Source organism: Myotis nattereri (assembly GCF_964212035.1).
Source record: "Myotis nattereri genome assembly, chromosome: 3".
Classification (NCBI taxonomy): domain Eukaryota; kingdom Metazoa; phylum Chordata; class Mammalia; order Chiroptera; family Vespertilionidae; genus Myotis; species Myotis nattereri.
In genome coordinates, this window is record NC_138077.1 from 54,306,120 (window position 1) to 54,450,298 (window position 144,179).

The 144,179-nt window shown below is 47.1% G+C and overlaps 1 protein-coding gene and 1 pseudogene across 2 annotated transcripts; both read left to right on the plus strand.

The window, feature by feature from the left end:
• The first annotated feature begins 3,703 nt into the window (after positions 1-3,703).
• LOC308517428 (18S rRNA (guanine-N(7))-methyltransferase-like) lies at positions 3,704-4,615 on the plus strand (annotated as a pseudogene). Its single transcript has one exon. The product of its transcript is annotated as an 18S rRNA (guanine-N(7))-methyltransferase-like (transcript).
• A 26,376-nt stretch (positions 4,616-30,991) lies between these two features.
• On the plus strand, positions 30,992-99,514 carry MUC4 (mucin 4, cell surface associated; the record flags this gene model as incomplete). The annotated part of the gene is made up of 23 exons (XM_081085977.1): positions 30,992-31,073; positions 75,719-75,852; positions 76,696-76,860; positions 77,642-77,800; positions 78,862-78,992; positions 80,589-80,677; positions 83,127-83,303; positions 83,485-83,610; positions 84,670-84,789; positions 85,182-85,390; positions 85,889-85,958; positions 86,391-86,558; positions 87,124-87,225; positions 87,600-87,833; positions 88,896-89,036; positions 90,823-91,004; positions 92,456-92,615; positions 93,487-93,666; positions 94,078-94,151; positions 95,297-95,361; positions 95,447-95,676; positions 97,540-97,702; positions 98,929-99,514. 23 exons carry the CDS (start codon positions 30,992-30,994, stop codon positions 99,119-99,121), a joined length of 3,354 nt encoding a protein of 1,117 aa, XP_080942103.1. The 3' UTR covers positions 99,122-99,514.
• Positions 99,515-144,179: the final 44,665 nt, after the last annotated feature.

Sequence of the window (144,179 nt, forward strand, 5' to 3'; positions counted from 1 at the left end):
CGTGGGCACCACCGAGGGGCTCTTGGAGTTGGGGTGATTAGGAAAGAGGCTGTTGCATGGTCTCAGGGAGCAGGACTGAGGGACAAGCAGGAAGTTGATTTTGTGACAGACTTGAAGGGGAGAGAAGAGTCAGTGCAGGACTGGACACCCTGGGCAGCCAAGACTTGTCTCCACTGGGTGTGTGGACAGAGCAGGCAAATCCCTGCTGGAACCCCACACCAGTACCAGCTCAATAGACTCACCATGGTCCATGCTCTCCTGCCTCTCCAGGACAGGCTTGGCCTCCGTCATTTCAGAGCAGCCCAGAGGCTATGGGATCCCAAGCTGAGTCCTTGCTCTGCAGGCCAGACTTCCTCCCTGCCCTCCTGGTGACATTATTTCTGTCATCTCATGTTCCCGAGCAAAGTGACTAATGCACAGAAATCTCTCAGGAAGAGCAGAGACCACACTGACCATGGCAGTGGAAACCAAGCCCAAAGGGATGTGGTTGGCAACCCTGGCAACCACTCATCATGGTCCATGGGTGTGGGAGAGAGATCTGAGGCCCAGGGAGAGCAAGGAAGGGGGCCCAGGGAAAGAAGAGGGGCAGGTGGAGAAGGGTCAGGAAGGATGGGGAGAAATTCCCCACAGACAGGAGCTCCATGAGGGCAGGAACCAGGCTTGGATCATGTCCCCACAGCCTGGCAAGCAACTGGCACATAGTGAGCATTCAATGGACATTGTTGATCGACTGATTGGTTGGTTGATATTAAAGAAATTCAACCAGAGGAGCTGTCTTGCTTCTTAGGAGAGACACATCCTCTGCAAAAATTTAGACTGGCAATACTTTTGAAATATCTAAGCAGGGCCATGGGAAGGGACCTCCAGTTGATCCTGTGGCCCATGGTCCCCTACATCATTCAAGGGGGAAAGATGACGGAGGATGGAGGATATGCTCTGGGATGTGCTGTGTAGTTGTTCCTGGCATGTGCTTGCTATTCACATTGTCTTCCAGGGGGACACCTACATGGTCCAATATGGCAGCCACTAGCCAGGTGTGGCTTTGAGCACTTGAAATATTGGCAGGCCAATATGAGTTGTACAGTAAATATAAAGAAACCTGGACTTCCAAGACTTGGTAGGAGAAAAAAATATTAACTATCTCATTAATACTTTCTCATATTGATATGTTAAAATGATACTGTTTTGGATATATTGGGTTAAATAAATTAATTTAAAATTAATTTCACTCATCTTCTTTCTTTTTTTTACTTTTCATGTGGCTACTAGAAAATTCAAAATTACATGCATGTTCACACTGTATGGCTATTGTTGTGTTGGTTGGTTGTTATTTTTTTATTTGACAATCTAAGTGAAAAAGAGGTGAGTGCCCCTGACCAAATAGTCTGGTATTGCATGTTTCAAACATTCTTGCAGCGCACCAGTTGAAAATTGCTGCATTTAATATCTATTTGTAACTTTTTGGTTAACTATGGCCAATAATGTACCAGGAGGTAATTTATCGCTTTTCACCTCTTTTCTCTCCAAGGAGTTCCAAGCTAAATTTTAAAGCTTTACATTGAAATATACAATTGCAAAAAAATAAATAAAATAAAATTATATGCATGGCTTGCATTATATTTCTACTGGACAGCACTTCCCTGCACACTGTTCCACATCTTGCTTTTGTTACCTAACACATTGTGGAAATTGTTTTAAATCAATACGCGTGCAGCCGTCTCATTCTTTTCACTGGTCGCACAGTATACAATGGTGTGAAGATTCTATAAAGAGGTTTTGACAGGGTAAGTTCATGGGAATTACAAAGTCCCCAAGAGTTCATTGCTGGGACCTGGCAGTCTTCCATGACACAGTTTAAAGGCACAAAGGGCCTAGCTGGCAAGGCTCAGTGGTTGAGCATCAACCTATGAACCAGGAGGTCACGGTTCGATTCCTGTTCAGGGCACAAGCCCAGGTTGCAGGCTCAATTGCCAGTGTGGGGTGTGCAGGAGGCAGCTGATCAATGATTCTCTCTCATCATTGATGTTTCTACCTCTCTCTCCCTCTCACTTCCTCTCTGAAATCAATAAAAATATATTTTAAAAGAAAGAAATACACAAGATGAACTGGAGTATCTTGTAGAAGTGCAGAAAGTAAGGAAGCACTTAAAAAAATAAAACACAATGATGAGGCATGTCAAAGGGACACAGGAGCCAATGGAAGGAGTTTCCAATGGCCAAAGTTGGAACAATTTGAACAACAAAATAAATAAAATAGTACTGAATTATAACCCAAAGTATAAAATCAATATTGAGGGGTCCATACTGATAGAAATAAAGTATTGAATAGATGAACAAATAGGGGAGAAAAGATAAATGTCCTCTGCAGAAGAATATTAATTTAGGAGACACTGCCCCTCAAGGTGGTAGAACAGAAACCCCAACACTGCATTGTGGGCTGCAATGACTTTTTTCTAAAGAGTCCAGGATGGAAAGGGTGGAAAAGAGTAACTTCACAGGAGAGAAACCTGGCAAACACTACCTCAGCCAGGTGATCAAGGTCAACATCAACAGTGATAGGTCATGTTGGGAGCATGTACACTTGAAGTAAAGAATGTTACCTTACTTCTCTGACTCTCCTCCCCAAAGCTCATAACCCAGTCTATTCATGAGAAAAACATCAGACAATTCCAGTTGAGGAACATAACACAAAACTCCTGACTGTACTCTTCATAACTGTCAAGATCATCAAAAACAAGTCTGAGAACCTGTCACAGCCAAGAGGAGCCTAAAGAGGCTTGACAACTAAATGGAATGTGGTAACCTGGAAGGACCTCAGGTATGGAAATCTGAACAAAGTATGCATAAATAACATAAATAAATTAATTAAATAGTAACTTTAGTTAATAATAGCTCATTATTTGTGACAAGTGTACCCACTAATATAAGAGATTCATAAAAGGAGAAAATGTGTGTGGAGTATATGGGTACTCTTTGTATTACCCTTGCAATTTCTATGTAAATCTAAAATTATTCTTTTTTAAAAGGTTATTATAAAATGAATTATGAGAGATCATTTGATCTCTTACTCTCCCTTATATGTCCTCAGTTTGGCTCAAGTAAACTTTAAAAAAATGAATTATGAGAAAAAGAAAATTTATAAAAACCAAAGACATATAAAATATTAATCCCAACACTTTACATAAAAATGTTAATTTTACCTTTTATTTATCAAATTGTAGGATATAATTGCATCTATCTGGTGATTATAAATACACAACAGTTAATTAAATAAATCATTTTTCTGACCAAAAATAAATTATAGCACAATTAGATATCCTTCATATAACTTTTAATTTATTCTAGTTCAACTATACAGAGCAGAGATTGGCAAAATTTTTCTACCAAGGGCCATATGGTCTCTGTCACAACTACTCAACTCTCCATTGTAGCCATTATAAACAGTCCAAAATGAATGAGCATGGCTGTGTTTCAATAAAACTTTATTTACAAAAATAGGCAGCAGCTGAATTTGGTCTATGGGTCATAGTTTGCCAACCCTTCACATTTGTAGTTGCTCTTACCTTCTTTTCCTTGAGAATTTCTTTCAAGATCTTTTTTTCTTTTTTTTTGCAGGCCCCACACACATAATTTTAACATTAAAAAAAAAAGAAGATGAGGGACTCGGGAGCCCCCAGCAGCGGTGGTGCTGTGGAAGCGTGGGTATGGCGTGTCGCGGGCGCCGACCGGAGCACGGCGGACCCCCGAGCTGTTTTACGACCAGAATGAAGCCCGGAAATACATGCGCAACTCTAGGATGACTGATGTGCAGACCAAGATGACTGGGCGAGCATTGGAGCTCCTGATGAGAAGCCCTGTTTCCTGTTGGATATTGGCTGCGGTACTGGGCTGAGTGGAGATAATCGCTCTGATGAGGGGCACTATTGGGTGGGCATTGACATCAGCCTTGCCATGCTGGACGCAGCTTTGGACCGAGGAGCACAAGGAGACCTACTTCTGGGGGACATGGGCCAGGGCATTCCCTTCAAACGGGCTCCTCTGATGGTTGTTTCAGCATTTCTGCTGTGCAGTGGCTCTGCAATGCTAACAAGAAGTCAGACTTTCCGGCCAAGCTCCTGTACTGCTTTTTTTCCTTCTCTTTATTCTGTGCTGGTCCGTGGAGCCCGAGCTGTTCTGCAGCTATACCCTGAGAACTCAGAGCAGTTGGAGCTAATTACGACCCAGGCCATCAGGGCTGGTTTCACTGGCGGTGTGGTGGTGGACTACCCCAACAGTGCCCAAGCAAAGAAGTTCTACCTCTGTTTTCTGGGCCATCAACCTTTCTGCCAAAGGGCCTAGATGAAATTAAGGAAGAAGAGGAGGCAAAGGAATCCACATTCACCAACAAGAGGGTCCCATACAGGATTGCACGGAGCGGGGTGGTGAGGAAGATGAAGACCCAGGAGTGGGTGCTGGAGAAGAAAGAGCGCTGTAGACACCAGGGCAAGGAAGTCAGACCTGACACTCAGTACACCGGCCACAAGCGCAAGCCCTACTTCTAAGCTGTTAGCTGCATTGAATGGTGGGACAGCTCGGGGTCCACACAGTTATGAGCTGTGCCATCCAGCTCAGGCACTGCCTCTGGAAAGTTTTATATATTGAAGTATCTACTCCATCAGCTGACAAAAGAGTGTCTAGAAAAGTTCTAATAGCCCTAACCAACATTGCTCAGTGGTTAGAGCGGCCTGCACACCAAAAGGTCACGGGTTCGCTCCCTGCCCCTGGTTGGGGTGCGTGCAGGAGGCAGCCAATTGATGTGTCTCTCTCACATCGATGTTTCTCCCTCCCATTGTCTGAAGAAGCAGTGGAAAAAATATCCTCAGGTGAGGATTAACAACAGCAAAAATATCTAATACTATTTTCTTCATTAAAGTTCTAACGGCAAAAATAAAAAAATTAAAAAAAGAAGATGAGAAACAAAAATTATGGGAAAACTATTTGCAACTAATATGACAAAGTGTCCCTCATAATACTAAATAAAACACATAAATTAATAAGAAAAATACTAAGATTAACTGGATAAGTTACCTATTCCTTAACTGGACAAAGAATTTGAAAGGAATAATTTACTATGAAAATATATACTGTATATATATTCACATAACTATACATGTACATATGTATATATGGGGGAAAAGCTGTTCAATTCTCAGAAGTGGTAAAAATGTAAATTAAACTAATAGTATAATTTTTAAACTATCCTATGTATAAAAGGCTAATATGCAAATCAACCAAATGGCAGAACAACTGGTTGCTATGATGCGCACTGACCACCAGGGGGAAAAGGCTCAACACAGGAGCTGTCTCCTGGTGTCAGTGCGCTCCCACAGGGGGAGCGCCACTCAGCCAGAAAGAAGCTGGGTTCATGGCTGGCGAGTGCAGTGGTGGTGGCAGGAGCCTTTCCCGCCTCTACTGCAATGCTAAGGATGTCCGACTGCCGGCTTAGGCCTGCTCCCCTAAGCCGGCAGTCGGACATCCCCTGAGGGCTTCCGGACTGCGAGAGGGCGCAGGCTGGGCTGAGGACACACCACCCCGCCCCCCCTCCACCAAGTGCATGGGACTCCTACGATGGGTGACACTGGCTTGAGGACATCCTATTGGCCTGCGGGAAACCTTCTTAAACTGTGCTGCAGTCTAGGACTCTTCCTTCCCAGGCCTCCTTCCTTCCCTCTTTCCCTCCCAGAGGTCAGGCCTGCACTGAGGTCTGAAGGTTCTGCTCATCTTCTCTGGTTCCTTCCCTGTGGTAGCCAGTCCCCAAGATGGCTCTTAATGACCCCGCCTCCCGTATTTATGTTCTTACGTGGCCCCCTCCCATTGTACCAGGCTTGGTCTGTGTGACCAGCAGGATATGGCACAGGTGATAGTATGTCACTTCTGAGATTGGTTATAAAAACACTGCAGCTTCTCTCTCTTCCTCTCTCTCTCTCTCTCTCAAGCCATTGGCCATGCTGCTGAGCAGCTCTCACCCACCTGGCGAAGAGCTGAAGCCTCTAGCAGCAGCCACGTGAGTGAGCTCGGGATCCTTGAGCTGACGGCAGCCCCTGCTGCAACCTTCTCAGAGCTAAGCCTCTCCTGATCCTGATCCTCAGGAACTGGGTGAAATAGCAAATGTAAGTTTTGGAGTAATTTGTTTTGCAGCAACAGGTAATTAATCCACTCCTCTTTTCTCTCTGAGGCATTTCCTCCCATCTTTTTCGCGTCTCATCTTGTCATGGCGTCAGCTTCTCAGAGGACTGAAACAACATAGGGATCAACAGATGACAACAAAACAGCCAAGCCTTACTGAACGTCGCAGTGGCAGGCGCTCCTAACCACCTATTACTTTAGTTAGTGCTCACAACAGTCCTGTGTGACACTGTTATTGTCCCATTTTATAGGTGAGGAAACCGAGACACAGGGATGTTAACTCTCCTGAATGTGGAGAGAGAAGCTAGAAGAGCAAAAACAGCTGTGGTTACAGCAGGGGGTTCTAATTCCGGCTCCGCTGTGTGACTGGGGACAAGCATGTCACTCCTCTAGCCTCAGTTTCCTTCTGTCTACGATGAAGTTACTGAAATAAGCTGTCTCCGAGGTCCCTTTCAAGGATAACAGGATACCACTAGGATTCCAAGAGTTAGACTAGCAAAACGAACATGTGAGAGAGAAGATCACACAGACACATACACGTGTGTATGTATATAAATATATGTGACCCCAACGTCAACTGGAGTCATCCTTTCCTTGGGGTTTAAAGACATTAAGCCCCCTTCCACCTCCTTAATCCAGTCTAATGCTCTCCCTAACACAGAATCCTTTGGTGACACGTGGGAGAGGTGATGCTCTGTGCCACTCCCAAACCTTCAAAATCCCCCAAACCCCCGCTCCAGTTTCCTGCCTCCTGGCATCTTGGACTCCGCCCTGCACAAGCCTGCTCTGTTCTTCTCTCTGTCCCTGTGTCAACCCACATGTGAGACATGGCCTTTTCCTCCTTCATCCCTGCCAACACGCCCCACCCCCATGAGGCACCCACCTCAGCAGAACTCTGACGTGGTCTCCAGGTCACTGGCCACACTGTACAGCAAACAGCTGCCTGTCACCGAGCACCAGGCAGTCTTTCTATCCCTGCCCAGCTCGCCTCTCCCCCCAATCCCCTTCACCCAGCCACCCAGGCCTCCCCCTCTTTCGGCTGCATAGGGTTACCAGAGAAAATACAGGATATTCAGTTTAATTAGAATTCCACATAAACAACAAATACTCTTTGGTATAAGTATGTCTCTAATCTTACATGGGGGATGTTATATTAAAAAAAATCCATTGTTTATGTGAAATTCAAGTTTTACTGGACATTCTATATTTTTATCTGTTAAATCTGGCTGCCTGTCCTTTTCCAAGGCTTCTCCTTACCCCTCAAGGTCACTCCTGGCTCTCAGATTCCGTTCACTGTATAAGTCGGAGCAATTCTAATCTCCACCAGATCTCATTCCCAAACTCAGCCCAGGTTCATGCCTGCATTTCTAAATCCCTCAAGGACATCTCTGCTCTTTCATGAGTTTAGTGCACCGACAGCTTACAGCTTCTTCCAGAATTTCTCATCCTGTTCTCCTAAGCAGCACTTTCCCCTCTGCCGCTGCTGTAAGTCATCTTAAACTCACAGAGGCTTCCCGGCTGACACCAGGGTGTAGGAAGCCAGTCAGTGCCTACACAATGCAGACAGCACTGCTAAAGAATTCGCTGGCAGCCCTGGCTAGTTTGGCTCAGTAGATAGAGCATCGGCCTACGGACTGAAAGGTCCTGAGTTCCATTGTGGTCAAGGACACATGCCTGGGTTGCAGGCTTGATCCTCAGTAGGGGGCATGTAGGAGGTAGCTGATCAATGATTCTCTTTCATCATTGATATTTCTATCTCTCTCTCCATCTCTCTTCCTCTCTGAAATCAATAAAAAAAAATTAAAAAAAAGATCCGCCGGCAGAGGCCAGTCACTAAGGAGAACAAGAGAGGGGGCCCAGGAGGCTGAACTGGGTGGGGAGAGGCCCTGGGGACAGGCACACAGCTCCCCACTTCCCAGAATCCATCCCTGGTGTGAGCCATCTGAACCATGTCCAGCATGGCCAGTGGTGAACCTGAGGAGGGGCGGTAAAGGATTAAAGAAGACAGACTAAGAGAATACAGTTGGGGCCAAGTGGGTCACTTGTGCCTGGATGAGGACACAGTGACCCAGCCTGTAAGCCAAAGCTTTATTTTACAGTCAGATCACACAAAGCAAAACAAGAGGAGTGGTCAACATGTTTACAATGTTCTTGTGAGTTTCAAATCTATTTTGTTACTCAAGCTTTATTTTGGCAGCACTTGCTGCACCTCCCACAGCTCATTAGCTACCTAGGAACAAGGGAGGACTATAAGGTCAAACTTAATTGTGCTAGGAGGGCTCTGCCCTCCAAGCTGGGACTTGCCTGAGGCTTGACCCTGTAGCCGCCCATTAGTGTTAGGGAATAGGGGGAACAGTTTTGATGCCAGATAAATGTGGAAATTTTCTGGTAAAGCTGTGTTCACTTCAGAGCCTTTAATAGGCCAACACACGCTGTGTCCAGGAGGAGGCAAAGAACACAGCCTTCTCCAAACCGCAGTGGCTTTAAGATCTCTTGTTATATTCACGCAGGAGTGTCTTGCTCTGGGAAAGGTGGCCTTTAACTCCCCTCCCCTAATTCTGGTTCCAGGCTCACCACTCTGCCTCCTTTAGCCTTCAGATACTCAGAGGCTGTGAGCAGGACACCCTACATCTGATCTCTGGGAAGGGACAGTCTCCAGTGAAGACTAATGGATTGGAACAGGGAAGAATAAAGCAATAGGTATCACTCATTCGTCCAGTGGGGGAGTTCCAGCCTGCATCTCCTTTTCTCTTCTTCGAACCCCTGTGTCAACTAGTGCATTCTGGTTTATATATCTGTTGTCCTCAGGGGTTTGGTCAGCAGGAATCACTTCCCCAGAGGCTGGATAGTGACAAGACCTGGCTCTAGGCTTGGCTGAAAGAAAAGGCCCAGCCAAAGTGATCAGTAGGCTTCTTGTTTCCTCCCACAGAGCACCTTCCAACTCTAGAATTATGGGCTTTAGGAAATGTGGATTTTTTTTTGTCCATCTTATTTTTCTTTCTTTCTTTTTTAAAATATATTTTTATTGATTTCAGAGAGAGAGAGAGAGAGAGAGAGAAACATCAATGATGAGAGAGAATCATTGATTGGCTGCCTCCTGCATGCCCCCCACTGGGGATCAAGCCCAAAACTCAGGCATGTGCCCTTGACCAGAATTGAACCTGGGACTCTTCAGTCTGCAGGCTGACACTCTATCCACTGAGCAAAACCAGCTAGGGTTCATTTTATTTTTCAATTACAGTTGACATTCCATATCCTATATAATAAAAGCCTAATATGCAAATTGTCCCCTCAACCGGGAGTTTGACTGGGAGTTTGACCAAGGGGTGGGGCCAGCCAGCCACCTACTGAAAGGAAGGCCTTGGCTGGCAGCAGGCAGCCGGCAGCCGCTAGGGACCCTACCCATGCATGGATTTTATGCACTGGGCCTCTAGTTATTTTATATTAGTTTCAGGTGTACAGCATAGTGGTTAGACAATTATATACTTTACAAGGTGCCCCTGATAATTCAAGGACCCACATGGCACCATACACAGTTATTATAATACTGGAGGCCTGGTGCATGAATTTGTGCATGGGTGGGGTCCAGCTGGCCCACCCTGATCAGGGCCAATCGGGCCAGGCTGGCCAGAGATGGGGCCCAGGGCAGTTGGCCGGATGGCCCTGCCCCCTGGTCAAACTCCTGGTTGAACTCCCGATTGAACTCCCAGTTGAGGGGACAATTTGCATATTAGCCTTTTATTATATAGGATTATTGACTATATTCCTTATGCTGTACGTTATATCTCTGTGACTATTTTGTAATTACCGATCTTTACTTTTTAATCCCTTCACCTTTTCACTCAACCCTGCCGTGGATCTTTCATAAATGTTCAGTTTTCTGAGGGCCAAAGGGGTCGTCCTGGGTCAGCCATCATAGCAATGGGAAAAATACCAGTTAGCTGCCTGCATGCACGAGGAAGGAGAGAGGTGAGAGAAAGGGGAAGTGCAACAAGGAAGAGGCGCCATGAGTCAGGGAGGTGGGAGATCAGACGTGGACAGGAGATTTGGTAGGTGCCCAGGCCGGAGGGCAGTGGGGACAGGAAAGGGGTGGGAAACAGAAAGGCAGAGGAGCCAGGCTGCTGTGGGCTGGGCTTCGGAGCTAAACCCAGTTTCAGGCTGAACCCAGAAGAACCAGCCAGGAGGAGACACGTGCCGTCGCCTGGGAGATTGAGCTGGCTGTGGGTCTGCGCCCTGGTGGGGATCTGCAGGGGCAACGGAGCACCACTCGGACCTCTCTGGGAAGAAGGGGCCCACGGATGGTGGAGGCCTGACTGGGGTCTGGGTGATGGCAAGAAAGCTCTGGGAACTGAGGACTCAAAGCTTCCCCTGCCCCACCTTCCCATCGGACATCCCTTTCGTCAGCCACTGCCGTAGTCCTGGCTCTTGGACCCATCCTGGTGGTGAGAGGAGAGGGGGCTCCGGGTGGGCCTGTGGAGAGTGGTGTGACCCCTCTCTGCCAGGGACCATGACACTGGCTCCATTTCCTCTTCCTGGCCCCGGGGCCAGAGCTCACAGCCACTCCTCTATCCCCAGTAGACAGGAGCTGGGCAGTCCCCTCCCTGAGCCCCGTTTCCTTCCCAGTTCTCAGAGAAGTGCAGATTGAAACTGAAACATTGCCTTACTTCCTTGTTCCTCTTGGCACCTGGGTCACTGTCGTTCTGGCCCAAAACACTCATTGTGCCAGCACCCTCCAGAATCAGGGACCCACCCAGGTGGAACTCAGAGTCCGACAGCATCACAGCTGGAAGGACTTCCAGGCTACAGGGACTGACTCGTCCAACCTCATTTCACAGACGAGGAAACCGAGGCACAGAGTGGGGAGCAGCTGCCCCAGGTCACACAGCGGTGAGAGTGTTCAGGCTCTGGGCTCTCCGTGACCTCCCTGAACCAAAGCAGTGCCCTCGCAGAGAGCCCCAGGGATCAAAATGCAGAGGTCACTTCGTCCTGCCTCCTGCCTCCACGGGGTCCATGACAACAGCAGCCACTGCTGCCTCGTAACCTCTGGTGGGTGCAGAACCACCCTGGCTGCCCACTGAGTCCCGCCTGGCTCCCTCCCACATTTTTCTATTCACTGCCTTAACATAGGGCATTAAGCAGATGGCTTCACCTAGTTGAGCCTCGGTGTCATCTGGAAAAGGGGTGAATGATCCCACGAATTCTTCTTCACAGAGGTTTTGTAAAGCCAAAATGGGATTCAGGTGCAATAGCCCTCCGGCTGGAATGTGGAGGCCCCTCCAAGGTAACGGGAAGAGGCCATCTGCACCAGTGACAGTCGGCGCTGAGCAGGCCAGGACTCTGTGGCTGCCTTGCCCCACCCACCTCTGGCTTCACTGACACCGTTCCCTTGTCTGAAGGGTCCTTCCTCCAATCCTCTTTGCATCCATCTGACATCACCTTCCTTTTGGGAAGAGACAGTGTCCCTCTGGTTTGGGAATCAGATGGAGCTGGGTTCAAATGTGCACCTGTGGTCGCAACAGCTTCCCCTCCTCTTAGGAAAAGCCCCAGGTCCTTGAAATGGCGATAAGACCTACATCTGTGTTCCTTCAAGTGTCCGCCTCCAGCCACCTGCCTCTGCCTCAGCATCCCTTGGGGAAATAGGTAGAAGTGCAAGTTCTCTGGCTGAGCCTTGGTGGAGGGCGGACTCTGGAGCAGACATTGATATCAGCTCCCCGCAGGAAATTCTTATGCCCATAGAGTTTGAAAAACTGAAGGATCTGACTCCTACCCAGATTTCTAGCCCCATTTTACTCATCCCTCCCCTCAACCCCAGTCCCTCTGGCCTTCCTCAGATCCTTGACTAGGCAAAGTCTCTATCCACCCCAGGGCCTTAGCACATGCCATCCTTCTGCTCACAGCTGTCTTGCCCCACCTCCACCTGGCTCACTAGTGTTCCTCCCTCAGTCCAGCTTAGGCTTCTACCTGCCTCCTCTCCCCCAACTAAAGTAAATGCTTTGCTGCTTTTCCCTCGAACACTCCGCACTTTTCCTTCACAGCATTTACCACAATTATAATTATTTGCTTGCCTTTCTGTTTAATATCTGCTTCCTATCATACTGAGGAGGTCAACGACCGATAATCTTGCTTCCCACTGCTGCTCTAACCCCATACCTGGCACAGATGGGCGCTCAATAAACATTATTTACACAATGAAACAGCCTCTGTGTTTATTTTTCTCATCTGTAAAACAGGATAACGCCTACTTCAAAAAGTATATATATATATATATCTTATATAACTCAACACCAGGAAGACAAACAATCCAATTAAAAATGGGCAAATAACTGGAATAACCACTTCTCCAAAGAGAACATACAGATAGCCAATACACATGAAGAAATGCTCAATGTCACTAATCACCAGGGAAATGCAAATTAAAAATACAGTAAGGGGTGTGCAGGAGGTAGCCAATGATGATTCTCTCTCATCATTGATGTCCCTATCTCTCCCTCTTCCGTCCTTTCTCTGAAATCAATAAAAACATATTAAAACAAACAAAAAAACCCACAATTAGGCATCACCTCACACCTGCCAGAATGACTATCATCAAAAAATCAACAAACAACAAGTGCTGGGGAGGATGTGGAGAAAAGGGAACCCGGGTACACTGCTGGTGGGAATGCAGACTGGTGTAGCAACTGTAGAAAACAGTATGGAGTTTCCTCAAAAAAAAAAAAATTAAATTAAAAATGGAATTGCCATTTGACCCAGCGAACCCACTTTTGGGAATATATCCTAAGAATCCTGAAACACCAATCAGAAAAAATATATGCACCCCTATGTTCATAGCAATGTTATTTACAATACCTAAGATCTGGAAACAGCCTAAGTGCCCACTAAGATGAGTAAATAAAAAAGCTGTGGTACATCTACACAATGGAATACTACACGGCTGTAAACAAACAAACAAAAAAAAGGAACTCTTACTCTTTTGGACAGCATGGGTAGACCTGGAGATTATTATGCTAAGCAAAGTAAGCCAGTCAGAGAAAGACAAATATCACATGAACTCACCTATATGCGAAATCTAATGAGCAAAATAAACCGATGAACAAAATAGGATCGGAGACATGGATGCATAGAATAAACGGACAGATCTCAGAAGGGAGGCGGGTAGGAGAGAAGGGAAGAGATTAACCAAAGAACATAGATGCATAAATGCATAACCCATAGACATAGACAATAGTGCAGTGGGCCTGGGGTAGGCTCCACATCACTAATCATCAGAGGCTAGGTGGAGGAGGGTGAAAGGTGGGCGGGGGGAGGGAGAAATGAAGGACATCTGTAATAGTGTCAACAATTAAAAAGAAGTTCCGATGAATGATTAGAGCTAATATGTCAAAATGCCAAGCACAGTGAATGCTCAACATATGGTGGCTTGAAAAGTCAAATGAGATAACATCATGAAAGAGCTGGCATAGAGCTTTATTGTTAGTAGCAAGTACATTCTCTGTCATGAATGGTTTGTTCTATTTTCCTACCTGGGCATGTCAGTGGCCTTTGGCAGCTTCTGACTGGTGTGGGTGAAGGGCAGAGTTTGTGTGGCCTGGGGCTGCCTGCTGGAGGGACATGCCTATCCAGGAGCTGGTTGAAGCCCAGAGGAGCTGGAGGGCATGTGGCTGGCAATGCGCAGTGCACGGAGGCTGGCTTCTCTCTGCTCAAGCAGAAGGATGACTGCAGGCTGTACGTGTGATTCCAGCTGACTCTCAGCCAGCTTTTATGGGCAACTTAGCTCAGTCATGGCAAAGATGGCCTGTGCTGACTCCTCACCCCACCAGACCAGAGGCTCCCCAAGGCAGGTGGCTAGGTCTTTCTTGCTCTCTGGTTGTCTTTCCTGCACCCAGTACAGAGAGAGGCATGCAGTATTGAATGGATCTATGGATTAATCAATGAGCAAAATGGCCTGGTGTGGTGTGGGTGTGTTTGTGTGTGTGTCAGGGGGCTGGAGAGAGGATGACTTCAGAAGAGGCAGTGGAAGGCAAGGATCTGGAAACCTGGGAGTGAAGAGAGGTTAGGACAGTGACGGCGAACCTTTTGAGCTCGGCGTGTCAGCATTTTGAAAAACCCTAACTTAACTCTGGTGCCGTGTCACATATAGAAATTTTTTGATATTTGCAACCATAGTAAAACAAAGATTTATATTTTTGATATTTATTTTATATATTTAAATGCCATTTAACGAAGAAAAATCAACCAAAAAAATGAGTTCGTGTGTTACCTCTGACACGCATGTCATAGGTTCGCCATCACTGGGTTAGGATCTGCATAATGCTGGACAAGTGACTTAACCTCTGAGTGCTGCGGGGAGGAGGAAGTTGGGGATGACTGGCCATGGCTGTTCCTGTGAAAGCTCCTTTTCATTGAAATGACAATTTTCACCTGCTGGTTCCCACCCACCTTCTCCCTCTCACTTTCCTCCATGAACTCAAAGTCCTCCATTTCAGATAGAAAACAGACACCCACTCCCAGAAAGAACCCAAACACAAGCACTTTCTGCACAAAGCACTCCCCCCCACCCCCCACCACACACACACACACACACACACACACACACACACACACACACACACACACCAGCCAGCACATGGAGATGAGAGATGTTGCTTCTTATGAAGCAGGCCCACCGGGCTCTTCCCTGCACTTTTCCTCATTCTGAGGTGTTCCTGAAACAGGCCAGTGAGCCAGAACAAGTGGAACAGGGAAACAGACAGATAGCTCAACAAACTGGCAGAGCCACTTACAGCAGATACAAAAGGCCACCTCTGTGGTAAATGTTTCCCTCCATGTCCCGTGTGGTTCAGGGTTCAGGATCTGGAAGAAGAGCCGCACACAAATGAAAGAGAAAAGACAAGAGATAATTTGAGAATATTGCAGGGGCGGGTGGGGGGCAGGGGGCAGGCGGGTAAGTCCAACTCAAGGGGAAGGACTTACCCTGGTGCTAGGCCACACCAACCATTTTATAGTCAGAGGTAAACAAGGTAGTGGTTACCATAGTTACATTGTTCTTGTGAGTTTCACTTGTTTTGACCATAGTTACACTTTCTGCACTTCCCTCAGCCCATTATCTTCCCAGATAAGATCTAGGGAGTGTTATAAGGTCAAACCTAATTATGCTAAGAGGACTGAACCCTCTAAGCTGGGACTTGTTTGTGACTTTACCAACAGGTCAGTCGGAGGCTTAACCCTATATGGGCTCCCCACACACCTCCCTAGAGATAACATCTGGGCCTCAGTTGTACTTCAGCTCCAGACCCAGAAAAGCAGCAAAACCAGGTCAGTGAGACCAGGGCCCACCGCAATGACTAATGACCTCCTGCCCTGACACTGACCAATCAATGGAGACCACGACCCTGAAAGAGAACACCTAGAAAACTGATGAATATTCTGCTGAAACCCTCCCCTGAGACCTCCCCCACTAAGATCCCTGCCTTTGAGAAAGAGATAAACCCTCAAGACAAAGTACGCAGGGTTTATTCTGCCTCTTACTCTCTGGCTGTCTTCCCCCACTTCTGCCCCCACAGGCATGCATCTCCTAACCCCTAAAGGACCCACAAGACTTGCACCCAGGGGAGCAATGGGCAGTGGCAGCTCACTGCTGGCTAATCCCCTGAACTTGTCCCCAAGGCCCCCTTTTCTCTGACTTCCCAGAGGGCTAAGGCCAGCCTAGGCTCTCCGGTTACTTCTTCTATGCTGAGCCCTTTCTTGTTCCGCTGTCCCCAGCTTTAATAATGCTCCCTCACAGTCACTTGGACTCATGTTGTGAAATTTTTCCTATACAAAGACAAGAACCCACATACAACCAGCCAGCCCTAGGCAGACCCGCTCAGGATCAGTTCCCCTTTCTGGTAACACCCTCCATCCCAGGCAGACATTCTGGATTCCAACCAGGTACCCAAGGGATTTCACTCACATTCTAGGGAATTTGGGTGAGTCAGCAACCAGAACTTCTCACATTTCTCATGGTGGCACACAGGGTGGCAACATTAAACCAGTAGCACCCGACGAAGGGGCTCTGGTTTCACGGCCTCATTTATTTTTTTAACACTCCCTCCACCCCCATATCTGGGCTGCATTCACAAGGGCTGAACCCCAGATTTCACCTCTGTCAAAAGAATGTCCTCCCTGTCCCAGGGACTCTGCCCACAGCTGCCTTTTCCTGTCATTCAGTAATTCAAGGTCTGGCCTGGATGTCAGAATGAACCTGTAGGTTTGCTCAGCACCGCTCCTGGACTCCCCAATTTCTCCTTCCTTCTTCACCCTCTGTATTCATCTGATGAGATGTCATTCTTTAGGTCTTGAAAAGAGTAGAAGTCACTGTTTTGTTTTGTTTTAAATGCTTTAGTCATTTATATGGAAGTACAGACTCACAGGTATGGATAGAAACAAGTGAATTAATTATTTATTTATTTATTTATTTATTTATTTATTTCAGAGAGGAAGGGAGAGGGAGATAGAAACATCAGTGATGGGAGATAAACATTGATCCGCTGCCTCCTGTACGTCCCTACTGGGAATCAAGACCGAAACCCAGGCAGGTGCCCTGATTGGGAATTGAACTCTGATCTCCTGGTTCATAGGCTGACGCTCAACCACTAAGCATGCAGGCCCAGCAGATCACGAGTGAATTTTAATTTTGCCTTTCACTCCTGCCCATGCTAGTGTGTGTGTATGGGGGGTTGGGGGAGGCTCTAATAAAAGAACAAGAGTTTGGGTTTCATATATTTTTAAAAATTAAATCTTTATTGTTCAGATTATTACAGTTGTTCCTCTTTTTCCCCCCATAGCTCCCTCCACCTGGTTCCCACCCCACCCTCTGCCCTTACCCCTGCCACCCACTGTTCTCATCCATAGGTGTACAATTTTTGTCCAGTGTCTTCCCATACCCCCCACACCCCTTTCCCCCCCAAGAATAGTCAGTCCACTCCCTTTCTATGCCCCTGATTCTATTATATTCACCGGTTTATTCTGTTCATCAGATTATTTATTCACTTGATTTTTAGATTCACTTGTTGATAGATGTGTATTTGTTGTTCATAAGTTGTATCTTTACCTTTTTCTTCTTCTTCCTCTTCTTAAAGGATACCTTTCAGCATTTCATATAATACTGGTTTGGTGGTGATGAACTCCTTTAGCTTTTTCTTATCTGTGAAGTTCTTTATCTGACCTTCAATTCTGAATGATAATTTTGCTGGGTAAAGTAATCTAGGTTGTAGGTTCTTGCTGTTCATCACTTTGAATATTTCTTGCCACTCCCTTCTGGCCTGCATAGTTTCTGTTGAGAAATCAGCTGACAGTCGTATGGGTATTCCCTTGTAGGTAACTGATTATTTTTCTCTTGCTGCTTTTAAGATTCTCTCTTTGTCTTTTGCTCTTGGCATTTTAATTATGATGTGTCCTGGTGTGGTCCTCTTTGGATTCCTTTTTTGGGGGGTTCTCTGTGCTTCCTGGACTTGTAAGTCTATTTCTTTCTTCAGGTAGGAGAAGTTTTCTGTCATTATTTCTTCAAATAGGTTTTCAATATCTTGCTTTCTCTCTTCTTCTGGCACCCCCATAATTTGGATGTTGGTACGCTTGAAGTTGTCCCAGAAGATCCTTACACTATCTTCATATTTTTGGATTCTTTTTTCTTTGTGTTTTTCCGGTTGGGTGTTTTTTGCTTCTTCATATTTCAAATCTTTGATTTGATTCTTGTGATCCTCTAGTCTGCTGCTGGAACTCTGCATAATATCCTTTATTTCAATCAGTGTATGCTTAATTTCTAGTTGGTCCTTTTTCATAACCTCGAGGGTCTCACTAGATTTCTTGAGGGTCTCACAACATTTATCGGCGGTTTCTAGAAAATTCTTGAAAAACCTTAAAAGTGTGGTTTTGAACTCTATATCCAGTAGTTTGTTTTCCTCCATTTCTGTCATTTGTGACCTGTTTCTTTGTCTCCGCATTTTTTATGCTTCCCTGTGTTGATAGAGTGGCTTTGTGTGCTAGGTGTCCTATAGGGCTCAGTGGCTCAGCCTCCCCAATTACCTGAGGTGGACACTCTTGGTGCACCCCTTTGTGGGTTTGTGCTCAGTCTTGTTGTAGTTAAGCCTTGATTGTTGTAGGTATCACTGGGAGGAATTGACCTTCAGGCCAATTGGCTGTAAGAATCAGCTGTGTCTGCAGTGGGAGAACTTCTGAGCTGGAGACACTCTTCTGAGGCAAGACTTGCTTCAGTGGGGCTTTGGTGCTCACTGAGTCTGCACCCTGAGTGTGTCCTTATGGATCTGAGGAGTTGTAATCTGGATGGTCCCACTCTGACCACTGGGTACACTGGCTCTTGGATCTCTAAAGAGGTGCTAATTTAGCCTCTGCCTGAGGCTACCCAGCAGGAGCTATGAAGAGATTCCTCTTCTTTGTTTGGGGTTTGGAGGTGCCCAGATGAGGCCCAGCTGTGAAGCAATGCAAGCAGCTTTGGGGCCTTGGACCTTCTTTTGGAAGTTCTGGGTCTCTCTGATTCAACTGCAGTTTGTTAGGTAATTTTCAGGTTGCAAAGGGCCAGGCCTTTCATATGCAAAAGCCTCTGTGCACAGCTTGGGTGGGGCGGGTTCTCAGGGGATCAACAGGGCTGAGCAAGCAGCTATGGCTGCTCCCCAGTTCTACCTTAAGAGACCCCAGGTCTCATTGTCCCGGTAATCGCTGCAAGCACCTCTGAGAGAAAGTCACCCTCGAGTTCTGCCCTATGCCAGACAGTCCAGTTTCTCCCTGTATGAGTCTGGGAACCCAGAGACTCACCCGGAACTGGAGTTCAGAGCAGTCGGGAGCTTGAGACTCCCTCCCGATTGAAAAAGACAACCGCGTCCTCAGCTGCCAGCCCTTTCCACGTGCGCCTTCGTACCTCTGCACTTTACTTCCGCACCTCCTTTGAGTCTCAGTGCTTTTCTATTTCCTTCTAGTTGTAGAATTTCCACTCAGCCAGCCTTCCTGTGGTTCTGGATGCTGTCCATTTTGTCTTTTAGTTGTATTTTTGAAGTGGTTGTGCAAGGCAGCAATTTCCAGTGTTTACCTATGCCGCCATCTTAGTTTCTCCCTGTGTTTCATATTTTTAATGCTTCAGGCAAAGTACAGTGACCTTTACTCTGGTGGCATGGGGTGGGGATGGGTCATTCTTCCCACAGTCAGGGTCCCCTGAAAGCCAGGTCCTTGCATGTATGGGCCTGCCTCATGGCAGAGGGGCAAACTAACCAAGGACAGTGGCCTAATTGTCTCAGAGTGACCAGGGGTTTGATCGCCCAGGGAATAAGACATCCAGGGACTCCCCAGGCAATAACAGCTGTTAAAACATTTTTTAAAAACCAACCTCACACTTAAATTTGGTGAATATAATAATGATATGTAATGTAAACTATTGTGTTACATATCACAATATATTAATTATTACACATTATCATCCTGATGATATTAAGATATCAAAGCCTACATTTGGACTCCCATTGTATAGTAAGGCTGCATCTAGGCTTTCACTACTCTGCGAGATAGTCTGGAGTTAGAATTTTAAAAAAACCCTCAAATCAAATCATGTCCTCCTGGGACCCACCTTGTCCTTGCCCTTGCATGTTATGTTTTTTAGTAGGTTACTATTACTTTTGATTCTTAAAACCTTTTTTTTCTCAAACATGCTCCTCTCCCCCAGCCTCTATATCATATTTCCTGAAGAACTTACTGACTTGCATAATCACTGCATAAAATTTTCGTATCTGGAACCTGGCCAGTGTGACTCAGTAGGTTGGAGCATCATCCTGTGCACCAAAAGGCTGTGATTTGATCAGGGCACATGCCTAGGTTGCCAGTTCAATCGATAATGTTTCTCTCTCTCTCTCTCTCTCTCTCTCTCTCTCTCTCTCTCTCTCTCTCCTCCCTCCTTCTAGAATCAATGAAGCATGTTCTCTGGCAAGGACTTTAAAAATGCATTAAGAACTTATCTACATACTAGAGGCCTGGTACACAAAATTCGTGCACAGGGGGCAGGGGTCCCTCAGCCTGGCCTGTGCCCTCTCGCAATCCAGGACCCCTTGGGGGGTTTCCAACTGCTGATTTACAGGCCGAAACCAGCGGTCAGACATCCCTCTTGCAATCCGGACACTGCATGCACCAGTGACCATACTTTTCATATAGGTGAAAGGCATCTTGCTGTTGTATGGGCAGCTACATTTATTTGCCCTCATTATAAAAAATAGTACATAACATGATCCTTCTGAGGCAGTACTACCATTTCCCCCATCTTATGGGTGGAAAAACTGAAGCAGAGAGAAGTAACTGGCTATGTCACACAGTTATAAGTGTCAGAATCAGAATGTGCAAGCCAGAGTCCATGCATGTCATCATCGCATCATCCTGTTTTGTCAGTGTTAGAGTAGCCTTGCCAGGTTTTAATTTTTTAATCTAAGAGACTGTTCCCAATATACAGGGTAGGGTCCCTAGGCCTGGCCGGCAATCAGGGCCATCTGTGGGGCGACTGGCAGGTGGGATGATCAGGGAGCCCCTGTTGGCACCCACTGTAGCTGGCAGCCTGACACAGCCTGCTGGCTGGCCCTGCCCCCTGATTGCCCCGCTGCCACTGCTGCCTCTGGGGGCAGGGGGCAGATGTTGCCTGGTGGTCAGTGCACATCATAGCGACTGGTTGTTCTGCCCTTTGGTCAATTTGCATATTAGAGTTTTATTATATGGGATAATTAACACTTGATCTAGCCAAGCGACCATCTCCCAGTTTACAGGACTCTGGTGGGGACAGTAACCTCCTAAGCCCTATAGCTAGGCCTGGCCCCCCATCTGCCATCCACAGCTATTCACTCAGCAAGAGTCATACTGTAACCCCCTCACTTCCTGAACAAGCCCCTCCACCCAGAACACCCCAGACTCGGGCTCCAAGCAACTCTTTCCTGTTTCCATGTCCTTTTTCCCTGGGGGGTGGGGTAGGGAGTAAACTAACCTTGTTGAGAACCTTCTATGTGCTAAGCTAATAGGAACTATGGTTACTGTACCATTGTGCCGATGGGGAGGCTGAGATTCAGGGAGGAGTCAGCTTGTCCTTGGTGACTTCAAAGCCCTGGCTCTTTCCCTGGAACACACTCTGCCTTCTGGGGCTCAACAACAGCCCCTCTCACACCTTCCTTCCTGAAGAGAACAGGTGGTGATTCCTCCCCAGGTCATTTCCTAGACCTGGGGCCAGGTCCTGGGCAGTTCATTCTGGACCTGGTACCTCATGGCAAGAGCAGTTTCAAGACCCCAGAAGCTGAACTTTCATTTCAGTGAAAACTTCATGGCGCAGAGATTGCTTCCTTGTGGGGCACAGGCTTACTCATCGGCATGCTCTGGCTTCCTCCCCCTGCCAGGACCTCAGTTCTCCAGGGCTCCAGGGAGTGTGCGGGAGCCCAGGGCTGGGAGAGAACATTCCAAGCGCACCTGAAGTAGTGTCAGGGGGCGGGGCAAGACAAGAAGTAGCTTTTTTTTCCTATAAAGGGAGAGTCTGGGATTGTGTAGGCGAAAAAGAAAATGTCTACGTCTTATTCTTTCCCACCCTTGGAGAGTAGGGGGTGTCAGTTTAAGGGTGGGGAGTTGGAGACATGCCCCGCTGTGGAATGCCTGAGGACAGGGTGGGGTTAGGTTATTTTTAAATATACTGGCCTGTCCCTCTCTCCTTGCCCACCCTATTGTGTTCTCTGGGTTCAGAAGGAAACCAGGAAGTATGACATATATCTTCACTCAGATGTAGCAAGTTTACTTTTGGAAGAGCAGGACTGAAATCGGGGGCAGGGAGAGCGATGGGGGGCCGGCAGTGGTGTGGTCAGCTCCAGGTGGGCCCTGCTCTCCTCTTTTCTCCACTTCTCTTCAGCCCTCCGAGCAGTGGAGGGGTGGTCTCAGCACAGACATGAGAGTTTTCTGCCTGCCCAGCTTCTGGCCTGTGAAGTTTGTTTGATCAAGGGATTAGTCTAGCACATTTTTTTTGGTCACCCAGCCTGGCTTGTGACAGTGGTGACGAGGGCAGGCCTTTTTGGAAACCAAGGCCAGCCCAAGATGAAGTGGGCTCACCTGCTGGGCTTCCCGCAGAGGTCATCCTTATTGTAGTGACTCACTTATTTACCTTTCTCAGACTTTCCTTAGAGACATTGTACTGAGTTGGATAAGTGTCCCCTCGAAATTCATGTCACCCAGAACTTCAGAATGTGACCTCGTTAGAAATAGAGTCTTTGCACGTGTATCAGTTACTGGATTAGCATGGGTACAGCTCCAATGACTCATGTGATGACAGAGGCAGAGACTGGATTTATGCAGCTGCAAGCCAAGGACGCCAGCAACCACCAAATGCTGCGGAGGCTAGGAAGGATTCGCCCCTGGAGCCTTGAGAGGCACACGTTCCTGACAACACCTGATTCAGGATTTCCAGCCTCCAGAACTGTGAGAGGGAGAAACACTTCTGTTGTTTTAAGCCCCCAAGTTTGTGGTACTTTGTCGTGGCAGCCCTGGGAAATGAATTCAGAGATCCGCTTGGATGATCTCCATCAGCTTCCTCCCTTGCCCAATACACACCCAGACTGCAGGGCCACAGACCCAGAGGGCCTGTCATTAAATGCCCGTTTCCTTGTGTCTAGATCCCTCTAGATTGTGACCCTAAGAGGGCAGAGACTGTATCTCCATCCTCTCAGCATCTCCTGTGCCAGACACACAGGTTCATGGAGGAAGCTAGCTATGGAGTGCCAGGGTGGTCCTCCGTCTGAGTTCTGGGGCCTCCACCACACTCAGTGGATTGGGGCTTGCTGGGATGCCTGGCTCTGCCCCCCTTGGCCTCCCCTCCAGCTTCAGCTGGTTCCTCTCCCCAGAGAACTGGGGGAGGAGGGTGGGCCTCACTCTCCAGCTAGGTTTTGCGCCAGGCATTTACTAGTACATTCTTTTCTGTCCTAATCCTCTACGTAAGTGCCTACTACCAACCCCTTATCTTTTTCAAATTCCTTCTGGATCATTTTCTCTAGAATATTCACCTGGGCTATGTATCAAAGCTCAGCTTTCAAATGGAAGGCCTGGCAGTTCGTCATGGATCATGGCTGGGAGTCCACCCAGGAAGGTGTTCTTGAGGGAATTCACCTGTTTCCCAACTCACCTGCAGAGTCCTTAATCTATCCATCATTTAACTGAGTAATCATCTAATTTTACTAGTGGTTTTCTCTTTACCTTTAGACCATCCATATTTGAGATTTAAATATATATATATTTAAATTGATTTCAGAGAGGAAGGGAGGGGGAGAGATAGAAACATTAATGATGAGAAAGAATCATTGATCGGCTGTCTCCTGCCCCCCTCCTCCCCCCCTCCCCCCATACTGGGGGTTGAGTCTGAAACCCAGGTGAGGAATTGAACCATGACCTCCTGGTTCATAGGTCGACGCTCAACCACTGAGCCACACCTGACAGGCAGCATTTGAGATTTTAATGGATCCCAAGTGTCCAAGAATACACCCACATCCTGTAGACTTAGCTAAATCATGCTAACTGACTTCCTGCTATAGGATAAGGTAGGTCAGAGCAGTCTGACAACCACACCAGGCCTGATTCTAGCTTAAGGAAATAAGCCTAAACACACAGGGAGCTTCAGGCACAAGGACTCTCACCTCTGAGTTACTTATAATAGGGGCAGCTGTAAATAACCCCAGTGACCAATGTAATTAAATAAGTTATGGTGGCAGTCTACCCAAAGGAATATTATGCAGTCTTTAAAAATATGTAAATAAAAAGTTTGTACCAACAGAAGGAAATGTATAGGTTCAAAGTTACATAATAAAGTAGGAATTCAAATTTTATCTATGATATGATAGATTAAAACTATGTGCATGAGCTATTTATGGGGAACAGACTAGAAATCTATCAATGTATCAAAAACATTGATGATGTTTTTCTTCTCTCTACTTTTAAAAATATATATTATTATAATTTTTATTGATTTCGGAGAGAAAGGGAGAGGAAGAGAGATATAGAAACATCAATGATGAGAGAGAATCATTGATTGGCTGCCTCCTGAACACTCCCTACTGGAGATCGAGCCCGCAACCTAGGCATGTGCCCCGACTGGGAATCAAACCGTGACCTCCTGGTTCACAGGTCGACACTCAACCACTGAGCCACGCCAGCCGGGCTCCTCTCTATTTTAAGTGTGTCCCATACCTGCTAAAATGAGCATGTATTGCTTTCATAATGGGGAAAACAACCACTAGTAAACTTTATTGTAAAAGACTATTTTAGGCCTGGGCTGGGCTCTCCGTCAGGACCCTGTGTTGGAGATCTCTGCCGGCTGCCATGTCTGAGAGGATAGTCTATCATCGTTCAGTCCCCGTCATGACAACATTTACTGGGTGTTGCCTGGAGAGAGGTTTAGCCTGGGGCAGTGGTTCTGCTTGGCTGCCAGGAGGACTGAAAGGTGACTTAATGAGCATGGGAGGCAGAGCAGCAAAGCAGAGACAGCACTGGGAGCAGGGTTCAAGGCCCGCGGCGGCCACTTACCAGCTGCATGAACGTGAGCACTCCCTTGGTAGAGTGAAGAGTGCTCACTACTTGATTGCCAAGGTCTCTTCCAGTTTTAAAAGCATGTTGAGATTCCGTTTTTCTTTCAAAATTTAAAGAATGAAGCCTAACCATATAACATAGACAGAAAATCTGGGCATCGGGAGTCTGGGTTTTTGACTTAGCACTGTTGTTAACTTCCTGGCCTTCATTTTCTTCTTCTTAACGTTGAGTGAATGGATACATTTAGGTTCCTGGCCTCAAATCAGTACTGTCCCTTGACCCCTGCCTGTGATTCAGGATGGCCCCTCCTTCAGGAAGACCCCATGCTCAGAAGACGTCGCTTTGGTAGGCATTATACCGCCATCTGCCTCAGAGGTAAAATGAGAAGGGAAATGAGATAATGGGTGTGAAAATGCTCTGTACTTCTAGAGAAACACAATCCTGGGAGAATGATGGGGGTCTTTATGTGGCCCAAATGCCATGGCCCTTGCTTTCACCATGGCCTGAAAGCCAAGCCCTCAGGAGCCAACTTCCCTTTTACCACCCGGTGTCCTCGTCTGCAGTGGCACTGCCAGCAGCACATAGCTCCCTCCTGATTAGGGTCAAGCTGCCAGCCTGGCATCAATCCCATTGGTCTTTATCTTTTGCAGTGCCAGAAGTTTGTCTTGCCAAGCAAATCACATACTTCTCAAGGACAGGGACTGTGTGTAGCAGGGCATCAGTGCCACCAGGCCCGCCAGGACCTCACACATCCTGTTGCCCAAAAGTTGAGTGTGGAGCATTGAAAAGAGGTATGCAGATCTAAGTTTGAATCCCAGCTCAGAGGGTCAGTTTCTATATCTGTAAAATAGACATTATCTTTTATTTTTTACTAGAGGCCTGGTGCATGAAATTCATGCATGGGGGATGTGTGTCCCTCAGACCAGTCTGCACCCTCTCCAATCTGGGACCCCTCGAGGGATGTCCGACTGCCCGTTTAGGCCTGATCCTGGTGAGCAGTCAGACATCCCTCTCACAATCCAGGACTGCTGGCTCCCAACTGCTGGCCTGCCTGCCTGCCTGATTGCTCCTAACCACTTCTGCCTGCCAGCCTGATCACCCCCTAACCACTCTTCTGCCAGCCTGATTGACGCTTAACTGCTCCCCTGCCGGCCTGATTTCCCCCAACTGCCCTCCCCTGCTGGCCTGGTCACCCCCAACTGTCCTCTCCTGCTGGCCTGGTCACCCCCAACTGCCCTCCCCTGCTGGCCTGGTCACCCCTAACTGTCCTTCCCTGCCAGCCTGGTCGCCCCCAATTGCCCTCCCCTGCTGGACTGGTCCCTTCCAACTGCCCTCCTCCTCTTGTGTCCACATGGGGTTGGCCATCTTTGACCACATGGGGGCGGTCATCTTGTGTGTTGGAGTGATGGTCAATTTGAATATTACCTCTTTATTAATAGAATTTTTATTTTTTAAAAGAAATTAAAATATTTTTAAATTAAAATATTTTATTTTTTTCTCTTCTTCAAACCCCTGTGTCAAGGGCTGACTTCCAATAGATCGCAGCGAGGGAGCTGCTCTGCTATGTACGAAATCCCGACCCAGAAGCGGGTCGCCTATGAATGGTTTAGCACCAGGTTCCCCATGAACATGAATGTGTGTTGTGTGAAGGAAGAGGGGGCAGCCTCCTTTCTGGCTGCACCCCGTTTCCCAGGACAAAGGGCTCTCCGCACTGGACCCAGTGGGCATCTTCTTTTAAGTGAGTGTTTTAGGATGGGTCCTTCTGGAAGCAGACGCTGAGATGGAGTGAAATGAAAAGGCTTACTGGGGAGTAATACTTATGAAAGGAAAAGGGAGGAGGCAGGAATGGGCAGGGCGGGGGGTTGGGTGAGGGGTGGGAACTGACAAAGTCACAATGTCTCTGCCAACCTCAACGGGGGCTCTGGAGTGAAGACTGCCTGTTAGAGGAGTCCCGTGAGGGTGGAAATAGCCAGCGCCTCGCACCACGGCCTTGCTCAGTCATTGGCCATGGGTCACCCTGAGAAGAGTTGACCCGTGATAGCTGGTATGTGTTGGCTTGATAGCTGAGGCCACTCTGAAGGAGCTAAGAGCTAGAGGCTATCAACTAACCACTCTCCTTGCAACTGGATGCTGAATCCTTTCTTAAAGGTGCATCTCCATTTTTGCCTTCGGGAAATAACACAGTTCGGGGTAGAGTAAGCACTTAGTCCATGTTAATTTCCTTCTTTAGCTTTGGAGCCCGAGAGACCTAGTTTCGAATTCCAGCTTTGTGACTTACTGTGTGACCTGGGCAAGTGTGATCAAGGAAGTTAGCATCCTCCAGTTTCACTTGATCACCCAACCTGGACCATGACTCAGTGATGACGAGAGTACATGTGCATCTCCCTGAACTTCAGTTTCCTTACAGGGTCGTGGGGACAATCACAGGGCCTGATACTCTAGTTACAAGTTTTTCTATTCAAGACTTAATAAATCAGACCAAATAAACGTCTGACTTCCTGCCCCATCTCAGTCTAAATGCTTAAGTGTGACCAGAAGTAACTTTATTAGCATCATGAGGGTCTACCAGGACATATACTATATGGAGGTAAGCAATTGTAGGGGGTCCTCCCAAAATGAAGGCCTCCCACTTTGGTTAGCTTAGGAAAGAAATCTCCCTTTAAGATCTTGACTTTGCTGTCCAGAACTCAAGCTGTGTCTGTTCAAGCCAAGCCTGTGTCTTCCTTCCATGTGAAAAAGTTACAATCTTATCCTTGCTCCAATTTATTTATACCCCAAGTCTAGACTGAGTTCTCTTGCCCCCACCTATGGAATGCCAACTTAAACCTGGGTGAACCAAGTCACATGCAGGCCTAGGAGGTCTCCCCCAGATGGAACTCAGAGAATCTCCTTGTTTCCTCCCCTCTTCCTCACCCTTCTCTGTCTCCATCAGATGCCTTGGGAGGGGAGAAGGAAGAACAAATAGATAAAGAGAGAGGCATTTATCACAGAGACCTAAAAGCATCTGAACTCTAGAAAAGTTGCAAATTGAAACCAAGCTGGGCTCAAAGGGAAACTAAGGCCCTTGCTGCTTTGGCTCAATGGACAGAGCGTTGGCTTGTGGACTGAAGGGTCCCAGGTTCAATTCTGGTCAAGGGCACATGCCCAGGTTTCAGGCTCAATCCCCAGTAGGGAGTGTGCAGGAGGCAGCCAATCAATGATTCTCTCTCATCATTGATGTTTCTCTCTCTCTCTTTCTCCTTTTCCCTTCCTCTCTGAAATCAATAAAAATATATTTAAAACACTGCTGTGTTACATTCAGTTAAAAAGAAAGTGGGGGGGGGGGACTAAGAAGGGAAATGGAGGGGGCGGGGTAGGAGAACATAAATTAGATTTGTACATGACAATGTCATAAAACCCAGAGGGGACACAGGGAAGACCCTGGTATGCAGATGGGTCAGGACATTTTGTTCCAGACTCTGCTTCCTCCTGCTTCCTGGCTTCCCTCGTTGGTTTCTACCTGTCAGTATGAAATGAGGAGCCACGTGCCCTCTACATGTGTCTTAACATTTTACCACTTAGCACTTTAACGTTTATGAGCTCTTTCTAGTCTCACAACTTTTTGGGTAGGTGCTATTTGACACAGACTCTTTGCTTGACCAAACTTTAGACAAGCTCCAGCACCTTCTCTGAGGTCCATCTGTGCACTTATTTGTAAAATCCAGTTTTAGCAAGAACCCTGCTAAGTCAGTTTAGCAGGAGTGTCCTCTCCTCAATATCTGATCACCCACGTTGTCTGATCAGGTTCCTCATCTTCCCCCATTCCCCAGACAAAGTCTGATCGCTCTGACTTGTCATCAGCAAAAAATCCTGTTAGGTTGGTTTATCCAGAATCCCCTTCCCCCTGATGTTTCTTCCTCTTAGTAATTTTTTATTCACTGGCTCCTACCGTGCTCCTTGGCTATAAATTCCTGCTTGCTCAAGCTGTATTCGGAGTTGAGCCCGGTTCTATACTGAGGTCCCTTTTCTCCTACTGCAATAGTCCTGACTATAATTTCCCCATGATAATAGTCCTGAATAGTTTTTACCACAATGACTACTATCCAGCCCTGGCTTCTTTTTTTTTTTTTTAAATATATATTACCCCTTTTTTTATAAATGAGGAAAGCAAAGCTCAAAAAGGCTGTGACTTGCCCGGCTGGCGTGGCTCAGTGGTTGAGTGTTGACCTATAAATCAGGAGGTCATCGTTCAATTCCTGGTCAGGGCACATGCCCGATTTGTGGGCTCAATCCCAGTGTGGGGCATGCAGGAGGCAGCTGACCAATGATTCTCGCTCATCATTGATGTTTCTATTTCTCTCTCCCTCTCCCTTCCTCTCTGAAATCAATAAAAATATATTTTAAAAAAGAGGTTTTGACTTGCCTTGGGTGGTGGAGCCCACGTACCCTGGGTTGGAGTCTTGGCCACCACAATAGCCTCTGGAGAACGCTCTGTGCCTCTGGCCTTCCTTGTATTGAAAAGTGGGAGGTTATCTGTGCTGGGTCAACAAGATGTCCCACTCTTACTTTAGTTTAACCTGAGATGCTTTCTTCCTCCTCTTCTGTAGACGGGAAACTCTAGTGCAGAGTGCCACCAAACAAAACACACAGCAACTTAATAGAACTCATGAGCAAGAACTGATATATATATATATCAACTCCGAATACAGCTTGAGCAAGCAGGAATTTATAGCCAAGGAGCACGGTAGGAGCCAGTGAATAAAAAATTACTAAGAGGAAGAAACATCAGGGGGAAGGGGATTCTGGATAAACCAGAATCCCCTTAATATATATATTAAGAAGGCCAAGTTGGGCCTTGGCATCTCTGAAAGTTCTCTTCAGTGATATCCTCCTATGTTGTCCAGGTGCCTAAAATCCCTCTTTACCTTTGTGAGTTTCCTGCTCCCAGGAAAGAAAAGATCAGCTCGCCCATGCAGAGGCGGAGGGACTGCTGGGGGGGGACCATGCTCCTTCTCTGTAGTATCTGCTTTATAGCTGCAAGGTCCAGCCTTTGGGCCTCAGCTGTTCTTGGACTTCTAGCTTCAGAAAGCAAGTAGCCAACAGGGTGGGGTCTTCATGGGTCCCCTGTGATGGCACCACAGTGTCAGGCATCTACCTCTCCTTGGGCAAGGCTAGTTTTGCCTGGGAATGTGGAAACGTCGATTCCTCTTCCTGGACTTCATGGTGTCTGAGAGCCTGAGCTCCCTGCTCTGGGACCAATCACTCACAGACCCCACACTCAGAATCAAGTCCGGCGGAACCAGAAGCTTCTCACTGGGCAAAGGGTGGGGGGAGGCCTCCGTTGTTTTCCTTTGCAGAGCTACACCACCTGCCTTCTCTCACCTTCAGAACTCTGTTCGGCACACCCTGTCTGGGGTTCTATCCCTTCTTGGTGCCTGTGAATCCCAAAAGGTCAAAATGAGGTGACCTGAGCTTCAACATCTCCATTAGTACCCTCACTTCCTCATGGGGTCACAATTCCTTCTTCCCAGTTCTAACCTCCATCCCACTACCCATCCCAGATGCCTCAAGCTACTTCCCCAAGTTGCCATGGGCTCTCCAGACCCTCTCTCTTCTTATCTCAAGAAATCCACTATCTGGCCAAGGTCTACCATATGCTTGGCACCGAGCAGATATTCTAAGCCCAACACTCCTTCCCCCAAGTCTCATACAGGGTATTTCTGAGTCCTACCTCTCACCTCGATTTGTTCCCCCCACTCCCCATGTTCCTTAGGGTCTCCTCAAATCTCACTCTTTCTGTTACTCATGCAGCCCTGAACTCACCCCTGCTTGGCCCCTTTCTTTCTCATTCTCCCCTGCCTTCTCCTGGGATGACCCAGCTCCAGCAGTACAGGGGCAGCCCCTGGGGAGGCAGGAGAGAGCCCAGGATCTCAGGCCAGAGGGGGGCCATTCATTTCCAGTGTTCCCTGGTTTCTAGTCCCTCCCATCCCCTCCCATCCCTCCTCCTACTTGGCTCAGGCTGACGAGGAGAAGAGCAATGACTGTATAGGGTGTTTTTTTTTCCTGGTGGGGGAAGGGAGTGGAGATTGAGGACAGAAAAGACTGGGCAAGGATGATTGGCGTGGGGCCCCACCTTCTTTTGTTCTCTTTCCCGGGTACTCTGGCCCCTCCGGGAAATACACCTGTTTCAGGCAGGCAGCCAGTGGGGACAGGTTCACCTCTGCTTCTCACAGCATTGCTCCACGCTCAGTCCCCGGGGAGCCCGAAGGACTTTCTCTGGAGCCATGAGGGGGACTCATTGGAGGAGGGTCCCCTGGGTATTCCTGAGCTGCTTATGTTCCTGCCTCCTTTGGCCAGTGGTCATGGGTAAGTGATGCACCTGGGGCAGCTTTCTGGGGGCTGAGAGGTCACCAGGGAAGCCGGAGCATGTCATGGGGTGGGGGAGAGAGAGAGAGAGGTGTAAATGCTAGAGAGACAGAGAAAAGAGAAGATAGACACAGAGAGAAGGAAGATATCTGAGGGTCAGGAGTTCCCTGGTTTGGGGAAACCCACTGGGAGAACTGGCACTTATTTTGTGGAGAGAAAAAGACAGGTAGGCAGAACTATAGAAAGATGAAGAGAGAGTTGAAGAGAGAGATTGACAGAGAGAAAAAAACCCACATGAGAACTAAGTGACAGAATCAGAAGAAAAATTTCTATAATTATGTAGAGACAGATGAAAAGACAGATGAGAAACAAATGAATCAAAACAGACACACAGAGGGGAGAAACATCAGAGGAGACAGGCAGAACTGAACGGCAGAGGCAGGCTGGCGGGAGAAACAAGCGGGAACGGGAGGGCAGCTGACATGAGGGCACTCAGCCTTTTGCCTCTGACCTTGGCTTTAAACGCTTCTTCCTGGGCTAATGTCCTTAGGGGAGGGCTTTCGCCCTGGTGCTGGCCTTGGCCTCCCCCACGCCCCTCTGTATATGGAGCTGGAGTCGGGTGGAAGCAAGGCCTGTTGATGATGTTCCCTGACCTCTCCCCACCACCTTCCAAGCTGCCCCATCTGCCCTAGGACCAGGTTTTATTCTGTATTTCTGGATGTCTGAGTCTTCTGAGAGGATCTGGGGCCCAGGAGATTGTGAGGGGCCAGGAACCCAAACCAAAGAGAGGATCACAGCGCCTTCTCCTGCTCAATAAGGCTGGGGAGGCTCTCACTAAGAAATCTTTTCATGGGTAGTGGGTTGGAAGGAACAGGCTCTCTTACAGATAACAAGAGACACAATGCTGGTGAAGGGAATGGTCTGCCTTCTTCACAATGTTTAAAGGCTTGGCTAAGAGCGAATGAAACAACCACCACCTCCCCAACCCCTCCCCAACCAGGGCTCCCTTCCCCCGACTCATCACACAAGAAGGAACCTTTAGAGCCAGGCCACTTGGCTTGTCCTGGGTCTTGTCCTGGGAATAAGATAGAGGGATGTGAAGAAGGCGTGTCCGTGGGGGTCCTGACCGTGGGCAATGGGGAGAAGCTGGCTTGGAGTTAGGCATTTGGGGGCCCAGATTTGGTTTTGCCACGAACTGATCTGGTCCCTGTGACTAGGTCCTAGTGTGTCTCTCTCCAGGTCTCAGTTCCTCGATATAAAAGTGGAGTGGTGAATGGCGTGGCCTGCAGATTCCTAAGCTCTTAAGTTTTGATTTTCTGTGATTTAAAGTCAGTACAAAAAGTGTTTGGTACCAGCTCCGCACATGGCCCTGTGTTAGAGTCCTCAAGCTCAGGAAGAGCCAGGAAGTCTGTGGAGAGGAGCCTAAAGGGGCAAGAACTGGGGTGGGAGTGGAGAGGGAAAGCGAGGTGGGGAGCGATGGGCTGTGAGGGATTGAAGGACCATGAAGGTGAAAGGGAGTCCCTGTGATAACCCTGGAGAAGGGCAGGGATGCCCTGGAGTCCTGAGTCCTGTGCTTTATCGAGGGGACAGAATGGAGAAGGGCCAGGAAAGGTGGTGGCTGTGGGTTGGGAGGTGGCATCCCAAGCATCTGATTGGGAATCAGGAGGATTTTGGAGGAGAAAGTAGTCTCCGCAGAATGGGCAGTTAGCCTCCCATATCTTCTCGTGGGAGCTTCTGGGAGAGTGGAAACTGGTTGGTACCATTTTCTTGGATGCCCGAGGAGGCTCATGAGTGACCTGCCTATATCTGAATCTAGGATCTGTTTCCACACTTGCTTGCTGCCAACACCCTTGTCCAGCCACCCCTGGAGCAGGCATCAGAGCCTCTGCCCAGGCCAGAGGGAGAAACCACAAAAGTGTCACAGTGGTAAGGGCTTCCTTAAGGAAAAGCCCCGGATCTTGAATGTGAAAGGAGGAAAGGAGGTGAAAAAGGTGGGCTGGGCAGGGGGCCAACTGGAATTCAGTGGCTCCTGGTAGGAATGACTCAGAAGGAAGCCTGGTACCCCTGATTCCATGCCCTGCAGTAAAAAAACGGGGTCAAAATAAGCCTCAGGCTATGAGTGGCCCAGTAACCAAGGGGACACCACCCTGTGGGGGCCACAGGGATGTTATGGGACTGTAGCAAGGGCAGGACAGGGGAATTCCCTGATCACAGAGGGCCCCAGAGGGAAGGGTCTCCTGTTCTGCCTCTCAGAGGACCTCCAATCTGTTTGTTGGTCTGGGAGAGACCTACCCAACTTGCCACCAAGGGAACCAAAACCCTCCACAGGCCGTCTTCCCCTTCATCTACTCCCTCCCCTCCAGAAGCTCTCACTGGTCTTGGGGACATCCAAAAGGAGTGAGTTTCTGAACAAGAGGTCCTGTCAAGAAAATCAATCCAGCCGAAACTGGTTTGGCTCAGTGGATAGAGCGCTGGCCTGCGGACTGAAAGGTCCCAGGTTCGATTCCAGTCAAGGGCATGTACCTGGGTTGCAGGCACATCCCCAGTAGGAGGTGTGCAGGAGGCGGCTGATCGATGTTTCTCTCTCATCGATGTTTCTAACTCTCTTTCTCTCTCCCTTCCTCTCTGTAAAAAATCAATAAAATATATTTTTTAAAAAAAAAGAAAAAGAAAATCAATCCAATTTAGGCCAATTGTTTAGCAATATGTACAGTGAAGAGCAGGAATTTCAAATCAGAAGGCCCCATGTCAGGGTTGCCACTTAGCAGCCCAGGGAACATGAGAAAAGTCCCTTCAATTCAGTGTTTGCATTGGCAAGATGAGTCAAATGGGAAGAGACTATTTCACTGGCTCGTGGAGAGGATAAAACGAGGTAGTATTTGGTGTAAATGGAAGAGCCATGAAATCTTGTTTGAGACAGGAACCACTCCGTTCTAGAGTTGGGAGATTAGGGGTGAGGAGGGTGATGGAGCCGGGAACGGAATGGGCACCTGTGTTGGCTCAGAGGCATTTTCTTTCGTCCAAGAATCCTTGAACCTTTGAAAACAAACCCTGTCCTTCCTGTGGGGTTGCCAGGGCCAGCGTGGTTTGTTCAGAAGGTGGCTTATCTTACGCTCGGACTGAATGCCAGCTCTGCCACCAGTCGGAGGCCCCGCTCTGGCTGACACCGGTGCCTCACGGTTCCTTGGCTGGCAATCTCCTCCACGCCCTTGGTTTCTGGGCACAGCTCCGGAGGCAGAGGCTGTGCTGGCGGTGTTTTACAGGCGAGCGATATCTATCTTCATTGCCAGGGGAGGCCAAGAAGCGGTTAGCCTTTTATGTGCTCAAACAAGTGGTTTGCTTCTGTGCCCTCTGGTTTCGTGAAACTGCTGAACATTCCAGATAGGCACGTAATGTAGCTCTTAGAGCCGCTTCTCCGAAGACCAGGACTGAAGACGTTGTAGGCTGTCTCTCTTACTAGTTCCAGACTTTTGCCTCTATAGTTCATCTTCCTTCCTACTAAGCTGGACTCATGGAAAGCAGATACTTAGTCATCATTGCATCGCCCCCGCACCCCAGCACAGCGCTGCGGACTGAATTTGATGTGAACCCAGGTTATTGGCTCTTCGTAGAAGCTGAAATACTAAAGATTTTCTGTGAGACTCTAACCAGGCCCCGGAGCTGGGCACCTGTGCTTGTGCCTGTGGCCTCTGTAGCCTTGGCCTTGCTCGCGCAGAGGGCACTGGCTTGTGCTGCAGGCAGCTCCCTTCTTCACGTGTGCGTTTTAAAGGTCTACACAGACATCTGCTCTCTACATCGATACCCCAACTCAAGTTGCAGCTTGAGTTCTAAAAGTGCTGTTGATAGTGGGTTTGGAGGAATTCAGAATAGGGAAGCATTTGGAGTTATTTACTTGCTGAACTTCTACTTGTGCCAAGCGTTTTGGACACAAAGATGAGTAAGTTATGGTTCCTACCTCCAAAGCTTGTTTAAGGTCACACAGCCCATAAAAAGGGCACCTGGGACTACAACCCAGTGTTCTCATTCCTCATTCCCTGGGTTTGCACTGCAGCTCACAACCCTTGACAAACACACCTCCACAGCAGCCCAGCCCATCCGTGAACAGAAGCATGCACAACCCCTGCTGAGATATTCATCCATCATTCATTCATCCATGCACTTGCTAATTAAACTATTACTGAAGCAGTGCCTACCATGTAGCTGACATTGTGCTAGGGCAGTACTGCATGTGCACAGTGAGGAATGGGACAGGGCCCAGCCTCTTGTAGCTAAGCTCTAGCATACAGTGCGACATAAAATAATGACAGAAAAATTCCCAGCTACAAATGTAGTGTGATAAGTATTATGATAGTGTTGTAAGTACTGAATGAATATTATGGTGAGAGTAAAATAAGGAGACTTTGTTTAGATGAGTGAGTCTAGGAAGGCCTCTCTGAGGAAGTGTGGTGCATATGAGCTGAGTCCTGAAGGCTGAGTAGGAAGCCAGAGGGAGGGGTGGGCACTGGGGGCGGGAAAGCCTGAGCCAGGCAGGGGAAGAGAGGCTGAGTCCAAAATGAAGCTGACCCTTTAGAGGACTTGAAAGAGGTAGGCAGGTGCTAGATCCTGCAGGGCCTTGTAAGCCATGGAGTGGGTGGTGGATTTTAAGGAACTAAAATGGGCAGTGATGGGCTTTAGGTAAAGGAGTCTCATGATTGGATTTGAACCTTGGAATAATCGCTTTGGATCCTGTTGGGAAAACAGATTGGAAGAGGGCCAGGGTGATATGGGAGACCAGATAGGAGACGGCTGCAGGAATTCAGACAGAAGATGCTGTGGTTTGGCCTGGTGGTAGCAGTGGGGATCTGCGAAGGGAAGGGATGAGTGTGAAAACAATAGTAAATGGAAACTCTGTCCTCATAAGGACACAGTCACAAGGATTGCTGCCTTTGCCAGGATTCCTGAAGTTTGTAGAGACCAAGGTAATAGGCAGCACAGAGTGCCATTTATTGAGCTTAGGTATGTAGCTAAGCACTTTGCATACATTACCCAATTGGTATTGGCATTAGCTACCATCATCCCACTTTTTATAGATAAAGACCCCAAGCTCAGAGAGATCACATAACTGGCCCAAGTCACACAGCTAATGTTGGTCAGTTTGACTCTAGGACCCATGCTCTTAACCACTCCATGGTCTGTTAATTGTCCATCTCAACCTCAGAAAGGGCCTCGTTAGGGGGTGTCAGAAGAACCATGTGTGTCGGGAATCACCAAACCACAACAGTTACTACAACATAGCTTTCCTGCTTCATTCCCTTCTCCCCAGGTCAAAGTCCAGCTGAGCTGTGTTCTGAGGAAACTGGGGTATCAGAAAAGTCACTTACATCGTTACAGCTTTCTCACGTATCCCTTATTAGTAAATGGAGCCACCTCCTTTGAGCTGCCCTCAAAAATTAGGTCAATAACATTGAGGAAAACAATTTAGAATCCACCCTGCACGGTTGGCGCCAAGGCAAGAACCTTATCTCTTTTTGCCAACTACACCACTGAAGTCACACTCCAAACAATGCCTCCTGACCAGACATTGCTTTACCTTCGATATCACCACAGGTCATTTGACCTAATTTCTCCCAGCATGTGGTGTGATAAGCACCACGGTTGCCCCTGGTGATAACCCTGGAAGCTCCAGAACCAAGCCAACAGCATCAAAACCCAGCTTTGATTATATGCTCACCAGCACAGGTCCAACTTGCTTTTCCCCCAATGCCTTCCTCTCCTCAAAAGTTCAATCTCCAGCCTCCACCATCTTGGTTTTGGAGCTCATCTCTCTCTGGCTCCATCCAAGGCAGGCACACACCCTCCTAACCTAGAGTTGCCCCCAGGAGTTTGGCGATTCTGCAGCAGTGCTGGTCACACCTCCCAGGCTCCACCCATCATGTTAGGTTCCTCCTAGCTCCAGCACCACTGTGGCAGTCAAAGGAGAAACAGGTGTAACCTCAATCTCACTGGTATTGGCATTATCTACCATCATCAGCTGAAGGAACCAATGACTAGGAGATGGGGAAGGGATGTCTTCATTTATTCAACAGATGTCTGTGAAGTAATTCCTGTGTTCCAGCCACTGTTCCAGGTGCTGGCGATATCATGGGATCAGTTATCCTAAGGCAGTGGTCGACAAACTCATTAGTCAACAGAGCCAAATATCAACAGTACAATGATTGAAATTTCTTTTGAGAGCCAAATTTTTTAAACTTAAACTATATAGGTAGGTACATTGTTATTAACTTAATTAGGGTACTCCTAAGCTGGCCTTTGCTACAAACGTCCTCAGTCTGGTTGAGTTACCTTCACTGAGGTCGACCCCTTCCAACTCTCCCATCCACATTCATCTTGTATACTTGTTTTGTCTATCTCCTTTCGTTCATCCTCTCTATGTCCAAACCATCTCAACATACCTTTCTCAATCCTTGACACTACATCTTCTTTCACTCCACAACGTTCCCTAAAATTAACTTAATAAACTTTACTTAAAGTTTTAAGTCAACTTCGCACTGTACATGCATGCCCGCACATGGTATTTTGTGGAAGAGCCACACTCAAGGGGCCAAAGAGCCGCATGTGGCTCGCGAGCTGTGGTTTGCCTACCACTGTCCTAAGGGCATTTTGAGGTAGCATTTTTCCTCTTCTTGAGTTCTAAGAACAATGGAGGAAAAATACCCAGTAGTCACAGCGCTGGTCAGTTTCTGTTTCCTCTAAGATGGGAACACAAACCCTGACCACAGAGGGGCAGAATCCTGAAGCCACCCACAGCCCAGGAACCTCTCAGACATGTCAGTCTTAGGACACCAAGAGTTTCTGAGGGAATGACAGAATCTTCATCCTTGATCCTGGGAAGTGAAGATTTGTGTGTGAGCAACAGTTTGCACAACCTGCTTCCTCCTCCGTGACAGGGCCTGAGATCGCATCCCGACTTGATGAGGGGGGGTGGTTTGGGGGGGGGGGAGGGGTTGGCTGTGCCAATCCTGAAGCTGAGACACACAAATGGCTCAGGGCTCTCTACACAGGGCAGCGAGGCTGGTGGTTCTGCCTCCCCCTCCAACTTCACACCTTTCAGGACACCTGCTGAAGAGTCCATGTTCTCTTCAAAGCTATCCTTGCAGTTAGGTGCTTTCCTTGGCTCTATACTGCCCTAGGCACAGCCTGGCAAAGAGCCTCACCAATCAAGAAATAACAGCAGAAAAGTGAAACTTTGTGGGTGATGTGGCTAATGGGTACCTGGAATAGCTCAAGACAAACAGACCAGGCACTAAGAACAAGCCTCTGCCCACAACATAATCATGCATGACACAGGCTTTGTTTTCTCTGCAGGGAGTGACTGCACCACTCTGTGGCAATGTTATCTCCCCCATCATCACCATTTCTGCCACCACTCCTTTATCTAAGTCAACAACACACCCACTGTCTCCTCATACCTGTGGAGTCACCAGAGGGCTACACAGGAGACATGCTGCCTATTGGCACCATCACCCTTGTCATCCTGCAGCCGTGAGAGCATTAGGACAACTGTTGGACATCTCCCACCAGACACAGTTCAAGGGATAAGAGCTGAGTGACTTCAGTGGTAGCAGAGAAATCCATGGAGGACCTCAAGGCTCAGAGTGAGGAATGCCACATCTCAGTGCCAGCTCCGGGGCCCTCACTGTCCCTGAGAGAACTTCTTAAAAACTACCCATCTTAGGTGATGTCACACATGTCTGCTGACAATATTCTTATCACTCCAAGGGGTCAACACCCATCACAACTCACTCTGACATCATCACAGAAAGGAAGCCACTAGGAAAATTGGCAGAAATAGCCTGGTGTCACATCGTTTGATCCTGAAAATGTGCCCCCAGACTCAGACCGCTGAGCATGTGGCAGGCCAAGAACCCAGGGCAGGTCGGTCACCATTTCTCCATTTCTTACGTCAGCTCTTTTGAGGTAGGGTTAGAAGAACCCAGCTGTGGAGAGGCCATGCATTCGATGACTGTCCCACAGCTGAGCCACCGCTCACAACTTCCAAGTCTTTACTCTTGCCTTTGAGCCCCAGCCCTGTCATTTACAAGCTATGTAATGTTGGACAAGTCACTTAACCTCTTGAAATCTCAGTTTTCCACACCTGTTCAATGGGGGTACTATTAACTAAGAGAAACTATAGCAACCTATACAAATATGCGTTATCAATATTTGTATGTACCTAGTGAGAGAAGTACAAAGAAACCCGTATTCTCAACTGTATGAGTCATTAATCACAAGTCAATTGATACACAAGAACTCAAAGTGAAGGTTACGTCTTCCACGGAAACTGCCTATGGGGTAGAAATGCCTTGATAATGAGCATTCCTCATTACAGAAACGTCCTACAGTGCAAACAGACCTATTGACGAGACTCTTACACACTTCTCAGCCACAACCAGAGGAAGGTGAGCCGGCTGCAAATGGCCTCCCTCTGAGGACACATGCTTCAGGACTCTGGGTTTTGTGTTTTTTTTAAATATATTTTATTGATTTTTTACAGAGAGGAAGGGAGAGAGATAGAGAGTTAGAAACATTGATGAGAGAGAAACATCAATCAGCTGCCTCCTACACACCCCCTACTGGGGATGTGCCCGCAACCAAGGTACATGCCCTTGACCGGAATCGAACCTGGGACCTTTCAGTCCGAAGGCCGACGCTCTATCCACTGAGCCAAACCGGTTTTGGCAGGACTCTGGTTTGTTTGTTTTTTATCACAGTTGTGAGAGGATTACAGGAACAGTTCCAGTCATCATTCTCTATGGCTCTAGTAAGGCAACTAGACCCATGCCCTAAGGATCCAAGCCTCTGTATTCCAGGGCAGCCAATAGGCATTTTCTACAGCAATCTCTGCTAAGGAGGTGATATACGAAACTCTTTTTCCTGGTTCCATAGCTAAAGAACAATTCAGCAGTGGTGTGTTGGAAGCTAAGAGTCAAGGTAGGGAATGGGGGAGTCAGGAGGAGCAGTTAAGAGGCTGTGGCAATAGTTAGAGTAATGAGCCCTGGCCAGTGTGGCTCAGTAGGTTGTAGCATTGTCCCATACACTGAAAGGTTGTGGGTTTGGCCCCTGGTTAGGACACATACCTGGGGTTCAATCCCAGGTCGAGGTTCGTGCAGGAGGCAACCATTCGATGCTTCTCTCTATTTCTCTCCCTTCCTCTCTCTCAAATCAATAAGCATGTCAACAAAAAGTTAGAGTAATGAGGGTAACACAAGAGCCCAAGAGACCATGATGGGAGAAATAATTTGGAGGAATAATAGTTGCTGCCAAACTATGATGTTGGGGATAAGGAAGAGGGAGGAATCAATGATGACTCAGGGGTTTCTGGCCCTAATACCTGGGGGACTGACATTACCAGTTAGGAAATCACTGGAAAGGTGAGTCTGGAAAATGAGTGTGAAGTCAGGATAATATTACAGATTTGTAAGGCATGAAAGTAGATGTAATTTAACCAGAAAAAAAAGGTGTAGAAGGAGAGGGAAAGGACTGGAGATGGTACCCAGAAGACTGACTTCATCTGTGGGATGAGAAGAAAAGAGAAGTGGCAAAGAAACAGGAGGAAAAGGGAAGGTGTTGGGTGGAGAATTGTCCAGCTTTAGCGGGGGCAAGACTGTGCAAATATCAAGGAATACTGTTCAAGGAGAGAATATTGAGGTAGTTGCTCAATAAATATTTGTTGAATGAATGAATGAATGAATGATGCCAAGTTTCAGAGCTACTAATGGGAACTGAGGAGAAAATTGTTTTTGGTGATTAGGAAGACATTTTTTTGGGTAACTTTTGAGGCAAGTGTTTTCAGTGAGGTGATTCAATTTGCGGGTACATTTTGAGAAGTAGAAGATGAAAAAGGGGATACTCATGGTTGAAACAAAGATGGGGATAAGGAGGACACAAGACAGATGAAAAGGCTTTTATTTTAGGTTAAGAAAGACCTAAATGTGATTTCCAGTGGAAGAGAAGGAACAATGCAGAAAGAGACTCATTGACAGAGAGAAATGATGGACTACACCATCCAAGGACGGGGGAGGGAATCAGACAGGACACTGTGTGTGTGTGTGCGTGTGTGTGTGTGTGTGTGTGTGTACAGCCTTTCAGTGGAGACTGAGCCTCTCTTTTGGTGTGGGATAGGGGGCCTGGTGAAGACAGAGACATTTCCTGATATAGAAGATTCTAGGACATCAAAGGAAATGAAGTAAGGTGGCTTTGGTCTTTTCAGTGAAGTAGAAGTTGAAGTATCATAGAGAAAGGAGAGAGAAGAGAAGAGAATCTGTTTCTCTCAGATATCAATTTGTCACAGTCAAAAGCTTAGCTCTGTTCTGCAAATATGTTATGAATTTGGCCAAGGGGAGACCAACAAGCGTTGGCTGTCTAACACTGATGGAAACTGGGTAGCCTGGCTTGCATTTTGGTAAACGATGAAGTTCAGTTTGTTCCAGAAAAGCTGGAGCCCCCTCCCTCCATGGTTTACTGGCCTACGAATAACCTAGTCAAGCTTAGTAGAGTGGGTTAACTGCGAACTGTTTCCATAAATAGCCGAACAATCTGTTGAAGGAGTGGCTTGAGAGGTATTATTTAAATGGTGATGAAAGACAAATACAACACTGTAGTTTTGCTGTAACTAACACTAATCTCTTCCCTCTAGCAACAAGCCCAACAGATTTAGAGACTTGTTAAAACTGCACCTACTCCCCTTCTTACACAATAAAACTGTCATAGACAGGAAGTGGCCCACCTTGCTACTCCCTAGAGAAGCATCTAATCAACTCAGCCCAGGACTAGCAAGTTCTTTAAATAAAGATTCAAAAGACAGACACAGCCCTGTTTGACAAGATTTAAGATTTGTATTACCAAGCAAATATTTTTTTCAAAGGGGAAGGATCTTTGGAACAGGTACACTCTCATATAATGCGAATGGGACTGTAGACTGGCATGACATTTCTGCAAAGAAATTTAGCAATGTGTATTAAGGGCATGAAAATTTTTATGACAGCATTAACCAGAATTCTACTTATGTTAAGAAAATGAGCTGAACTAATAAAAACAAAACAAAATCTTATACACAAAGGTAGTCATCAAAGCTTCTCGTATAATAGAGACACATTGAAAATAGTAAGTTAATTATAGGCTATTCTTATGATGAATATTATTTAATGTATAAAGGTGATGTCCAATGTTCCAGAAGGGGCATGGGCACATCCGTGCGCGTGCAGGCACACACGCACACACACACACACACACACACATCACAAGCATACTAGCAACACAATAGAACAAGTATAAAGTAAATTTTATTAAAGAAAGGCAAGCAAAGAAGCAGTATAGTGCACAATCCCCAAGCTCTCATTAGGCCACAGAGAGGTGATTACAGTTGGACACACTCAGGGAAGTGCTCCAGGACTGAGACCTGTGCTGCTGGGGGATGGGAATGGCAACAATGAAAGGATTTGGGTGGAGGACATGGCTTTGCTGTAAAAGGGGTCCTCCAGAGCCCAGCAAGGGGAGTTATTTACATGCAACACCCAAGATCTTGCTGTTGGGCTTAGCTGGTCCAGTCCCCTGGACCCAGCTCCTCCATGTGTCCAAAAAGGGAAAGAGACAAAAAACTACCATCCAAGAGTTGTCTATCCTCAGGCTATGTTTACAAAAAATAAAAACATGAAGAAATGCTCATGATATCAGGTAAAATTTAAAAACAGGGTATTAAGTTATAAATACTGGGTAAGTTAAACTATATTTTTAAAGCATAGAAAAAATCCTAGAAAGACATAAAAACAATGTAGTTGTCTGGGTAGGGAGATTACACGTTTGGCCTCTCAATTATCTATTTTGCAATTTGTATTTAATGAGTATGTCTTCCTTAATATATTTCATGGCATATAATCTTTTTAATATGCTGCAGAACCTGATTTGTTGCTATTTTATTGAGCACTTTTGCATTAATTCATAAGGAATGTTGGTCATAGTGGAAAGTATACTACTAGTGGGTTGGTTTTTTTTTTATAGTGTCTTTGCCTGGATTTGGTATCAGGATAATGCTGGCCTAAGAAAATGAGTTAGGAGGTGTTCCTTCCTCTTCAATTTATTGGGGAAGTATGAGAAGAATGGTGTTAGCTCTTGTTCAAATGTTTGGTAGAATTCACCAGTGAATTCATTAGGTTCAGGGCTTTTCTTTGTTGGGAATATTTTGATTGCCGATTCAATCTCTTTACAAGTTATAGGTTTATTCAGACTTTCTATTTCTTCTTGATTTAGTCTTAATAGGTTTTGTGTTTCTAAAACAAACATTGACCATTTTATCTAGATTATCCAATTTGTTGGTGTATAATCGTTCAGAGTACTATCTTATAATCCTTTATATTTCTGTAGAATTGTTAGTATGTCTCCTTTCATTTCTGATTTTAGTAATTTGGGTCTTCTCTCTTTTTTTTCTTATTTCATCTAGCTAAAATTTTGTCTTTTTGTTGATATTTTTTTAAAAAATAGGACTAGCTGGTTTTGCTCAGTGGATAGAGCATTGACCTGCGAACTGAAGGGTCCCAGGTTCGATTCTGGTCAAGGGCACATGCCTGAGTTGCGGGCTCAATCCCCAGTGGGGGGCATGCAGGAGGCAGTTGATCAACGATTCTCTCTCATCATTGATGTTTTTCTCTCTCCCTCTTCCACTCTGAACTCAATAAAAATATATTTTTAAAAAATAACTTATGGTTTCATTGATTTTCTCTATTGCTTTTCTATTCTCTATTTCATTTATCTCTGCTCTAATCTTTATTATTTCCTTCCTTCTGCTTGATTTAAGTTTAGTTTGTTCTTTTTCTAGTTCCTTAAGTTGTAAAGTTAGGTTAATTATTAATATTTCCTTCCTTCTTCTTCTTTTTTTAATCTTCACCTGAGGATATGTTTTATTGATATATATTGATATTTTTTAAGAGAGAGGGGTAAGGAGAGAGAGCAAGTGAGAGAGAGAGAGAGAGAGAGAGAGAGAGAGAGAGAGAGAGAGATGGATTGGTTGCTTCCATTATGCTCCCCAACTGGTGATCGAACCTGTAACCTAGGCATGTGCCCTGACCAGGAATGGAACCCACGATCTTTTGGTGTATGGGACTACACTTCAACCAAGTCACACCAGCCACGGCCTTCCTTCTTTTCTTTTCTTCTTCTTTTTTTTCTTAATTAACCTTGCCAGGGGGTTGTCTATTTTTTCTTTAAAAAAACAGTTTTTGACTTTACTGACTTTATTTTCAATTGTTTCTGTATCATTAAATTCTTTCCTTTTCTTAATCATACTAGAGGCCCAGTGCACAAAATTCGTGCACGGGTAGAGTCCCTAGGCCTGGCCAGCAATCAGGGCCGATCCAGGCCTTCAGCTGCCGGCCGGAGCCTCCCTTCCCCAGCTGCCAGCCGCTAGCTGGGGCCTTCTTTCATTCTGCGCTGCCCCTGGTGGTCAGCGCATGTCATAATGAGTGATCAAACTCTGGTCTCCTGGTCAAACTCCCAAGGGGACAATTTACACATTAGGCTTTTATATATATAGATCCTTCATTCATCTTTCTTTTCCTTATTTCTTCCTGATGTTTCTAGTTCACCTTTTCACTGAGGGTTCCAGCTTTATGCAGAAAATATTCAATTTACAGTGTCCTGACTTAAGATCACTGTCTTCTTTCCCCATACAGCGTTAAAACTCAAAACACTAGATCTCAGAAAACTGCAAATTTCATAAACGCACTAACTTACCATCTTAGTTTTCAATTCCTTCAGCCCAGAGTGTTGCCCTTCCCTTCTTCTGATCTCAGCTCTGCATTTATAAAACACGTATTGCACATTATCTGGCATTTGCAGGTTTTGTAGTTAAAGGCTTATCTCTTCTGCCACATTGCTGGAAATGGAGCTGTATTACTTTTATAAACAAACAAACAAACAAAATCTTTACTTACAAAATTGGACTGGGCTCTCAAGAAACTTTTGCTGCTGATGTTGATTTTTACAGAGGTGATGCAGGCTCTGAAAGATGCTGACTGCCAAGAACCTGTAATAAGTTTAGTAAGTTTGGCTTGTCAATAGCTTCTGTCTGGTGACTCAAAGGCAGATGAAGGATGAATGCGCTTGTTTATGCTTGAGAAGATGAAATAAGGTTAATAATAATTGCAGAGTTATTACTGAATGTTTTTCAATTCAAACTTTATCTGGAGAAACCAAGTTTTGGAACTTTATTGAGGAGAGAGTAGGCACAAGATTTGCTGTCCTGTAAACAAATCTACTCATAATTTCAAATAAAGGAAGTGCCGTTTAAAGTTGAAGCACAGTCATTTCGGATTAAATAGGGGTCCAAGTTTCTCCTAGCACACTCTGAAGCTCAGTCCATGCATTCATGCACACCAGCTGAGAAGTGTATCACCTGTAATTAGTAACTATTTAAGTATAGATGTTTGCAAGTGAGTCACTTATTTTTAATAAATTAGAGCTGGCTGAGGCTTTGTCTGTAGCTAGTGTGAGTGCAATAAAATATTTCAAACCAAACAGCTTGGTATTTAAATATTATGCATAGCAAATAAATTGAAAACAACAACACTGGACATGATCAATTAAATTAACATAATGTTATGATGTGACCAGGGCTAGGGTATGTGCCCTTACATAAGTTTTGGCTAGATTTGGACAAATGTTAAAAATGTAAAAAAAGGAGCCCTAGCCAGTTTGGCTCACTGGATAGAGCAGTGATGGCGAACCTATGACACGCGTGTCAGAGGTGACACACGAACTCATTTTTTTGGTTGAGTTTTCTTTGTTAAATGGCATTTAAATATATAAAATAAATATCAAAAATATAAATCTTTGTTTTACTATGGTTGCAAATATCAAAAAATTTCTGTATGTGACACGGCACCAGAGTTAAGTTAGGGTTTTTCAAAATGCTGACACACCGAGCTCAAAAGGTTCGCCATCACTGGGATAGAGCATCAGCCTGCAGACTGAAGGGTCCCGGGTTCAATTCCAGACAAGGGCACGTACCTCAGTTGCAGGCTCCTGGGCCCTGGTCAGGCATGTGCAGGAGGCAACCAATTGATGTGTTTCTCCCATATCGATATTTCTCCCTATCTTTCCCTCTCTCTTCCACTCTCTCTAAAAATCAATGGAAAAATATCCTCAGGAGAGGATTAAGAAAAAGAAAAGAAAGGAGTAGAAACTTAATTTGCTTTTTAAAAATTGCTATAATTCACATTGAAAGAGTTAATACTCTCTCCAACCATGGAGTTTTAAATGGTCTGATTACCCTTGTAGTCTAACGTTGCCTTCTTCCTCATAAGCAAGACAGCCATGAGTTGTTATATTCCTGAGGTGTTTTTATTGTTTTTACTTGAAGCAACCCTAATCATGTGCCTGACTCTATGAGAATTCTGCACCTCCACCCCATAGTATTTAAATTTTTTAAAAAAATCTATTACAGTTGACATTCAATATTATATTAGTTTCAAGTGTACAGCATGGTTTTAGACATTCATATAACTTACAGAAGTGATCCCCCCCAATAATTCTAGTACCTACCTGACATCATACAGTTATTACAATATTATTGACTATACTAGAGGCCCGGTGCACGAAATTTGTGCATGGGTGCAGTCTTCTAGGCCTGGCTGGCAATTGAAGCGCAAGCATCTGGTGCGGAAGGGCAGGTCCCAGCTGATCTTTGGGTCCCAGCTGACCAGGGTCCCCACGCACCCCCCTCCGCCTGAGTCACGATGCCCGAGCCCCCACACAGAGATGCGGTGAGCAGCTGGACGCCGCAGGCCAGGGTGCAGCGTGGGCTTCTGGGCCGCCCAGTGGCGCTGCACAGAATCCGGGCTGGCAACATGCTCTCTCCTGGCCAGCCTTGAAGACCAACTTGTGCCCGAACCCACAGAGAGCCCAACTGGCCCCTGCAGTCCCAGCGGCTGCAACCTGGCTCACCCAGAATAGGCACCCAGCACCTGAGCCCGGGTCTTCCCCAGCATACAATCTCTGACTTCCCAGGGGATGGTAACAGGGAGAGTGAGAGCAAGCTCAATGGACACCCCACATTCTCACCACACCTCTGTCACCATCACCCCTGTCCCCAGGTAGCTGGCGAGAGGTTGCAGCCCCCAGCCCAGGCATCGCAGGACGTTGGTTGCCGCCACCCAGTTCTCCGTCCCAGCCTGGGGCCCAGTACCGATTGGGCGATCAGGGACTGCTGGCTGCTGGTCACCATCTTTGGGGTGATAGGCTGGGCCAGAGGGGAGGGGCCTCCCTTTGCCACCACCACTGGTCGCTGTCTGCAGGGCAATCGGACCCCTGCTTGCACCCGCCTTGGCCTGGCACCGCCCACTCACCTGCTCTACCATCCTGCCACGGTCCCACTCTCATCAGGGCCTATTGGGACCAGTAGCACCTCCACTGCCACCCACTGCCAGTGCTGCATCACCGATGCCCGCCATGTTCCGCGCCGCCCCCTGGTGGTCAGTGCACATTATAGCGAGTGGTCAAACTCCTGGTCTCCCGGTCAAACTCCCAAGGGGACAATTTGCATATTAGGCTTTTATTATATAGGATTCCCTATACTGTATTTTACATCACTGTGACTATTTTATAACTGCCCATTTGTATTTCACTTTAAAAAAAATTATTTTTATTGATTTCAGAGAAGAAGGAAGGAGAGAGAGATTAAAGCATCAATGGTAAGAGAGAATCATACTGGTGATCGAGCCCACAACCTGAGCATGCGCCCCAACCGGGAATCGAACCATGACCTCCTGGTTCATAGGTTGCTCAACCACTAGGCCATGCTGGTTGGGCTAATTGGTATTTCTTAATCCCTTCACCTTTTCACCCATCCTTCCAACCCCCTCCCACCTGACAACCATCATTTTGTTCTCTGTATCTGTGAGTCTGTTTCTGTTTTGTTTGTTCATTTACTTTGTTTCTTAGATTCCACATATATGTGAAATTATATGGTATTTGTCTTTGCCTGAGTTACTTCATTTAACATAATACCCTCTAGGTCTATCCATATTATCACAAATAGTAAGATTTTATTCTTTTTATGGTTGAGTAATATTCCATTATATATGTGTACCACTTTATCCAATCATCTGTTAATGGACATTTAGGTTGTTTCCATATCTTGGCTATCTATAATAATAAAAGCATAATATGCTAATTAGACTGGACAGCTGAACAACTTTCCAGATGAAGCCAGGGCTGTGAGGGCCAAGGCAAGCTGCCACAGCTGCGAGGGATGAACCCCTTGCATGAGTTTTGTGCATCAGGCCTCTAGTTGTAAATAATGCTTCAATGAACATAGGGAAGCATATATGGGTATCTTTTTTAATTCTACACCCCTTAGTCTTTATTGCAGATTTTTTTCTTTAAGCTTCCCTCGAGGCATGTCTAAACTTTCAACCCAGAGCAGTTCAGGCACATTAATAAAGATGTAAGTATACAAACATCTGGCTCATTTAACCCTGGTTCTGCCTGGCTGCCCAGGCTGCACATCATGCCATGGGTCTGAAGGCTTTGCTTCTACATGGGTGCTAGTTGTCTCCATAATGAAGAAACCTGTCTTTATCTTTGTATCTCACAGGGCTGTCTTAAAGGATGGAGTATTTGGTAATTTAGCAGGAAAGACTGACACTTCAAATCAAATAAAAAATTAAAATTTTATTTTATTCTAAATTTCTTGGGGGGAAAAGATGATGCTTTTTTCATTTGAAAAAAACACACATTTATATTGTAGGATTAAAAAAATTAGTGTATGTAGTTGACAGATTTTCTTTTATGGTCTTGAATGTAACCATCAGAGACCTTAACCACCAGAGAAGCACTTTCTTCTCAATATTTACCATATTAATGCTCTGAAACTTTGGAATTTGTCTAATCATAAAAAATCTCCTTCTTCTAATTAAGTATTTTGAAATCTTTGAGAAAAAAAGCTCTCTTCAAAAAAGGAGCAGTGTCTTAGCCTTGAATTCATATTACTTAAGAGAACATCTCTTGATAAGTGGAAAAAAATTTTCAATAAAGAACCAAATACTACACATTTGTTAAAACTGGATTCATTGTAATATCTCAATAACTGCATGGGGGGAAATTTTAGCATCAACATAAGGGTTGAGTCAAAGAGGTTGGCTCTGTGGTTTTTGGAATAAACTTTTTTTTAAGCTGAAGATAGTTTTTGGGAAAATCAATACAAAATACATGAACTAATGTAAAATATAAAATGAAATTAGATTGTCATTGGTGAACATGCCTATCTCTTTTTAAAACTGAGAAAGCCTGGCTGGTGTGGTTCAGGGATTGAGTGTCAAGTTATGGTTCGATTCCTGGTCAGGGCACATGCCTGGGTATCAGGTCTCCATCCCCAGTAGGGGGTGTGTAGGAGGCAGCCAATCAGTGATTCTCTCTCATCATTGATGTGTCTATCTCTCTCTTCCTCTCCCTTCCTCTTTGAACTCAATAAAAAAAATATATTTTTAAAAACTGATATATAACTGACATATAATGTTATATTAGTTTCAGGTGTACAATATAATGATTGGATGTTTGTATCTCTATATCTTTATTAAGGTGCCTAGAAGTTTGTTTAGGCCACCTGGCAAAAGGACCACATAAGGACTTTCATGGAACTTAGGCACTTTTGCTTTCCTGGGCCCCTTCCTCTATTAAAAAAAAAAAACAACAACATTTGTAAACTATGTTTTAAGATTTGGTTGAACTAAAGATTAACGCAGTCAAAGCTGGATTCATTATTACATGTTCACTATTATTGTATTGATTATTTTTCTTCTGATTGTATGAAAACTTCACATGAACAGCTTGTGGGATGCTAAAAGCAGCTTGGGCCCCAGGTTCTATGGACTCTGCATCTCACCTGTCCGTGGCCTTCCTGGTGATTATAAGGTGGTGGTGCCTTGAAAATTTGTAGGCTGGCTGAGGTTTATAAACATGAGTTTGCCCTGAGATCAGGACCTCACATGATTTTGAAAAGTAAAGAGAATTTACTCTACTCTCAGGGAAAAGTGAAGTAGGAAGAGAATGATCTGAATTGTAGGTAAAGGGGCTGTGCATAAAGAAGGTCCTTGGGGAAAGTAAAATGAAATTAAAATGACTTTACATTTTAATATCAGGCAGGATATGCCCACATTGTTCCAGGGAAAACTGAGTCACTTTAAACGTCAGTCCTGATAAATTCTCTTGTACTGCTGGGTGAACTCCCAAATGCTTTATACTGAAATCAAAGTTGTTTAAGACAGTGCAAGTTGTTCACATGTACTGTCAATAGTGCATGTATTTAGGCATGGTGAACATTCAAATATTCAGTTCACAACTGTTTTCCTCTCTTTTTTTTTAATTTTAATTTTTATTTTTTAATTTTTATTTTTTTATTTTTATTTTTTATTATTTTATTGCTTAAAGTATTACAAAGGGTATTACATATGTGTCCATTCCCCTCCCCCCGCCCTAGTCAGTCCCCTAGCCTCCCCTATCCCTCAGTGTCTTATGTCCATTGGTTATGCCTATATGCATGCATACAAGTCCTTTGGTTGATCTCTTTCCCCCCCTACCTCCTGCCCCCCAACCCTCCCCGTCCTTCCCGCTGCAGTTTGACAATCTGTTTGAGGCAGCTCTGCCTCTGTATCTATTATTGTTCAAAAGTTTATAATGGTCTCTATTATCCATGAATGAGTGAGATCATGTGGTATTTTTCCTTCATTGACTGGCTTATTTCACTTAGCATAATGCTCTCCAGTTCCATCCATGCTGTTGCAAATGGTAAGAGTTCCTTCCTTTTTAGAGCAGGATAGTATTCCATCGTGTAGATGTACCACAGCTTTCTAATCCATTCATCTACTGATGGGCACTTAGGCTGTTTCCAGATCTTAGCTATGGTGAATTGTGCTGCTATGAACATAGGGGTGCATATATCCTTTCTGACTGGTGTTTCTGGTTTCTTGGGATATATTCCTAGAAGTGGGATCACAGGGTCAAATGGGAGTTCCATTTTCAGTTTTTTGAGGAAACTCCATACTGTCTTCCGTAGTGGCTGCACCAGTCTGCATTCCCACTAGCAGTGCAGGAGTGTTCCTTTTTCTCCACATCCTCTCCAGCACTTGTCGTTTGTTGATTTGTTGATGATAGCCAGTCTGACAGGTGTGAGATGGTACCTCATTGTTGTTTTGATTTGCATCTCTCGGATGATTAGTGACTTTGCGCATGTTTTTATATGTCTCTTGGCTTTCTGAATGTCCTCTTATGAAAGGTGTCTATTTAGGTCCTTTGCCCATTTTTTGATAGGATCGTTTATCTTCCTTTTGTTAAGTTGTATGAGTTCCCTATAAATTTTGGAGATTAGGCCCTTATCAGATATGACATTGGCAAATATATTTTCCCACACAGTGGGTTTTCTCGTTGTTTTGTTGATGGTTTCTTTTGCTGTGCAGAAGCTTTTTATTTTGATGTAGTCCCATTTGTTCATTTTCTCTTTAGTTTCCATTGCCCTAGGAGCTGTATCAGTGAAGAAATTGCTTCGGCATATGTCTGAGATTTTGTTGCCTTTGGATTCTTCTAGAATTTTTATGGTTTCCTGTCGTACATTTAAGTCCTTTATCCATTTTGAGTTTATTTTTGTGTATGGTGTAAGTTGGTGGTCTAGTTTCATTTTCTTGCATATATCCGTCCAGTTTTCCCAACACCATTTATTGAAGAGACTATCTTGGCTCCATTGTATGTTCTTGCCTCCTTTGTCAAATATTAATTGAGCATATTGGTTCGGGCCGATTTCTGGGCTCTCTATTCTATTCCATTGATCTATATGCCTATTCTTGTGCCAGTACCACGCAGTTTTGAGAACAGTGGCTTTGTAATAAATCTTGATATCTGGTATTGAGATCCCACCTACTTTGTTCTTTTTCAGGATTGCTGCAGCTATTCGGGGTCTTTTTTTATTCCAGATGAATTTTTGGAGAGTTCGTTCTAGATCTATGAAGTATGCCGTTGGTATTTTAATGGGAAGTGCGTTGAATTTATAGATTGCTTTGGGTAGTATGGACATTTTAATGATGTTGATTCTACCAATCCATGAACATGGTATGTTCTTCCATCTGTTTATGTCTTCCTCTATATCTTTTTTCAACGTCCTGTAGTTTTCTGAGTAGAGGTCTTTTACCTCTTTAGTTAAGTTTATTCCTAGGTAGCTTAATTTTTTTGGTGCGATGGTAAACGGGGTTGTTTTTATAATCTCTCTTTCTGAAAGTTCACTATTGGTGTATAGAAATGCCTCAGATTTCTTGGGGTTAATTTTGTATCCTGCTACATTGCCAAATTAATGTATTAAGTCTAGTAGCTTTTTGATGGAGTCTCTAGGGTTTTGTATGTATAATATCATGTCGTCTGCAAATAAGGACAGTTTTACTTCCTCTTTTCCTATTTGGATGCCTTTTATTTCTTCTTCTTGCCTAATTGCAATGGCTAACACTTCCAGTACTATGTTGAACAGGAGTGGTGAGAGGGGGCATCCCTGTCTTGTTCCTGTTCTTAGGGGAAATGGTGTTAGTTTTTGTCTATTGAGTATGATGCTGGCTGTGGGCCTGTCATATATGGCTTTTATTATGTTGAGGTATGATCCTTCTACTCTCGTCTTACTGAGAGTTTTTATCAAAAATGGGTGTTGAATTTTGTCAAATGCTTTTTCTGCATCAATTGATATGACCATGTGGTTTTTTTCTTTCAATTTGTTTATGTGATGTATCACATTTATTGATTTGCGGATATTGTACCATCCTTGCATCCCTGGGATAAATCCTACTTGGTCATGGTGTATGATCTTTCTGATGTACTGCTGGATCCGATTTGCTAAGATTTGGTTGAGGATTTTGGCATCTATGTTCATGAGGGATATTGGCCTGTAATTCTCTTTCATTGTGTTGTCTTTACCTGGTTTTGGTATTAGGGTGATGCTGGCTTCATAGAATGAGCTTGGAAGTGTTCCTTCCTCTTGAATTTTTTGTAGTAGTCTGAGGAGGATAGGTTTTAGTTCTTCCTTGAATGTCTGGTAAAACTCCCCTGTGAAGCCATCTGCTCCTGGGCTTTTGTTTGCTGGAAGCTTTTTGATGACTGCTTCAATTTCTTCCATAGTTATTGGCCTGTTGAGATTTTTAGATTCTTCCTGATTGAGTTTTGGAATGTTGTATTTTTCTAGGAATTTTTCCATTTCCTCCAGGTTGTCTAGTTTGTTGGAGTAGAGCTGTCCATAGTATTTTTTTAACAATCATTTGTATTTCTGTGGGGTCTGTTGTTATTTCGCCTCTATCCTTTCTACTTTTGTTTATTTCGGTCCTCTCTCTTTGCTTCTTGGTGAGTCTGGCTAGAGGTTTGTCAATCTTGTTTATCCTTTCAAAGAACCAGCTCTTGGTTTCATTGATTTTCTGTATTGTTTTTTTGGTCTCTATGTCATTTATTTCTGCTCTAATCTTTATTATCTCCTTCCTTCTGCTCACTCTGGGGTTTTCTTGTTGCTCTCTTTCTAATTCTTTGAGTTGTAGAGTTAGATGATTTACTACCATTTTTTCTTGTTTTTTGAGATAGGCCTGTAGAAGCTATAAACTTCCCTCTCAGGACTGCTTTCATTGTGTCCCATAGGTTTTGGATTGTTGTGTTTTCGTTGTCATTAGTTTCTAGGATGTTTTTAATTTCTTCTTTGATCTCATTGGTAACCCAATCAATATTTAATAGCATGCTATTCAGCTTCCAGGTGTTTGAGTATTTTGGGTTGTTTTTATTGTAGTTTATTTCTAATATTATGCCATCGTGGTCTGCGAAGATGCTTTTTATGATTTCAATCTTCTTGAATTTGGGGATACTTTGCTTGTGACCCAATATATGGTCTATTTTTGAATATGTCTTATGAGCATTTGAGTAGAATGTATATTCCCTGGCTTTGGGGTGAAGTGTTCTGAAGATGTCTATTAAGTCCATCTGATCTAGTGAGTCATGTAGGATTGCTAAATCTTTGCTGATTGTTTGTCTAGAGGGCTTATCCAGTGCTGTCAGTGGTGTATTAAAGTCCCCTACTATGATTGTATTGTTGTCGATCTCTCCTTTGATATCTTCCAGGAGTTTTTTTATGAATTTGGATGCTCCTGCATTGGGTGCATATATGTTTACCAGGGTTATATCTTCTTGTTGTATTGATCCCTTTAGTATTATGAAGTGGCCTTCCTTATCTCTTGTTATCGCCTTCACTTTGAGGTCTATTTTGTCCGATATAAGTATTGCTACCCCAGCTTTCTTTTCCTTTCCATTTGCCTGAAAGATATTTTTCCATCCTTTCACTTTCAGTCTGTGTGAGTCCCTTCTAATGAGGTGGGTTTTTTGTAGACAGCAGATGTATGGGTCATGTTTTTTCATCCATTCAGCCACTCGATGTCTTTTGTTTGGAGCATTTAGTCCGTTTATGTTTAAAGTTATTATTGAAAGGTACTTGTTTGTAGCCATTTCTTTTTTTATGTGGCTGTTTTCTTTCTGAGCTTTTTATTTCTTCTTTTTATACCAGACCCTTTAGCATTCCTTGCATTGCTGGCTTGGTGGTGATAAACTCCCTTAGCCTTTTTTTGTCTGTGAAGCTTCTTATTTCCCCTTCAAGTTTGAATGATAGCCTTGCTGGATAGAGTATTCTTGGATTCAGTCCTATGCTTTGCATCACTTTGTAATTTTCCGTCCATTCTTTTCTGGCCTGATGTGTTTCTGTTGAGAAATCATTTGATAATCTAATGGGAGATCCCTTGTATGTAACTTTCCGTCTCTCTCTTGCAGCCTGTAAGATTCTCTCTTTGTCCTGAATATTTGCCATGGTAATTATGATGTGTCTTGGTGTGGGTCTTTTCGGGTTCACCTTGTTTGGGACTCTCTGGGCTTGTGTGACTTTTTTCTTCCCCACCTCAGGGAAGTTTTCTGATATTATTTCTTCTAATAGGTTTTCTAATCCTTGTTCATCTTTCTGTTGTTCTGGTACCCCTATTATTCGTATGTTGTTTCGTTTCATGTTGTCCCAAAGCTCCCTTAGGCTCTCCTCCTGTCTTTTAATTTTTTTCTCCAATTGCAGTACATTTTGGATGTGTTTTGCTTCCTTGTCTTCTAATTCACTAATTCGGTCCTCCGCTTCTCCTAGTCTACTGTTGATACTTTCAATGGTGTTTTTCATTGCAGCTATATCACTCTTCATTTCTTCTTGGGTCTTACTTAAGTTGTTGATTTTTTCATCTGTTTCTTCTAGCTTCTTCCATATGTTATTGATTTTTTCATCTGTTTCTTCTTGCTTCTTGCAGAGGTTGTCGATTTTTTCCTCCATCCGGTTTATGCACTCTAGGACCCTTATTCTGAATTCTTTTTCTGTCATGTTGCATGCCTCTGTATTACTTAGCTGCTTTTCTGGAGAGTCCTCCTTCTCTTTCCTTTGGGGGTTTCTTTGTCTACCCATGTTTGATCTCACTGACATATCTAGACGTTGAGTTGTTCAGTGGCTGCTCCCTGGGTGGCAGTGACTCCTTGGTCTGTGGTTGCTCTTCGGGCGGTTGCGGTAGCAGCTGCTCTTCAGTTGGCAGCAGCTCCTCTGGTGGGTGCTGTTCACAGCTGTGGTGGCTCTTCTGGCTGGTGGGGGGAGGTTTCACGTACAGCTGCTGTTCCTCAGCAGAGGGTGTGGTGCTCAGGAGGCTGCTGTTTCTTGGATCTGCTGAGTTGATTTAAAGGCACAAAATACAACACCACAAGGCACCACGTACCAGGCACTAAACACAAATATATTCACGATATTAATAACCCCAAATAAAGGTGACTGCCCGAATTAAGAGAATTAGGGGATAAGGAAGAAGGAAGATAAAAGAGAAAAAAGAAAAGTAGGGACCAAAAAAAAGGAGTGCAAAAATGAAATTGGGAAAAAGGAGGGGGGAAGATAAAAGCGAGAAAAGAAAAGAAAAAAAAGAGCGAAAAGAGAGAATGAAGTGGAAGAGGGGAAGAGACTTTTTATATGAGGAGAATACCTCCTATAGAACCGCCACTAATCCCAACAAATTCCAGCAACAGCTCCCTGGAGATGAATGCAAACTAGAAACAACCAATAATATAACGATGAAAATAGAATGGAGAACACTAATCCCAAAATAAAATAAAGAGAAAATAAAATGGCACTTTAAAAAATGGTAAAATGGTAGCAGTAATAATACTGGTTAAAAATAAGAAGGTAGTAATTAAAAGGGTAAAATCAGGTGATGAAAAAAGAAGAAGAAAGAAAGAAAAAAAAAGAAAAAAGAAAAGAAAAAAAAATTGCAGTAGTGAAGGTCCTTCGGTTCTTCTATTCTTCAGTCTGGCTCGCCTTTAGTCCTGCCAGGTATTCAGGAGAGTGTTGAGTTTCCCTGCGATACACTGTTCCTCTGTGTTGTAAACCACAGTCCTTATTTTAAAGCAGGCTGTATTTGTTTCCCAGACTGCCTTATTTTGTGTTTAGCAAAGAGTCAGTTTGTGGCTCAGCCTCTGGGTGGCAGTGTTCTGGGGTTGGCCTCTGAGGCTATACGGCATCTCTATTGCACTTAAAAGTGATTTGGAGAGGTCAACTATCCAGAGCTGTTTCCTTAATAGTTACCTGCTCTGTGTTGTTGCTGGGATTGAAAATCCCTCTATAAGCCAGACCCTTTTAACTCCCAGGGACTGATCAGATTATTTTAATCCTTGATCTCGTTCAGGGTGGAATCTGGGTGTGGCTGTGCTCCTTGTCTGGGGGCTGGGGGGAGGAGTCTCACTCTCCGGAGAGAATGGCTGCTCCAGTCCTGGGCTCAGGGGTGTCTCAGCACTCAATTTGCTGCCACCTCTCCCAGCCCCCCTTCTCTCCTCAGTCTCTCCCCAGATTCCACTCCTCCGCACCCTCTCCCTCTCTTCAGCACAGGTGAGTGTCTATATCCGAAATGTCCCATGAACAGGATTCAGTGAGAACAAACGAACAAACGCCAGCCGCGGAGACGGGGAAGGCTTGGTTCCTGTAAGCTCTTCTCTTACCGGCACTGCATGGTCTGGTCAGCTCTTCAGGCTGCCCCCTTTAGGCTCAGTCCTCCGTGATCACAGAACCCAGCTCTCAAATCCCCCGGTGGCGCCAGGAATCCCGCAAATCTCCTTTCCCCAGTCAGGGGCTGTGCCTGTCCCAAGGGACGCGGCTGTCTGCCACGTGGTCTCCCTCCGACCCTCTGGGCTCAGAGGTCTGGCAAACTTTCCTGCCCAAATCCCTGTTTTTTGTTGTTTGTTTTTTTTTACCTTTCCAGGGGAGTTCTGCCCTTCCCAACTGCAAACCGTCTCACCAGCTGAGCAATTTCGCCAATTGAGGGTGGGTGTTATTAGTTTCAGCTGCTCACTCCATTTGCTCCGGGACAGGACCTGGGACGCGTCTCCCTATATCGCCGCCATCTTGTGTTCCTGTTTTCCTCTCTTTCTTGCAGGAGAGGTGATGACAGGATAGCAAGCTTTTTTGGCATTTCAGATGGGATAGTAGAGAGAAAAGAAGGAGAAAGAAGATTAAAAGATTTTCACTGGGGATGAAAATAGGAAGATTTGGGAGGATGGGATTAGAAGGCCAATAAAAAGAAAACTGGAAGGGATAAAAACTGGAATGAGGATGAGAAGAAGAAGCTCTATGAAAAAGGAGAAAACTACTCATCCAATTATATTGTGGGAGAAATGTGTAAAGAGGATATGTGACAATTCTGAATTTTGTTGATTGCATGAAATGCATGTGTATCTTAATTTAAAATTTCTCTGAGACTGAAGCATATGTTCCTCGTTATGATTCCTTATATACGGAAAGTAGAAGATGCACTAAAAAAAATTTCATGGCTATCCTTTTGAAAGAATTGGCACCAGGGAAAAACTATTACCACATAGACAATCTTTGCAAAGCTATTTAGGACTAGGAGTCACTGATGATGGGAGAAATATTAGCTATGGTTAAATAATTAAAACCTTACAACCTCTGTCATCCTCAGAAATCACAGTGGGGAAAAAAGACCACCTGGCAAGTTCTGAAACTACAAGATTTAATCCAGATACCTCAGAAACCTTGCTCTCAAATACAAAAGATGGACTAAGAAAAACACGCTCTTTGAGTAACTCACCTCAGGAAACAACAGGATCTTCACAGAGCAACCACACTGAGAGCACTGGCACCACCACACCACCACCCGCCAGCTCTATCACAGAAATGAGCACATCAACCCCTTCATCTTCTTTAAGTGGCACGATTTTGACATCAGCTGCGCCTCAGACAACATCCCATGCAGGTGAGACAACAACTTCATCCCAATCTAGTGTCAGCAGCCCACCTCTGACAACCTCAGGAATCGTGTCAGCACCAAGCTCACCAGAGACCACTGTGGGAACAACGGAGGACATCGCAGTCCCTGTAACTGCAACTTCCACTGAAGTCACCTCACAATTCCCACAGACAACTCAAGTAGGTGGACCAACAACAGTGCCCTTTTTGAGCACCTCAACTCAGGAAACATCAGCATCTTCACAGAGCAACCACACTGAGAGCACTGGCACCACCACACCACCACCCGCCAGCACCATCACAGAAATGAGCACATCAACCTCTTCATCTTCTTCAAGTGGCACGATTTTGACGTCAGGTGCTCCTCAGACAACATCCCATGCAGGTGAGACAACAACTTCATCCCAATCTAGTGTCAGCAGCCCACCTCTGACAACCTCAGGAATCGTGTCAGCATCAAGCTCACCAGAGACCACTGTGGAAACAACGGAGGACATCGCAGTCCCTGTAACTGCAACTTCCCCTGAAGTCACCTCACAATTCCCACAGACAACTCAAGGAGGTGGACCAACAACAGCGCCCTCTTTGAGCACCTCAACTCAGGAAACATCAGCATCTTCACAGAGCGATCACACTGAGAGCACTGGCACCAACACACCACCTACAGCCAGCACCGTCACAGAAATGAGCACATCAACCCCTTCATCTTCTTCAAGTGGCACGATTTTGACGTCAGGTGCTCCTCAGACAACATCCCATGCAGGTGAGACAACAACTTCATCTCAATCTAGTGTCAGCAGCCCACCTCTGACATCCTCAGGAATCATGTCAGCACCAAGCTCACCAGAGACCACTGTGGGAACAACGGAGGACATCGCAGTCCCTGTAACTGCAACTTCCACTGAAGTCACCTCACAATACCAACAGACAACTCAAGGAGGTGGACCAACAACAGCGCCCTTTTTGAGCACCTCAACTCAGGAAACATCAGCATCTTCACAGAGCGACCACACTCAGAGCACTGGCATCACCACACCACCACCCGCCAGCACCATCACAGAAATGGGCAAATCAACCCCTTCATCTTCTTCAAGTGGCACGATTTTGACGTCAGGTGCTCCTCAGACAACATCCCATGCAGGTGAGACAACAACTTCATCCCAATCAAGTGTCAGCAGCCCACCTCTGACAACCTCAGGAATCGTGTCAGCACCAAGCTCACCAGAGACCACTGTGGGAACAATGGAGGACATCGCAGTCCCTGTAACTGCAACTTCCACTGAAGTCACCTCACAATTCCCACAGACAACTCAAGGAGGTGGACCAACAACAGCGCCCTTTTTGAGCACCTCAACTCAGGAAACACCAGCATCTTCACAGAGCGACCACACTCAGAGCACTGGCATCACCACACCACCTACCACCAGCACCATCACAGAAATGGGCACATCAACCCCTTCATCTTCTTCAAGTGGCACGATTTTGACGTCAGGTGCTCCTCAGACAACATCCCATGCAGGTGAGACAACAACTTCATCCCAATCTAGTGTCAGCAGCCCACCTCTGACAACCTCAGGAATCGTGTCAGCACCAAGCTCACCAGAGACCACTGTGGGAACAACGGAGGACATCGCAGTCCCTGTAACTGCAACTTCCACGGAAGTCACCTCACAATTCCCACAGACAACTCAAGTAGGTGGACCAACAACAGCGCCCTCTTTGAGCACCTCAACTCAGGAAACATCAGCATCTTCACAGAGCGATCACACTGAAGGCACTGGCACCACCACACCACCACCCGCCAGCACCATCACAGAAATGAGCACATCAACCCCTTCATCTTCTTCAAGTGGCACGATTTTGACGTCAGGTGCTCCTCAGACAACATCCCATGCAGGTGAGACAACAACTTCATCCCAATCTAGTGTCAGCAGCCCACCTCTGACAACCTCAGGAATCGTGTCAGCACCAAGCTCACCAGAGACCACTGTGGGAACAACGGAGGACATCGCAGTCCCTGTAACTGCAACTTCCACTGAAGTCACCTCACAATTCCCACAGACAACTCAAGTAGGTGGACCAACAACAGCGCCCTTTTTGAGCACCTCAACTCAGGAAACATCAGCATCTTCACAGAGCGACCACACTGAGAGCACTGGCATCACCACACCACCACCCGCCAGCACCATCACAGAAATGGGCACATCAACCCCTTCATCTTCTTCAAGTGGCACGATTTTGACGTCAGGTGCTCCTCAGACAACATCCCATGCAGGTGAGACAACAACTTCATCCCAATCTAGTGTCAGCAGCCCACCTCTGACAACCTCAGGAATCGTGTCAGCACCAAGCTCACCAGAGACCACTGTGGGAACAACGGAGGACATCGCAGTCCCTGTAACTGCAACTTCCACGGAAGTCACCTCACAATTCCCACAGACAACTCAAGTAGGTGGACCAACAACAACGCCCTCTTTGAGCACCACAACTCAGGAAACATCAGCATCTTCACAGAGCGATCACACTGAGGGCACTGGCACCACCACACCACCTACCGCCAGCACCATCACAGAAATGAGCACATCAACCCCTTCATCTTCTTCAAGTGGCACGATTTTGACGTCAGGTGCTCCTCAGACAACATCCCATGCAGGTGAGACAACAACTTCATCCCAATCTAGTGTCAGCAGCCCACCTCTGACAACCTCAGGAATCATGTCAGCAACAAGCTCACCAGAGACCACTGTGGGAACAACGGAGGACATCGCAGTCCCTGTAACTGCAACTTCCACTGAAGTCACCTCACAATTCCCACAGACAACTCAAGTAGGTGGACCAACAACAGCGCCCTCTTTGAGCACCTCAACTCAGGAAACATCAGCATCTTCACAGAGCGATCACACTGAGAGCACTGGCACCACCACACCACCACCCGCCAGCACCATCACAGAAATGGGCACATCAACCCCTTCATCTTCTTCAAGTGGCACGATTTTGACGTCAGGTGCTCCTCAGACAACATCCCATGCAGGTGAGACAACAACTTCATCCCAATCTAGTGTCAGCAGCCCACCTCTGACAACCTCAGGAATCATTTCAGCACCAAGCTCACCAGAGACCACTGTGGGAACAACGGAGGACATCGCAGTCCCTGTAACTGCAACTTCCACTGAAGTCACCTCACAATTCCCAAAGACAACTCAAGGAGGTGGACCAACAACAGCGCCCTTTTTGAGCACCTCAACTCAGGAAACATCAGCATCTTCACAGAGCGACCACACTGAGAGCACTGGCATCACCACACCACCACCCGCCAGCACCATCACAGAAATGGGCACATCAACCCCTTCATCTTCTTCAAGTGGCACGATTTTGACGTCAGGTGCTCCTCAGACAACATCCCATGCAGGTGAGACAACTTCATCCCAATCTAGTGTCAGCAGCCCACCTCTGACAACCTCAGGAATCATGTCAGCACCAAGCTCACCAGAGACCACTGTGGGAACAACGGAGGACATCGCAGTCCCTGTAACTGCAACTTCCACGGAAGTCACCTCACAATTCCCACAGACAACTCAAGTAGGTGGACCAACAACAACGCCCTCTTTGAGCACCACAACTCAGGAAACATCAGCATCTTCACAGAGCGATCACACTGAGGGCACTGGCACCACCACACCACCTACCGCCAGCACCATCACAGAAATGAGCACATCAACCCCTTCATCTTCTTCAAGTGGCACGATTTTGACGTCAGGTGCTCCTCAGACAACATCCCATGCAGGTGAGACAACAACTTCATCCCAATCTAGTGTCAGCAGCCCACCTCTGACAACCTCAGGAATCATGTCAGCAACAAGCTCACCAGAGACCACTGTGGGAACAACGGAGGACATCGCAGTCCCTGTAACTGCAACTTCCACTGAAGTCACCTCACAATTCCCACAGACAACTCAAGTAGGTGGACCAACAACAGCGCCCTCTTTGAGCACCTCAACTCAGGAAACATCAGCATCTTCACAGAGCGATCACACTGAGAGCACTGGCACCACCACACCACCACCCGCCAGCACCATCACAGAAATGGGCACATCAACCCCTTCATCTTCTTCAAGTGGCACGATTTTGACGTCAGGTGCTCCTCAGACAACATCCCATGCAGGTGAGACAACAACTTCATCCCAATCTAGTGTCAGCAGCCCACCTCTGACAACCTCAGGAATCATTTCAGCACCAAGCTCACCAGAGACCACTGTGGGAACAACGGAGGACATCGCAGTCCCTGTAACTGCAACTTCCACTGAAGTCACCTCACAATTCCCAAAGACAACTCAAGGAGGTGGACCAACAACAGCGCCCTTTTTGAGCACCTCAACTCAGGAAACATCAGCATCTTCACAGAGCGACCACACTGAGAGCACTGGCATCACCACACCACCACCCGCCAGCACCATCACAGAAATGGGCACATCAACCCCTTCATCTTCTTCAAGTGGCACGATTTTGACGTCAGGTGCTCCTCAGACAACATCCCATGCAGGTGAGACAACAACTTCATCCCAATCTAGTGTCAGCAGCCCACCTCTGACAACCTCAGGAATCGTGTCAGCACCAAGCTCACCAGAGACCACTGTGGGAACAACGGAGGACATCGCAGTCCCTGTAACTGCAACTTCCACTGAAGTCACCTCACAATTCCCACAGACAACTCAACTAGGTGGACCAACAACAGCGCCCTTTTTGAGCACCTCAACTCAGGAAACATCAGCATCTTCACGGAGCGACCACACTGAGAGCACTGGCATCACCACACCACCACCTGCCAGCACCATCACAGAAATGGGCACATCAACCCCTTCATCTTCTTCAAGTGGCACGATTTTGACGTCAGGTGCTCCTCAGACAACATCCCATGCAGGTGAGACAACAACTTCATCCCAATCTAGTGTCAGCAGCCCACCTCTGACAACCTCAGGAATCATGTCAGCACCAAGCTCACCAGAGACCACTGTGGGAACAACGGAGGACATCGCAGTCCCTGTAACTGCAACTTCCACTGAAGTCACCTCACAATTCCCACAGACAACTCAAGGAGGTGGACCAACAACAGCGCCCTTTTTGAGCACCTCAACTCAGGAAACATCAGCATCTTCACAGAGCGACCACACTGAGAGCACTGGCATCACCACACCACTACCCGCCAGCACCATCACAGAAATGGGCACATCAACCCCTTCATCTTCTTCAAGTGGCACGATTTTGACGTCAGGTGCTCCTCAGACAACATCCCATGCAGGTGAGACAACTTCATCCCAATCTAGTGTCAGCAGCCCACCTCTGACAACCTCAGGAATCATGTCAGCACCAAGCTCACCAGAGACCACTGTGGGAACAACGGAGGACATCGCAGTCCCTGTAACTGCAACTTCCACTGAAGTCACCTCACAATTCCCACAGACAACTCAACTAGGTGGACCAACAACAGCGCCCTTTTTGAGCACCTCAACTCAGGAAACATCAGCATCTTCACGGAGCGACCACACTGAGAGCACTGGCATCACCACACCACCACCCGCCAGCACCATCACAGAAATGGGCACATCAACCCCTTCATCTTCTTCAAGTGGCACGATTTTGACGTCAGGTGCTCCTCAGACAACATCCCATGCAGGTGAGACAACAACTTCATCCCAATCTAGTGTCAGCAGCCCACCTCTGACAACCTCAGGAATCGTGTCAGCACCAAGCTCACCAGAGACCACTGTGGGAACAACGGAGGACATCGCAGTCCCTGTAACTGCAACTTCCACGGAAGTCACCTCACAATTCCCACAGACAACTCAAGTAGGTGGACCAACAACAACGCCCTCTTTGAGCACCACAACTCAGGAAACATCAGCATCTTCACAGAGCGATCACACTGAGGGCACTGGCACCACCACACCACCTACCGCCAGCACCATCACAGAAATGGGCACATCAACCCCTTCATCTTCTTCAAGTGGCACGATTTTGACGTCAGGTGCTCCTCAGACAACATCCCATGCAGGTGAGACAACAACTTCATCCCAATCTAGTGTCAGCAGCCCACCTCTGACAACCTCAGGAATCGTGTCAGCACCAAGCTCACCAGAGACCACTGTGGGAACAACGGAGGACATCGCAGTCCCTGTAACTGCAACTTCCACGGAAGTCACCTCACAATTCCCACAGACAACTCAAGTAGGTGGACCAACAACAACGCCCTCTTTGAGCACCACAACTCAGGAAACATCAGCATCTTCACAGAGCGATCACACTGAGGGCACTGGCACCACCACACCACCTACCGCCAGCACCATCACAGAAATGAGCACATCAACCCCTTCATCTTCTTCAAGTGGCACGATTTTGACGTCAGGTGCTCCTCAGACAACATCCCATGCAGGTGAGACAACAACTTCATCCCAATCTAGTGTCAGCAGCCCACCTCTGACAACCTCAGGAATCATGTCAGCACCAAGCTCACCAGAGACCACTGTGGGAACAACGGAGGACATCGCAGTCCCTGTAACTGCAACTTCCCCTGAAGTCACCTCACAATTCCCACAGACAACTCAAGGAGGTGGACCAACAACAGCGCCCTCTTTGAGCACCTCAACTCAGGAAACATCAGCATCTTCACAGAGCGACCACACTGAGAGCACTGGCATCACCACACCACCACCCGCCAGCACCATCACAGAAATGGGCACATCAACCCCTTCATCTTCTTCAAGTGGCACGATTTTGACGTCAGGTGCTCCTCAGACAACATCCCATGCAGGTGAGACAACTTCATCCCAATCTAGTGTCAGCAGCCCACCTCTGACAACCTCAGGAATCGTGTCAGCATCAAGCTCACCAGAGACCACTGTGGGAACAACGGAGGACATCGCAGTCCCTGTAACTGCAACTTCCACGGAAGTCACCTCACAATTCCCACAGACAACTCAAGTAGGTGGACCAACAACAGCGCCCTCTTTGAGCACCTCAACTCAGGAAACATCAGCATCTTCACAGAGCGATCACACTGAAGGCACTGGCACCACCACACCACCACCCGCCAGCACCATCACAGAAATGAGCACATCAACCCCTTCATCTTCTTCAAGTGGCACGATTTTGACGTCAGGTGCTCCTCAGACAACATCCCATGCAGGTGAGACAACAACTTCATCCCAATCTAGTGTCAGCAGCCCACCTCTGACAACCTCAGGAATCGTGTCAGCACCAAGCTCACCAGAGACCACTGTGGGAACAACGGAGGACATCGCAGTCCCTGTAACTGCAACTTCCACGGAAGTCACCTCACAATTCCCACAGACAACTCAAGTAGGTGGACCAACAACAGCGCCCTTTTTGAGCACCTCAACTCAGGAAACATCAGCATCTTCACAGAGCGACCACACTGAGAGCACTGGCATCACCACACCACCACCCGCCAGCACCATCACAGAAATGGGCACATCAACCCCTTCATCTTCTTCAAGTGGCACGATTTTGACGTCAGGTGCTCCTCAGACAACATCCCATGCAGGTGAGACAACAACTTCATCCCAATCTAGTGTCAGCAGCCCACCTCTGACAACCTCAGGAATCGTGTCAGCACCAAGCTCACCAGAGACCACTGTGGGAACAACGGAGGACATCGCAGTCCCTGTAACTGCAACTTCCACGGAAGTCACCTCACAATTCCCACAGACAACTCAAGTAGGTGGACCAACAACAACGCCCTCTTTGAGCACCACAACTCAGGAAACATCAGCATCTTCACAGAATGATCACACTGAGGGCACTGGCACCACCACACCACCTACCGCCAGCACCATCACAGAAATGAGCACATCAACCCCTTCATCTTCTTCAAGTGGCACGATTTTGACGTCAGGTGCTCCTCAGACAACATCCCATGCAGGTGAGACAACAACTTCATCCCAATCTAGTGTCAGCAGCCCACCTCTGACAACCTCAGGAATCATGTCAGCAACAAGCTCACCAGAGACCACTGTGGGAACAACGGAGGACATCGCAGTCCCTGTAACTGCAACTTCCACTGAAGTCACCTCACAATTCCCACAGACAACTCAAGTAGGTGGACCAACAACAGCGCCCTCTTTGAGCACCTCAACTCAGGAAACATCAGCATCTTCACAGAGCGATCACACTGAGAGCACTGGCACCACCACACCACCACCCGCCAGCACCATCACAGAAATGGGCACATCAACCCCTTCATCTTCTTCAAGTGGCACGATTTTGACGTCAGGTGCTCCTCAGACAACATCCCATGCAGGTGAGACAACAACTTCATCCCAATCTAGTGTCAGCAGCCCACCTCTGACAACCTCAGGAATCATTTCAGCACCAAGCTCACCAGAGACCACTGTGGGAACAACGGAGGACATCGCAGTCCCTGTAACTGCAACTTCCACTGAAGTCACCTCACAATTCCCAAAGACAACTCAAGGAGGTGGACCAACAACAGCGCCCTTTTTGAGCACCTCAACTCAGGAAACATCAGCATCTTCACAGAGCGACCACACTGAGAGCACTGGCATCACCACACCACCACCCGCCAGCACCATCACAGAAATGGGCACATCAACCCCTTCATCTTCTTCAAGTGGCACGATTTTGACGTCAGGTGCTCCTCAGACAACATCCCATGCAGGTGAGACAACAACTTCATCCCAATCTAGTGTCAGCAGCCCACCTCTGACAACCTCAGGAATCGTGTCAGCACCAAGCTCACCAGAGACCACTGTGGGAACAACGGAGGACATCGCAGTCCCTGTAACTGCAACTTCCACTGAAGTCACCTCACAATTCCCACAGACAACTCAACTAGGTGGACCAACAACAGCGCCCTTTTTGAGCACCTCAACTCAGGAAACATCAGCATCTTCACGGAGCGACCACACTGAGAGCACTGGCATCACCACACCACCACCTGCCAGCACCATCACAGAAATGGGCACATCAACCCCTTCATCTTCTTCAAGTGGCACGATTTTGACGTCAGGTGCTCCTCAGACAACATCCCATGCAGGTGAGACAACAACTTCATCCCAATCTAGTGTCAGCAGCCCACCTCTGACAACCTCAGGAATCATGTCAGCACCAAGCTCACCAGAGACCACTGTGGGAACAACGGAGGACATCGCAGTCCCTGTAACTGCAACTTCCACTGAAGTCACCTCACAATTCCCACAGACAACTCAAGTAGGTGGACCAACAACAGCGCCCTTTTTGAGCACCTCAACTCAGGAAACATCAGCATCTTCACAGAGCGACCACACTGAGAGCACTGGCATCACCACACCACCACCCGCCAGCACCATCACAGAAATGGGCACATCAACCCCTTCATCTTCTTCAAGTGGCACGATTTTGACGTCAGGTGCTCCTCAGACAACATCCCATGCAGGTGAGACAACAACTTCATCCCAATCTAGTGTCAGCAGCCCACCTCTGACAACCTCAGGAATCGTGTCAGCACCAAGCTCACCAGAGACCACTGTGGGAACAACGGAGGACATCGCAGTCCCTGTAACTGCAACTTCCACTGAAGTCACCTCACAATTCCCACAGACAACTCAAGGAGGTGGACCAAAAACAGCGCCCTTTTTGAGCACCTCAACTCAGGAAACATCAGCATCTTCACAGAGCGACCACACTGAGAGCACTGGCATCACCACACCACTACCCGCCAGCACCATCACAGAAATGGGCACATCAACCCCTTCATCTTCTTCAAGTGGCACGATTTTGACGTCAGGTGCTCCTCAGACAACATCCCATGCAGGTGAGACAACTTCATCCCAATCTAGTGTCAGCAGCCCACCTCTGACAACCTCAGGAATCATGTCAGCACCAAGCTCACCAGAGACCACTGTGGGAACAACGGAGGACATCGCAGTCCCTGTAACTGCAACTTCCACTGAAGTCACCTCACAATTCCCACAGACAACTCAACTAGGTGGACCAACAACAGCGCCCTTTTTGAGCACCTCAACTCAGGAAACATCAGCATCTTCACGGAGCGACCACACTGAGAGCACTGGCATCACCACACCACCACCCGCCAGCACCATCACAGAAATGGGCACATCAACCCCTTCATCTTCTTCAAGTGGCACGATTTTGACGTCAGGTGCTCCTCAGACAACATCCCATGCAGGTGAGACAACAACTTCATCCCAATCTAGTGTCAGCAGCCCACCTCTGACAACCTCAGGAATCGTGTCAGCACCAAGCTCACCAGAGACCACTGTGGGAACAACGGAGGACATCGCAGTCCCTGTAACTGCAACTTCCACGGAAGTCACCTCACAATTCCCACAGACAACTCAAGTAGGTGGACCAACAACAACGCCCTCTTTGAGCACCACAACTCAGGAAACATCAGCATCTTCACAGAGCGATCACACTGAGGGCACTGGCACCACCACACCACCTACCGCCAGCACCATCACAGAAATGGGCACATCAACCCCTTCATCTTCTTCAAGTGGCACGATTTTGACGTCAGGTGCTCCTCAGACAACATCCCATGCAGGTGAGACAACAACTTCATCCCAATCTAGTGTCAGCAGCCCACCTCTGACAACCTCAGGAATCGTGTCAGCACCAAGCTCACCAGAGACCACTGTGGGAACAACGGAGGACATCGCAGTCCCTGTAACTGCAACTTCCACGGAAGTCACCTCACAATTCCCACAGACAACTCAAGTAGGTGGACCAACAACAACGCCCTCTTTGAGCACCACAACTCAGGAAACATCAGCATCTTCACAGAGCGATCACACTGAGGGCACTGGCACCACCACACCACCTACCGCCAGCACCATCACAGAAATGAGCACATCAACCCCTTCATCTTCTTCAAGTGGCACGATTTTGACGTTAGGTGCTCCTCAGACAACATCCCATGCAGGTGAGACAACAACTTCATCCCAATCTAGTGTCAGCAGCCCACCTCTGACAACCTCAGGAATCATGTCAGCACCAAGCTCACCAGAGACCACTGTGGGAACAACGGAGGACATCGCAGTCCCTGTAACTGCAACTTCCCCTGAAGTCACCTCACAATTCCCACAGACAACTCAAGGAGGTGGACCAACAACAGCGCCCTCTTTGAGCACCTCAACTCAGGAAACATCAGCATCTTCACAGAGCGACCACACTGAGAGCACTGGCATCACCACACCACCACCCGCCAGCACCATCACAGAAATGGGCACATCAACCCCTTCATCTTCTTCAAGTGGCACGATTTTGACGTCAGGTGCTCCTCAGACAACATCCCATGCAGGTGAGACAACTTCATCCCAATCTAGTGTCAGCAGCCCACCTCTGACAACCTCAGGAATCGTGTCAGCATCAAGCTCACCAGAGACCACTGTGGGAACAACGGAGGACATCGCAGTCCCTGTAACTGCAACTTCCACTGAAGTCACCTCACAATTCCCACAGACAACTCAAGGAGGTGGACCAACAACAGCGCCCTTTTTGAGCACCTCAACTCAGGAAACATCAGCATCTTCACAGAGCGATCACACTGAAGGCACTGGCACCACCACACCACCACCCGCCAGCACCATCACAGAAATGGGCACATCAACCCCTTCATCTTCTTCAAGTGGCACGATTTTGACGTCAGGTGCTCCTCAGACAACATCCCATGCAGGTGAGACAACAACTTCATCCCAATCTAGTGTCAGCAGCCCACCTCTGACAACCTCAGGAATCGTGTCAGCACCAAGCTCACCAGAGACCACTGTGGGAACAACGGAGGACATCGCAGTCCCTGTAACTGCAACTTCCACGGAAGTCACCTCACAATTCCCACAGACAACTCAAGTAGGTGGACCAACAACAACGCCCTCTTTGAGCACCACAACTCAGGAAACATCAGCATCTTCACAGAGCGATCACACTGAGGGCACTGGCACCACCACACCACCTACCGCCAGCACCATCACAGAAATGGGCACATCAACCCCTTCATCTTCTTCAAGTGGCACGATTTTGACGTCAGGTGCTCCTCAGACAACATCCCATGCAGGTGAGACAACAACTTCATCCCAATCTAGTGTCAGCAGCCCACCTCTGACAACTTCAGGAATCGTGTCAGCACCAAGCTCACCAGAGACCACTGTGGGAACAACGGAGGACATCGCAGTCCCTGTAACTGCAACTTCCACGGAAGTCACCTCACAATTCCCACAGACAACTCAAGTAGGTGGACCAACAACAATGCCCTCTTTGAGCACCACAACTCAGGAAACATCAGCATCTTCACAGAGCGATCACACTGAGGGCACTGGCACCACCACACCACCTACCGCCAGCACCATCACAGAAATGAGCACATCAACCCCTTCATCTTCTTCAAGTGGCACGATTTTGACGTCAGGTGCTCCTCAGAGAACATCCCATGCAGGTGAGACAACAACTTCATCCCAATCTAGTGTCAGCAGCCCACCTCTGACAACCTCAGGAATCATGTCAGCACCAAGCTCACCAGAGACCACTGTGGGAACAACGGAGGACATCGCAGTCCCTGTAACTGCAACTTCCCCTGAAGTCACCTCACAATTCCCACAGACAACTCAAGGAGGTGGACCAACAACAGCGCCCTCTTTGAGCACCTCAACTCAGGAAACATCAGCATCTTCACAGAGCGACCACACTGAGAGCACTGGCATCACCACACCACCACCCGCCAGCACCATCACAGAAATGGGCACATCAACCCCTTCATCTTCTTCAAGTGGCACGATTTTGACGTCAGGTGCTCCTCAGACAACATCCCATGCAGGTGAGACAACAACTTCATCCCAATCTAGTGTCAGCAGCCCACCTCTGACAACCTCAGTAATCGTGTCAGCACCAAGCTCACCAGAGACCACTGTGGGAACAACGGAGGACATCGCAGTCCCTGTAACTGCAACTTCCACGGAAGTTACCTCACAATTCCCACAGACAACTCAAGGCGGTGGACCAACAACAGGGCCCTCTTTGAGCACCTCAACTCAGGTAACATCAGCATCTTCACAGAGCGACCACACTGAGAGCACTGGCATCACCACACCACCACCCGCCAGCACCATCACAGAAATGAGCACATCAACCCCTTCATCTTCTTCAAGTGGCACGAATTTGACGTCAGGTGCTCCTCAGACAACATCCCCTGCAGGTGAGACAACAACTTCATCCCAATCTAGTGTCAGCAGCCCACCTCTGACAACCTCAGGAATCATGTCAGCACCAAGCTCACCAGAGACCACTGTGGGAACAATGGAGGACATCGCAGTCCCTGTAACTGCAACTTCCACTGAAGTCACCTCACAATTCCCACAGACAACTCAAGTAGGTGGACCAACAACAGCGCCCTTTTTGAGCACCTCAACACAGGAAACATCAGCATCTTCAAAGAGCGACCACACTGAGAGCACTGGCACCACCACACCAACACCCGCCAGCACCATCACAGAAATGGGCACATCAACCCCTTCATCTTCTTCAAGTGGCACGATTTTGACGTCAGGTGCTCCTCAGACAACATCCCATGCAGGTGAGACAACAACTTCATCCCAATCTAGTGTCAGCAGCCCACCTCTGACAACCTCAGGAATCGTGTCAGCACCAAGCTCACCAGAGACCACTGTGGGAACAACGGAGGACATCGCAGTCCCTGTAACTGCAACTTCCACTGAAGTCACCTCACAATTCCCACAGACAACTCAAGTAGGTGGACCAACAACAGCGCCCTTTTTGAGCACCTCAACTCAGGAAACATCAGCATCTTCACAGAGCGACCACACTGAGAGCACTGGCATCACCACACCACCACCCGCCAGCACCATCACAGAAATGGGCACATCAACCCCTTCATCTTCTTCAAGTGGCACGATTTTGACTTCAAATGCTCCTCAGACAACATCCCATTTGGGTGAGGCAACAACTTCATCCCAATCTAATGCCAGTAGTCCACTTCTGACAACCTCAAGAACCATGCCAGCACCAACTATGGCAGACACTACTCTGGGAACTACAATTGGCATGACATTCTCTGTAACTACAAGTCCTTCTTCAGTCACTTCTGAAGCCTTACATACAACTGAAGTAGGTGGACATATGTCAGCACCCTCTTTCAGCACCTCTACCAAGGAAACATCAGCATCATCACAGAACTACCCCTCTGTGATCACTGAGATCACCAAATCTCCACAAACCAGCCTCATCACAGACGTGAGCACATCACCCCTTTCACCTTCACCAAGTAGAAATGTCCCCACATCAGCTTTTCCTCAGAAGACATCCCATTCAGGTGAGACAACCGATTCCTCTCATTCTATTGTCATGCCCAATTTCTCAGGACGAAAAAAATGATGCCAGCACCAACCTCAACAGACTCCACTGTATGAAAAACAAGGACATTTCTCTCTATTACCACAGCTTCTTTGTCACTCACCTCATTTGTGTTTGTTACAACCTAAATAGACAACCAACAGCCCTGTATTCCAACATCTCTACTAAGGAAACTTCAACCTTCTTTAAGAACCACGGGACAGAGGGCACTGAGTTTGCCAGACTCTCACCAACCTGCATCATTATAGCAATTAACTCATCATCTTTCTTATTCTTACCAATTGGGCACAATCCTGCAGCATTTGTTTTTGAGGAGACATCTCCTTTAGGTGAAACATCACTTCAGTTTCTTCCTGTGTCAGCCACACTCTTCTGACGTCAGAAATTATGACAATACCTTTCTGAAAAGAAACCACTGTTGGAAAATCAGAGCCTATGTCACTGTCTGTAACTGCAACTTCTACTTCTGTCACCTCTCTTTCTCCTTTTACTACCTTGTCCACAAGTGGAGAAGTCCTGGCAACACCCTCAAGCTCAGTCATTCATGAAATCATGACTGCATAGGTCATTCCCACTGTAATTTCTGTCAGTAACTCTCTGAGAAATATCATGCAAGTCCTAAGAGCCTCATAAGCAAGTCGAACACACCCACCCCTGAGCATCCTGTAATGTTTAAAGGGTAGCCGCTACTACCAACCCTATTATAAGGCCAACATATATGAGTTCTACAAATATTTGTAACAGTGTATCTGGATCCACACTGAAATTTTCTCCTTTTTTTTCCACACTGATTTTTTCATTTCCACCTATAACCTACCCTTTGATCAAGACCCCTCATACGTCTTCAGCACCTAAGTATTCCATGAGTATATAGCTTATACCACAGCCATCAGTAGGCTCTGCTTTCTCTGATTCTATTTCTTCTGGTAATATATGCAAAGTTCAGGCCATATTGAGTTTCTATACTTCAACTGGTAATTCTTCATTCTCTCAATCAGCCCCTGACCCTGCAGTCACCTGGAGCTCCACCACCATATTCACAAGTCATCCCACACCTTTGTCTGGTACCGGTACTTTCCCACCATCCACAGCATTCTCACGCTCCACTGTGAAGACTGATACATCAGGTAGGTGGAGACTAAAGTGGTCTCTTACAGTGGCTGCATTGGCTCAATTTGGCCTACAGGAGCACTTGAGAGAGAATGGTGAGTTAACATTACCAGTCTAGGATTGAGGTCAGGTCCACAAGAGGGTAAAGTGAATGGAGGTGTGGTGGGGGACAATCCCCTCTGCCCTAGCAGACAACTGCTTATCTGCAGAGAGTCATTTGGGTATGACCAGAAGAGAGATAAGATGGTTTCTAGTTGTCTCTTCCAGCTCCTAAAGTCTGTGACTTTTTTTGACTCTGCTTTGTCTGACTGTAAGACCCACTCCAGTCTTCTCTTCCTGCATGCCAGGAACAATCACAGCTTCACTGATGACAGACAGTCAGAGAAGCACAGCAACATCACTACTCTCAACAACTATCCAGAGCCTTACAACCTCAACTCCCAGCACACGCTCAACAACTACCCCAGTCCCTATGAAGCCTGAGAAAGGTAAGTTATGCCATAGATCTGGGACCTTTCCACCCTGGGATGGAGAAGGTTGAGCTAGATGTGGAGCTTGTAGTTGTGGCAGATGGACTGGATCTACCAATAAGGGCCCTTGTGGTTATTTCTGTGGACATCTCCACTGCCCCTTCTGGGTCATGGGAAGTTGAGCTACTCCCCATATCTCCTTTAAATGGTGATGTGACTGAATGCTTAGTCTCAGCCTGCTTGCTCACAGACTACTCTTTCACGTCAGAAGGGCCTCATGAGGGAAAATGAGACAGCATCAGAGTTGGGTGCTGAGGGTTGGCTTTGTACATGGCACTGTGTTAGGAAGTGAAGACGAAAATGATCAAGGTGCTGTGCAGCAAGAGACAGATATGCTGCCTCAGTAGGTGCAATTAGAGGAATAAACCCAGGGTATTAGGCACACGCAATGAAAGGCCCCTAAGGAATGTGTATGTGTGTGAGGGAGTGAGGGGGGGGGCGGGGGTGGGTTTCAAGGTGAAGAGGAGGTTTCTAGAAAGAATTAATAGGAACTGGGGAAAAAAGTCAGCAGGAAGGTATTGGAATAAAGATGTAGACATGAGAAGTAGTCTCAGTATAGCAAGGGGAGGAGATCCCCAAAACATTTGGGATTTGCTGGAAGGTGAAGAGTGTTGAGAAGTGAGGCTGTGATGTAAGGGAAGCTTGTATATAACAGGAACCAGGGAGGAGGTGGCTAGATTTGCATTTATGGATGGTGGCTGGGGTGGAGGCTGAATTTGCAGGAGGCCAGGAGAGCAGTGTAGAGACTGCTGTGTATTCCAAGCAAGACAGAGTAAGTATGGAAAGAAGGAGACCCATTTGAGAAATGTTTAGGACAAAGTTTCTCAAACTACCCAAGGACCTCTAAGGAGTCCTAGGACAAATTCTAGGCGGTCTTCAAGTTTATCTAGAGAAATACCATCTTAGGAAACAAGTCTCATTCTATGAAATGGTCTTTCAATTACTCATCTTCACTGCCTTGGAGGAGTTTTTGTCTTTTCACCCTTAAAAGAATTATGAGTGCCATAACAAATGCAGAATAATGTGTTGGTATGCTGACAGCAGGACCTGATTTTCTCCAAACTGGGGAAGGATGACCGTACCAGTTTAAGTGGTAAAATGAGGAGATGGGTTAAACACAAGTGGAAAGGGGGAGAGGGGAGGATTTGATGACTCCCAGTTAGGGGAACAAAGGACAGGGCAGAGGATCAGCTGGGGAAATTCTCTGGGGATCCCTGTCAGTCCATGAGAACTTCCTGCTCTTCTTTGTTCTGGCCCAGGTGTTTCCCTCTTCCCCTATGGGCCACGTGTTCAAGACCAGGAGTTTGTCAGGAGGAGGGTGGACTTCACCTCGCCGCTCTTCAAGCCCCAGATTGGCTTCCCTTTTGGCTCCTCTCTCCGAGATTTCCTCTACGTGAGTCCCAGGCTGCAGCCCAAATGACTTGTGTTCTCAAGGCCCTGCTTCCCCTTCCAGGGCTCCGAGATGGCCCAGTGACTGTGACCGTGATCCTGAAATGAAATCAACACTGTTAGGCTCCTACTGAATTCCTGCCTCTGGCTTAGTTTGCATTCACAATCTTTACTGTCAGAGCGTTAGCCAAGGTAGACATGAATCTAGGCAAGGCTCGCCCTCCCACGTGAACAAAAGTGTCCATCTCAGTAAAGAGATCCCAGGGCCCAGTAAGCTTTCTTCTGTTTTTACAGGGCCCTTTATATGAGCAGGAAGCTCTACTTGGGAAACAACTGATGCATTTTACATTTTCTGTAATTATTTTCTGGTTCCCTGGTCCAGGTACCCATGAGTCCTAGAAGAGAGTTGGAATGACAGTCATGGCCCCTGTGGCTTTCAGTGAGAGGGACTAAGTCAGGACACAGTGTGTGATGTAGTGATGGGGTGAGGGTTTCGGTCTTTTTAGCCCCATCTGATGTGGCACCAGCTTCAGGATGGAGCCTCAGGGATTTACCCAGAGGGGTCTGCTCTGTGACAGGCTGGCCCATAGACGGGGCCTGATGCTAAGCAGGACAAAACTTACCACCTTAGGAAGGACTTAGGACTAGAAGAATGTCCTGCGGGTAGACTATTTATGTGAGAATTAAGTAAAGGGGCTCTCCCGGCAGCCAGGGAGATGGATGACATGACCTTCCAGAGGTTGTTGACCCTCTAAAGTTCTACCCAGAGAGGCCTTTGAGGGTCACACTTCTGAGGAGCTGTCCCAAGGCTGCTTTGAATGTTAACCGAAAGAACTTTTATGCTCAGTTCACAGATAATGGTCAGATCATTTTCCCGGAGTCAGAGTATCAGATTTTCTCCCACCCCCACCCTCCTCTTGGTGGCTTCACAGGCAGGGACGGTCTGGCTGTGGTGGCTCCATTCTGGGATGATGCTGATTTCTCCAGCCGCAAGGGAACCATATTTTACCAGGTGGGTCTTTCAAAGTCTGGCATTCAGGATCCTCCAGAAACCAACAAGGAGAGACAAAGAGCCGGGCAGGGAGGTGCACGTGTTACTGCTGTCAGAGCCAGGCTCCGTGTGGACAGGCATTGGTGCTTAAATATGAGGGTGGGAGGAAGCAGATTAGGACTATTACATAAACCCAGGAATACCCTGACACAACCACGAGAAGACTTGCAGGTGACAGGGATGGGGGTTGGCAATCCAGAGTTTTAGTTTAGAATAAGGCTGTAGGGGGTCTTTCCTAATAAGCCCGAGTCAAGCCGGACCGCTGCATGTGCTCCTGGATTGGGTTAACGATTCCAGTCAGTGGGAGCACAAAATGAAAGCTCCTGCAGGCGAATGTGGACTGTGCCCCGGCCATGGACAAGGTACTATAGAGCGGCGAAAGGTGGAAAAACACATGCTTGTCCTCAAGGAGTTTTGATGGGACATGGGGAAGTTCAAATGGGCAGAGGTGGCTATGCTATCCAAGTCATTTTGTGCTAAGAGATGCAGGAGTTCAAGTCCAGAAGACTTGGGTCTCTGGGCCTTGACTCTCCACTCCACACACCCTCGGCCTCCCTGCTGCTGAATTTGAATTAATTGTGAGATCCAAGGAACAGACTGAAAATGTAGGTCTGAGAGAGGGAAGGATGTCAGACGTGGGTAGACTAAAAATGATCAGGATTACCATGCAGAAAGTGGGGTCTCTTAAGGGTGTTGAGCTAAGACCCTCATTTCCTTGTCCTTAACTGTCTTCCTTTCCTAGGAATATGAGACGCTCTACGATGACAACAAACCACTTGTAGTCCAGCAGGTGGAGTCTTGGATTGAAAACTTTACACACACCTGGAACTACAAAGCCAGGTGGACCCTAAAGGTCACATGGATCAATGCCCCTGCCTATTCCGCCCAGCGGACCTCCGGAGTGAGTGACCCATGGACAGCTCCCTGCGAACCATCTGGAAGTCAGACTTCCTAGAATCCTAGGCAGGGGCCAATCTTCTAAAATATTCTCTGACTCCAGGCCAGATCGCTGATTATAGCACTCCTGCACCCACCCCAATGCTGAGCACTCACCGTGCACCAGGATGCCCCAACCCCTTACGTTCACAACCTCAGCGGCCCAGAGCACTGGGTATTAGGAGGTTGAAATTTAGGAAACAGAATTTTTGTAAGTCAAATGACTGGCTATTGGCAATTTTATATGGTTCAACCTGATAATATTATCCACATTTTAGAGATGAGAAAGATAATGGTTAGAGAGGTTAAGCAACTTGCTCAAGGTCACCCTGCTAGCAAATGACAATTCCAGGCCTGGAACTGAGGTTTTTCTAACCTCAAATGCCGGCTCTCAACTGTAATGCCTTCCAGTGGGAATGGGCACAACACACAGTCCCCCTGGGCTTCCCTCTGGGGACTCACAGCTCCTACAGTCAGAAGTCCTCCCTTGTGGCTGTTCTAAAGTCACTTGTCTCTTCGTTGGTTCAACAAGTTCACTGATTACCTACTTTGTACAAGCATAGTGCTTGCCATTCTCCTTTAGAGAACCTCCAGTCTCGCCTGTATGGTCCTCCCCACTGTTCAGGTTGAGGAGACATTTGGACAATGTCCTTAAATATCCCTGAGGAACCTACATAGGCCCCTCCCAGCTCTCTGGTGTCTTGGCTAATCTCTCAGGTTTCTGATTCTTTCTTACACAAACTGTCTTTCAACTGGTTTCTAACCCAGAGCCTTTTATCGCCCTCCCTGGAAAGAAGTCAGAAAGAAGGCAAATCTACCATGCTAGGTGCTTGACACCACAGGTGAAAGGTGCCCTACACACTCCCAAACTTGTCAGCATGTTAAGCCCATGCCTTTTCTCCAGGTAGGCCAGGAAAAGATGATGTGTGCATCGAGGCAGGGGTGTGGGGTGAATGATGGGACATCAGGGAGGACACTCCAGATTTCTCACAGGCATCTCCATGTTTGTCTCCATCCAACCCCCAGACCAACACCTACCAAGCCATCCTCTCCACAGATGGGAGCAGATCCTTCGCCCTGTTTCTCTACCAAAGTGGTGGGATGCAGTGGGATGTGACCCAGCACCTAGACAACTGGGCCCTCATGGGCTTCTCCAGGTAGGACAGGGAGGGGCTGCCAGCTCTGAGCTTGTGATAGGAAATGGTGCAGAGCAGTGTTTTCGCTGCACACACACTCCCCCACCCCAGGACCAGGCTGAGTCCCGCTTGCCGATGCTTCTGACTCACACTGGTGCCAGTTCCCATTAAAAATGCCATTTCTTGCTGATTCACATTAAAAGATCATTCTCTTTTTCTCCCCCCAGAACCTGTGCAATGTAATCATTCCCAAAACTTTGACTTCTCTGATTTCCACTCACATTAGCTGACCTTTCTTGACTTCTCAAATAGCATCATCATAATGGCCAATATTTACTATACTAACTACTTAATATGCATTATTTCATTTCATTATTACAACAAACCCATGAAGGAGATACTATTTATTTCCCATTCTACAGATAAGGAAATTGAGGTACAAATAGATAAGTAATTGCCCAAAGTCACAGAGCTGGGAAGTGGCAAAGCAGGAATTTGAACTCAGACATCTAAGGCTGAAATCTGCCTTCCCGACTTCTGGTGCCCCTGGGCTGGGACCTCACCCCTCACCCAGGGCCACCAGCAGCTTGTGGGGGGGTCACTGGGAAAGACGGAGAGCAGAGGATGGGCTGTAGAGGGTGACACTGGTTCCTATGTGTGAAGGTGGCTCGGTCTCTGAGCAACAGTTCTCGACCCTGGTATTTCCTGGTGCTGGTATGTGTCATCACTGTGAAAGTCACTTGTCATTTGTTACTGGAAATTGCTGCAAATGATGTTCTCTTATAGGGTGCCTCTATAATTACACTGCTTTCACTTGCTTTTTAATGTGCAGTGAAAGAGAAAGGATTGAAATGATCTCACTACCTAGGAATTTCACACCATCCAGAGTTTGCCTGCCCACCTCCACCCCAGGTGTCACACCTGTGTGTGTCACCCATCCTGTGTCAGAGGAGGAACCATCAGGAGTCACTGCTCTGAAGCATGCACCCAGAGAGGCTGCAGGCGCCGGTCCAGGATTTTCTCCTTCCTGGAGCAGGGCTTTGAACCCCATCACGGGGGTGGGGCTGGGGTGCACCCATCACATCAGGTCCTCACTCAGTTCTGAGAGCTTTACAAATGTTTACTACATTTCATCCTCACAATGCTATGAGATAGATGCTATGTAATCTTTTTACATGGCTGTGAAAACAGAATCAAAAAGGTTAAGCAACTTGCCCGTGGTTACCAAGCTGCTAAGTGCTGGAATCAGGAGCTGAATTCCTGTCTGCCTAACTTCAGAGACTGACTCTTAACCATCCCTACATACTGTCCCCACCAATCCCTAGCTGCAGGGAAACATACCAGAAGGAGGCCTGGACTCTGTTGTCTTCACACCAGCCTCATGACCAGTGTCTGGCCCTATCGGTCAGATGTGGAATAGATTAGTCTCCCCACCCAACTCTCCCCCTTTCCTGCTTAGTGGTGGGAGTCAGTGATTCTGGCTGGCTGGCTGACCAACTGATAAGTAAAGACTAACTGGACTGAGTGAGTGAGTGACTGGCAGGATGAATTACTTGCCGGCTGAGAGGAAAGACCCTGAGTGTGACAGAGGCCTTCCATTCTTTCCTTTGCCCGCAGTGGAGATGGGTATTATGAAAACAGCCCGCTGACATCCCAGCCAGTGTGGCAGAAGTATCGTCCGGACCAGTTCCTGAATTCCAACTCAGGTAAAAGTGTCATCTAATCACACTTGGGCTGGACTTAAGTCCTCTTTTGTCCTCTACTTTGTGGGCCATGACAGTACCAGAGGGGCAGCTCTCGAGCATCTATCTCCATCATCCTGAAGGAAGTCCCAACACAAACTGACCTCCCACAGATGCAATAGGGACTTGACACTGCCCAGGGAACAGTCGGTACCTTCTGTGCTCTCGCGCAGTGCAGTCTTCCTTGGGGCTCTGTCTCCTGCCTGGGATGAGCCAAACCAAAGAGCTCTCTCAGTGGGGGCCCAGATCCTGGAAGTGAGAACAGGGGTGTGGCTGGGTATAGGAATATGAATGGGTAGTTAGGGCAATACTTCAAGTGTCCTGTTCCATAAAGGGAATGTGAATCCAGATGAGATCCCTTAAAGCAGTGGTTCTCAACCTTCCTAATGCCGCGACCCTTTAATACAGTTCCTCATGTTGTGGTGACCCTCATGTTCATTGTTACAAATTGAACATAATTAAAGCATAGTGATTAATCACAAAAACAATATGTAATTATATATGTGTTTTCCGATGGTCTTAGGCGACCCCTGTGAAAGGGTCGTTCGACCCACAAAGGGGTCGCGACCTACAGGTTGAGAACCGCTGCATTAAAGGAATCTACCAAGGGGAGTTCTAGAGATCTGACATTCATTTTGTCATTATTTATTGAGCACCTGCTACATGCTGGACACTGTGCTAAGAACCAGGAATGTGAAATAAAAGGCAAAAGCCTGACTAAGTTTGCTCTCAAAGAGCTGCCACTCTAGCAAGAAGGCGGGTGCTTCAGTGTCAGGAAGAAGTCTATGGGGCCTCCTCCACGACTCAGTGTACTGTTGGGGAGCCCCAAAGGGAAAGAAATGATCGTTTCCAAAATGTGATAGAACAAAGGACAGTTTAGCATTTGAAATCAGTCATGTAAATTGTGAAGCATGAATCCAGTTCTATTTGTTCTGTGGCAGGAACTTTCGGTAAACAGAAGCTAAGTCAAATCATGGGTGCCATCTTATGGAGAATGCTGCCCACTCATTAGGATCCTCTGTCAAGATGCTTCGACTTGGACCTAGGGGGTGCAATACAATAGATAGATAGATAGATGGATAGATAGATAGATAGATAGATAGTATTTGGAGGGAGAGTATTTGATATGTTTCCCTTGATACCAGGTAATTGTGGAGAAGATACACAAACAGATAATCATAAATAATGATTATCCTTCTCAAAACCTTAAAAATTGTAGTTTTCTTGACAATTACTTTTTTTGTTGGGGAACAGGATCAAATCGAATGTCCTATTATATCTTACTAGAGGCCCAGTACATGAAATTCATGCACCGGGGGGAGGAGGGTGTCCCTCAGCCCGGCCTGCACCTCTCGCAGTCCAGAAGCCTTTGGGGGATGTCCGACTGCTGACTTAGGCCCACTCACCCCAGGAAGCAGGCCTAAACTGGCAATCAGACATCCTTAGTGCTGCCACAGAGGCAGGAGAGGCTCCCGCCTCCACCACTGCACTTGCCAGCCATGAGCCCAGCTTCTGGCTGAGCAGCACTCCCCCTATGGGAGCTCACTGACCACCAAGGGTCAGCTCCTGTGTTGAGCGTCTGCCCCCTGGTGGTCAGTGCACATCATAGCCACCAGTCGTTCCACCATTTGGTTGTTTTGCATATTAGCCTTTTATTATATAGGATTGGACTCTGGAGCCCCCCTTCTCACTCATGGCAGTTGGTGGGCAGTATGCAACTTACAATTAATTGAAGGTCTATTTAAAGTTCAAACCCCCATCAGGGTCTCTACTCCCACTTACTTCAACCTTCCTAGGATGGTGTCTGGGCACAGAGGATGCTTCCTCAGCCTTGTGGTAATGGAGCAAGTCCCAGCTTCACATGCCAACTTTTCTGTGGCTTCCCAGCTGGCCTCTGAGCATCAGCCTCTGCCCTGGCTGCTTTGGCCACTGACATGTCTGGTGGGAGAGCCGGGGTCAAGGATGAAAGCAAGTGTCTGAGTAGGTGGCTAGTGGGTGGTGGCATCATTCACTTAGATAGAGGGTGCATGTGGAGGAACTGATTTGGGGTTTGGGGAGATGGGAAGGCACTGGAGCTTATAGTGACAGACAAAAGGGTAGAGTGAACTGAAGCTCAGGGCCAGGGTTTGGCTCTGAGTTGTGTGTAGGTGAGGCCTTCTTGCCTAGCCCTTGTCCCAAGGTTTCACACTAAGATCCACATTTTGAGGGCTTTTGGAGGTCACATCAAAGGGGTCTTTGGGGGAGGAATTGCTGCCAATCTAAGTTGGGTCTCATTCATGGAAGAGCTGTCCAGAGGGGAAAAGTGGCATACAAAGGTTACATTTCTGAGTCTTGATGTTCCCTAAAGCTACTAGTAAAGCAGAACCCGTGGCCCCAGGCCCTCAGATAACCCCTTCTTCCTTTGCTCCTCCAGGCCTCAGGGGGCTGCAGGTCTATCAGCTGCACAGGACAGAAAGACCCAACTACCGTCTCAGGTGCTTGCAGTGGTTGAGACAACCTCAGTGGCCCAGCTGGAACTGGAACCACATCTCCTGCCCTTGCTCCTGGCAGCAGGGACTATGGGACTTACGATTCCAGCCCATCCACATAGGTGACTCCTCCTTCCTGTCTCTTGGGGCATCTCCATTGTCCCACAAGACCACCCACCATCTCTCCAGTCCCCCCTAACTTGTCCCTTTCAAGGCATCCTCAGCCCCTCCCCAGAAATACCGCACCCTAATCCTGCCCCCCACCACAGGCATCGGGCCTGAGTGTGCGTGGACTTGTTGCAGGCTGGTGGGGCCTCGGCAGCAGGCAGCTGTGCAGCTTCACCTCCTGGCGTGGGGGCGTGTGTTGCAGCTACGGGCCATGGGGAGAGCTTCTGCAAGGCTGGAGAGTGCAGAGCCCTTGGCAGCTTGGTATGTGTGTCCACAGAGATCTCAACCCCCCTTCCTCTGGAGCTCTCTGCTCTTCCCCATCAGAGACCATCCCTGGGCTCCATTCCAAGCAGTGGGACCCATGGATCAAAGCCTTTTGTCCCCACTCCTTTCCAGTTCCTTCCCCTCTCCAGCCCTCAATTTCCTGATCTTGTAACCTTAGGCAGCTCCCAACATCCCTTCCAGCTGACATCTTAGGGGTTTATGAGTGAGTGCCTCTTGACCATCTCCACTTGGCTTCATAGCCCCAGCCCAGAGTGGAGGCATCTTTCTAGGGAAGCGGAGACGTCCTAGTCTAACCCTGTTCCTCTGGACCCATAGTAGCAGGCTGTCTCGGGAAGACATAGTGTCATCTCCATCACTCTTCAAAGGAACTAGAGAGCTCAGGTGTGGGGGGGAGGAGACAGGTAACATGTGTCCTCCCCCTCTTTCCTGTAATCCAAGCAGCCTCCATAGTTCCAGACCATCACCCATGCCCGCCCCCACACAGCATTTTAAGAATAGTGGGACACAGCACCCCACCTTTTAAGAAAGGAGGTTCTTGCCCTAGCCAGTTTGGCTCAATGGATAGAGTGTCAGCCTTCGAATTGAAAGATCCCAGGTTCGATTCTGGTCAAGGGCACATGCCCGGGTTGTGGGCTTGATCCCCAGTGGGGGACGTGCAGGAGGCAGCCAATCCATGATTCTCTCTCTTCATGGATGTTTCTATCTCTCTCTCCCTCTTCCTTCCTTTCTGAAATCCATAAAAATATATTTTTAAGAAAAAGGAAAAGAAAAAAAAGGAAAGGAGGTTCTTTATATTTGACCTTGTACTGGCCCACCTGGGAGCCCAGCTGCAATAAGCTTGGAAGGTAGACAACAACTAGTCCCTGGCTTAAGGTCATTGGTCAGGGTGGGATCTGAACTGAGGTATGCCTGATTCCCAAACCATGGCCTTGCCACACATATCATCCTGCCCCACGAACCTTCCAGCTGGGTTCTGCAGGTCTTCCATGTCCCACTCCCCGCACACACCCCTCAACGCACTGCTCTTCTCCACAGAGCAAGAACTGGAGCCGCAGGACTGGTGCTGCCGCTGGAACGACCAGCCCTCCTTCTGCACCCTGTACCAACAAAGGCGGCCCCGCATCACCTGTGCTGGGTACCGGCCCCCAAGGCCTGGTGAGGCTGCTGGGGCCTGCCCTGAAGCAGACCCAAAGCAAAGGATCTGGGGGTGGGGCAGCCTCTTAGGGCCTGGACAAGGCAGCACTAAATTCCTGGGCGGGACTGTGGCCATAAGGGAAGGTGGAGAGTGTTCTGGCATTCAGTGCATGGCAAACAGAGGAGCTTTGTACGTGCTATTGGGAAAGGGGTAGGACCGGGGGATGGGAGATAATGAGCAGACATGGGTGTGGTGGGGACACAAAATGCAAGAGGATTTCCAGGGAAGATTCTACAAGCCATGAACAACTCCCAGGCTTGTGTCTACCTCGGTAAATGCCCACCTGTGGGCGGTGGGGAATCTCAGACCTTTCCCTCCTCTGCCATGCCAATGTGGTATCTCCCTTTTCCAGCCTGGATGTTCGGGGACCCCCACATCACCACCTTAGATGATGCCACTTACACCTTCAATGGGCTGGGGGACTTCCTGCTGGTCAGGGCCAGAGACGGAAACTCATCCTTCCTGCTGCAGGGCCGCACTGCCCAGACCGGCTCTGCCCAGGCCACCAACTTCATTGCGTTTGCCGCTCAGTACAACTCCAGCAGCCTGGACCCCATCACAGTGAGTGAGGCAGGGCCTCTAGACATCCTTGCTCCCCTCACAGAGAGCCCTCAGGGACCTTCAGCTGGAAATCGAGGCCCAGGAGGAGAATGAGAAGAAGGGAAGGGGACAGGAAGGAGGGAAAAAGTTTCCTGCTGGTGTAGTTTGGGAGTCAACCCCGGAGACACGAGATTAGGATCCAGGCTCCAGAGGTTAGGTGGAAGAGATGACTAAACTTCCAGTGCCGTAGTTTTCTTACGGGAAAATGGCGATAACAATATTACCTACCCCACAGGGCTAATGTGAGATTGTAATGATGTCACCTAAGAAATGTGCCTCGTTCTGAGCCTAGCCCATGCTAAGCACTCCATAGGTGTTAGGTAGAAAAACCTCACTGTCACACTCTCCATCACCTTCATCTTTGTCCAGGGCTCAGGTTCTAAGCTCTTCGCAGCCTCCTTTCTCGGCCTCCGGGCCCACCTGCAGGTCAGCCTTAGTCCTCCTCCAATTTCCTTCCAGGTTCAGTGGCTCCTTGAGCCCAATGACACAATCCATGTGCGGCTCAATAACCAGACTGTGACATTTGAAGGTAGGCTGGGGAAGCCGTGAGGGTTCAGAGGGTGCCCTGCGATTGGGAGCAGGGTGGTGGGGTATGGAGGCGGCAGCACTGGGGCAGAGGAGAGTGGTGGCCACCCCTGCTGTCCCTTCAGCAGCTGTGCCGAGCAGCTCCTTCACCCAGGAGCCAGGCATTAAACGTTCCCTCCTCACTTCCCTCCTTCCTCCAGGGCTGTGACAGCCTTCCCGTGGCAGCCCCTGTCTTCAGTCCCCAGGTAGAAGTGGGTGGTATGGCCTTGAGGGGTACCCTGTGCGTTTGGTTTTGAGGCCACTGGAGAAGACACCTGCAGGACATCCCAGAGCTGCTTCCAATGTCCCTCTGCTTTTTGAACACTCATTACTGCCAAGTCTTAGGCCTGCAAGGACCAATGCTGATTTCTTCCTCATCTGTCTCCCAACATTCTAGACCAGGAAATCTTCAACACCACTGGAGTCATAATGACCCGCAATGGCTCCCTGGTGACAGCCAGCTTAGATGGCACAGTGATCGTATCAGTGACAGCTCTCTCCAACATCCTGCACGCCTCCTGCAGCCTCCCAGAGGAGTACCGAGACCGCACAGAGGGCCTCCTGGGTAAGAAACAGGCAGGGCCCTGACTCTGAGGCAGTGGCCACAACAGGAGCTCAGATCTTACCCCCCATCTTGGTGGTTCCCTACCCATTGGCCTATGGACATCCCAGGCTGCATTTCCCTTTCTCAGCCTCCGTGGAACAGAACCCTGGGGCCACAGAGGGGCAGGGAAGAACAGGGACCTCTTCAGCTACCTTTGAGTCTCACTTCCTGTCCTCCTAAAGCTCCACTTCCGGGGCAGCCAAGGGAGCATCCAGGAGGGACTCTGCGGAGGGTGGGGTCAGCAGCCACCTTCTCCTCCCACACCTCACACTTTCCTACCTCTCCCTCCATTGCCTCCATTCCCTCCTCATTCTCTCCTCCTCCCTCCCTGAAGCAGAAAGGTGGGCTCTGAGGTTATGGTCCATCCTCTACCCTCTTCCTAGAGGTCTGAACCAAGAACAGATGCAACAGAGAGAGGCTTCCTGGGCCCCCTGCTCCTCACATCTTGAGTGTGCCCCGTTGGATGCTTCCCAGGGAATGGGGAGAACCAGTCACAGGGTGGCCAACCTCCTACTCTGTCCCTCAGGGGTCTGGAACAATAATCCAGAAGATGACTTCAAGATGCCCAATGGCACCACCATTCCCCAAGAGAGCAATGAAGAGATGCTTTTTCACTATGGAATGACCTGTGAGTCTGGACTTCAGAGTGCTGGGGGTAGATGGGACAGGGCTGGGATGTCTCCCTCAGGCCTGTGGGCACCAGACCTCTGTCCTTTGTGAGGGAGGGGTGGAAAATTTAGGAGAATTCTGGTGCCACCCCAGACTTGTTTCCTCCATTCCACTCCCACCCATGTCTCTCTACCTGGAAGAGAAGATGAGGGAACGAGGTGGCCCTCAGTCACTAGAGCAGGGATTTTCATACTCAGAAGCCAGAAGTCAACCTGGCCTTTTATACCCCACCTACCTCAAGCCATATAAAGTGAGAGTAAGGTGTGGACACTGCAGAAACATAGCTGGAGTCCCACCCCTGATACCACCACCATCGAACCTCTTGTGTTCTAGGGGAAATCAACGGAACAAGCCTCCTTGGCAAGAGGGATGACCATCTGCCTTCAAACTTCACCCCTGTCTTCCTTTCCCAACTGTGGAAAAACAGCTCCTTGGATAAAAATTCAACCTTCAAGTGTAATAGAGATAAACAATGCATCTATGACACCCTGGCCACAGGAAACACGAAGACTGGACTGGACACTAGGATGCTCTTTAGAAGATACCAGCAGATGAACAACACCCTCCGTAAGTGACATGAGGCCCAGGGCGGCATTTTCAGCGTTAGGGGGCAGATGATGAACCCCCTTCCATAACATCCCTTTAAGCTACACATTAAATTTACCAGGTTCTTTGACTCATGTTATTCCACTGCTGAAACCCTCCCATGATTCCCCAGACCACTCTGTTCTTATGATAATCTTCAAAGTCTTATCCAATTTGCCTCTTGAAATCTCCTAGTACTCCCACTTTGCTCCCTCCACTCCAGCCCAACTGGCTTCTTTGTGTCCTTCGAACACGCCAGGCTCACTCTCAACTCTGAGACTCCACACAGGCTGTTCTCTTTGCCTGAAGTGCCCTTCCCCTTGACAGCCATAGCTTGCCCCTCACCTCCTTCAAGTCTCTAATTAAATGCCACCTTCCTTGGCTAGCCTGTCTAACATCTCACATTCACCCACACTCCCTACTCATTTTCCCTGCTTTATTTTTGTCTCCTTAGCATTTATAACTATCAAACATATTTTCTAATTTTCATTGGTATCTTTTGTATTCTTTGTTCACTGCTGTGTCCTCACTACCTAGAATAGTGCCAGCCATATAGTAGGTGCTCAATAAATACTTCAATGACTGATTGAATGAATGAATGAATGAATGAATGAATAAAAAATGAAATGGAAATAGCAAGTCTCCAAAAAGCAGAGACCAGTGAAAAGGTTTAACTCCCTATTTCCTAAAAAATGCAATGCCCACTTAGATATTACCCTCACGGTTTTCAGTCCTCTTCCAAAGTTAAAACTCTGTGATGGTCTAAACAATCTGTTTTTGGATTCACTTCGTACCAAGCTCAGCATAGCAGGAAAGAACTTGAAATGAATCCCATTTTGGGAAAAGACAAAGAGAGAATAAATATTTGGCTAGGTGGGCAGTACAATCCCAACCTGCTCTGCATAGGTCCGAGAGCAGATACTTCCAGAGGTGGGTCACAGTCCTGTGAATGTCTCACACAAGCCAGGAGACTGGAGAGAGAGGAGGCCCACAAGGCAAGAGATTGTCCTTCCTTGGGCTCCAAATCCCCTCTTTGTGTTCCAGATCAGTACCCACCTACTATTGATGGTCCCCAAATGGTGAAAGCCTACAAGGGGGAGACCAAGCTGATTCAATACAAAGGCAGCTCTAAGGACGTCACATTCACTCTCAGAAACAGCTACACTAAGGACTTCAAGCTTTTTGGTAAGAATGTTTGGCTGGGGACATGGGGGATGAGTTCAGAGACAAGGTTTGGGTAATTTTTCATTATTATACCCTTTGCAACTTCATGTCACTTTTCTATTGGAATATCCAAGACCAACATTTCTTAGGCATAATCCCTATAATTCAAACAGGTGCTCACCCCCATGGTGAATAGTGATGGGCTTACGGAGATTTGGCCAGCTAGCTAGACTGACTTTGGGCATGTACAACTGATTCAAAGATAATTTCATCTCAATCTAATCTATACTAATAAAAGGTTGATATGCTAATTAGACTGGATGTCCTTCTGGACAAAGCCACTGTGGTAGGGGCCAAGGCAGAAGTGGTTAGGGATGATTAGGCTAGCAAGGGAGGGAAGTTAGGGGCAATTAGGCTGGCAGGGGAGGGCAGTTAGGGGCGATCAGGCTGGCAGGCAGAGGCAGTTAGGGATGATCAGGCAGGCAGGCAGGTGAGCCGTTAGGAGGCAGCAGTCCCAGATTGTGAGAGGGATATCTGACTGCCAATTGTGCAGGGTTCGGGCCTAAACTGGCAGTTGGACATCCCCCAGATTGGAGAGGGTGCAAGCCGGGCTGAAGGACCCCCCCCCCCATGCACAAATTTTGTGCACCGGGTCTCTAGCAATGTATAATCACCTTTAACCATCTTTGTGTAACCACTGAATTATTAGAATAAAGCATAACAAAGAAATGCTAATTTAAAATACTTTCATATCTACTTTTTAAAAGGACATAACGTGGAACAAGAAACACAAATACCTTTGTTTGGAATGTTTGTCACTATTTTTATGTTTGTCAACCATGTTTATCTAAGTTCGTCTCTCCTTGTCTGCTGTTCTGAGCTGGGACAAAGCAAAGCTTCATCGCTCTTTCTCAGTGATGCTGTGGAGTCCCCTAGGCCTGCAACGTGGTCTAGGTCAAAGAGCCAAAGCCTACAGGATGAGGCTTGTCTTCTGTTCCCAGCACTGATATGCTGGTGACTGCTCTTTGCCAAACCAAGGCCTCCAGGAACCTTATTCTGAGCTCTGAGCACCTCCCTGCCTAATTTTCTTTCTCTGTGCATCAGGAGGGACTGCTTTGTCTGTACCCTTTGCTCCATGTGGCATTCTGCCAGGGGCTATGGCATCAGGAGATTTCTCCTCCACTGGACTTTTCTCCTGAAGAGTGATAGCCTGGAAGTTACTCTTGTCTCTTCCTACTATCAGCTCCTCTTAACCTGCTTTTTAAAGAAGATTTTCCTATTTTCTTCAGTAACATAAGACTGGTTTGATTGGAGGAGTTCTATAATAGGTAGCACTGTTTCACTGCAGTCTGGTGTCTGAAGGGGTGGCTGGCCAAAGGTCCAGGAAGTGAGACGGTGGGCAAGAAATCAGGGCAAGGGATGGGGCTGCTGTGAAGGTAAGGCCAGTATGACCTGCAGTGTAGCGTGGGGATGCGTCGGGAGGATCTGGCCTTCACCCTCCATACCCCGTGGATGTCCTGTCCTGGTGCAGGCCTAGGCAGGCTGCTCTTTGAGGGTTTCTTCAGGATCAGCTGCCTTCCCCTCTTTGGAGTTCCACCCTACACTCAGTTAGTTGGGGTCCAGCTTGGGGCGTAACCACCCCAGAAACCAGCCTCACCTGAGGAAATGCCTGGTGGGGTTTGAGGGGTGGTCTGAGGGAGATGGAGGATTCCAGCCTTAGCTCTTAGGGTGTTAGATGCCAAGACGTGTCAGATGGCAGAGAAATCAAGGCTTCCACCTCTCAATGACCTCATCTTTCTTGGGGCAGAGAATGGGACACTGCTCTGGACACCAAACTCGCTGGAACCATTCACTCTGGAGATTCTAGCAAGAAATGTCAAGGACAACTTATCATCTCTACTCCAGCCAAAGACCGTGGTCTGTGCTTGCAAGGGAAAGGAACAGTGTTTATACAACAAGACCAGCTGGGTGGGCAATTCCTCCCTGGAGGTGAGTGCTGGGACGAGGGTGAGAAGGAGGTTTCCATTTTGGAGGGGAAAGCAAGTGGAATTTGAAAAGATATCAAAGCCCCTCTGTGGTCATGTGTGTTGGGAGGTGGGTGGAACTGAGGTAGGTGAGTAGAGCAGATACCATCTCAGGCCACAAACTTATTCGTGTGAGAAATAGAACTTTCTTTACTGCTTATAGCTCAATTGAATTTTTATCTCCTGGCTCCCATTCTGCCAGGCTGGCAGGGAACTTCCAGCTCAGGCTTTCCTAGCGTCCCCCCTGTCCCCAGCTCCATTTTTCTGAAACTAGGCACTGAGGTGTGGGGTGGGAAAGTGTGGTTCCTGAGTATGAGTCTACACTGATCCCAAGCTCCACACTCTCCCCTCTTCAGACCCAGGAGGTGCTCTGCGGCTCTGTGCCTCGCTCAGACACAGGCAGCCTTTACTAAGGTGGCTTAATGTCCCGCACAGCCATTTCCCTCTGGGGTCTCATCACCATGGTGCTGGGAAGAGAGGTGGGGAGTCCAGGGGCTGGAAAAGGGGAAAAACATAGAGAGTGGGGCTGGAAAAGGGGAAAAACAAACAGAGTCAATATATTATTCTAGAGATTCCAGAATTCCCAGTCTTAGAAGTAAAAGTGTTGGAGAGTCACATTTCAGGGAGATTTCCAGGGTCCTCTCAGAAGATGGGTCAGAAAAGAGAGACCAGGGAGCTTGATGAGGTACCCGAACCTCGACCTTCCCTGTGCCGTTGTTCTGCTTACCATGTTCTCACGGTGCTGAGCAGTGAGACGCTGTCTTCTTGCTTTGGGAGTCAACAAGGGGACGATGAGCAGGAAACTGCAGCTTTCAGGGGGTCCCATTTTCGAGGGATAGTAGAATATTTATTTAGCTCTGTCTTACTCTAAAAAGGATTTCGGGCAAAGAGACATGGTGTAAGAAGGAAGAGACAGAGCATCTGGGGTAGATGCCAGGCACACAGAGGGGTGGGGGAAAGAAGGGCCCAGGGAGACGAGTGGGCTAGAGACCATGTGCCTCTGGGCGGGACCCTGCAGGCCCAGGGCCTGGTCAAGAAAGTGCTCAGCCGAAACCGGTTTGGCTCAGTGGATAGAGCGTCGCCCTGCAGACTGAAAGGTCTCAGGTTCGATTCCGGTCAAGGGCATGTACCTGGGTTGCGGGCATATCCCCAGTAGGAGATGTGCAGGAGGCAGCTGATCGATGTTTCTCTCTCATCGATGTTTCTAACTCTCTATCTCTCTCCCTTCCTCTCTGTAAAAAATCAATAAAAAATATATTTAAAAAAAGAAAAGAAAGTGCTCAATAAATACTGGCAGAAATAAGGCAAGGTCTCAGGTCCCATGGGTTCACAGACTGGAGGAGTCAGTACTGAAACACCTAGATGCCCTTAATGGTTCAGCCTCCTGGCTGCCCAGTGATCAGCAACCCATTCCAGGTGGCCAGCTGCAAGTGTGACAACACCACCTTCGGCCAGTACTGTGAGCGTTCCAAGGACCTCTGTGATGAGCAGTGCTTCCCGAATGTGAAGTGTATTCCTGGGCAGGGCTGTGATCCTTGCCCCCCGAACCTAATTGGGGATGGGCGTCACTGTACAGGTAAGCTTGGAACAGGGCCCGGGTAGGAAAAGTTTCTGGGGACAGGTGATACCTAGGGGTTCTAGGACAGCCATGAGCAAACCATTTCTCTCCCTTTTCTAGCAAGTATTTAGAATGCTCAACATAGTGGGTGCAGTAAGGAGGTAAGGTTTGCATGGTAGGGTGTGAGGCTGAAAGAGAAGAGATTATATAGGCATGGGGGAGAGGCCAGGGAAGAACAGGCCTGAGACACTGATTGGGAAAACCCAGGGCAAAAGATTGAATGTGGCCTGGAGAAGAGAGAGGACTTCTAGCAGAGACAGGGAACCAAAGGCAAACTGGGGTTTTCAGAGATGTAAGTCTCCACATCCCACGTCAGGACATTTGGAGGGGCTGTCATGGGCATCTGGTGGCAAGTGTGCCTCATTTTCCCTTTTAGTCCTGCTGCCACTATCTGTTCCTTGACTTCTAAGTGATTGGGTCATGATGAGGGAAATAAATCACAGTGAGACCTTTATTAAGCTCAAATGAAATCCGAGCAGAGGCCAGAGTGGGTAGAACCGCAGCCTTATAAAGGCAGAAAAGGGGATAGAAGTGAGGAAAGCCTTCTGGGTCCTTTCCTGATGTGGAGAGACTGATAAACACCTCTTCCCTCAGCAGAAGTGGGTGAAGGTCTACCTGGTAGAGGAAAAGGGTTTTCCAGTAGAGAAGTGCCTGGAAAAGGGAGAAGGATAGTTTGGGGTTCAGAGTGGCCCACAAGCAGAACATAGATTGAGTGGACTTTGGGGGAAAGCAACCAGGCTGTCCTGGAAACAGCTCTCCATGGGCTGGGGGCTCCCCACTGCTGTCGGGCCTGGTGTTGCTGACCTCTGCTCTCTGCTGACCTCTGCAGGTCTGGAGGACTCTGAACACTGTCAGAACAAGTCTTGCCCTGTGAATTACTGCTACAACCAGGGCCACTGCTACATCTCCCAGACGCTGGGCTGCCAGCCCACCTGCACTTGCCCCCCAGCCTTCACAGACAATCGTTGCTTCCTGGCTGGGAACAACTTCACTCCAACTATTGACCCAGGTCTCACTAGATGCCCCCACCACCCTCACCACCATTCTTCTCTCTCTTGGGGGAAGAAGGGGACCTCTGGGGGCCAGGGAAGAGTTTCTTAAACTCACAGGACAGAACTTCATATTTCTTTTGGGTGGTGGTAAGTTGTAGGCTATGGGAGCTGGTGGGGGCAGCATGAAAAACGGGCTTGAGTGGTCTTATGATAAAAGACTAAAGGTGGCCTTATGGCTCAGTTAGAAGAGAGTCAGGGAATCCCTGATCATAGTCACATGAGCTCTAGGGTGAGGGTCAGCAGACTCAGCCACTTCTCCTGATCTATCACTAGAATCGGGCAGTCTCCCTAGACGGGCCCAATGGTCTCAGTGGGTAAATCTGGGTAAACCCAGGAAGTGAATATAAATCTGCTTCTCCCATCTCCAGAGTTCCCTTTAAGAACCATCCAGCTCATTCTCAGTGAAGAAGAAAACGCCACTGAAGCAGAGGTCAACGCTTCGGTTAGTACTGCAGGTGGCTCTGAGTGGGAAGGAGGATCCTGGCAGGTTTAGGGCAGGGTCTTAGCCATCACTTGTGCATTCTGCATCCTCATCATCCATCTAGATTCAGTTGCCAGGGAAGACGGGAGCCTTCTGCCTCAGAAAAGGCTCGGGGTGAGGAAGGCAGGAAGCCACAGGACAGAGCCTTCTGAGGGGGTTGAAATGGCCAGGTTGACATGAACAGCGTCTGGGGTGGCTGAGTCACCACTGCCTCTCCTCTGAGAGTCCTTCGAGACCTGCACTTGGGTATTATATGGAAGAAACACAAGAAGGTCTTTCATCACCAAGAAGCCTTCTCTGAATTCCCACACGGACCTGGGGGCTCCCTCTTTTTGGACCCCATCCATCCCCTTTCCATTCCTCAATCACAGGCAAAGTAACACAGTGGTTGAGTTATGGAGGCTCTAGAATCCTATATACCTGGGTTCAAATCCAGGCTCTACCACCCATTAGACCAGGTATAATAATCAGACAAATTATTTGATGTCTCGTCTATAAAAATAGAAGTGACAATCATACCTGTGTCAACAGGTTGTGTCAAGGTCTAAATAATAATGTATGTGAAGTACTTAACATGGTACCTGAAACATATATTCAAAAATTAGAATAATAATTACTATTACTACTACTATCACCACCACCATAGCACTCTACACTCTGGTAAAATCTGTGGGCATTTGTCTACTACACCAGACTACAGACCTTTGAGTATGAACAGTTCCTGAATCATGTTGACATCCCCTAGGTCTGCCTAAACATAATCCATATTCAGTATACATGTGGGGAGAGAATGAGTGGGTGCGTCAGGGATCAGAAACAAAGTGGGGGCCATTCATTTCAGGTTCTCCCCTTGTAATAGGAGGCTGGGGTTGGGGGGCGATATGTAAAGTCCTTCACTCACCAACAAACTTTTATTAAGCAGGAACTCATGCCAGTCATGGAGCTAGGCTGGGGTGTGGGGATGCAGAAATGGATGAGATGGGGTCCTGGGGCTCACATTCTAAGATGGTAACAGACAGAGAAGAATAAATGCATTAAAGTGGAAGGGTCTCCTCTCTGGACTGGGTCTCACCCCTACCCCGATTGCCCCCAACCATCTGCCCTAGGTGGCCTACAGGCTGAAGAACCTGGATGTGCGGGCCTTTCTCAGGAATAGTGAAGTGCAAAAAATGTAAGTGGGATTGTTCCTGCCTGGTCCCCAAATCCTCCCTCTTAGCCCTCACCCCTCAGCCCCTCACTCTGCTCCTCCCCCATAGCAGCCCTCCAGCAGCAAGCAGCTCCCTGCAACAGTGGGGCGTCATCTCGGAGTTCCAGTACCGCCCGCGGGGTCCTGTCATCCACTTCCTGAACACCCAGCTGCTGGACGCAGTGGTGGAGGCATTTTTACTGCAGGCCCCGCAGGGGAGATGGAAGAAAAGTGAGGAGCCCAGGAACGACGTGGTCTTCCACCCTATCTCCAGGAGAGACGTGCGCAGTTTGGAGGCTTGTGAGTCACTATCTTGGGGACAGTCCCAGGGAGAGCTGAGGGAGGAGGTAAACTGAGAAAGCCTGGTCCAGAAATTTAGCCCACACAAACCCATGGTGGAAAAAAAAGTATTTTTGTTTATAATTTCTGAGAAGGAAATTATAAACATTTTACCTACCAGCTTTCTAGATCCAAGAACAGATCCAATATGGTAAGCCCATTGTTCAGTTTCATAGAACAAGTATCCCAACTTCTGCTTCCCTAACCACCACTGCTGATAGTTTACTTTCTTTTCATAAAACTGTTAGTGATTTTGTTAAAATACCATTGTACCTGATATACATAAACACAGACATCCTTTTGCCTTTGCCCTCCAGCTGGAGGACATTACGTTAAAGGCTGAAGACCCAGCACGGGGGCAGGGATATCCTCTCCCCAAAAAGGTGTGATCCTTTGCAAAAGCCATTTCCAGCCCCGGCCTCAACACCTTCATCTAGAAAATGAGATGGGATATCTGAGGTCCCCTTCAGCTCTGACAGCCCCTGACTCTCCTGGAACAGGAATGAGATAGGTTGACGAGCCTGTCAGAGAAGGAAAGGAGTAGCCTTTTGGGGAGTGAGACAGAGAACAGGGCAGTGACCATGCCAAGCCCATTAGGAGCTGTTGTGCTACTTGGGTCCAGAACCAAGCAAGAGCTTCTTCTAGAACAGCCATGGGCAAACTACGGCCCGTTTGAAATGAATAAAACTAAAAAAAAAAAAAAAGACCGTACCCTTTTATGTAATAATGTTTACTTTGAATTTATATTAGTTCACACAAACACTCCATCCATGCTTTTGTTCTGGCCCTCCCGTCCAGTTTAAGAACCCATTGTGGCCCTCAAGTCAAAAAGTTTGCCCACCCCTGTTCTAGAATGCAGGCTAACCCTCTTCCCTCCTGGGGGGCAACCAGTGTGAAATCCTCCACCTACTATGTGTATGTGTGGTAGGCGGGTAGGGGAAGAGATAAGGGAACAAGTACCCTAGATAGACCATGCCTTCTGTTTAAAAACAAAACACAGATTTTTAAAAACCCAGAGTTTTTATTATACAAGTACAATATGTTTATTGTATAAACTTTAGGAAACAAACATTAACAAAAAGAAGAGAAAAAAATCACCTGTAATTCCAATCTCCAGAGACAAATCCATTTTGCACACATCTTCTGATTTTTCTTTTATGCATAGGTACCTTTGCACATATCGAATTTTTTTTTTACAATAAAGGGAATAAATTATACCTAATGTTTGATCACCTTATTAAACAATTGTGAACACATTACCTTATATATTGTGTGCATAGTCCCATTTTATATATTATTTTGTAATATATTTTAATATAGTGTGGTATAATATATTTTAAATAGAATGTTATACTAATAGTGACCGTTAATTTAGTGCTTACTGTGTCAGGCGCTATACTGAATACTCATATATATTATCTCATTTAAACTTCATCGCAAGGTAGGTGCTATTATCATTTTCTTTTAAAGATAAGAAAACTGAGGCTGAAAGAATTAAGAAATTTCCCCAAATCACACAACTAGTTAGTAGTAGAGTTTGAATTTCAACACAGGTCTGGCTGACTTCAAAGCACGTTCTGTTAACCAATGCATTTTCCATACCATGGTGCTTACTGGTTGCACAATATCCCTTACTTAATAAACTTCTGTTAAATGTTGTTACTATTTAAAGCATGCTGCTCTGGACTTCTATGAACATAGGTATTTGCACACTCTTCCCATTATTTCTAAGGATAAATGCCTAAAATTGAATCCTTGATCGAAAAGAAATAGGTCTGGTGTTAATCAATTGTGCTTGCTGTTCATCTGTGTCCTACCTGACAGGGAACGTGAGCATGCTGCAGACTCACTTAAAATGCCATGGCTACAAGGGCTACAAACTGGTCTACAGCCCGCAGGGCGGCTTCACTTGCGTGTCCCCTTGCAGTGAGGGCTACTGTGAGCACGGAAGCCAGTGTCAGCACCTGCCGGATGGGCCCCGCTGCAGGTGAGTGGGACAGGGGGCAGGGGCGGGAGGCAGAGAGGGCAGTGCTGGGAAATCCAAGCTGGGAAAAGACACTGCTAGGGGTCCAGAATGGATGTCTGCAAATTAGCGATGGCTCCCTGTGTAATTAAGAGAACTGGGATCAGAGAAAAAATGGATAATGGAAAATAAAACGTGTGAGTGCCCCCTCCGTGTGGAGAATAAAGGTGCCATATTACCTCAAAGGAGCTACTGGGTAGGTATTTTTTTAAAGATGAGAAAACGGCAGCTCAGAGATGATAAGGACCCTGCCCGAGGTACCCAGTACGTTAAGTAGTAGGATAGGGGTTTCAAAGTCAAACTCTTACACCTGCTTTTGCTTCTTGGGTGGACACCCTGCTGTGTCATTGTGGGGAAAAGGAACCCTTTGTCTTGAGTCTAGGCCGGGCCTTGCCCTTTCTTAAGAGTACCAGGCAGGGAGGCCCTCTCAAACTGGCACCTGTGCCCCCTTGGTTCATCAACAGTCCAAGGGGCCCCCGGGAGGGGGATGCACGAAGTCTGTATGCCTGCCAAGGAGGAGAAGGTCCGTGCCCTCCGGGCCCCATCGTCACCGCAGGACCCTCCGTCTATCAGTGGTTCTCAACCTTCTGGCCCTTTAAATACAGTTCCTCATGTTGTGACCCAACCATAAAAGTATTTTCGTGGCTACTTCATAACTGTCATGTTGCTACTGTTATGAATTGTAATGTAAATATCTGATATGCAGGATGGTCTTAGGCGACCCCTGTGAAAGGGTCGTTCGACCGCCAAAGGGGTCGGGACCCACAGGTTGAGAACCTCTGGCTCTACCCTCCTCCCCAATGCAGTTCCAGACCCGCCTAGCCCTCCCTTCCCAGGGCCAAGGAGGAGGTGGTGGAGCCGAGGGCGGGACCCAACTCCTGGCAAGGGGTTGGGCGGTGACAGCGCAGGCTCACCTGCCCCCGGCCTGCCTTTCCCACCCCCAACCCCACCCCCGCTGCTCAGGTGAAGCCGACCTGTCACACACCACGTGGTTTCGTTTGCCAGGCGTCCTCTCTCCAGCATCAGCTCAGGGCTGACTCGGCCTCTTTCCCTAAAGGGAAGCCCTACTTGTGGAAAACCTCCTCTGGCCCCGCCGCCAGAGGGGATGGAGAGGCTGAGCGCCGGCCCCCACTACCCCCACCCCCACCCCGCCTCCCCTCTATTGACGTGTCCCCTCTCTTTGTTCCCAGCTGTATGTTCTTCTCCATCTACACGTCCTGGGGCGAGCGCTGTGAGCATCTGAGCATGAAACTCGGCGCTTTCTTCGGGATTCTCTTTGGGGCCCTGGGCGCCCTCTTGCTGCTCGGGGCCATAGTATTTGTGGTCCATCGCTTCTGGTGCACCAAGACCCGATTCTCCTACCCTCTGGACTCCGAAAGCTGAAGCCTCCACCCAAGGCCTGAGCTGTGGCCTAAGATACCTCAAGACCCACCCCAGACACACCCACTTCCGTCCAGGCGCCTTGGGGGAGATTAGGAAAAGGAAGATGACTGACGGTGACTCAGGGATTCTTCCAGGAGAATGACTAACAGGAATGAATAATGATAAAGATAAGAGCACAACTTATCAGTTTACATTGAGGTGGACTGGAAGAGACCATAAAGATCTACTACATAAAGGGATGGATTCTCACACAGACACACTCACAAGGAGGACACCGGAATGTACACACACACACACCAGATTTAATAATGGGGTGATGGTTCTAACTTAAAAACCAAAATGCATTTGTATGTAAAACTCTCCAGTTTACTTCTAATTAAAGTCTATTTAGATAAAATCTCTCTGACTTTTTGTGTTTGCAGAGCCATGGGTTCCATTTGTTATTTTTCTCTGTTGGCTAACGGGCTAGGCACGGGGTGGAGGAGCAGAGGTGCGTTAGCCACAGCCCTGTTTCGGCCCTCAGTACTCCATGCTGGGAAGCTCAGTTGCTCCAGCTCAGACATGGATCCTTGCTTCTGCCTCCACATCACTTTTTTCCCCTCACCCCAACATAAGCCAAGGCCTGGCCCTCTGAGGAGAAGGGTACAGATACCTCTCACACGTTCTCTGTCCTTTCCTGGGCCCCAGGCAGTGTCTTCTGAGCCTCTCCAGCCTACCGTCCTTCAGCCCCACTCTTTCTACTTGTTTCCAGCAACCAGATCAGTTTCCACCTTATCCTTCTCTCTTAGCAGGCAGAACTTTGCACCTCTCTCCTGTAACAGCTCCTGCAACTGGTCCACAACTCCTGTGTTCTGGGCACCTCAATTCCAGCTCTATGCAGAAACTGGGTAACGGCTTCTTGGTCCTAAATGCCAAATCCCTAAAAAGATAATCTGATTGGTCCAGTTGTCCATCTCTGATTCAATCAAGTGTTGCCACAGCGTAGGAAAGGAGGTCACATGATACAAACCTGGGGCTCAGGCTCACTCTTGTAAGTGCGTGAGTCGTGGTGTTGGAGGAAGTTCCCATGGAAACATGAACTTTCATCTGAGCAGAGATTCCTAACTGTCTGCTTTACATAGAGAAACATCTCCCAGCAGGTGAAGCCCCTCTCATATGTACACTCAGATACCCCAAAATACCCCCAAATGTAATCATGTATCCATATAAAGCCATATTCATTTCATTCCAATGTTCATTTATCAAGAATTAAGCACAGCCCTAGCCAGTTTTGCTCAGTGGATAGAGCATTGGCCTGCAGACTGAAGGGTCCTGGGCTTGATTCCAGTCAAGGGCACGTGCCTTGGTTGCAGGCTCCTCCCCGGCCAAGGCCCTGGACCAGGCTCATGCAGGAGACAACCAATCAATGTGTTTCTCTCACATCAATATTTCTCTCTGTCTTTCCCTCTCTCTTCCACTCTCTAAAAATCAATGAAAAAATATCCTCGGGTGAGGATTAAAAAATTAAGCACATAGTCCAAATGGGTTCCCTGGTGAATTCTACCAAACATTTCAGGAATCAATTCTAAGAATTCTCTATAATCTCTTTCAGAAGACTGAAGCAGAGGGAATATTTCCTAACTCATTTTATAAAGCCAACTTTACCCTAATACCAAACAAGAACAAGACACCTTAAGAAAAGGAAACTATTCACCAATAGCTCTCATGAAGACAGGTGCAAAAAATCCTCAACAAAATATTGGCAATTGAATCCAACAGTGAATAGAAAGAATTATACATCACAACCAAGTAGTGTTTATCCCGGGTATGCAAGCCTGGTTCAACATGTAAAATCAGCTCATGTAATCTATCACATCAACAGTCTAAAGAAGAAAAATCATATGATCATTTCAATAGATGCAAAAAAAAAAAAAGCATTTAACAGCCCTAGCCGGTTTGGCTCAGTGGATAGAGCATCGGCCTGTAGACCAAAGGCTTCTGGGTTCAATTCTGGTCAAGGGCACATACCTTGGTTGCAGGTTCCTCCTCAGTCAAGGCCCTGGTCAGGGCTCATCCAGGAGGCAACCAATCGATGTGTTTCTCTCACATCAATGTTTCTCTCTGTCTTTTCCTCTCTCTTCCACTCTCCCTAAATATCAATGGAAAAATATCCTCAGATGAGGATTAACAAAAGAAAAAACAAACATAAAAAGAATTTAACAAAATCAAATATCCATTTATGATCAAAACTCTCAGCAAACTAGGAATCAAAAGGATCTTCCTCAGGTTGATAAAAAAAAAAATCTGTGTGGTGTTAGATGGGTACTAGACTTATGGGGTGATCACTTTGTAAGTCATATAAATGTCTAATTATTATGTTATACACCTGAAGCTAATATATTGTATGTCAAATGCAATTGAACATTTTTTAAGCGTTTTAAAAATCTACAAAAACCTACAGCTATTATCATATTGAGTGGTGAGAAACTTAAAGCTTTTCAGCTAAGATCAGGAACAAAGCAAGGATGCCCCCACTCACCACTGCTTTCCAACATCATACTGGGATTCCTAGCTAATTCAAATACAAAACAAAAAGGAAATAAAAGATACATATTGGCAGATTGGGAAGGGAGAAATAAAACTGTCATTTTTCACAGATGACATGATCACTAATTTTACTTTTTAAATAATAGCCCTGGCCAGTATTTCCAAGTGGTTAGAGCATTGGCCTGTGCATCGAAGGGGTCCTGGGTTTGATTCTGTCAAGGGCACCTAACTGGGTTGGAGGTTCAATCCCCACCCCCACACACTACGGTGTGATTCATTGTTATTAAAGGGCTTGGTCCCTGGGTGCTGGAGCCTGTGTTGAGTAAGACAACTTTGTGAGACATGAGTCCAAGTGGACTGACTTTGCAGCAGCTCTCATGCTTATGCCCTGGGCACTGCTGGGAGCAGGATGGGAGGGGAAGGTGCTTTTACCCCATTTGTCATCTACATTTACAAGGAAGAAGGAGATAGGAATGGGAAGACCAGTGCCATGTGGCAGCCACAGAACTGGGATGGCCCTAACTGATGTCCTCTGATGGCCCACTTGAGGCAAGCCAGCCCCAGAAGCTGTACGGAGCAGCTATAGGGTTAAGCCTCGGATTGGCCTGTTGGCAAAGCCACAAACAAGTTCCAGTGTCATACATACTTAAGGGGACACACTGCCATATGCATACTCTTTTTTTTTTAATATATTTTATTGATTTTTACAGAGAGGAAGGGAGAGGGATAGAGAGTTAGAAACATTGATGAGAGAGAAACATCAATCAGCTGCTTCCTGCACACTCTCCACTGGGGATGTGCCCACAACCAAGGTACATGCCCTTGACCGGAATAGAAACTGGGACCCTTGAGTCTGCAGACCGATGCTCTATCCACTGAGCCAAACTGCTTAGGGCTGTATGCATACTCTTTATCAATAATAGTGAAATCCAGGGTCCTTATGACTTTGATTAAATTCAGCTTTAAATCCTAGCTCTAGAAATCATATCTCTCACCATATATCTACACCCCAAAGACCTAGCCTTTCTCCATAAGCAGCAACCCCCAGGCAGCAGTAGCCAGTTGCCTGGAACTGACTATTGGTCACAAAGCCAGGCTACAGGTCACATCTGGCAGGCTACAGATAACATCTTGACCTAAGTTATGTTTCTGTTCCTGAGCCCTAAGAAGGAACCACCTCCTGGCTATTTTCCCATGAGACCAGACAGAGGGACACCAGAACAGACTTCAGAGCTGTCCTCAAGACTTGAAGAAATAATTTATTACCCTCACCTCTGACCAATCAGCTCACAGCATGACCTGAGGCCCCCTAACACACGGTGTCTTGAGATTTTGCCCCCTATATTCTGTAACCTACTTGACATCAGACTTTGAGCATAGCTTCCAGTTCCTCTGGAGGGCACCATCCTATATAATAAAGAGGTAATATGCAAATTGACCATCATGTCCTCGCATATGATGGCTGCTCCCATGTGGTCAAAGATGGCTGCCCCCATTTGGTCACAAGATGGCCACCACAAGTAGGCCTGCAGGGGAGGGCAGTTGGGGGCTCCCATGCACGGGGGGCAGTGAGAGGCAACCAGGCTGGCGGTGGGGGGGGGGGCAGTTATGGGTGACCAGGTCTGCACTGGGGGGCAGTTTGAAGTGACCAGCCTGTTGGGGGCAGTTGGGGGCAACCAGGCCAGCAGGGGGGGGCCATAAGAGGGGGGGCAGAATGGTGACCAGGCCACAGGGGAGGGCAGTTGGGGGTAACCACGCCAGCAGGGAGGGGAAGAAAGGTGTGACCAGGCTGGCAGAGGATGGGGAGGGAGCAGTTAGGAGTGACCAGGCCAGCAGGGAGGGGGCAGTTGGGGGTGACCTGGCCAGCAGGGGGAGCAGTTAGGGGCAATCAGGCCGGCATGCAGGGGGTGATCAGGCCAGCAGGGAGGGGCAGTTAGGGGCGACCAGGCCAGCAGGGGTGGCAGTAAGCGGTGACCAGTCCAGCAGGGTGGGGGGGCAGTTAGGGGTGACCAGGCAGGCAGGCAGGTGAGCGGTTAGGAGCCAGCGGTCCAGGATTGTGAGAGGGATGTCTGACTGCCGGTTTAGGCCCGATATTGGGGATCAGGCCTAAAGCAGCAGTCAAACATCCCCCAAGGGGTCCCAGATTGAAGAGGATGCAGGCTGGGCTGAGGGGACACACAACCCTGTGCATAAATTTTGTGCACCAGGCCTCTAGTTAATCAATATCTTTATGCACTGAGATTCTAGTGTTCGGCTTGGCTAGCACTGGGTGGACAGTCTATCCATAACAAAAGTAATACCTCACATTTAGCTTTATGGCTAATTTTAATTAGCCCAAGAGAGCTACTTTCACTCACAAAGGCTGCCGGGACAAAAACACACACCCAGAGCACTGCCAGGAGAGAAGCCCACAGGACTCTCCTGCCCTCTTACCTGCAGAGCTCCCAGGGGCCCCAGCCTCCCAGCAGCAGAAGAAAAGGGGCAGAGCCAGGGCCCAGAGAGAGCCCATCCTAGCTGGGACTCCAGCCACCGCTGCTCAGCAGATCTTCCCACTGCCTCTCACAGCCAGTGTTCCTGCTTCCTCTACCCAGAGAGGAGGGCCAGCCACCCGCCTAGGTGTGACCTGGTAGTTTCCAGACTGCGGCCAGCTGATCACCCATGCACAGACTGAGCACTGGCAGCAAGATAACCCTCTGTCCCCTTGCCCAGTGACCTCTCCTCTCTGCAGTTTCATTTGAAAACATGGAATCATTTTCACAGTGATACTCACCCTTGGGTCCTGCAGCCCAGGAGGTCATGGAAGACGGTGCTTCACACACCTTTCCCTGTCTCCTGCCCTTCACCCCTCCCCACCTCCTTATGCCTTGGAATGGGTTTTTACTTAGACAGACTTGGATCTCATTCCTAATCCTAGACTTCATTAGTAAACTAGTAATCTAGGGCAAATTAGAGAAACTTTCTGAACCTCAACTTTCTGGCTGTTAAATGGGCATATTGCTACCTCGCTGGACTGTTTATGAAAATTTCATAAGAGAGTCAACTCTTGCACTGTGCCTGCTGCCACACACTTGGTGCTCACCAACAACATGTCTCTCGGGTGCTCAATAAATGAGCGAGAGTCCTGATGTCTGCCCTGACCCTCAAGCAGTAGAGAGAAGGGACAGCCCTGAGGTCTGCAGGAGACAGCTCTCCAGTGTGGGGCAGGCAGGACTCTGATTCTAACATTCCATTGTCACATCCTGTGACTCTGCATCCCAGCCAGAGCCAGGACCATGCCCTGCTGCCAGCCTGGAGGTTCAGGGGGAGAAGGCACTAGCTGGGAGAAGGGAAAGGGTACGTGTGCTAGTCGCAGTCACAGGGTCTGGGAGGAGGGAAGTGTGAGGGTGATGACTTAGGGAAACTTAGGGGATTTGGCCACAAAGAAGGAAATAAAGCTGCTGAGTATATATCCAAGTGCCTAGAGAAGAACCCTATCCCCACATGGGGCCAATGAGCTGGTCGAACAAGGTACCTTGGGAATTTTAGGACAAGAGTTTTATGATGAAAGCAGCTGTAGAAAGGAGGAAAGATGCTGGATCAGCATCAAGAAATCACAAGCTCTCAGGACTAGAAGGAACTTTAAAGTGGAATCTAAAAGTCTGGGTTCTATTTTCTGCTTCTTCCTTAACAGTGGCCCAGCAGCCATGTGATCTTGGACAAGTCATTTGTCTTCTCTGGGCTTTGGTCAACAAGAGCTCCGCAATCCTCTTAGCCATGCAGTCTGAGGTTGTGCACTGGGTCTGTGACTGTCTTCCAGAACCTAACCCTGCCCTTGATAAAGGGCTCTGCTGCTGGAGAAAGTCATTCCAGGGTGTGTGGTGAAGGGATACTGTATGAGAATAAGCTGAGGGGCTCCATCTGGGGTACAACACTGCACTTGGAGTCAAGGATCTTAGATTCCAGGTCAAACTACACCATTAATCTGTAGACTACTTCTGACAGGCTGAGCCCTCCCATTCAACCCCAGTGCTTGGCTTTATAAAATGGGAGGGTGGATTGCCCCTTCAGGGGTTTCAGGTGAGTAGAAGGGGCCCAGGGCCAGAGCAGTGACTGAATTCTGCTGGACCCTGTCCAATAGTGTGTGATGTAGGGTGAGGCTTCCTCCTAGCAAAGACAGGAGAAATCCATCAAGAATGCAACTCCTTTCTGCCACCTCCCTTCCTTGCTGGGCTGTCTCTGTCCCACCCCAGCCAGGAAAGGGACTTCCTCATTCCAGCAGCCAGTGGCTTAATCTACAGAGGAATTCCAGGTGCCCTTTCACCACCACCACACATCCCCACTCTCCAATTCTTCTTCTTTTTTTCATCATATCAATGATCCACAGACCAGCTCAGCCATGGTAATTAAGGAGGTGAGGAATCCTCCAGGAGGGAAGCTGGCTGAATGGAGGGAAGTTTGCTGAATTTGGTCAATCTTCCTCTGTTTCTGGGGGAATTTCCAAGCCTGTGCACATGACTATTAGTTTCAGGGCAATAATAATCAGACAGTACCTGGACCCCCATTTCAGCCAAACTCAGCTCTCACCCAGAATCAACATAGGCGATTTCATTAACTTAATAAACATATTTAGAGCACTTACTGAATGCCACACATTGTTCTAGGCACTTGGAACGTTGGAGAAGACTGAAGAAACCCAAGCAATGCTTAGAGAAATGGAGTTACACAGCTTTATTATGCCGACGGTCTCAGCAGAGTCACCTCCAAAATCTGAGCAAGCCAATATGGTGGAAGCTTTCCCTTTATACCCTTTTGGTGTCTTTGTCACCCAAATATGGGTTACACTTCCAGACATTTCACGGGCTTTGCAAAAGCCCCAGATGCTGGGGGTCTTGAGACCATACCTAAGGGCCTGGCCTGGCGCCAGCACTGATAACCCCCCCTCCGGAGGCTGTGTCATGGTTTATGGCCTCTGTAAAATGTGAGCATTTAGGTAACAGGTCTTGCAAGACCTTTTTGTGGAGAAAGGGGCAATGACTTAATTACAGTTTATCATTAGATTGCTGGCACAGATTCAGATTGTTAGCCCCCCAAATATCAGGGTTACATTGGAATTAGCCTTTCAGCCTTCTCAGGAATATATCGCTTAGTAAGACAGATCCCTGCCAGGACTTTCCAAAGTGGAACTAAGTTAGTGGAACTAACTTCCTAGTGAGGAAATGGCAAATAATAAACACAATAAAGAAGGGAATTATATAGAGAAAAATACTATTTAAAAAAAGAAAAAAAAAATAGGTCCAGTGGTTGGAGACCTGCAAAGCAACTGAGAACAGATTAACAGGAACAAAGACAGTTTATTTACATGTACACCAGGAAGTTGCTCAGTAGTGAGTAACTCACTAAATAAAGGTGTATTTGCCAAATTCAACAAGGGGATGGGAGTGGGGGAGGGGCTCTGGGGCTTCCACGGGGAAGTTTGGGAGGTTCTGTGGGCTCTCTGTCTCTATGAAAGGTGGATTCGCTAGAAAACCCCTCTTAAGGGAAATAATGGCAACTGAATTTTTGGAAAGTCCTGCTTTAGTCAGATAAAGGAAGTTTAGATAACATTGCTTTCTGTATCTTCTTTATTCCACTTTAAAATAATCTTTATACCACCTCTGGGAGTCTGAGTAGGTCTCCACAGTCTCAAAACGTTGAGTGTGCATAGACTGCATAGGTGAGCTACAGGAGAAGTGGTGAGAATCATCTAAGAGTGCAAGGCCCTGAGAGTGGGTCCCCCAGCCCCTGATTCCTTGGGTAGTAGCATAGGAAACTCCAGCAAGCCCTCTGTTCATCTGTCCATTCATTTCTTTTATTCACGTCTAACCTACATACAGTAAACTATATCAACCTTAAGTGGTATATAGCCTGATGAATTTTTATTTATGTATACACCCAGGATGTATCTACCATTCAAATCACAATAATAAGACATTTTTAGTGCCTCAACAGGCTTCCCTGTGTTCTCTTCCAGTCAATATCTCCCCCCACAACCTCCAAAAAACACCATTCTTACCTATATCACCGTAGATTAGCTTACCTATTTTTGAACTTCATATAAATAGAATTATGCATTTATACTCTTTTGTGTCTGGCTTCTTTCTCTTAACAGTATGCCTGCAAAACTCACCCATGTTTTGTGTAACAGTACTTCATTCTTTTGTTGTTGTTGTGGAGGATTCCATTCAATAAATATGCCTCAATTTATTTATGCATTTTCCTTCAGATGGATATTTGGATTGTTTCCAGTTTTTCACTATTCTAAATAAAGCTGCTATGAACGTTCTTGTACACATCTTGAGCATATATATCCAGGAGTAGTATTGCTGGGCCTGTGGGTGGACACGTGTTCTCTTTAATATATAGCATCAAACAGTTTTCCAAACTGATTGTGCCCGCTTATACCACACCAGCAAAGTATGAGAGTTCCAGACGCTCCACAGTCTCAACAACTGGCATCATTGGTCCTTTTCACCGTAGACATTCTTGGGGATGTGTGTTTCTCACTGGATTTAACGTGCATTGCAGGGAGCCCTCCGTTTTCCCAGGTGGTGTGCTGCTGCCAGGGAAATGCCTTTCACAGGGGAGGTATTTGGAGGACACAGGAGGGAGAAGGAGGGGCCAGGTAGAAATGAAATTCGCATGCAGGTGTGCACACACATTCACACTCCACTACAGAGGAAGCTATGCGGGGACTGGAATATATCAGAACTGGGGGATAAACAGGGACCCAGGCTGGGGTAGACAGATGACGAAGCAGGGACAGAAGGAAGAGGAGATATAATATCTGAGCATTGGAAGGAGAATGAGCATAAAGTCAAGAGGAGAACAAGGAGCCCACAAATAAGCATCTTGAGGCTCTCTATGAGGCCCATAGGATGACGCATCCCAAGCAGAGTGGCCATGTCTCATTGAGTCTCACCTGAAAAAAACTCTTCCCAGCAAGGAAGGGAGAACTCAGGCTCTGGCAATATGAGTGGGGCTCACCCAATGAGAGCCCAGGGCTCTCTCCCCCCCAGGCTCCTCTGTCCTTGGGCAGGAGGGAAACCTGTGGATGGAAGAGTTGAAGGGAAGAAACATGTGTTCTGGAAGCCCACGGTGGGATATCTTTTGTGCCCCACCTCAAGTCCTCTCTGCCCCCCTTTCTACTCCAGCCACTGTGCATAGGCCACTTTCCCAAGCGCAACCAGGCGATGTCCTGCCATGTGCCATTTGCTCTCTGCCCCGGGGATGCTTCTGGGAGCTATCCAGAAACACTGGGCTGGAATAGTCAGTCACCTATAGAGCAACCCATAAACCGTGGGGATGGGAGCTGACCGTTCTCAGATATTTCATAAGGCTTCTCTGAAGATCCCACAGGATCAAGCCACCAGTCAGCCATAACAGGGGCCAAGTGGATAAGGCATCTTGGTATTTTGAGTCCCTTCTTCCCTGACCTACTGCCCCTTTCTCTCACCCCTGTTCATTGGACTGTGTTCCTAAATAAATTATTCAGGTTTGGCTTTCAGGGAAACTGAGCTAAAACAGATTGGCAAAGATGTAGAGAGAGGCTTGGGTGGGGGTAATGGGTCACTCCATTCAGTTGTAATATAGGAGTGGGGAAGGAACCATCAGCAGGAGATAAGGCCACAGTGTGCCTTGGGGTCATGTGGTGGAGAACATTTCCTGCCATGAGTGGGAGGTTAGCCTTTATTCTAGAGACCATAGGAAGCCAGTGATGGTTTTTGAGTAGGGAACTGGCAACACTAGAGCTATTCAGGTGTTCTGATTCTTCCTGATTCAGTTTTAGAAGACTGTATTTTTCTAGGAATTTGTCCATTTAACACAGGTTCTACAATTTTTTGGCATATAGTTGTTCATAGTGTTTTCTAACATTCCTTTATATTTCTGTGATATCAGTTCTTACTTGTTGTGTGTTTCCTTCCCACATCCCACGTGGGTCAGGGTTCAGGAACTGGAAGCAGAGCGGCACACAAATGAAAATGAAAAGACAAGAGATAATTTGGGAATATTGGGGGACCAGGCGGGAAAGTCCAACTCAAGGGGAAGGACTTCCTCCCGTGCTAAGGCCTCACCAAGCTTTTATTGCTCTGGGATGGACCCATAGCATAGCCCTTAGGCAGGTGACCCCTGGCAACAGGCAGACTAGCCCATCAGCAAGGATTTACATAATAATAAATGGGGGGAGTAGTTTCAGCTACCACTGTCTGGACAAACAGAGGTGGCGCCTAGCTGACCTCTGCTAGGGCTTCAAGGCACCCAGCCTTCGGGGGTGGGGGTGGGGTGGGGGGGGTTCTCTGTCTATGCTTATCAGATAGTGAACACAATAAACTGTTTCCCACATCTCCCCCTTATTTTTTCCTTAAAAATCTTATATCTGCAGACCAGAAATAAACATATAAGAACAAGTCCCAATTTCAATGTACAACAGTTCTGAGTCCAAGTTTCAATGTCCGACAGTTCATGTGTACATGCCAGCAATGAAATGCTGGTTCTGGATGGCGGACAAATGCAGGTCCAGTCCTCTCTGGTTTGGTCCTGGGCACCCTGCAGGGCCGCACAGCTACTGACTGCTAGCATGGCAAGGCGTCTTCACCATCTCCATCTCTGAACTGTCTCTCCTGTCTTTGTGGCTGGAGCAATCTGGTCAATTTCTCTCTGGGATCCGTTGTTGCAGGAATCCACATGGTCTTGAAATTGTTCTCTGAAAATATACAAACGTATTCTCGACCAAAGGTTAATACAGGAAATTTTACTTGGGGGATCCTTTTTATATTTGCCTAAATGATTTTCCTTTGGCTTATTTTGACACCACATATGTTTTTCATGGGTGTCTTGCTGTTAGCATTACAAAATGAAAGAAAAAAATTTTTTTCTAGATGTAATTTAGTTACAGGATATTTTTCCTTACATGGTATTCTTCCACTATGCCCCTTTTTTGATTTAATTAGGAGGCTTATGGAAATTTTTTAATGCAGTCTAGATAACTTTAAATTTTTATTTTTTCTGCACAAAAATATGACTGCTTTAGGTTCATTGCATGTTAAGAAATTTTACCATGAAATGAAAATTTTGGTTAATACTATTTGAATAATTACTTATTTCAAGTTAGCCAAATTTAATTAATTTGAAAACGTGACAACTATTTTACTGTCAAATTTAATATTCTAACAATAATCTTAATTTACACTGTAAATATTAATTGAAAGGATCACTTTCTGTCCTTGAGGAGGCTTAAGCATTCCTGTTTGTTAGGCTAGATTTAAATTTAGAGTCTGTTAGCCAAGCCTCCACTTATCTGGATTCTGATTTCAGCTGGACCAAATCTCTTTTGTTATTTGGTTCCTGATCTGGGCTGGGCATGGGAAGCACAGCAGCCATGGGGACAGGAGACCTTCCTCAGAAGGGCGAGTGTTCAAGCCCCTGCACCATTGGGGGGGGGGTGAGGATCTGTGCCACCACCTCTGTTGAACCCCAAGTTTTCTCCTACTGGCCCCCGGCTGTGCCTGTCTTAGGTTGCCCCACCCTGTGGGGTCTTACCCGTCTTTGACTACCAACCATCTCTGGGCCAAGTAGGGTGATGTGAGGTTCAGTTCTGTCTCCTTGTTAACCTATGTCCCTCTGGCCTCCATGCCCAGCAACTGCCTTTGGATCCCCTCACCTGCTAGCGGGGCCCTGGCATTGATCATAGGGAACCCAGGTTTCTTCTCCAGAGAGAGCCCAGCTTACGCCACTGGGCAAGAGACAGATCCATGGTACCAGCTTTTCATGATCCCAGCTTGAACGGAGAGCTCAGATAACAGCTGTAGACAATTGGAATCCTCTTGGCAAAAAAAGTCAAGAGAGGTGAATACAGAATGTTTAAGTGCCTTCCCAGGAGGGAATAAATCCCTTTATGTCCTTAAGACATTCAAAGAATTAATTTTTAAGTTTGTTTGGGATAAATGCACAATATACTGTTGTAAAATATCAAAAATTATGAATGAAACTTGTAGAATAATACCATGTAAGAATATTCTTTGTTCTAGGTCATGACAACTTAATTTTAAACTGGCTGTCTCAAGGTTTGGAATAAAGAACCTAGTTAGCAAAAAAAAAAAAAAAGCAATTTACAGAAGCAGAGACAGCATGCTATCCAAATTACAGTTTTGGGTAAACACATTATCTAGAGTCCTTGGGTAACCTAGGTAAAACTTAGGCATGTTATCTAAATTACAGTTTTGGGTCTCCAGAACACTGAGTTGACACGCTAACTGGAGCCCCCTGACATTGGGATAGTTGTGCTGTCCATCCCAAGTAAAGGAAAAATGTGCCTTCTAAGACATGAAACTTATAGTTTTTACCTGAATTAATTGTTACCATACTTCACTTTACCGTGCCCCAGGTGGTCTCTGGGCTGTTGGTTGTCTGGTTTGTCTTCTTCCTGCTGGATTACACTTGGAGAACTTTAATTTAAAAAAAGAAAAATCTTTCTTTTTTACACCAAGTAACTTATAGGGTTACTTCCTGGATGTTGACTGATAGTGCCACAAGGCCATGTATTTCAAGTCAAAGTCATTAAACATTTATGGTGACCGTACTTATTTTCAGATTTGGTATTTTAACAGCAAATCATTAGATTATCCTGTAAATATTAGTGGAAGATATTTCAAAATATTAAAATTTCTCCTTTTTATTAAATGTAAAATAATATTTTTAAACAGCATTCCCTTTCGGCTTATTTGCACATACAGAGGGATCATGGGAAGCCTTCAGTAACTTTTTTTTTTTTTTTTTTTTTTTTTTTTTTTAATATATTTTATTGATTTTTTACAGAGAAGAAGGGAGAGAGATAGAGAGTTAGAAACATCGATGAGAGAGAAACATCGATCAGCTGCCTCCTGCACATCTCCCACTGGGGATGTGCCCGCAACCCTGGTACATGCCCCCGACCGGAATCGAACCTGGGACCTTTCAGTCCGCAGGCCGACGCTCTATCCACTGAGCCAAACCGGTTTCGGCCCTTCAGTAACTTTTTAGAAGAATTTTACTTTACTAGGATTCAATTGCTTACAAAGATTAGTAAATTTAGTAGTTTTATGTCTGATACACGAGGTGCAAACACTGCTTCGCCTCCAGCCTAATTTAAAATGCAGCGGTGAGGAGCTTTTGTTAGTTTAAATAAAGACATTGCTACTAATAAATCAATTTTTCTTTTATTTGGCAGAAATTCCTTATGCAACCAAGCATATTATATTTTAAAATATTGTACTTGGGAAAAACTTCCAAAAACATATCTAATTAAAAAAATTTTCAACACTTAAAAACAGTTCTCAACATAATAGGATCTAGTCTTGACCATGGAATCAATTACTCTTAATTTGTTTACGATATATGTATAACTGTGGTTCTACTGAGAATTTAAGATATCTTTTAAAAATGTCTCGAGTCTTGAACTTGAGAACCAAGATGGCGGCATAGGTTATCGCCGGAAATTGCTGCCTCGAACAACCAACTCAAAAATACACCTAAAAGCCAGAACGGACATCATCCAGAACCACAGGAAGGCTGGTTGAGTGGAAATTCTACAACTAGGAGGAAAGAGAATATCATACCCAGACTCAGAGGAGGCGCAGTGCTGAAGTGAACTACTCAGGTGCGGAGTGCACGCGGAGCGGGCTGGCGGCGGAGGGCACGGTTGTTGTTTTCAATCAGGAGGGAGTTTCAGACTCTGAGCTCCAGATCCGGGCGAGTCTCTAGGGACCCAGATTCAAACGGGAGAAGCGGGACTGTCTGGCTTCGGTCGGAACTCAAAGGCAGCTTTCTCTCCGAGGTTTGCAGCGGTTGCTGGGACTCTGTGAGGCAGAGCCCCTAGGGACGGAACTGAGAGCAGCCATAACTGCTCGCTCCGCCTGGCTGGGACCCGCCCCGCCCAAGCCCTGCCCAGAGCCATTTGCCAGATAGCCTCAGGCAAACGCTAGATTAGCACCGCCCTAGAGATCCAGCACAGAAGCTCTCCCACTGCAGACACAGCTGATTCTCACAGCCAGTTGGCCTGGAGGTCAAATCCCCCTAGTATTAACTACAACAATCAAGGCTTAACTACAACAAGACTGCGCACAAAGAACACTAGGGGGTGCACCAAGAAAGCATAAAAAATGCGGAGACAAAGAAACAGGACAAAACTGTCAATGGAGGGTATTGAGAGTTCAGAACCACACTTTTAAGGTCTCTCAAGAACTGTCTAGAAGCCGCTGATAAACTTAATGAGATCCTCAAAAAATCTAATGAGACCCTCAATGTTGTGATAAAGAACCAACTAGAAATTAAGCATACACCTACTGAAATAAAGAATATTATACAGACTCCCAACAGCAGACCAGAGGAGCGCAAGAATCAAGTCAAAGATTTGAAATGCGAAGAAGCAAAAAACACCCAACTGGAAAAGCAAAATGAAAAAAAAGAATCCGAAAATATGAAGATGGTGTAAGAAGCCTCTGGGACAGCTTCAAGCATACCAACATCAGAATTATAGGGGTGCCAGAAGATAAGAGAGAGCAAGATATTGAAAACCTATTTGAAGAAATAATGACAGAAAACTTCCCCTACCTGGTGAAAGAAATAGACTTACAAGTCCAGGAAGTGCAGAGAACCCCAAACAAAAGGAATCCAAAGAGGACCACACCAAGACACATCATAATTAAAATGCCAAGAGCAAAAGACAAAGAGAGAATCTTAAGAGCAGCAAGAGAAAGAAACTCAGTTACCTACAAGGGAATACCCATATGACTGTCAGCTGATTTCTCAACAGAAACTTTGCAGGCCAGAAGGGAATGGCAAGAAATATTCAAAGTGATGAACAGCAAGAACCTACAACCAAGATTACTTTATCCAGCAAAGCTATCATTCAGAACTGAAGGTCAGATAAAGAGCTTCACAGATAAGGAAAAGCTACAGGAGTTCATCACCACCAAACCAGTATTATATGAAATGCTGAAAGGTATCCTTTAAGAAGAGGAGGAAGAAGAAAAAGGTAAAGATACAAATTATGAACAACAAACATGCATCTATCAACAAGTGAATCTAAGAATCAAGTGAATAAATAATCTGGTGATCATAATAGAATCAGGGACATAGAAAGGGAATGGACTGACTATTCTTGGGGGGGGGGGAAGGGGTGTGGGAGACTCGGGAAGAGACTGGACAAAAATCGTGCACCTATGGATGAGGACAGTGGGTGGGGAGTGAGGGCGGAGGGAGGGGCGGGAACTGGGAGGAGGGGCGGGAACTGGGAGGAGGGGAGTTATGGGGGGGAAAAAAGAGGAACAAATGTAATAATCTGAACAATAAAGATTTAATTTAAAAAAAATGTCTCTATCTACAAGCCTTTTAAGAAATACGAGGTCTATTGTCGGCCCTTATAAAGCCAACTGCTTAAAACATTGATCTATCATACTACTGAAATTATATTAAGACCCTGATTGCTAATTTATTAAGCATGAAAAAATATCTTCTTAGAGCCAGGCGCCTGTGGAGCCAACAGCATGGAGGTGCGGGGACTGTCTGACCTGAGTGGCTGCTGGCAGCGAGCGGCCAGGGCAGCCTGGAGGCTTCTGTGGGGAAGATGGTGAGTGGGGGCCGCGGGGCCCTGGGGTGCAGGCTGAGGACCGCCCCGCTCAGGCCCCGGGTCCTCTGGCAGTGGACCCCCACTCTGCCCGCACCAGCGGCTCCCGAAGGGAGGCGCCTTCCTAGTCCGGGTTTGTGTCTGAGGAAGACGGCCCCTCACCGGCCAGGCCGCCTGCCTCCCTGCAGAGGGCGCTGGACCCGGTGCCGGCCCTGCCCTGTGTGGCCCCGCTCAGGGCGCCGCTCCAGGGCTTCCCGGGCCCAAGGCCTGCGGTGTCGGACCTGCATCCTCCTCAGCCACAGGGTTTGGCTCAGACAGAAAGTCCCGACGGGGAGTGAGAGCCACGGACCCTGACCTCCCGCTGCCGGTCCCCCGTCCACGGGATGCGGCCCAGGAGGTCACTGTGCACTTGGCGCTGCAGCCTTCCCCGCGGCAGGACAGACACCGGCCATGACAGACACCGGCCATGACGCGCTCAGGGATGGCCTTCAGCTCCAGGCCTGTGGCGACAGGGGCGTCCTCGTGGGGCCTAGAGTGTGTCCCAAGCCCGTGGGCCGCCCCCGAGCTGCTCTCGGCTCCTGGATCCATCAGACAGCAGGCCTGCAGAGCTGTGTGCATGTCCCGTCAGAATCACTGCAGGTGCTCGAGTAACTCCAGCCACATGAATGCTATTGCTCGTTTTAAAGGCTCTACTCAGCTCTATTTTATTTATTTTCATTTTTTATTTCTTTGGCATTTTCTTTCTCTTTTTCAAGAAAAACGATTTAAAATGTTACATGCAGTAAACAAGATTTCAAGAAAAACAATTTTACCTATAACTAGAGGCCTGGTGCCCAGATTTGTGCACCAGTGGGGTCCCTTGTCCTGGCCTGCGCCCTCTCACCATCCGGGACCCCTCAGGACATGTCCGAGCCCCACAGGCCAGAGGAGGGACCCCACGGGGGCCTCTAGTATGCATATAAGATCTTTGGTGAATCTCTTCCCGCCCTCCCCCAACCCCTTCCCTCTGAGATTCATCAGGCTGTTCCATGTTTCCATGCCTGTGCGTTGAGCCTCTGCCCCCTGGTGTTCACTGCTTATCATAGCACTGGTCCAACTTTCGCTTAGGCTTTTATATATTTACATGTTATGTGCAATAAACATTAATATTTCAAGAAAAAATTTTTAAATATAACTAGAGGCCGGGTGCACGGATTCGTGCACCAGCGGAGTCCCTCGTCCTGGCCTGGGCCCTCTCACAGTCCAGGACCCCTCAGGGCAAGTCGCACTGCCGGTTTCAACCCGATCCCTGCAGGTAGGCTGAGGGACCCAACCGGGGGCCTCTAGTGTGCATATAAGATCTTTGGTGCATCTCTTCCCGCCTTCCCCCTTCCTCCTTCCCTCTGAGATTCATCTGTCTGTTCCATGTTTCCATGCCTGAGCTTTGAGTGTCTGACCCCTGGTGGTCAGTGCACATCATAGCACTGGTCCAAGGGTAGCTTAGGACTTTATATACACTGAGTGGCTAGATTATTATTACCACCTGATGTTTGTAGGCAAATAAGCCATACACTGCATTGTTTGGGATATGGAAGCTGAAGGCCTGGTCGAATGCCTTTGCTGTCTGCAGTTACCAAGATAAAACATCTCCAATTTGCACAGGAACACAAGGATTGGATAGTTGAGCATTGGAAAAAAGTCATGTGGTCAGATGAATCATGTTTCCAGTTGCATCATGCAGATGGCAGAGTGAGGATTTGGTGGAAACAGCATGAAAGCATGCACCCCACATGCATGAGTACAGCCCTTAAGCTGGTGGGGGCAGTGTTATGGTTTGGGGCATGTTTTCCTTGGCATGATTTGGGCCCTTTAATTCATGTGGAACAACATCTAAAAAAAAAATAATCTTCTTAAAAATAGTATTAAATAAATCCGAGAGGCAAGCACACTTTCTGCCTCATCCGCATTTCCGCAGTAAAACTTTGCCTTAAAACTCCACCCCTGAAATTCCGTCCTGCCTCAGTGAGCAGACACTCCTTTTGTGATTGGCTAAGTCAGAGGGAGAGGCCTTTGCTGTTCCAAGATGGCGGCACCCAGGGGAGCGGCAGGCCATGCGGCCAACATGGTGGCTGCAAAGTCACGCAGCTCAGCATTGTGGCTCTCTACACTGTTCTCTGACAGAAAAGATGATTTCCTTATTCTCACAATAAACAAGGGAAGAGCAAACCAAAGTCCCTAAAAGATAGATGGCCAACATTATATTGCAGACAAGCAGAAATCCCATTAGCTGTTTATACCTTTTATAATTATTTTAAAGAATATCAATTAAATTTAAACTGGTTTTTGTATTAAAAAATTTTCAGTTGAGATCATAAAATCAGTCCTCTTTTTTAATATGACCAATAAGCAACATATTTTGAATTCCTAATCATTTAAGAGAAAACACATTTTATTTTTTCAAAAACAAGTTATACTTTAGATATTTAATTAATTTCTCTTGATTCAATTTGCACTTTAAACTTTCAGAGCTTTAAATTCTAGGTTGCAAATTAAATACTTAGCATTTTTCAAATCAATACTTTTACATTTAAGGATACATTTCAAATAAAATATAACGCATTTTTAATTAATAGATTAACTTCTATCTAGAATTCATACTAGGCATACTCAGATCAACATTTCAGTATTATAAATCTCTGAAAGGGCGAGACCTCAACCTAGAGGCCCTGATGCCCAGCGCTCCCCGCGGTCGGTCCCGGCGTTCCCCGCAGCGGGCTCCCGCCAGCCCGTCCCCGCCTGTCTCCCGGCACCGGCACTGGGTTGGCCGCCCCCGGTCTAGTTTCCTGCCCGGGAAGGCAGAGGGCCATGGAGAGGGGGCAGGCCAGGGGGCTCAGGGGGAGCAGGGGCGGCACCAGCCCCCTCTAGCAGGGGAACAGCGCCCCGGGCTCCTGGGTGCTGGGGAGCGGCCTGTGGGCCTTCGGGGAAGGATGCCTATCGAGGGGCGAGGACTGTGCCCTCCATCTTGCCCTGGGTCCTCCATTTTTGGGCAGAGCCATGTGCTCGGTGGGGGCTTCCTCCCAGAGGCCCAGGCCTCTGCTGGCCACGCCCAGGATTTCTCTGGACTAACCAATGATAATCAAGGGAAGTGCACGCCATCAATATGACTACATCCTGTGTAATGAGACACCGACTCACGCCTGGCCAATCGGCAGGACCCACAGTCCCCTCTCCTGCCCTTACTCCACCCTCCTATAACCCCCACCCCCCCGGCCCATCAGGCTTCACTCTCTCTGCCACCTGCTGCTGTGCCAGTAAGGGGGGCAGGGGAGCCAGACCTAGGTTTGAAATAAATGACTCTTTGCTTTTGCATCAGACTCGCTGGCTCCCTGGTGGGCCCTTGGGAATCTTGAAATCTGGGCACAACAATCTTAATACTTTTAGATGATTTGAACTTAAAAGTATTAAGTTTCCAGCCAATAAGCCTGGCATAGCTGCTAAATTTCAAAATGGTCACAATTTTCCTGCTGGGGAAGTCAAGAAGCAAACCCACAGCTATTCACATGTAAACTTGACTATCAACTTCCTGGTGGTACTTGCCTCAGGGCAGGAAATTTCAAAAGAGCTACTTTAAATCGCCTTGGGAAACCAGCCTGTATTTCTTTCTCAGGTTCATCTTCGCCATTTTTAAGGTCAAAACAGTCTCGGGTTTTTATTCTGTACACAGCAAAAGGTCAAGTTCAGCTCAAAACTACGTGCACTCGTTTTTAAACTGGCCTTTTCCCTTTACATGTGCAGAAATCCCGGATGCATTTATAAATTTGTAAAAGCTTTTCAGTTACAAGAAGGACTTTAATTTTAGAATACTTGGGGAGGGGGCATTCATATTGGATCGCCACGTGTTCCCTTATTCCCTTCCCCCACATCCTGCTTTGGGGGAAGTTTCAGCAAATGACTCAGATGGCGTATTTTTCCCAAAGTCATGCTTAATAGAAGACATTTTAAATTTTTTCCTATTTCGCTTTCTAAAGCAATGGCTAGCACCCAAGGTTATCTTAGCTAAAGTTTGGTTGTCATAAGATGTTCTCCAGTAATTTTTAAACAAAACATTAAGTAATCTCATTGTGGGAGAGCTTATAGCTCTGCCTTTTCCTGCCACCTTTGAATCTCTCCACACCAGAGGTGGATTCGGTAGCAGGATTTCATTTCTTATTACAGATTTTAGATTCCAAACACAAATTAAGATACCAATTTGAACAAGAAACCACATTAAGATGACCATGGCACTCTTTTTTCAGCCTGATTTTAAAAAGTACCTTTTAATATTCCAATTTCTTTATAATTTGGCCTTTTTGCACAGGTGATTCTATTCATGGAGAATTAAACATTTAAGGATTAGGACATGGAGGTGGAGGGAGCCATGAAGGCCATTCCTCCCATTTTTTCTTTTCTTTCTGCTCCTCTTTAGGAGCGGAGGGTGCAAGGGGAGGAGATTTATCCTCCTTGACCTCTCCAAAAGGCTCTAGCAAATGAAATACCGTTTTCCACAAGGGGAAACAATTTTTGGCAAGTTCTGATTAACTTTTTGGCAAACTTTTAAGATCTAATGTACCTTTTTCAAGAAACCAAGGATTTTGTTCTATAATAACATGCAAAAACTATAAGAGATTACCTTCTAAAATTTTAACTCCTTAAGCATGCAAATCAATAGTCTATAATAAAGTTTCTTACTTTTTTAAAAGCCGAATCTACTTTTTTATTAAAGCCAAATCTGATAGATCCTCCCTTCCCCCAACTGGTGGGCGGGGTATGATGTAACCTGCAGCCCAGAAATACCTGGGTGACTAACCAGGTACTTTATATGGACTATACATTGGACCACCAATCCACACCTGCCAAATACCCTAAGCCCTTGTCCTATATGGACAATACAGTAAACCACCAATCAGTGTGCGCCGAGTACACTAAGCCCCCCACCCCTTCCCATTCCGCCCCTCAAAAGGCGTGCCCACCCCTGCATGTGTTGCTGTCTTCCCCTTGTGAGGCAGCCCGGCAGGTGCTTCTCCTCTAATAAAGCCTGTAGTCCTGGTTTTAGGCCTCCGTCTGATCTTTCATTTTGGTGCCGAAGACCCGGGAGAGGTGAACAGGAGCGTGGACGATCCTCGAGCCTAGGCCCAAGTTTCTGATTCCTGCTCTGGCTCTGCTCGGTGGTACGGTTCTGAGTTGATTGGCCCGCTCCGGACACCTCTCGAACCCTGCCGCACCAGGACACATGGGGATCTCGTCGCTTCCCTTCTCCGGTAGGCTTCAGGGACCCCCCCCCCCCCCCGCCACTTTTTTTTGCTAGCTCCCTGTGACCTGGAGGGACATTAGGGCCTACAGAGTTTCCCGTCTACTCGGCTACACGTTTCGTGCGTTCTACGAAAGCCCAGGTACCTGGCCGGGAATTCTCTTCTACTCCACGGGAAAGGTCTCGGGGTGACGACCTTGGAACCTTTTCTCGTCTCTCTCTCTCGCTACAGGTTGGCTGAGGGAACAGGAGGATGCTCCTTGTTCCTTCCCCAACTTGCAATCGCCCTTCCCTCCGGTCATGGGGACCTCTCAGTCCAAACCCCCTCGAAACACACCCTTAGGGTGTCTCCTCGCCAATCTCTCGACCCTTGGTCTTTCTGGCTATATCAAACCAAAGAAGCTCGTTTTTTTTCTGTAACACTGCCTGGCCACGATATAAACTCGACAATGGTTCTCAGTGGCCTGAAAACGGCACTTTCGATTCCAATATCCTCCGAGATCTAGATAATGTTGCCACCGGACGGGGAAAGCTTTCGAAATCCCTACAAACAGGCTTCTTTTTCCCTCTGCTCTCGCTCCTCGCTTTACTTCTCATGTTCCATTCATCAGATCCTCCTCGCAAAGTCCTCTTTGCCCTCTCAAACTGATTCTCAGTTCCTTTCTCTGTCTTCTGACCCTTACAGCCCTGCCGTAGACCTGCATCCTCTACCTTTTGAGATCTCTAACCGCCAGCCTTCCCCTGTGCGCTCTCTGCTGAATCTACGCCCACTGACCGCCAGCAACCGAATTCAGGTGGCTGGCAAGTTCCCTTAGCTGGAAAGTCGCAGGGGGGAGGGTATTACCCAGGTAGCCATTCCCCTCTCACTCTCTGATCTTTCTCAAATAGAAAAACACCTCAGCTCTTTCTCTTCAGACCCTTTAACCAGCCGCCACCTTCTCCCCAGTCCCTGAGAGCCCAAATCCTGAGAACGTGAGCTCTAAAACGGCTTTTCCCACTAACACTCATTCTCAGGCCACCCACAGACTGCCTTCCTCAACAGCCTCTTTTATTCCTGCATCCATTCTACCCCTGAGGGAGGCAGCAGGAACTGAGGACATAGTCTGAGTCCATGCCCCACTCTCTGTATCCAGCCTCACAGATTGAGAGGCACCTCAGGTTTCTTTTTCCACTGACGTGACCACCTTTACTCCCCCCGACATGCGCAGCAAACTTCCACAAACCCCTCAAGAAGACCTCATTAATCTGATCTTTAAGGTCTTGAATAATAGAGACGAGGAAACCCATATCCAAAATCAAAGACGAGATCAGGCCAAGGCTGAGGCCCATTAGGAGCCTTCCAGCTCCTAGCCACCGCTTTCAAACCCCAAACGAAGTGCCGGTCCTCCAACTGCAGGTAAGTCAGGGGCTAAGCCGCCTCCGGGCCCATGCTTCAAATGCAGCAAGGAAAGACAGTGAGCCAAGTCCTGCTCAAACCCGAGACCCCCGCCTGGGCTCTGCCCAAGGTGAGGAAGGGAAAGGCCACTGGAAATCAGACTGTAGTCTGGCCTCCGGTCCAGGCCTCAGTCAGTCCAGCATGGCCGCCCTCTGGATCCGGTCTGGAGCTCCCAGACCTCCTGGGACTGGCCACTGAAGAAGCTGCCCAGGCCTCGACAGGGCCCCACAGACTTACATCACCAGGACAGAGCCTTGGGTAACAAATGTGGCGACAGGTAAGCCGATCTCCTTTTTAATTGACACTGGGCCACTTATTCTGCCCTCTTCGAATTCGCTGGGACCCTTGTCCACTCCTTAGTCTCTATTATGGGGGTTGATGGATTAGTCTCACAGCCATTAGACACCTCATGTCTACACTGCATCTTACTAAATTCCCCCATTCCCTCTTTTCTTATTCTACCTCGGTGCCCAGCCAAGGCTACCATGTATCCCCTCATAAAGCCCAAACCACAGTCACCTACCTCAGTTTCACTGTCTCACCCCACAAGGCTGTGCCATTCCTGGGACTGAAAATGCCTTATCTTATCTCCTCTGTGACTGTCCCCTCCTCTGAAAAAGAAATCTTCTTTCTCAGGCTCAATGGGTACTCTCGCCTCTGGGTTCACAACTGAGGTCTTCTTGCAAAGCTCCTCCATGACATGACATGGCGAAGGGACCCCCCTCACTGAGCCTTTAGATCCCAAGGCCAACATTCTCACCCCTTTAATGCTCTGAAAACTCCTCTGACCTCAGTGCCTTCTCACCCCACCCCTCTCCCCCACTCCACCCTTTCCAAAGGACTCAACAGTCCAGCTACTATCAGAAACTGAGATCGTTATCTCTAGGAAAAATGTGGCAGTTTTAAAATCCAAGCGGCTAGAGGCCTGAGAACAGATTGCAGGGCCTGCTCCCTCCTCCCCATGCATTTTCTCCAGCCTCATATACCTATACATAATTTTCCAAAGTCTTTATTAACTTAAAGACTTTGGAGCATTGCTGGGTTAAATGAATTCGCCTACTCTTAGAATGTATACTTTATTGAAAGTAATGGAAGGTCTGAGGCATGGTTATGCATTTTTGAAGGACACAGAAAGAAGGTTTGAAGGCTAATTTGAAAGTGTGAAATTTACAAAGGTTGTGTATGTGATGAGAAGGGAAAGAGAAATAAAGAAATGAAAGGAAGGAAGGAAGGAAGGAAGGAAGGAAGGAAGGAAGGAAGGAAGGAAGGAAGGAAGGGGGAGAGAGAGAGAGAGAGAGAGAGAGAGAGAGAGAGAGAGAGAGAGAAAGAAAGAAAGAAAGAAAGAAAGAAAGAAAGAAAGAAAGAAAGAAAGGAAGAAAGAAAGAAGTTCTAAATTAACTATTTACAAGAAGTATAAAAGGGCCATTTTACTCTGAGCAAGAAAGTGAGGTTTCAGTCTCCAAGCCTGGCAGGACAAGGTAGCTGGACACTTCTTAAGCTAAACCAGAATATTCAGAAAAACAGCAAGGATTAAGGTTCAGTAAAAATTAGAAGTTAAGCCAGCACAGTGTCTTACTTATTATCCAACCATCCAGGTCCCTGGCTTCCACTGCTCCTTTCCTTCCTATTTTCTTTTCCCTTGGATACAGCCCATTCTAACATTCCCTCCCACTTTCACTGCAATACCTTCCTCTCTCAGGCTCACCAAATGCCTCCCACCATCCCCGAAGAAGACTCGGTGACACCATCCAGGACCCGATGACTCCTCACTCTTCACAGGCTCTTACCTGGCAAGGGACCCTCCGACTGTTTACTCTGGAAGAAGCTCAGGTTTTTAATATTTTCAGATGAAATGAACTTGGGATGTTGAGGGAGTCATCAATTCTACTATAATTGTCTTTATTAATCCCAACCTATCCCTCCCTCACTAAAGGACATTCTCGCTCACCCTGCAAACCCTGGACCTACTCCTTTGCCCACCCTCCTCAACACAACTTTCCATCTACTCTCTAACATCAATCCCTCCTTCTCTACATCCTGCTGGATTTGTCTGTCACTGGCTCAAACCCTCATCATAGCCACTCCAATCCCAACCTATTGGACCACTAACTTAACTCTTACCTATACCAGACTTCAATGCACCCTATACAACATCTCTCTCTTTAATATGGAAAACACTACCTGTTTAACAAATACGTCTCAAACCACTACCTCAACTACTCCAGCACCTTACTACTGTACACAATCTATAAATTTACCCCCTCCTTTAGCCTGCCCTCCACCGGGTATTTTTCTCCTCTGTGGGACTACACCCTACACCTGTGTCCCCCGGGACCTGTCACACTCGCTCTGCCTTTATGTCTTCCTAACTCCCAACCTTTCTATCAGAACAGAGGGAGAACTCGAATCTTCTCTTGGTCTTCTCAGGTCTCGCCACAAAAGGGGGGCCCTTGTTCCCCTCTTAGTGGGTACGGGAGTTCTCACTGCAGTAGGGACAGGCGTAGGAGGCATTTCCTCCTCTGTTCATTTCTACCACAAATTATCTGCTGAATTTTCAGAAGATATCTCCATCACTAGCAATTCCCTTGAATCCCTTCAAAGGCAGGTAGACTCCTTAGCAGCGGTAGCCCTACAGAACCGGTGTGCTTTAGATCTCTTGACAGCTGAAAAAGGAGGTACCTGTGTCTTTCTTGGGGAAGAATGCTGCTACTTTGTAAATGAATCAGGAATTGTCAAAGATCACATTAAATCCCCCCGGGACAGGATTGACCAAAGACGACGTAACCAGCTAGAAGGGGGATATGACATCTTTGGCTCACTTACTCCATGGCTCCTCCCACTATTAGGCCCACTGGTATTTATTCTTTTAATCTTGCTCTTTGGCCCCTGTCTCATGCGCTGTTTCACTAGTTTCTTGCAGAACAGAATGCAGGCGTTCGCCAACCAGAAGGTGGGAGAAATCTATCTGGCCTTGAATTCAGAACCTAGAGACACCTATGTCACCGGAATCTTTGAGACCCCGGGCAGATGCCCCTGACGACGTCCCCTCTCAGCAGGAAGTAGCTATGGAAGACAGACCTTCGCCCCTGACCTTGCCCGGACTCTCAATTTTTTTTTTTTTTTACTATTACCAAAAGCCTGGAATGATAGATCCTCCCTTCCCCCAACTGGTGGGCGGGGTATGATGTAACCTGCAGCCCAGAAATACCTGAGTGACTAACCAGGTACCTTATATGGACTATACATTGGACCACCAATCCACACCTGCCAAATACCCTAAGCCCTTGTCCTATATGGACAATACAGTAAACCACCAATCAGTGTGCGCCGAGTACACTAAGCCCCCCACCCCTTCCCATTCCGCCCCTCAAAAGGCGTGCCCACCCCTGCATGTGTTGCTGTCTTCCCCTTGTGAGGCAGCCCGGCAGGTGCTTCTCCTCTAATAAAGCCTGTAGTCCTGGTTTTAGGCCTCCGTCTGATCTTTCAAAATCCTGCCCCGTTAGCCTGGCGAAAGAAAACGTTCCCAGCCTACTTACAGCTTGCGACTTCTGAAGTTGATCCTGGGCATGCCTGCGGTGAATTTCCCCCACTGTTTTTCGGTGAATTTTCCACACCTTTTTCGGTGAAACTTCCTTTTTTTCGCTCTAGCGAAACCTTTACTTCCAGTTTTCCTGTCGGGCGCCAGATGTTGTGTGTTTCCTTCCCACGTCCCGCGTGGGTCAGGGTTCAGGAACTGGAAGCAGAGCGGCACACAAATGAATATGAAAAGACAAGAGATAATTTTGCAATATTGGGGGGTCAGGCAGGCAAGTCCAACTCAAGGGGAAGGACCTCCTTCCGTGCTAAGGCCTCACCAAGCTTTTATTGCTCTGGGATGGACCCATAGCATAGCCCTTAGGCAGGTGACCCCTGGCAACAGGCAGACTAGCCCATCAGCAAGGATTTACATAATAATAAATGGGGGGAGTAGTTTCAGCTACCACTGTCTGGACAAACAGAGGTAGCGCCTAACTGACCTCTGCTAGGGCTTCAAAGGCACCCAGCCTTGGGGGGTGGGGGTGGGGGTTCTCTGTCTATGCTTATCAGATAGTGAACACAATAAACTGTTTCCCACACTTACTTCTCCTCTTTCATTTCTGATTTTATCTATTTGGGTCCTCTGTTTTTCTTGATGAATCTAGTTAAAGGTTCATCAATCTTGGCACATGCACAAGAAATGAAACTAGACCACAAACTTACATCATACATGTGAATACACTCAAAATGGTTAAAAGACTTATATGTAAGTCACAAAACCATAAAAATCCTAGAAGAAAACATAGGCAGTAAAATCTTAGACATCTCTGGTAGCAATATTTTTGCCAATTTATCTCCTATGGCAATGGAAACGAAGGAAAAAAATAAACAAATGAGACTACATTAAACTAAAATGTTTTTGCACAGCAAAAGAAACCATCATTAGAATGAAAAGGGAATCCATTGTATGGGATAAGATATTCGCCAATGTTGCATCTGATAAGGAGTTAATTTCCAAAGTATATAAAGAACTCATGCTACTCAACATCAGGAAGACAAACAATCCAAATAAAAAACTGACAAAGGACCTGAATAGACACTTCTCCAGAGAGGAAATACAGAGGGCTAACAGACATACAAAAAGATGCTCAACATCACTAATCATCAGAGAGATGGAAATTAAAACCACAATAAGATATCACCTCACACCTGCTAGAATGGCTATCATAAAAAAATCAACAAACAAGTGCTGGTGAGAACTGGAGAAAAGGGAACCCTTGTGTATTGTTAATAGGAATGCAAACTGGTGCAGCCACTATGGAAAACAATCATAAAGTTTCCTAAAAAATGTAAACTAGAACTGCCTTTTGACCCAGCGATCCCACTTCTGAGACTATATGCTAAGAAGCCCAAAACACCAATTCAAAAGGATATATCCACCCCTATGTTATTGCAGCATTATTTACAACTAGAGGCCAGGTGCACAAAATCTGTGCACGGGTAAGGTCCCTAGGCTCTGCAGGCAATCAGGGCTGATCTGTGGGCAACCGGCGGGGCAATCAGGAGGCCCCCCGCTCTGGCACCCGCCTTGGCTGGCCTGGGGCCTTCGGGCTGGGGGCAGCTCCTGTGTTGAGTGTCTGCCCTCTGGTGGTCAGTGCATATTGTAGCTACCGGTTGTTCCACCATTCAGTCAATTTGCATATTAAGCCTTTATTGTATAGGATAGCCAAGATCTGGAAACACCCCAAGTGCCCATCAGTAGATGAGTGGATAAAAAAGCTGTGGTTTATACAATGGAATACTATCTGAGCATAAAAAGAAAGAAATCTTACCTTTTGTGACAGTATGGATGAACCTTGATATTATTATGGTAAGTGAAATAAGCCAGCCAGAGAAAGACAAATATCGTGTGATCTCACTCATATGTGGAATCTAATCAACAAAATAAACTGATGAACAAAATAGAAACAGGGGCATGGATACATGGAACAGACCGGCAGCTATCAGAGGGGAGGGGAGAAGGGGGAACTGGATGAAAGAAGGTTAAGGGATTATCCATAAAACATAAATACATAACACCTAGACACAGACAACAGTGTGGTGATACCCAGAAAGAGGAGTGGGGGTAGGTTGTGTATATGTTCCCCCACATCCTGCGTGGTTCAGGGTTCAGAATCTGGAAGAGGGGCCGCACACAAATGAAAGATACTAGACAAGAGATAATAATTTGGAAATTGGGGGGCCAGGCGAGAGCCCATCCCAAGAGTATGGACTCCACTTGTGCTCAAGCCTCACCATCTTTTTATTCAGTTTGGGATCCACCCATAGCCCTTAGGCAGGCAAGTTCCCTAACAGGCAGACTCCCTTATCAGTAAGGATTGACATGACTATCTGGTGGGGAAGTTGCTTCAGCTACCATTGTCTCCACTAAACAGTGGGTGCATAGCCCTGACCTTTGCCAGGGCTCAAAGGTCACCAGCATTCCAGGTTCCTTGTCCACACCTCTCTGCTGGAGAAGACAATAGGCAGCTTCCCACAGTAGGTGGAGGTGGGCAAAGAGGGGGTTGGAAATGGGAATGGAAAGAGACTTTGCTTTGGGAGATAGGCACACATGCAGTGTGCAGATATTTTATTGAGTTGTACACTTGAAACCTGTATGGTTTTTCGAACAAATGTCACTCCAATAAATTCAATTAAAAAAAAAATGTGAATGGGTAAAAAAAAAAAATCTCCCCTCTGCACTTCATAAAAAGTTATTCCTGAGAGCAGGAATAAAGTGGGGACATCGTGCCCCACTTACAACTCCTTTATAGTGTATGGGACAGATGTAACGATTTAGTTACCTAACTCCTAAGTTAGTCCCCCTCTAAAATACGCAGACCGTCTGTGTCATTAAGGGTGGCCAGGGGCTGTGGTTCCTTTCTTGTCCTGTGATTCCTGCGACGCAGGAGTGGAACCCACCCGGGTGACCTCAGGGGTAGGAGTGAAGCCACCAGATGCGGCGACAGCACCCAGACTACCTGCACCGCTGATCGCTGACCGGACTACAGACCAGGTTGCACGGGGTAGCACCGCCCAGGAAACGTGACCCCACGCCGGGGCTCCCCTTCCGGTCTCAACACCACCCAGCTTCCGGCGGAGCGCCCACATCAGCTTGGACTACTGGGTCTGGCTTAGCCCGTAACAAAGCGGGACGGGGTAGCCCCGCCCACGCGGGCAGAGCGCCAGGGCGGAGCTTCCGGTTACCAGCCCGCCAGGTGGAAGAGGTGCGCGCTTCTCGCTGTGTGCGAGGCGGCCGCACACGCCTCCGCAGTTCACTGCTGGACCCGTCCCTTCCGGGCCCGGTTCGGGAGAGCCCGAGGAGCGCGGCTGCCTCTCCTTGCGGGACGCAGAGACACGCGGAGTTGAAGTTGGCGGGTGAGTCTGGCGGGGCTGAGGGAGGCGGCACCCCAGGCGGGGCACTGAGGGGCCGGGGGTCGGGCGGGAGAAAGAGATAGGGAAGGGAAGGGCCGCGGAAAAAGTGTTCTGAAGACCAAGGGAAGGAAGTCTCCGCAAGAGCGAAGTGTTCCCCTCGGTTAAATGCCATTGAGATGCCTTGAGGGATATTAAGGCCCAGATGAGGGTATTGGATTTGGCTAAGAGCAGTTTGTAGGGACATCGTGCCCCACTTACACTGAAGCCCGGAAAGTTTCAGATTTGGCAGTAGAGACATCGTTTATAGCAGTGATTCTCAACCTTCTGGCCCTTTAAATACAGTTCCTCATGTTGTGACCCAACCATAACATTATTTTCGTTGCTACTTCATAACTGTAATGTTGCTACTGTTATGAATCGTAATGTAAATATCTGATATGCAGGATGGTCTTAGGCGACCCCCGTGAAAGGGTCGTTCGACCACCAAAGGGGTCGCGACCCACAGGTTGAGAACCGCTGGTTTATAGACCTGAGACATGCTTACTGTCCTCCCGTTACCTGCTTTCAGGATAATGAATTAGTCCCTTAGAATTTCAAAAGGTAAGTAATTAACCCAAAACAAACTCTTGGGCTTTATAGGTTCATTAGTTTAGATCTACGGCAGATAGTATTCTTTTTGATGTTTAAAATGTCCCATTTTGGGGTCTGTGCCTCCAAACCTACCCCAGTCCATGCTAACTGATTACTAAGTAAAGAGTAAGGGGTGTAAGAGAACAGTCAGAAAGCTGGTGTGATCGTCCAGGTGCCAGAGATCGAAACCTAAACCATTCAGTACCTTGGAGCTTTAGGTCATTTGTGGATGAGCATAAAGTACAACCAACGTCCACATCCGAGTATGACGGAGTAGCTTATATCACACTAACCCTCCGATCGATAGTGAGTATAAAAGCTAAATAAAATACTTAAAGCAACTGAAGGTATTAGAGAAAAATCAAGTCAGACAGGACTTGAAGAAGGAAATTGCTGGAGAGAATGTGGGAGCACTTAGGCAAGCCTCGCATTTGCATGGGCGCCCCCCTGCCCCCCCCCCCCCATATTTGCTAAGTCTGAGAGGGAGACCAAGCTGAAAGAGGTGGCCAGGGCTTGTGGCATTTCACTTGAGCTGGGAAGAAGGAAGTTGGAGTTCAGAGATGCCGTGGCATCTGAGATATGATAGAGAAGTTTCAGCTCATGAAGGCCAGGGACTCTTGTCCTGTACTGTATAAAATTCCCATCACATACGCATAAGGCTGTTTCATCACCAGAAGCAGAAGGAACATGAGCCCTGGCCTCTGGTAGGAAACACAGCAGGATCGTGAAGGACTGAGACTAGTTGGTAAAGATGCCTGTTTACTTTATTTTAATTAGGAGGCAGGAGTCGGGTCTTGGACTCTGGTGCTGCGGTGGGTGGGCGGCGGGGGGGGGGTGGGGGGTGGGGGGGTGGGGGGGGTCGTCTTCGGGGATGGGGAAGACCACTCTGACCAGGAAGGGAGTGCTGGACTGGGTGGAGGGAATGCTCTACTATGACAGGTTCCATGAAGTCCTCCATTTGAGCTGCAGAGAACTATACCAGCTGATAAAGATACAATTTGCTGATTGGATTGCCATGATTGGCCTGGCACCCAGGCCTCCATCCAGAGATCCTGGCCCAGGCAAGAAGCTCTTGTTCTTCCTAGAGGGGGTTGATGAACTGAGATTACTCTGTGAGGAGCACACAGAGGATCTGTTAAGATGGGGCAGAGCCTCGGCCGATGCCCCTCCTACTGAGCAGATGGTGTGACCCCACAGCCACTGCCCAGACCACCACAACCCCCTTCATGCATTCTCTCTCATGTACTCAGCCCAGGCGTCTGGGTGGCCTGAGGATCTGAGGGGCCCATGCTGTTTAGCTGCTGAGAGAATCTGAGAACAGGAAATCCTGTGTAATAAATTTCAGACACATGAACTAGATTTACCATTTCCTGAATGTAAATATGAAGTGTTTCAGAAAGATGATGACTTTGAAAACTGTAGTTTTATCCACTTGAATATCAGGGGTTTGGGCAACTATTTTTTACTCTCAGGGAATAAACAGGAATAAAATATATTCATATCTCTTCCTTTGGAGATCTGAAAAATCTACTTGAAAACTTTGAAAGCCACAATCCAGTGTTCAACCTTAACAGTAATTTCTTCTTTGACCTCCAAAGGTGAAAAAGTTCTCTATAAGATGTCACAGAGTTATACAGTTGAAATTACTGCAGTGAGTAGAAGGACAAGGAAATCAATGTTTTCATGCAGTAAAAACACTTACCTAGTTCTCTGAGGCCCAAAATGAGGAAGTTTGTGAAACAAGCAATGGATTTGCCAGTGGGCATACCAGTGTACCAGTCCATTAATATTTTTTCCAAATTAAATGTCCAGGGTTTTGCTTTCCATATTAAGCACTGTCATTTTGTGCAGACAATAGCTCTAAATTTACAGGGAGTATTCAGGTTAATTTTTTTCTCCATGCTTCCAGCTTCCTGACTCCTGCTGTTCTTTTTCCCCATGAAGATCCATGAAACACTCCTCAGGTGAGTTTTAGTCCATAGCTCATATTTCAGTCTTAGAAATAAGGCCAGGCCTATTTAGAGGAATCAGTAACAGTGACCTCTGCTCCTGCCTACCTGTCTGATGGATGACCTCCCTCCTGAGAAAATCACATCCTGGGCATGCTGAGGCCTTGGGTTTCCCCTGCCTGAAGCTCGGTTCCCCCTAGATGGGCTCTTCTCATCATTCTCGGATTTCTAGGATGTCACCACTTAGTTTAATGGAAATCTACCCCCTGGGAGCCAGGAGAACCAAGTTCCTGCATGAATCTACTTTTTTTTTGTTTTTTCTGCAGTTTATCCAGTCACTTTCCCAGGGCCTCACTGAGCTGCTGTATAGCTCCAGTGGCAGTTGTCCAAAAATTCCCAGGACTGAGGGGTATCCCAGGAGGCAGACTGGAATGCCAGAGCAGTCCCAGGCAAAGTGGGACAAGTTGGTCCTCCTCTTTTTTTTTTTTTTTTTGGTCCTCCTCTTAACAGTGGAGTTTGTAGTCTGTGAACTAGTACATGTGTGAAGTTCTTTTCCTTTTTAGGAAATTCTGGGCTGTTAACAATAAATGTGGGAAGGTATCTGAGGAAACAACTCCTGTAATTAAGTGACAGCTTCATGTAAGCCTCTCTTCTCGGAGACGGGGAACATTAGAGCAAGAATTCTCTCAGAGCCTTATCTCCCCTAGGTATGACAGGATTTTGTGTCGTTGGATAGTAAACTGTCCTTGAAGCTAGTGTTTTTAATGCCATGGTTCCTTGTTTTTCTCTTCATTTGTTGCTGAGCCTCGAGGAAGTCTTGTTAAAGTGGGCCAGTGCAGTGACAACTGACAGATGTGGCACTAAAAGCTAGAAGAAGTGGTGACATGTGGCCCCTTAGGCCTTCCTGAGTGTAAGAGGCCGTGGGGCTACAGGAAAGGCCTGACCCCACTCCAAGTCATGTAAAGGACATGAACTTGGCTTGCACCCCAGTTCTTGTGATCTAGGCAAGCAGACATTTTGTCATAGCAACTGTTTGTCATAGCAACTGTCAAACATAGATGGAACTAGACAAAGCTTGCCCAGTCTTGCCCAGCCTGTAACGATCTGCTACTTCCCCATCAGAAGCCAAGCCCTAACAGTGATCTATGAAGCATGACCAGACACAGCTTAGCTATAAAACAGTGTGTGTAAAAAATAAAGTTGCTGGTGCCTTGTGCCAGTCCTCCTAAACCCCGGTCTCTGGTGCTTTCATCCCACGTCGCCATTACCCTACGGGACCATTTGGGAGCGGGTCTCCACACCTGAGATCTGCCAACTCTGGTCACTGTTGAACTCATAATCATCTCAGATTTTTCACTTTTAGCTAAACATGATGTGCTTAATTTTCATTTTTACTGAGATGGTTTTCCCTCATAGTTAGTGTTTTAATGTTATGGGTGTCTTTTTTAATTATTGCTTCCTTTTGTTTCATTTTTTAAAATTTTATCCAAAAAAAAATAGTTTGCTCTCAAAGTTATTTTATGTCTCTCTGTAATTACTTCTGTGAGAAGGATCATCTTCTCCAGACACCTTTTCATCTGAAATCAGTAGCTATTCTTTCTTGTATTTGGTGACCAAACACAAGAGTTTATTTCATCCAAATTACTTCAAAACCCAAGAAATAAGTGTGCTTTAGGAAATAGGTAAACTGAACTTTTTTAAGGCTACGTTTGTTCATAGAAATTCTTTGAGGTTCTTACAGAAAGCTTTGCAGTGCAGTTGTTTGCCTATTAAAGTCAACAGTTGACTTCCAGTGTTCTACTCGTGATGGATGTTTCCTCTTCTTTCAGGATCACCTAAGTGGGTCGGAGCATCCTGAGCACTAGGTCATGGTGGAGATGCCAGAATGAGAAGGCGCAAGAGTTCTGGTCCCCGTCGACCAGCCGCCCGGGCGACCTGTGCTAGGCCCAGGACAGGGACCACTGTGCCCACGGCTGCCTCCGCTTCCACCACTCCCACCCCACTTCACCCACAGAGGCCCCCAGCTAAGGTTGGTGTGACCTTTGAGGATGTCGCCGTGTGCTTCTCCAAGAAGGAATGGTTCCTCCTTGATGAGGCTCAGAGACACCTGTACCTCGAAGTGATGCTGGAGAACTATGACCTCATCTCCTCTCTAGGTTGCTGCTGTAGAACAGAGGATGTGGAGGCACCCAATGAACAGCATGTTTCTGTGAGAGTGTCACAGGCAAAGAATACCAATGTAGCTTTGTCCTCCCAGAAGAGCCACCCCTGTGAGAGTTGTGGGCCAGTCCTGAGAGATATTTTCTACTTGGTTGAGCAGCAGGAAACACAACACAGCCAGAAACTGTTGAGGTGTGGGGCATGTGCTAAGCGGTTTTATTTCAGCACAAAGTGTCCCCAGCACCAGGAGCAGCACGTGAGAGAGACGCCTTTCATAAGAGGTGTGGACAGGGCCTCACGTGCCAAGGGCTGCCATTTCAATGTGTTCCAGAAGCCTTTTACCTGTGGGGAGATTGGGCAGCACGTTCTCACCAGCTCAGGACATATCCAAGAGCAGGCTGCTCACACCACAGATCAGCCAAGTGAAATGTCAGCATCTGGGGTGAGTTTTCAAAGGAGAGAAAATGATTACACCAGGAAAGAATGTAAGAAAGCCTTTGACTGCAACCAAACACTTGTTCAGGACCATGGTGTCTGTACTGGAGTACAGTGTTTTACGTGCCGTGAATGTGAAAAATATTTTACAAAAATCTCTGATCTCCATAATCATCAGAAAGTTCACACAGGAGAAAGGCCATACGAGTGCAGTGAATGTGGAAAATGCTTTAGACAACGCTCCAACCTTATTCTACACCATCGAGTTCATTCTGCAGGAAAGTCTCATGAGTGTGGCAAATGTGGGAAATCCTTTAGCCAAAGTACAAGCCTCATTCAACACCAGAGAGTTCACACTGGAGAAAAGCCATATGAGTGTGGCGAATGTGGGAAATCCTTTAGCCAAAGTGGAAGCCTCCTTCAACACCAGAGAGTTCATACTGGAGAAAAGCCATATGAGTGTGGTGAATGTGGAAAATATTTTACCAGAATCTCTGGCCTTTATCGTCATCAGAGACTTCACACTGGAGAAAGGCCTTATGAGTGCAGTGAATGTGGGAAATCTTTTATCACGAAGTATCACTTGCGTTGTCATCAGAGATGTCACACTGGGGAAAGACCATATGAGTGCAGTGAATGTGGCAAATCTTTTATCAATAGCTCTGGCCTCCGTTGTCATCAGAGATTTCACACTGGAGAAAGGCCTTATGAGTGCAATGAATGTGGAAAGTCTTTTATCACTAGCCCTGGCCTCCGTTATCATCAGAGATTTCATACTGGAGAAAGGCCTTATGATTGTAGTGACTGTGGGAAAGCTTTTACTTGTAGCAGTGGTCTCCGTTATCATCAGAGAGTTCACACTGGAGAAAGGCCTTTTGAATGCAGCGAATGTGGGAAATCATTTACCAGGAACAGTAACTTGCGTTGTCATCAGAGAGTTCACATGAGTAAGGCCTTATGATTGCAGCGAATGTGGGAAATCTTATACCAAAAACAGTCACTTGTGTTGTCATCAGAGAGTTCACAATGAAGGAAGTTTTTAGTGTAGGAAACATACAGGGGTTTTTTTGTTCATGTTAACAACACTTGAGGAAACTGAGACTCCATTTTTCTGATTTTAATCTCATACATCAAAATGTGAACAGTAGGGAGATTTTCCTTAAAGTTTAGTTATGTGGGAAACGTGTCTGTGTTGCACTTTCTAACCTGCCCAGAGTTCATGCCAGATTTATGTCACTGCAGATTTCTGTGGCCGAAGCTAACCACTTCCTAGTAGTAGGTCTCCATAGTTTGTATCAGTCACCATCCTAATGTGTTCAGGTAAGCTAACTTTGTTCTCTGATTTGTTGGAGGAAATTAGGAGTAGCCTGAGCCTTTATGAGATCTGCATTTCCTCTATTTCCTGACCTAGTGTTGACCCCAGAGAACATCATCTGAGTTTAGCTGGCAGCTTGCAGAAGGACTACCTTTTCAGAGACATGTTTCCCTAGATATCTTTGATGAACATTTCCATTGTCAAAGTCACCAGTGCAAGAACTGCCAGGTCCATGTCTTTTTGGTTTATAAAATAATGAAGGCCCATTTGTTTAAGTCCTCTTTAATCTTGGATGTTTTATTTACTGTATGGGGTAGGTTATACGCAGGCTTGAGCTCTACAAGCATGAAGAGGTGAACAACTTTTATGGGGTCTCAAACTTTCTCTGCATCTGAGGGGACGGTGTAGTGCTGAAATTAGCTCACCAGTTTTTTCCAAATTTGCATTGCTGCCCACATCCTCCTAGGAAAGACTGCAGGGCTCTGATACTCATGTGAAGCCTGGATGCTGTGAGTTTTAGGAGACAGAGGTCAGGTTCAAGAGGAGGCAGGTGAGCCTGACCTGCGTGGCTCGTGGTTGAACATCATCTGAGCCTGACCTGCGTGGCACGGTGAGCATTGGTCAGGGTTCGATTCCCAGTCAGGGCACATGCCAGGGTTGTGGGCTCCATCCCCAGTAGGGGTTCTGCAGGAGGCGGCCAATTGGTGTTTCTCATCATCGATGTTTCTACCTCTCCCTCTCTCTGAAATCAATAAAAATATATTTAAAAAAGGGGGGGGGCGGGTGCAGGTGTGACAACCTCAAGTGTTTCTGGGAGCAGCATGATTTTTCCCTTGTTCATAGGTTATGCCAGTACTTTTGGAGGGAATCACTTTCAGAGATCTTGCAAAGGACTATGTGTCCTAATGTCTACAATTCCATACGTGATGGTCACTTGGGGTAGGACAATAAGGGTTAGGGGAAAGCATAATTGCTACAGAATCACGCCTAGTAGGGATTGTGCATAATTCTTTATATGGAGATATGTTTCTTTTACCCTTGTCAATAACTCATAATGCATTGTCTGAGTCAGAGGATAGGTGAATGTTTAACTTAAAGAAATTAGGAAGTTGTCATTTAAACCAATTGTACATTTTTGCATTCTTCCAGCAGTGTGTAAGGTATTCAGTTCCTCCACATCCTAGAGAAGATTTGGTTTGGTCATTCATTCTTTATGTAAACTTTTTTTATAACTTTGTCATGCTATCTCACTGTTGTTGGATTGCATCTTTCTAAGTAAGGGTTCACGGTGAGCATTTTTTTCAGATGTGCATTTGCTATCTATTTAGTAAAATGTCTGAGCATATGTTCTACCAAAACTATAAATTTTGGCAATTTTCTTTAACAAAAGGTCAGTGAAACAACAAAAATGAAGGTTAGAATTTCACTCATTTTGTGTCTTTTTTGCTTTATAGGATAAATATTTTTGATACTGGAAAACAAATAAAATCAACAATTGACTCAAGATAAGGGTCTTACTTCATTCCTTTGGATGTGAATATCCAGTTTGCCCAGCACCGTTTATTGAAGAGAAACACTCCTTTCCTAACTGTGTATTATTGGCTCCTTTTTCAGAGAGGAGTTGGCTGTACATGCATGGGTCTAGAGCAGTGGTCTGCAAATTGGGGCTCGCGAGCCACATGTGGCTCTTTGGCCCCTTGAGTGTGGCTCTTCCACAAAATACCACGTGTGGGAGTACACGTACAGTGCGATTGAAACTTCGTGGCCCATTCGCAGAAGTCTGTATTTTGTGGAAGAGCCACACTCAGGGGGCCCAAGAGCCACATGTGGCTCGCGAGCCACAGTTTGCCAACCATTGGTCTAGAGGACTCTTTGGAAAGAGGTCATTCTTTGGGACATCACAGGGAGCTGCAGAAGTTATCAAGATGAGGCACTAAGGAGAAAGGGAAAATGAACCAGCTTGGAACCGATCTTCACAGTCAGTTTAGAGGAAGCACTGCAATGTGGAAAGAGCCCTGAGTTGAAATTTGTGCCATCTAGATGACCTTTCAAAGAATAGGAGCTCCTTCACCATGAGATAAATACTGTTTCTAAGAAGTAAGGTTTATTGAGCCTTTAAAATTGTAAGACAGTGGCTTACACACTTCTCATTTAGTTTCCTCCACATTGCCATGATGTATTAGTTCTGTTATCCCCATTTTTTAGAACAGGAAGCTGAGGCATCGCAGGGTGAGCTAAACTTCCAAATCACAGCTAATATGTGACACAGCCATAGACTGCTGCTCGGAGCTTCTGGGTGAAAGACACTTTCTTTCTCTCAGTTCTGCTGCCTCATTGTCGGCCACCATCCTACTCTGTGTCTCTGTACCTCTCCTTCTGTCTCTATACTATGAAAACTGTGTTCTTGTCCATTTCTCGTAGGATACCTTCTCAGCCTCCTTTTGTAGTTAACAGTTTTCTGCCTCTAGAACAATATCCCATTCTTCACTGTGTATGATGAGCAAGTTCCTCTTTTCCTCTTCTCCTGCAGCCATTTTTCATTGCATTGTCCCCAAATGGCATACGCACGGGAGCTCCTCCCTCTCCCTGACCTGGGGACCTCTGTGTGAGGTATGGGGCAGCAGGAGAGGACGGCAATGGTAAGGCCCCATCTTCTCACAGGTGGGCCCCCCTGCAGCACAGAGATCATCTCTACAGAGACAGCATCCTGAGTCCAGCTGAACATACAAAAGGAAAGTTCACCTTTACCAGTAATCCCAGAATTTCTAATAAAACAGAAATGTGACACCATTTTCACTTGGCTCACCTCCTGATCCAGCAAAGATGAAAAGGCATGCTAATTTCCAGTATTGGTGTGGGTGTGAGCCAGGTGACATATGGGTTGTTCTTGGGGTCATAAACTAATAAAGCCTCACTGGCTGACAGTTCAGCTTTTTAATTTTTTTAAAACCTTAAACACACAAAAAGAAAAGAGAAAAACAAAGAAAAAACCCTTAAACGTATTTGCTTCCATTTCACCCATCAATCCAAATCCAACTATTCTCAAGAAATAACCAAATTGTAAAATGGACATTAAAAGATAATGATTATATCATTGTTCATAATATAAAAAAATTGGGAGGAGCACATAAATACAAAAATGTTTTCAAAAGTGGATAAATTAGTTTGGGTACATCCATGTAATGGACTGCTTGCTTGCATTAGCACCACAGTTGACCCTTGAGCAACTTAAGGCTTAGGACACTAACTCCCCCACTACTCCATAGCTAAAGATTTGGGTGTAACTGTTGACTCCCTAAAAGCTTAACTACAATCATACCTTAGTATCCACAGGGGATGGGTTCCAGGACCCCCCAGTGGATACCAAAATCCATGGTTGTTCAAGACCCTTATATAAAACTAGAGGCCTGGTGCATGGCTTTGTGGGGTCCCTCGGGCTGGCCTGTGCCCTCCCGCAATCCAGGACCCCTTAGGGGATGTTGGACTGCCGGTTTCAGCCTGATCCCCACAGGCCAGGCCAAGGGACCACATGCACCGGGCCTCTAGTATGCATATAAGATATTTGGTTGATCTCTTCCTGCCCTCCTCCCTCCCCACTTCCCTCTGAGATTCATCAATTTGTTCCATGTTTCCATGCCTGTGCATTGAGTATCTGGCCTCTGGTGGTCAGTGTGCATCATAGCTACCAGTCGAAGGGACGCTTAGGCTTTTATATATATAGACTAGAGGCCCGGCACATGAAATTCGTGTACGGGGAGCAGGGGGTGTCCTTCAGCCCGGCCTGCACCCTCTCCAATCTGGGACATTCCTCTCACAATCTGAGACCACTGTCTCCTAACCGCTCGCCTACCTGCCTGCCTGATTGCCCCTAACCCCTTCTGCCTGCCAGTCTGATTGCCCCCTAACTGCTACCCCACTGGCCTGATTGACACCTGACTGCTCCCCTGCCAGCCTGATCGCCCACAACTGCCTCCCCTGCCGCGACCCGCCTTCTCTGCCAGGACCCACCTCTTCTACGGGAGGCGGTAGAGCCACCAGGATGGGCCTCCGCCATGCCATGCAGATCCACAGGACCCCCAGGCCTCACCGCAGGGAGCAGCCGCCGGGCCCCACCTCCACTATGCGTGTGGCCATCTTCTGACAGCCATCTTCTGATGACCTGAGGACGTGATGCCACCTAGGCTATTATTAGTATAGATGACATAGAACAGTGCCTACAGGCAGCCCTCCACATCTGCAGATCCCCAACCTCAGATAGAAAATACTGTTTTTGATCCTCAGTTGGTTGAATCCATGAATACAAAACCTGGGGGTATAGGGCTGACTGTACTTATTGAAAAAAATCCACATATAAGTGGACCCACACAGTTCAGATTTGATTTTCTGTGAGAAGCTTAAACGTAAATTCAAGTCTGTGGTAGCATAACCTGCTTGGCAATTTATACTGTTTCTTTTCAGGTATGAACCATCCACAAACTAGGGATATCCAAAGGAGTATCTAAAAGATCCGCAAGGAGCATGGATAGTTTTATAACAGGTAAAGCAACCATGGGGTTCTCCGTTGGTAGGAAAAGGAAGGAGGGTGGCTGGGTTTAGAGTATTGCAGCAATGCAATTTATGGAGTAAATGCTTTTCATATTGGTGTGTGAGGGGAAGGCAACAGTGTGTCACAGGAGGTGACATGAAACCAAATCTCATTAGGCAGCTAGGGAAAAATGAGAATGTTCTGTCTATAAAAGTCTGTACAGCACAGGGAATTTTAGTGGAGACCTGAGAACTAAGTCCATTGAAGCTTCCTCCAGCTTTGCTGCTGCTGCTGCCATGAGCAGCGGACATGCCTTGTTACTGCTGCTAAGGATTATGGGCCTCTGGTCAGTGCCCTGCTGAGCCATATTGGAGCCTGTGCCCTTAGGTACAAGTTTTTATGTGTTTGTTAAATGGTTACTTTTTTCCAGAACATATTTAAAAAGTGGAAAAGTATTTAAAAATGGAAAAGTAGGTTATTAAAACTCACATTCTTTTAAGCTCAAATATTTTATTTATAGCAAAATGAGTTTATTATAATTTAGCGTTCCTGAGTTTAATAAAAGCAAATTCATCCAGAAGCAATAAAAGACTAATACATTTCTTTATATGAAAATAAAATTATTATAAGAAAACAGGAAAAGTCTAAAATAAATGATAAACTGAGAGAAACTGTTTTGACAATGTAACATACATAAATGTATAACATCTCTAATACACAAGCACTTTTAAAAATTGAGGGGGAAAAGTTGCAAAAACGTGATAGATAAGTCAAAGACATGAACAGATGATTCACACACACACACAAAAAAAAAGAATAAAAAATGTTCTTTGCCCTAGCCAGTTTGGCTCAGTGGATAGAGCATCGGCCTGCAGACCAAAGGGTCCCGGGTTTGCTTCCGGTCAAGGGCACATACCTTGGTTGCAGGCTCCTCCCAGGCCCCGGCCCTAGTCAGGGCTTGTACAGGTGGCAACCAATCAATGTGTTTCTCTCACGTTGTTGTTTCTGTCTGTCTTTCCCTCTCTCTTCCACTCTCCCTAAAAATCAATGAAAAAATATCCTCGAGTGAGAATTAACAACAAAGAAAAAAGGTTCCATAAGTATATGAAAAAATATTCAACTACTTAATAAGAAAAATGCACATTAAAATAACACTGAGATATTATTTCTCACCTATCAAATTAGCAAAAATTAAAAAGTACACCAACACATTCTGTTGGTAAGCCTGGGGGGAAATAGGTGCTCTTAAAGATAGATGGTCAGAATGCAAATTAGTATAATGTTAATTTGGGAGAATTGGGCAATGTCTAACAAAATGACACATGCTTTTCCACTTAACTGCAGTTTACCCTGGTCAGACATCTCCAGCTGTACAGAATATGTATGCCCAAAGGAATTCACTTTAGCATTGTGATTGCAAAATACTAGAAATAACCTAAATCATTTACATGGGAGAATGGCTGGTGTTGCTTGTCTGGTTGTGCTGCTTTCTTGGGCCTGGAGCTGAAATACAACTGAGGCCTAGAAGTTATCTTCAGGGAAGAAAGGTGGTGGTGGGGGCGGGGGGGGGCGGGCCTAAACCCCATAACTAGCAATATGAAAAGCTAGGGGGTCCACACTGCATGACCAGTATATGCTCAGGGAGGAAAGGCTACCCTGGGGACGACGAGGTTCTTGTCTTCCCAGTTTTGCCCCTTGCTAAGCATCTAGGACTTTTCACCCTGGTGACCTTCTGTACCTGGCCCCTCGCCCTTGCTCTGCTCATGTTGGTCTAACTGCCTGTAAGCATTTCAGACCATGCAAGCAGGGAGCCACAGCAGGCTCCAGACTCTCCCAAACCCTCTGATGCCTTTCCCAGAGGAAGAAGACTCAGGTCCCAATCAGCTGGCCGCACACCTGATCATCCTGAATTTTCCACTTAAATCAGCGGTTCTCAACCTGTGGGTCACGACCCCTTTGGCGGTTGAACGACCCTTTCACAGGGCTCGCCTAAGACCATCCTGCATATCATATATTTACATTATTTTTTTAATATATTTTATTGATTTTTTACAGAGAGGAAGAGTGAGAGATAGAGAGTTAGAAACATCGATGAGAGAGAAACATTGATCAGCTGCCCCCCGCACACCTCCTACTGGGGATGTGCCCGCAACCAAGGCACATGCCCTTGGCCGGAATCGAACCTGGGACCCTTCAGTCCACAGGCCAATGCTCTATCCACTGAGCCAAACCGGTTAAGGCCAGATATTTACATTATGATTCATAACAGGAGCAACATTACAGTTATGAAGTAGCAATGAAAATAATTTTATGGTTGGGTCACAACATGAGGAACTGTATTTAAAGGGCCAGAAGGTTGAGAATCACTGCCTTAAATTCTTCTGGTGTTTGCAAGATGCTTTACTGTTTGCAAAGCACTTTTGCATTTCGTCTTATCGGATGCTCAAAAGCCCCTCAAAAAGCAAGTGATACCCCTGAGACTGAGGGCCCTGGGTGAGCAGATTTCATGAATGGTTTGCTCTGCCTTTGCCTTTGTGCCCTGGGACAGGGATTGGGGGGAGGATGCATCCTCAGGGTCTAGATGGGCAGGGGCTAGATTAGCAAGAGAGGCACTTTGGAGGATCCCAGGAGAATTCTGCAAAGGGACGGTGCCACCCAGGAAGGATTCCAGGGAAGTGGGGCCAGTGCCAGCGACAGAGGCAGGACTGCCTGACAAAGACACCCCACATGCAACCTGTGGTGCCAGGCAGGGCTCACTGCCAGGAACCGGCAACAGGGAGGAGATTAGCGGTGGCAGGAAGTGGCCCAGGGAAGCAGGACTCAGCCTGCCAACACCCCCACCCCCACCCCTCGCAGAGGGTACAGGCAGAAATGGGTTCCAGCCTTTGGCAGGCACTGTCTCCCAGCAGGACTCAGCTTCCAGGAGTGCAGCAGGGCTCAGGCCAGAATGGCCAGGAGGGAGGGGGCAGAGTTTGGGCAGTACTTATGTGGTGAGCTGACAGGGTGTGGGCCAGTGGGCACCAGGTGCCCAACCCCTGATTGTGCCCACCCAGGGAGGTTGGGGACCAAGGTGATAAAGGACTGTTCAGGGGGCCTGGGGCCTTAGCCATTTCCAAACAGTATCTAGTATTTCAATATCTTAATAACTGGTACTGCCTGTCAACGTAAGAAACGTTCAAACCTGTAAAGAATTTTTGTAGGCTTATTAGGAGCAGAAATAGAATGTTGGGGACTAGCTATAATTATAAGAAATAGTAAGCATGCTCTGTTAACCGTGATTGTTCTGTTGTGATTAGAGAAAGCACATTCTAATCTGGCTGGGAGTTCTACGAGGAGGGACATGGGAGTTAACCTCCTTTTCTGAGAACCGCATATCAATATGGAAAGATTAACAACCTTGTTGCTGAAACAATAGAGTTCCGAAGGCACTCGCCCTTTGCACACACACCCGGTTGCCTGTAATCTGTAGCCATTTTACACGTTCTTTCTTATTCCTTTTGCCTACTGCTGCATGTAACTTTGTCCTTCTGTTACTGAGGAGATGAGGAGACCTTGGTTCTTGTCTTCTTGATAGAAAGATTTCAATCAAGAGAAAATATTTCAAAATGTAGAAAAGCAAGTAAGAGTTTATTGACGCAGCAAAAATAGATTTAGGAGAGTGAAACAAGGAAGGACATAGAAGCAACAGGAGAGCCCCGGCTGGGCTGCTCTGGCTCACTGGGGAGGCAGAGAAAAGGGGGCCTTGGAGACAGGTTCAGGGGTTAGCCTGGGACAAACCGCCCCTGCGCATTGCTCCCCTGGTTGCAAGTCTCCTGGGGTCCCTTAGAGGTTGGGGGAAGGAGAGAGGGAAAGGAATGGTACAGGTGAGCTCCTTTGAGTAAAGCAAGAGTAGAAGCAGTAGCCCTAGCCAGTTTGGCTCAGTGGATGGAGCATCGGCATATGGACTGAAGGGTCCCAGGTTTGATTTTCTAGTCAAGGGCACATGCCCGGGTTGTGGGCTCTATCCCAGTGGAGGGCATACAGGAGGCAGCCGATCAATGATTCTCTCTAGCCATTGATGTTTCTCTCTCTCCCTCTCCCTTCCTCTCTGAAATTAATAAAAATAAAAATGAAAGAATTAAGCACATAGCCCAAATGGGTTCACTGGTGAATTCTACCAGACATTTCAGGAAGAAATTCTGCAAATTCTCTATAATCTCTTTCAGAAGACTGAAGCAGAGAGAATACTTTCTAACTCATTTATAAGGTAAGCAGTACCCTAATACCAAA